The 125,878-nt window shown below is 41.4% G+C and overlaps 1 protein-coding gene across 1 annotated transcript; it reads right to left on the reverse strand.

The window, feature by feature from the left end:
* Positions 1 to 10,341: 10,341 nt before the first annotated feature.
* Positions 10,342 to 114,764, reverse strand: LOC140905918 (chloride channel protein B-like). Its single transcript, XM_073329417.1, has 11 exons — positions 114,649 to 114,764; positions 111,481 to 111,561; positions 110,365 to 110,540; positions 108,035 to 108,127; positions 103,651 to 103,695; positions 85,291 to 85,388; positions 56,301 to 56,466; positions 38,998 to 39,177; positions 19,278 to 19,374; positions 18,632 to 18,727; positions 10,342 to 11,380 (listed from the first exon to the last, which is right to left on the reverse strand). Exons 1-6 carry the CDS (start codon positions 114,751 to 114,753, stop codon positions 85,328 to 85,330), a joined length of 561 nt encoding a protein of 186 aa, XP_073185518.1. The 5' UTR covers positions 114,754 to 114,764; the 3' UTR covers positions 10,342 to 11,380; positions 18,632 to 18,727; positions 19,278 to 19,374; positions 38,998 to 39,177; positions 56,301 to 56,466; positions 85,291 to 85,327.
* Positions 114,765 to 125,878: the final 11,114 nt, after the last annotated feature.

The following is a 125,878-nucleotide window of genomic DNA, read 5'->3' on the forward strand; positions in this document are numbered from 1 at the left end:
CCTCCCTTGCCTCAGTGGATACTGTCAGTCATCATCTAGCCCCCACTCCCTGGGGCAGACTGCAGTCTGTACCACTCATCATCGGCAAGTGGGGGGGGGGTCACACCAGCTGCCTCTGTCTAGGTCTGGGCTGCTCCTCTGCAGCCTTAGTACGCTTTCATGGGCCTTTACCTCAGCCTACGGCTCTGCTAGGCTGGCGCTCCTCAGCTCCCTCTGCCCTTCCCCAGTACTGCTCTGCCCTAGGTACCCCCCTCAGCTTCCCAGGCAGCCAGGTCCTCCTCTCTCCATGTAGCTAGAGAAAGTGTCTCTCTCCTTCTGGCCCACTGCCCTCTTATAAGGGCCAGCTGGGCCCTAATTACACAGGCTACAGCTATGGCTGTTTTCCCAAACAGCCCAGCTTTTTCCCTCTCAGCCCTCTCCCAGGGCTGTTTTAAGCCCTTCAAGGCATGGCGGGGGGACCACCCCGCCACAGTGGGCATAAAATCGGTCATTCTGATTTGGTAGTGTTTTATATCCACTTTGAAAAAATGTAAATGGTTACACACAGTGGGTAGGGGGCCATGGGAAATCAGAGCTATTGCTCTTAAATTAGAAATAGAAAGGGGGTACACGAAGCATAGCACAAACTTGGAGAACAATCACTACATCACTAGTGTCTGAGAAAAGAGATTTAGAGGAAGGATGGTTAGAGGACTAGCCTAGGCTAGGGATTCCAGGGTTCAATTCCAGCTCTTCCACAAACATCCTGTGTGACCCTGGGCAAGTCAATAAGTTTTTCTGTGCCTCATTTGCCCGTCTGTAAAATGCATATAATAGCACTTCCCTACCTCATGGGGGAAAGATTCTACAATGATGGAGCCATATAAGCATCATAGGTAGATAGATTGAAACAGAGCGTCATTTTTTCTGCCAATGCCCAGACTATGTGGGAGCATGAGAAAAATATTTCCTGAAATTAGCCCAAACTAGGGCTGTCGACTCCCGCAATTAACTCAAACAAAATTAATCGCTATTTAGAAAATTAATCACTAGTAATCACAGTTTTAATCCTACTGTTAAATAGTAGAATACCAACTGAAATGTATTAAATATTTTTGGATGTTTTTCTACATTTTTAAATATATTGATTGAAATTACAGCACAAAATACAAAGTGCACCGTACTCGCTTTATATTTTTTTTATTACAAATACTTGCACTGTAGAAATGATAAACAAAAGAAATAGTATTTTTCATTTCATCTCATACAAGTACTGTAGTGCAATCTCTTTATCGTGAAAGTGCAACTTAGAAATATAGAGTTTTTTTGTTACATAACTAAACTCAAAAACAAAACAGGGTAAAACTTTAGAGCCTACAAGTCCACTTAGTCCTACTTCTTGTTCAGCCATGCATAGAGAAAAAAGTTTGTTTACATTTATGGGAGATAGAGCTGCCCATTTCTTATTTACAATGTCACCTGAAAGTGAGAACTGGTATTTGCATAGCACTTTTGTAGCCAGCACAACAAGGTATTTACGTGCCAGATATGCTAAACATTCGCATGCGTCTTCATGCTTCAACCACAATTCCAGAGGACATGCTTCCGGCTGATGACACTCATTAAAAAAATAAAGCATTAATTAAATTTGTGACTGAACTCCTAGGGGGAGAACTGTATGTCTCCTGCTCCGTTTTACCCACATTCTGCCATATATTTTATGTTATAGCAATCTTGGATGATGATCCAGCACATGTTGTTAATTTTAAGAACACTTTCACTGCAGATTTGACAAAATGCAAAGAAGGTACCAATGTGAGATTTCTAAAGATATCTACATCACTCAACCCAAGGTTTAAGAATCTGAAGTGCCTACCAAAATCTGAGAGGGACGAGGTGTGGAGCATGCTTTCAGAAGTCTTAAAAGAGCAATATTCTGATGCGGAAACTACAAAACCCAAACCACCAAAAAAGAAAACCAACCTTCTGCAGGTGGCATCTGACTCAGATGATGAAAATGAACATGCATCGGTCCTCACTGCTTTGGATTGTTATCTAGCAGAAACCATCATCAGCATAGATGCATGTCCTCTGGAATGGTGGTTGAAGCATGAAGGGACATATGAATCTTTAGCACATCTGGCATGTAAATATCTTGCGACACCGGCTACAACAGTGGCATCTGAACACCTGTTCTCAATTTCAGGTGACATTGTAAACAAGAAGAGGGCAGCAGCATCTCCTGCAAATTGTAACCAAACTTGTTTGTCTGAGCGATTGGCTGAAGTAGGACTGAGTGGATTTGGATACAATTTTACATTATTTTATTATTTAATGCAGGGGTTTTTTGTACCTAATTCTACATTTGTAAGTTCAACTTTCATGATAAAGAGATTGCACTACAGTACTTGTAATTAGGTGAATTGAAAAATATTATTTTTTGTTTTTTTACAGTGCAAATATTTGTAATAAAAAATAAATATAAAGTGAACACTGTACACTTTGTATTCTGTGTAGTAACTGAAATCAATATACTGGAAAATGTAGAAGACATCCAAAATTGTTTAAATAAATTATATTCTATTACTGTTTAGCAGTGCAATTAATCATACGATTAATTTGTTTAATCGTGCGATTAATTTTTTTAATCGCTTGACAGTCTTAGCTCAAACAATAAAATAATTTCCATTAAAAAGTGATAAGGAAGATGCAAACTCCATCAAAGAAATAAATGCAAAAGAAGATAAAGGACAGAAATATGGGCAGGAAATGACACAATGAAATTCGGCTTGGAAAAATGCAGCTAATTCAGCTATAGAGAAATACTGGGAAACCCAGATATCCAATGGGAGAGAGAAACCTGAAATACTCAGAGAGACTTAGGGGTGATCATGGACAGCAAATCCAATTTGATCTTACATGGCAAAGTGTCAACCAAAAAGGCCAACACCATTTCAAGTCCATACCCTCAAGAGCAAGTCTTGTAGAGGAGAAGCAGCAGTCCCTCTGTATGGGATTTGGGGAAGATCTCACCTGGAAAAATACATTCTGTTCAGGTCATCTGAAAGGAGTAGAAAAAGTGGAGGTAGGTCAGGGCAATCTAACAAAACAGACTATGGAATTGGCTGGAGTCCTCTATGAAGAAAGAAAGTAAGAGCTAAATGTCTCTAACTCAGCTCAGAGGTAACTAAAAGAAGATATAATCAGAGGCAGCCAATGGGCCTGCTCTCTTCTGTGGCATTCTCCTTTCAAGCTTTCCCTTCCAATCCCTCCTTCCTTCTTCCAGTTCCCAACTCTGGAGGCTCTTCCTTCTGGTCTTCTTTCCCATCCCCTCTCCTCCACCCATTTTTATGTTCCCCTTTTCTTTCCCTCAATCCCCTGTAAGGTTCCTGCTCTGTCTTCTCTCACTCAACTCATGGGAGGTTCCCTGTGCTCTCTCTTCTCCACATTCACTACAGGGTTCCCCGTTACTATCTTTGGTCTCCCAGCATCATCACCACCACTGAGTGACCTGGTACTTCTCCCCTCCTCTCGACGCACACCACCACTGCACACACTGCAGGGCTTTCCCCCTCTATGGGTTTTGAGCTGGAGCAGCCCCTTTCCTCTGCCTTTTCCTCAGGAAAGCAACAGAGGGGAGGAATCAACAGCAGTTGCAGAATGGGGTTCTATGGCTGTTCAGCATCTCTCAGAGGAGCAGCCTCTGCTGTCCAGAGGGAAGACTTTTAACCCACAAAATGCTAGATTCAGGGCAGGGACTTGAACCTGTCTTCCCACAACACCGGTGAATGCCCTGACCACTGGACTATGCACTCAGTCTCTCCCTGGCCCGAGGAATGTTTGTTTATACAGAGTGGAACAGCTCCTGCGGGAGAACTTGAGAAAGAGACTCTATAGCCTGGTGATTAAGGCACTCACCTGGGAGGCAAGAAAGCTGGGTTCAAATCCCTGCTCCAAATCAGGCACAGGAGGGATTTGTATCTAGGTTTTCCATATCCAGGTGTATGCCCTAACCACTGAGCTAGTGGCTATTTGGGGTACTCTCACGCCCCGTGTGGAGCTGAGAAACCCTTCCTGATTTCATGGACCCTAGTATGTTCCCACAAAATAGTTCAGTTTGATGAATCACCACTTTCTGATGAGAAAAGGTTTTGCTGAAAAAGTCCAGACCAGCTTTAGAATGAATGTCCAAGACCCAGGCAATTGTGCTGAGAGCAAACCCCTTCCCTAAAATTAGAAGGTAATCAATTTATTGATCACCCAAGGTGCACTGACAGCTCTGTTGACTGAAATCCTCTCTTTATAAAAAGCAGGTATAGCACAGGCAACATTAACCCAGATTTTACTGCACTGCCTCACCAGTTATTCTCCAGATGTAGGCCCATGGGGACCACCTCTTGCAGCGATGGGTAGTTCTTTTTCCATTCCCATTCAGTTTTTGGCTTCTCAGTGAAGAGGCTGGCATAAAGGATGCCGCTTGGAAAGGTGTCTTTCTGTGGTGTGAACACCTGATCACTAAGAATCTACACTTTTCACATATGTCAAAATACACATCAGATGACAATGCTTTAACCATCTGAACTAGATTCAAACAGAGGACCTGGAAGTAAGCAAGTCCAGAGCAGTTTACCAATACCTTGTGTCATACAGTTCCCCCAGACCACAGGACACTAACATACCTTTTTCCATAAAAAATAAATGTTCCTTTTGCTATTTCCAGTCTTGCAGGCTCCTTTCTCACTGGCCAGTAACTTCAACAGGGACAAGTATCATCATTTCCCATTGGAGAAGTAAGTAATGTGAGGTGGGGAGATAAACTTTTCCTCATTCTCCACTGGAAAGACCGTGATAACCTACTGAACGGATGCAGCCAAGAATATATAATACCTATTTAAAAGCAGAAGTGTTCAATCAAATTCCCCACTTGCAAGTTAGCTAACACCTGAATCAAGCCACATAGATCAACAGAACAAAAGGAAAAAAAACGACATATTTTGGGAACAAGATACATTTGAAGAGTCAGATCGTGTGTGTACTTCTCCACTGCCTCCTCATTCTCCAGTCCTAAACCAGAAACTTTTGGTTGCTAGGAGGAGTTTGAAAACCGAATCATACCAAATCCAAAGTCATGAAAATGTAACAATAAGCAAAGTTTTGCAAAGTTAAAAGAGAGTTTAAATTACCTTTGCCCTCTTTCAAGTATGACATTAAACATAGGTATATATACACTATAGGGCCTAGACAAATTGGAGGATTGGGCCAAAAGAAATCCAGTGAGGTTCAACAAGGATAAGTGCAGAGACCTGCACATAGGACGGAAGAATACCATGCACCGCTACAGGCTGCGGATAGACTGGCTAAGCAGCAGTTCTGTAGAAAAGGACCTGGAGATTACAGTGGATGAGAAGCTGGATATGAGTCAGCAGTGTGCCCTTGTTGCCAAGAAGGCTAACAGCATATTGGGCTGCATTAGTAGGAGCATTGCCAGCAGATTGAGGGAAGTGATTATTCCCCTCTATTCGGCACTGGTAAGGCCACATCTGGAATATTGCATCCAGATTTGGGCCCCCCTCTACAGAAAGGATGTGAAGAAATTGGAGAGAGACCAGTGGAGGCCAACGTAAATTATCAGGGGCTGGTGCACATGACTTACGAGGAGAGGCTGAGGGAACTGGGCTTGTTTAGTTTGCAGAAAAGAAGAGAAGGGATTTGATAGCAGCCTTCAGCTACCTGAAAGGGGGTTCCAAAGAGGATGGAGGTAGGCTGTTCTCAGTGGTGGCAGATGACAGAACAAGGAGCAGTGGTCTCAAGTTGCAGTGAGGGAGGTCTAGGTTGGATATTAGGAAACACTATTTCACTAGCAAGGTGGTGAAGCACTGGAATGGGATACCTAGCAAGGCGGTGGAATCTCCATCCTTAGAGGCTTTTAAGACCTGGCTTGACAAAGCCCTGGCTGGGATGATTTAGTTGGGGTTGGTCCTGCTTTGAGCAGGGGGTTGGACTAAATGACCTCCTGAGGTCTCTTCCAACCCTAATCTTCTATTCATAGTGGCGATAATGATGTGTTTGGCTGCCAACAGTCCTCAGTGCTGAGCTGTGGTATTCTGAAGGCTAGCCAGATAGCTTGACCATTATATTTAACTATGTTCCTCGTAACTGGGACAATTTGATGCATGCCAGTACCATGGCTTCCTGTGTTAAGCAACATTCCTGTGTTAAGCACTCCTCCACACATCCATTGTGAGGATGCTACAGTCAGAATGGTTAAGAAGATCAGGGCAAACTCAAGTCTACCACAATACACAGGCTTCTACAACCTCTCAGGAGCAAGCTTGTCATCAAGGCACCTGTTGTATGCCTGCTGGCACTGCCCAGATTTCTCTGTGCCGTCGATGTGGCGTGAAGAGTTGTCTGCAGCTGATGTCAGAAACCAGTCTCTTATAACTGACCTGCCCATACACGTTCCTGGTTCCACCACATCACCAGTTTTGAATGGGCCAGGGTCAATGTGCAGGCAGTTTTCATACCTGGGACTAATGAGAAGATTCCACATGCAGCTGTGGCCGAAGACAGATGGACAATGTCTCACATCACTGACGACTGCCCTCTGACAAGATTTGATGGTGGTTTTAGGGCTCTGCACAGCTGATGAGGCTGCCACAAATTAGCTTGGCAAGCTCCACATCCAATATGAAGACATTCATAATGTGGGCTGCATTTTAATAGATAAATTGTCTTTATCACACGAATTACTTCACCATCACATAGCTTCCTTTTAGCAACTACAGCAACTGCTTACACGGAAAAGTAACATTTGGAACATATTTAATGTATTTAGAGCTTCTTTCAATGTAGTTTGGCAGCTAGCAACAAGGCAGAGGAGCCAGCACCATGTGACCAGCCAGCTGTCTGTGACTGGGGCTGCAAGTGCCCCAGTTTGAGAATCACTGGTGTACGATAATCTCCATAAAGTTACATTTTTAGGGATTAACATTTTGCAGAGTTCCAAGTGAACACAGATTATTTTTGCACCATATTACTTAAATAAATATAAAGTACAATGAGATCCTCAAAACATGGCACTATTGGAAACTGCTGGGAGAACCAATATGAAAATTAGTTTAGGGAAAAGAAAGTTCCAGTGGGATACTTTATACATAGAGCTATAGATTTTCTTTAGAAAGCTTTCTTACTACAAAAAAAATCATTTTTCATCATTTGGGTGGATTTTGTGTTACTTTAGGGAAAGTGATGTAAATGATTTGCCATCACTGTAACCAGACCACCCACTCAAGAATGGGAGAAAAAGTTTAGGCACTATAAATAAAGATGAAGTGTGGCGTTAGTCTATACTTTGTAATGGTTATAATAAATAGAGCTCTTTGTTGGCTTTTGCGTAGTTGCCTTTTAGATATTATAATAGTAATAATACTAATATAATGAACCCAATAACTCATTTAGAAACCAAGGAAATTAAAAAGGATCATGCATTATGATGAGTTACACTTTAAGTACTAAACAGCTAATTCCAAAGTACATATCAGCAGTGCCGTGTGATAGGAACACTAATACACTGAATACTGGAATAAGTACTTAAGAACACATGGGTCATAAAGTGGTATTACATTCTCTTAGGAGACATGTGGCAGAAAATTATTTACCTCAGCAATGGCCCTTTATAGGATTTTATGCTCACATACAGGGATTTGTAATAGCTATTGTCAGACACAATGTTGATAAAAAGAAACCCTTTTAATTCAAAAGGGAGTTTTTTGTCTCAATATACTTTATTTTGGATCTTTCTGTCTCAAATCTGGACAAAACAAAAGCCATGTCATTTGCAAAATAGATTTCGTTCTGGGGTACAAATAAGTGGTGGGAAACAATCATCATAAAAATGGAGTCAGTGGGAAGATGTATGACTGCATACAAAGACCAAAAATGATGGTGAAGGACTTGAAATGGACCTTCCCTTGAGGATTTCTTCCCCTTCTTCACTGGGATGTGTTGGCAAATTGTGAACATCCATAATCTAAATACATATCTCATGCAAAACCATAAGACAGTTTCATCTCAGTTTCTCAAATCATTATGCCTAAGTACCAAAAGGTTCACCTCTCAGTAAAGTGGCGCTCAAAAACAGAGAAGAGTAGCTGGCATCATCCCTTGTAAAAAACACACTTTGCTGAAGAGCCTGGTCTGTTTGCCATTTCCATTCTTTAGAACCTGTTGAATGTGGGGATCATGAGAGCCAATGTGTTGATGAAGTATCACGAAGAGTAGACTGCAGAATGCCATTTCTTTTCACCATTTTGTACATAGTGTGTCATGAGTGTTGTCAGAGTCTCTGAGTGGGACACTTGACTGTGGGGCCCACAATCTCTCTCTTCCCTTGAGCCTCATCTTCATGTCTCTTGGGAAATGTTGAAAGGAATTCTATCTGTGGTAGTATACGCACATCTTACCCTTGTATCATGTATGATTTTACCATTTTAGGCATCGTCTGTTGGTGATATTGGGCGTAACATGTGGGAGAATGCAACCCCCATAATACATAACAGGGCATTTAGGTGATATGTGGTGAATGTTTCCTAAGAAACATTGTCATGATGGCAAAATTAGCACTGCTTTATCATTGGTATAAGATAAATAATTATAATTTAAAATTAATAGTTCATATTTTTATATAGAACTTTTCATATGCATTGCACAAAGCCCTTTACAGAGGTGGATCACCATTAATGTCCCCATTTTTCAGATGGAGTAACTGAGGCACAGGAACTTAAGTGACTTGCTCAAGGTCATGTGATGAGACAGTGGCAGTGCTGGGATTTGACTCGATGAATCTTACTTCTAAGCCTTATGTTCATTTCAGTAGACCACAACTACAGAACATAGTTGATACTGTTTTCCTGAGGTAATCAGCCTGAGATGTAATTAGTGGAAAGATGAAGGAGACTTACACTGCATGGGTGGGCACATAATGACTGAGTACTAGTGGAATGGCATTGTTTATGCACTCAAGGAATCAAGGAGCCCATTTACCAGCTGGAGTACTGGGCCTTGAACCAAGAGCACAAGTTTACAGCAAGCATGCTCCAGATATGGGATTAGTTGTTAGTTACCAGAGGGAGTGGGACTCAAAGCCAGCTTCATAGCACCAGTTTTTTAGGGGAATTCACAAGAGGGCTCTAGATTAGATCTATTGTTCTGCTGATGCTCAGTGATCCACAAAGCTCAGGACACTCCATCCCCACATCCCTGGAGTACGTGAAGCACATGTCAGTAATGACGGTGACCCAGCCAATATACTAGTTATTATAATATTACTGGTTTGAAAGGGAGATGATTAAAAATCCACCTGTTCCCCACCGCCTACCAGCTAGATGGTCAATAAGACATTCCTCGTTCATTATCTCTCCTATACCTAATTATGGCTTTGGACTGCAAGCTCTTTAGCATTTCATTCTCTGCCCTTTGTCTTGTAAACTTCAGACACTTTAATGCGCTCTGTACCCTCTGCAGTGCTAGAAAAACTGCATTACTAAGTGAAGAACTATATCGGGGGAAAGTCCTATAAATCTCTGACTAATAGGAGGCTAGAAGCTGCACAATTCAAATACCAGAAATCTACTTTCAGATAATCTGGCAACTTTTTATAACCAGTAAACAGTTACTAGTTTTTCTTGGTAATCATTATAACATTAATCATGGTAGACCCTTGGGACAAAAGTGTGGTTTTAATAAGCATGTTTATGGGAAATGCTTTATTATTTAGCAGAACAAAAATAACAATTAATTATGATGTCAGAGAGGAAGTCTACCAGTCTCTTATCCAAAAGATTTGTCATATTCATTTATCAACATTTAATGAAGTTTCCATGGAAGCATATAATGTTTGAAACCAAAAATCACAAAGGATGGGGCCTTGTATATTATATTCTGGGTGCCTGGTTTCCAAATATGCTAAAATATAAACAACAGCTACATCCAAACCAGAGAGCAATTGTGATCATCTCCTCTGTGTGTGACACTCAATACATATGAAATTACACCAGGTGGGTGAACAGAAAGAGAAACTGTTCTAATAGCTGCAAACATGAAAGGAAATGTAGTCAAGAGCAGATGTACTCAAACTTTGCACCACTGCGAGCCACATTAGCAGTTTGCCCCCTAGGGTCTCAGGACTACGCCTGCCTGGCATACTCATTGAAACTAAGATTTTAAAATATATCTCAGACAAGTAGGATGCCCAATTTCCATTCATTTTAGTTGGTTGTACATTTTAAAAGCATGTACTTGTAGGCGGTGTTTAAAATCAGCCTACAAGTACATGCTTTTAAAATAAAAAAGAAAGGTGCACACAGTAAATTTTTTAAAAGCGTCTAAGTCAGTTAGGAGCCTAGGTCCTATTTTTTAAAAGTGAGTTAGACACTTAGGAACCTGAGCTCTAGTCTGCACTTAAAGTTTTACTGGCATAATTATGTAGCTAAGGGGTGTGATTTTTTACTGACATAAATGTGTCAGTAAAAGCTTTAGAGTAGATACAGTTATAGTGATACGTTGTGATACTGATATAGGTTATTTTGTTTCGCCAAACCAGCATAAGTTTTACCAGTATAAGATCATCTGTGCTAGGGCATTTTTGCATCTAACTTTGCCAGCATAGTTATAGCACTACAACTTTAAGTGCTGACAACGCCTAAGTGAAAATCAGCAGGCTGCTAAAAATTAGGCTGCTAAATGACTATGTCATTTTGAAAATAGATGCTTTTGGACACTTTAACCACAACCTTCATATCTGATTGTACTTCTGCCTTCCATGGTAGATGAGTAGAAAATTCCTGATTTAGTTCACAAGCCTTAAAAATATAAGAACATACATAAGAACAGCCATACTGGGTCAGGCCAATGGTCCATCTAACCCAGAGCCCTGCCAAATCTGCTGTCAGTGAACTTTGGCATCATCCTATGGTTCAAGGGAGCTAGTGGTAGGATACATTTAAGGGAGCTGTGTAGGATGCCTTTGAACTTCCCTGCTCTAAAGGAATCAAACAGTACAGTCTTATCCATTTTTCCTTTACCTAAGAAGAATGCAGGCTTATTAAAAACAAAAAAATAAAGTTTGTCAGCTTAAGAAACAAAACATTAACAGTTCTGTTCTCTTTTCCTAATCTAGGGGCTGCTCATCTGAGTCACGTTTTTGCAATGCCAGCTGGCACACCAGCCTCTCCTCCAGCTGGAAAGACATCAGATCATTCCTGGTTATTATCCCAACAACTCGGTTCTGTAGGTCAACAACTGTCAGGTGGCGAAGCCCCAAGGTCCGAAAGATGATGTATGTGCATTGCAGAGAGAAATGAGCCTGAACTGACACCGCTGATTTGTTTATGTACGGCTCCTGCAAGACAAAGAGAGAGAAGGTGGAGGTTGGAGAAAATAAGTGTGTAGCCATTCCTGTTGCAGCAGGCTTCATGAGTGGTGGGGGGTTAGATTACTACACTTTCTTTTTTTATTTCAGCTGTGCCCAAATCAGTATAAAGTACACAGTAATAAGCCCTTTCTTTTCCACTAAAAGATCAGGTTCACATTAAGCTGTTATGACTGGAATATAACCAAATCTCACAGGCTGGAACAGCTAAGCTGAGCTCCATTGATATGATCTGAATTCCTGTTTGGAAATAGTAAATGACCAAGTATTTATTAAGTCAAAGAGATGTTTAATAATTGCTCTTTCATTAAACAACCCATTTATGACATCCTGTAATATTCTTTAGTTAATGTTAGTAAAAATCAGCAAATCAGAAATATATACTGCATGAGAGAGGACAAAAAGAAAAATTATATACTATGAGGTCTGCTGGGTGCTGAATGCTGATCATTGAATCCCACCTTAGACATAAATGTTTCTAGATTTAGCTATAGCTAATTTGGTAAGTTTCCCAGGTAAATATTGGTATTTTAAGTAGGTGTTCACCAAGTTTCTATATCTTACCTATCCATACAGCATCCTACTCATAACTTGGGCCAAATTCTATCCTTGAGTGCATATGGGTGCACAGGGAAATCAGTGGAAGCTCCCCACACCCACCTGAGGATGGTGCGTCTTGTAGTCTCTCCAGGAATATTTTTGGATAGTGGGTAGATTGGAACCAGAGGAGAGAGAGCATTCAGATTTCTTTGAAAAATAATTTTTTTAAAAGGACTAATGAAGGGCAAGATCCACCCAGAAAGTATTAGGAAGTACAAATTGGACCTTTCTGCAACAGGGAGGCCCTCAGCAGGATTCATCCTCATAGGTCAGTTTGAGTTCTGACCAGGAGCTCTATAGGAGCCTATCAGCAAAGGCCATCAAGAGTTTGCTGCACTGAATCAGTGCATCTCTCAACTGCCCTGCCCATACCCTCACCCCAGCCATTTCTGGTATCTAGGCCACCTGGCAAAGTGAGGTTACAGCCACTTTATCCTCCACGAACTCCTCCATAGTAGACTTTCCACCACCAGAGACTCCATGCATTGGCTTATGCCTAAGTTAAGGTTGTATTTCACCCAAAAGGAAACACTACAAATATGCTCCCAAGCTCTTTCTACAGGCATTTTTCTCCCGTTAGCCCTGACCTGCTATATGGCTATTTGCCAGAGTTTCTTTTTCTGGTACTATGAAACAGATTTCCTTGCTTCCCATTGTCAAACTTTTGACATTTCTTGGTGCAAAACTGACTAAAACAGTGTGAAATGGGCAAGGTGTAACATAAAAAATGCAGAAACACCTCGCTGATTAACCTAGTAGGGAAATCAGCAAGTGTTGGTTAGTAGTTAAGATTAAAGCTCAGTGAATAATGCACTTTGTAGTTTGTTGGGAATTTTGAAAAATTGAAAAAAAATTGTTTCGTAAACATAATATTACAAACATAATATTAATTTCAACAACAGAACATTTTGTTTCAGTTTCAACCTTTTCATCATTCTGGAATTTTTAAAAAAAAACCTTAAAAGAAATTTTGAAAACATTATTTCAAGTAAAAATATAGAAACATTTCATTTAAAAAAATGTCAAAATAAGATGGGTCAACTTTTTTCAGAATTTTGGAGTTTGTGTTTCTTTGATTTTTAATTAACAATTCAGTGAAACAAACAAATTCATGAAATGTTTCAGTGCCACTGAATCTGCATTTTTGCAAAAGAAAAAAAAGTTTTGGCCAAAAAATTTTGCCCACTTCTACGTGCAGCCCAGATAGTCATCACAGACAAAGTAGTTTCCTTAAACCAAACAAATGTGCATGCTTTCCCTTGAAGGAACTTTTTTAGGGTTACCAACTTTTGTAATGAAAATTTCCAATTTAGCTGTCAGTTCAGGAAAAAAAAATGTCAAATCTGTTGAAAAATAGAAGCCTTAAATATACCTTCTTGCCAAGTCAAGTCTTCAGATGTACTTCACATTCTCCATTTAGTCTATTTAGAGAATAAACTATACTGTGGTTGAATAATAATATACTCCTTAGTATTCTTTTGTCTGGTCTGCAGTCACATCACCTCTCCAGATGTAATCTAGTCAAATCTCACAAACTAAATAGGGCCAATAGTGGTTGAGAGACTAGCAGGGAAAACTCAGAGGCTGCAGGAAATTAAATTCATTATCAAAAATCCCAAGCAAAATCTTTGCCTACTGCCAGTTTAATCAGCTGTAGGGAAATTTCTAATTAATGATCCACAATGAAGGAAATGAGCAACTACTTTTACCTTCACATTTCTCTACCATTTTGAGGAGCAGATAACTAAATGTGTAAAAACAAACATGAAATTCTTTAAACGTTTCAGAAGCAGAAAGCTCACAAAAGGATTAGTGGCTTCACTGGATCACCAGTGGATGAAGAGAGCAATTAAGGAAGATAAGGACACTGTTGAGATGCTACAGTCCTACTTCTTGTTCAGCCAATCGCTAAGAGAAACAAGTTTGTTTACATTTATGGGAGATAACACTGCCTGCTTCTTATTTACAATGTCACCAGAAAGTGAGAACAGGTGTTCAGATGGCACTTTTGTAACCAGTGTTGCAAGGTATTTATGTGCCAGATATGCTAAACATTCATATGCCCCTTCATGCTTTGGCCACCATTCCGAAGGACATGCTGACATGCTGATGATGCTCATTAAAAAAATAATGCGTTAATTAAATTTGTGACTGAACTAGGGGGAGAATTGTACGTCTCCTGCTCTGTTTTATCCACATTCTGCCATATATTTTGTGTTATAGCAGTCTCGGATGATGATCCAGCACATGTTGTTCGTTTTAAGAACACTTTCACAGCAGATTTGACAAAATGCAAAGAAGGTACCAATGTGAGATTTCTAAAAAATAGCTACAGCTCTCAACCCAAGGTTAAGAATCTGAAGTGCCTTCCAAAATCTGAGAGGGACGAGGTGTGGAGCATGCTTTCAGAAGTCTTAAAAAAGCAACACTCCAATGCAGAAACTACAGAACCCGAACCACCGAAAAAGAAAAATCACACTTCTGCTGGTGGCATCTGACTCAGATAATGAAAATGAACATGTGTTGGTCTGCACTGCTTTGGATTGTTATCAAGCAGAACCAGTCATCAGCATGGACGCATATCCTCTGGAATGGTGGTTGAAGCATGAAGGGACATATGAATCTTTAGCACATCTGGCATGTAAATATCTTGCGACGCCGGCTACAACAGTGGCATCTGAACACCTGTTCTCAATTTCAGGTGACATTGTAAACAAAGAAGAGGGCAGCAGCATCTCCTGCAAATTGTAACCAAACTTGTTTGTCTGAGCGATTGACTGAAGGAGGACTGAGTGGATTTGGATATAATTTTACATTATTTTATTATTTAATGCAGGGGGTTTTTGTACATAATTCTACATTTGTAAGTTCAACTTTCATGACAAAGAGATTGCACTACAGTATTTGTAATTAGGTGAATTGAAATATACTATTTCTTTGGTTTTTTTACAGTGCAAATATTTTTAATAAAAAATAAATATAAAATGAGCACTGTGCTCTTTGTATTCTGTGTTGTAATTGAAATCAATATATTGGAAAATATAGAAGACATCCAAAAATACTGAAATAAATGGTATTCAATTATTGTTTAACAGTGCAATTCATCACATGATTAATTGAGATTAATTTTTTGAATCACGTGATTAATATTTTGAATCACTTGACAGCCCAATACGCATTACAGGTCGTAAATTAACTTTATCAGCTCAGAAAAGGGACCTGGGGTTCCCTGTAGACAGCTCAATGAAGACCTCTGCTTAATGCGTAGCTGTGGGTTAAAAAAAAAAAAAAAGCTAACAAAGTGTTAGGATGCATAAGGAATGGGACTGGAATAATACAAAGAATATTATAATAATTGTATCTATATCAGTGGCATGGCCTCATCTGGAATACTGTGTGCAATGCTGGTCAACCCATCTCAAAAAGAATACTGCAGAACTAAAGGGGTAGGGGCGGTCAAAGAAGAGCAGTGAGAATGATCAAGGGCCTGAGAAAACTCACAAATGAAAAAAGAGATTAAAAAGACAGATTGTTTTGTGACTCTTTCTCAGGATGCCCAAAATTACAGGTTACCATGCCTCTACCTCAGTAAGAGAGAGATTTGCTGGTGCTAAACTGGGTGAAACTCCCTGTTAGCCCAATCTGCTAGCTATCCCAGACAAATTTCTCAGGACTCTGATGGCCCTTACTTTGCTTTGCAGGTAATACGTGATGCACCCCTAGTCCTAAGCCCCTGAAAGATCGTTCTCCCGGAGTACCCAGCCCCTGTCACTGGACACTCACAAAAATTACCAACTTCATAGATTCTAAGGCCAGAATAGACCATTTTGACCATCTAGTCTGACTTCCTGCATAACACAGGCCATAGAACTTCCCAAAAAAGTCCACTATCTCCAAAGAGAGTGTGCACACCAGCTTGTTTGATTCACATTTTGCTAATATTACAGCACAGAGATCTACTCATAAAACACAGAAGTTTATTAACAAAGACAGAGGTTTAAGTGATATAAAGCAAGAATAATGAAAACAGAATTAGTTACAAATGAAACGAAAGTACAACACACTTCTAAGAGACTAAACATAACTTTAGCAAGCTACAAAATCCTTTGGATAAAGCCATTTTCTTACCCTCAGAGTTTTTCTGTAGAGCTTGCTGGTTTTCAATCAAATCCAGATCCAGATTTTCATGATTTCCCCTACTCATTACCAGAGGTCTCCTCAGTCAATGGATAACAGAACGTCCTTTTGCTTCTTCTTCTATTTCCCAAAGTTCCTAGGGAGTTTATTCCCAGAAACAGGGTGAACCGCTGGGGTTCAGATTACAGTGTTTTCCCAAGCAGAGTTCACACACCCCTATCAACCTGGCTTTTCCTGTTGACTTCCATGCAAAGGTAGTTCCCACTGTATTTGGCTCCACAATGCTCAATTTACATGAGAAACAGGGAGATAACTACCTTCCCTCCTGTCTGGGAAAAAAACCTGTTTCTCCTTTTGTTTGGTTACAGACTTTAAAGCATAATATCAGTGAGTATCCATAATTCTTCATATAGTACTAACACATACGTTTCACAATTATATTAATGGCTGTTATGTTACCAGTTTTCATCTGATACCTTACAAGACATTCTTTATAGGTAAATACTATGACAGCAATGTGTTAGGTGTAGTGAGTTTGTCAGGCCTGTTAAGAGTAGCTGTTACATGACAGTGAATCCTTTGCCAGTTGGAACTGTGGGGCTCTTAAGGTCACGTTTACTTTGGAAAGGAGAAAGAGAGGACAGAATAAGATAATGAATGATATCAAGAAGGTAGATCAGGAACTTGGGTTCTCCCAATCCTATAGTATAATACAAGAACAAGTGAACATTTACTGAAACTGAAAGAAAGGAAATTCAAAAACAATAAAAGGAAATATGTTTGCACCCAATGTGTTATTAAACTGTGGACATTGTCACAGGAAGTCATTGAGGTCAAGAATCAAAAGGAGATGAGACATTTATGTGGACATCAAGACTATACAGAGTTATCACAATTCATAACAAACATGTAGAAGGGATATTAAACCTTATGCCTCAGGGTTTAAACCCATCTCTAACTATTACAGATCAGGATGAGATCCATGTAAGAGGCAGGTTATCTTGGAAGGGAGGCAAGGTTCTTATGCTTTCCTCTGAAGCACCTGTTCCTGGCCAATGCCAGAGACAGAATACCAACCTATATGGACCTCGGTGTACGGGGAGACTTTGGCAAACCAGTAAAGTACCTGAAACCACTATGACTTATTGCTAAAAGCAGCCAAGTCAGCAGGCCGTAAATTAGCCAAGTCAGCAGGCTTAGCTTAACCAAGGCAGGAGGGGAGGGGGCTTTTTGGGTACCACAGAAAGGGCAGCTTGACCCCATGTCCTTCCTGATAAGAACTGTGTTGAAGTTGCTGATACATGCATCTTAGAAGAGCAGGATGTGCCCCAGGAATGTCTATTGGGGCCTCAAGGCTACAAACTCTGGAAAAACCCACAGCTGGTTAATCGATAATCAGAAGGAACCTCTCGCTTGACCATTGAAACTGCTTACTTAACAAGTTTGCTTTAAGGGACATGTCATTCTATTACTAATGTGTAAATAAGGGGGAAAAGTTTGAGGTAGTGGGCCTCTTCAGGACTGGACTCTCTCTTTCTGGATGCATCTTGTGTTTCCCTGCGGCCTCTGGAGAGCCACACTCAGCTTTGGTAATTATCAAGGGTTGGGGGTGTTTTACTAACCTCTTGAGGACGTGTGTATAAGTGCTTGAGACTATGTAAAGTTTAGCTTTAAGTAAAAGCACTCTTGTGTTGTCCTCTTTGTGCCAGCCATCTATCGGTCGGAGGGCCGTGACTCCCCTGATTTATTTCCTGACACCACCTCGCACAGAGTAAAAGTTACTAAGAGCTTTGGGTTGAAAGAACCCTGGGTAACATCGGGTCTGACCCAGTATGGCAATTCTTGTGTTCAACAGAATCACTACAGTGAACTCAAGCAGAGCTCAAAATATATATATTTTTTACGTAAAAACCCTCTAAGTCAGTCCCAACTCTGAATTTCCCAGGGTGCCACATTTTATCCTTGTCTACTCTGTGCATTGTAAACTCATTGAGGCAAAGACTGGTTTTATTTAATTAATTATTTATTTTTCTTAAGCTTTGTACAGTGCACCAAAAACTATAATGTGCTTGGGCCCAATATTCTGGTGCAGTATTTAGGAAATAAACATGGAAATGCTTTCTGTTTGCTTTATAATGCTAAAGGAGCCAAATGATGACAGTTAAATGATCTATTCCATTAACGTTGTATCTTTTGGTCAATCTGGAATGTATTTTAATCAAAAGCCCCCTTGAAATGATCTCCTTTGTTGTATTTTCTTGTTGGCTCATTTTATCAACATCTGTTACGTTTATACAATATGAATTAAAACTCTGGAATGCTCTTTGTACTCAGCTACTTTTGTTGAGAGTGTAACATCCCAGGATTGGCAGTGTTTATGTAAGTCAGTGCGGCTGACACAGCCATCATAAACAAATGAGAAAATATAACAAATACATTGTTCATGGAGGAAATGTTTGTTTTTAGAGTTGGCTTCACTCTTACCAGATTGATGAAGAGTTGCTGATACTGAGGATCTGTACTGTAGCGATTCAGCAGCGTGGTCGCCTGTGGTGGATCAGGCAACTTCTCCACTGTTATCTGCAATAGGCAAGATTCTATTTCTCCGTCCAAACCTTTCTAATTTGACTCTAAACCATATGATGGATTTTCATCTGCATCTGTACATCCTAATTTATTTTTACCAAGCTCACACTTAGGATTTTTTTAAATCCTTTCTTCATTTTGATAAATTAACTTAGCACTTCTATAGTTCTTTGCACCTTTGTTATGCTTTACCAACATTAATTAAAATTTGCAAAGGTGATTATGCTCACAGAGCTAAGTATTATCTGCCCCATTTTACAGACAGGAAACAGAGAGAAGATTGGAGTAGCTGATTTAAGGACAGTGTCAGAGCCAGGATTAGAACACAAAAATTTCTGGCTTCCACTCCTGCGTGCCTCCCAGGAGCGCCTGTAACTTATTGCAGTTTTATCTGGCTGTTTATGGGCTCCCCTTTTATTTAGTTTATAATTTTACTACTTATTTAACAACATATTAATAACTATTTTCATTCCTAGTACAATCCCTGGACATATCAAATAAGCATCAATTAACCAAATAGAGAAATAAAGAAAAAAGTGATTACCTTTTGGTAGAGGAGAAGAGGACAGCAGGAAAGAGAATCATGGTTAGTCTCTGTTTCAAAGACGGGTTCATGTTCCAGCAGCATGCATAGCTCTAACCTAGTTTTTACAAGGAATACATTCACCATCAAAGCCAAATTTTAAAAGGTCCAACGTAATAGATTATGATCTCCAGAAACTAATGCCTGACAATGCTAAAAATATACAGATATGATGAGTCTAATATTAGTGGGGAATACATTATTTATACAAAGCAAGTTTTGCTTTCCTAGATTTCCAACAAAAATTGTGTGCATGTCTTCAGGTTTTGGTGTGGAACTCCTCACAAACCTACATTTTTTTTAAATGGATTTATCTCCTCTACATTTTTATTTTTTATCTGAATTAATATGATTGGCAAGAACTGCTTATGTAGTCTGTCTAGTTTGTTCCAATCAAGTCATAATTGCAGTTACAAAGGGGGTCAGGTTTGTCATCTTTGTTTGTATAGATTTTTTCAGTTCCACCTTATGTCCACATTAAAGCATGAGACCCATGTTTGTAAAATTCTTTCAGACTCATTGTGGTTTAAATAAGGGGTGAAATCCTGGAATGCAATTACTTCAGTGGGACCAGGATTGCACCCACGATCTGTGTGAGACATTCATCTTTGCTGTCTGAATCAAATTCAAATGGCCATCTTTATCGATATATGTAAAATTTGTGGCCACAGAGGTACACCTGGAATAGCAATCACACAACTTTTAATTAGGAGTTCGGCAGGGAAGAGATTGAAATACAAGGTGACTTTTCTAAACGGGGAAAGAAGAATTAGGGTCAAAGCTCCAGTTCACAAGTTGTTGTTATAAACTCCCATCAGTGTTCTCAGAGTGCAGAGTCTAGGGGAGTGTAATATGCTCACGTACACAGGGTTGAAGATGGAGACCCAACCTCAGATCCCTCGCTTCCAGACAGGAAACAGTAGGAACACTATCACTGCTCTCTAGTGAACCTTCTGGATGACAGAAGATGAGGCACTGACAGGCTCCCAGATGGAGGAACATTTTCCTAAGCCAGAAAATGATCAGAATGGCATGGGTCCTTCGAAGGTACTAGCAGTCCTCCTGGCTGATATAAGGGAAGACTATAATAGACTCCAGCAGGAGGAACATCCCCATCTCTCCCCAGCCAGAAGGAGGGTCACATGTCTGGTGCTAGTGGGGGAAACTAATGGAGGGGGATCCATCTATGGTGGGAAATGATGACAGAAACTTCCAGGATACGTATCAGTGCATAGCTCAATTCGTAGGCAGTAGGAGAAATTTAAATAAAGGGGGACTATGAGGAAAAATGACCAAAATATTTAATGAATTTGAAAATGAAAAACATCAGCAATATAGTGTTTTTCCCTCTGATTCCTGGGACTTTTTATAAAAGCGGGGGGGGAAGAAACGCATGTTGCCCATAGTAGCTAGAGACATGACCAAGTCACTAGTTTTGGTTACCTGGAAGTAAGTTAAAGAGGGATTTATGCTTTAGATGAATATACAGTAACTATAGATTTGCTGATCCAGTTTAATAGTGATTCAAGTTGTTCTTGGTTTACTCAAGATAATCTCCAGGAGACCGTGTTTCTCAATCTTGTGTTATGGCAGATAATCATAGAATATTAGGGTTGGAAGATACGTTAGGAGGTCATCTAGTCCAATCCCCTGCTCAAAGCAGGACCAACATCAACTAAATCATCCCAGCCAGGGTTTTGTCAAGCCAGGCCTTAAAAACCTCTAAGGATGGAGATTCCACCACCTCCCTAGGTAACCCATTCCAGGGCTTCACCACCCTGCTAGTGAAATAGTGTTTCCTAATATCCAACCTAGAGCTCCCCCATTGCAACTTCAGACCATTGCTCCTTGTTCTGTCATTTGCCACCACTGAGAACAGCCTAGCTCCATCCTCTTTGGAACCCCCCTTCAGGTAGTTGAAGGCTGCTGTCAAATCCCACCCTCACTATTCTCTTCTGCAGACTAAACAAGCCCAGTTCCCTCAGCCTCTCTTCTCTTCTATTTGTTCAGTATTTTGTAAAACACTTTTCATCAAACCTTCCTGAAATTTAAAATGAGATATTTCGCCCTTCTTCCAGGGCTCTCAAAGAGCTTTAGGATTATTAAGCATCCCTGTAAATGGGGCATATATATATGCCCTTTTCACAGATGAGGTACAAAGAGATTAAATGACTTGCCCAAGGTCACATAGTAAATCAGTGGCAGAGCCAGGAAGAGGTCCCAGGAGCCCTGAGTCCCAGTCAGCTGCTCCAACCATTAAACACACTTTCCCCTCCCAAGAAAAATGAGTAAATAACTAAACATAGCTCAGATTTACTGTTGCAACAAAATTACTCACTCCACATCCCCCCCAAACAACCTTTTTTGGCACTGACATTTTTTAAAATCACTTTCACATTATTAATGAGAGCAAAGCTCTGAGACAGCCCTCAGTCTGTACCTAACTAGTGCAGTTATAACTCTTGATAGACAGGTTTCAGAGTAGCAGCCATGTTAGTCTGTATTCGCAAAAAGAAAAGTACTCCTTCTCTTCTTGATAGACAGTTGTTTCTGAAGATCAGCAAGTACTCTTCCCCAAAACAGATACTACAGCCTGGGGACATGGACAACATGAAAATCCAGTAATGTCTGGTCTTTAATAGTATTATGCCCTCTGCTTGCAAGGATCGCCTGTTCAGTTATACTTATTGGTTCACATTATATAACATTTTTCACAAGCCTCCGAATCACATTAAGTAACTGTGAATTATACACCTGGGGCCAATATCTGCCCCCAGATATTCATTTACAACTCCTATGGGATCATTTCATTCACCACTGAAATGCAGCCACCTTCAGGGAGCAAAACTGTATGGTTGATCTCTGGGCCAGAATTCTATCTGTGGCTTTCAACGATACATTGCTATACCAACTAGACATGGGCCCCAAATGCTAAGTTTTGATCCATAGCGGTACTTTTCCAAAGTCTGGAGGTGTTCATATCCAGGATATGGTTTGAGCCTGTCCATGATACAAACCCTTTTGTTTTCCACTTTAACAGTGTCAGACTGGAGGAAAAAGCAGGCAACATTTACAATGAGCTTAAAGAGCAGAAACATTTGCTCATCACCAGTGGTTTCTTGGCTGGTTTTCGCAGCTTGCAATTTGCTCAACCGTTCTTAACTAAACTCAGTGGGGAGTCACTTAGCAGGGCTTTGAGAAGTGAGAGGAATTTGGCTAGTCAAAAAAGGCACACAGAAACACAATGAAGGAAATTGTTGGAACATTTCTGATAAGAATCCAATTCTATTAAAGCCTGCCATATTCAAGAGAAAAATGAGTGCACATTATTTGATTTAGGCCTCCAGAAGTCATGCTTTGGAGGTATAACATCACAACTCTTTGATGTTACACACAACATCCTTCCTATCACATCATCAAGCCTTAGAAAGAGCAGACCAAACATGTTCCTTGCACTATTTTTTGGACTTAACAGGAAGTGCTAGGATTCAAACTTGGACTCAGCAATTGTTCGTTTACTCTGTTTATTTAAGAAGGAAGAAAACCCTTAAGTAATGAATCTCATTTCAAAGACACTGTTGCAGTTTGATATACTATATCTGTTACAAAACATGCATCACGAGGACACACATAATTAAGATAACACATTATTATCACGACCTCCAAGTGTTACATTCGGCATGATACTCAGGAATTAAAAGTATCTGACAACTTAGAGTGTCACCCTTTTCTTGTCAAAAAAGCCTATTTACCAGAGGACACTGCAAATTCTGTGCATGGGGGACTGACATAAGAGGAACACAAGCTCAAAAATAGCTATAAATACAAAGACAGTAGATTAAACAATCCTATCACTGGCAAACCATTCAGGGCATGATTCTTTCACCATGAATGTAAAGGATAGCCATGGATTTTATTGAGAAAATTGGAGAACCTGGAGTATTTATTTCAGTTTTTTCACTGAAGTTTAAGACCCATTTTTTCTTCATTAATTCACCAAAGATACCTGCACTGCTTCTTGCATGTGTATTTTGTTTCTGAAATTTTATTGTCTATGTGTGGCTCGATATGGACTGTGAATTAATGTGTGTCATGTATGAAGCAGAGCACAGTGAAGGAACTTAATATAATTATCCCTCCATCTGCAAAAAGAGCCGCTTCTCTGTTGCATCTTCATTAAGGCATGATCCAAAGGTCCAGTGACAAGTCTTGGTTTCAATGGGCTTTGGGCCAGGCTCCATATCCTAGCTATGCTTTTTGTAAAGTAAAGGAGATAAATTTCAAAATAGGATGATAAAATGAGACAGAAGCCCCTCTGTGGTCTCTAATGATCCTAATTGTGTAGGGGTGCTGCTGATTGCCCCATCCACTGCACTGGCAGGCAAATCCTTAGTTAGGGTTGCCAACTCTCCAGGACTGCTAATCTTTAATTAAAGATTAGGTCATGTGATGAAACCTCCAGGGATATGTCCAACCAAAATCATCAATCCTATCCTTAGCTGGTGTAAGCTGTAAAAGCTCCATTGAAATCAATGGCGCTATGTCGGTTTCCTGCAACTGAGGATCTGCCACCATGTACCTTCAACTTTTTACAGAAGTCAATAAGAATTATGGGTGCTCAGCACCCTACAGGAAACCCTCAGCAGGACTGGATGATAACTGTACTACTCAGTAAAAGTTAAGCACTTTTTCTAATACTCACGGTAATGTGGCCTTCACAAGATAATACAATGGCAGAGACTTTATGCATGCAACTATAAGAGGGATAACCAGTTTGAGGCAAATAGGCCTACTTCTCTGAGTCATTTATATGCTTTGTATTAACATAGCTGCTGTTAAACTAGGAAAGATGATTTTCACATGTGTTTCTTTAAATTGTGGAAAAACTGACATTTTTGTAAAATGGGAAAATGATTTATTAAGTTTGGGGAGGATTAGCAAGGGGATGAGGATTAGATCCCTGGGTACATGGCATAGCTAGACAGCTTAGATTTTTCATTTACGACAGGAAAATCTCAGAACAGTTAGAGGGTCAGTTCAGGTTAAGCAGCCAAAATTGCCAGTGTTTATCCAAACCACTTGAGCCTACAAACTTGGGCTGGAAACTGTAAGAACAAAAAGAAAAGGAGTACTTGTGGCACCTTAGAGACTAACCAATTTATTTGAGCATAAACTTTCGTGAGCTACAGCTCATTTCATCTGGAGTACTGTCATGGATGGTTATAAACTGTTCAGGAAGGACAGGCAGGGCAGAAAAGGTGGGGGAGTAGCACTGTATGTAAGGGAGCAGTATGACTGCTCAGAGCTCCGGTACGAAACTGCAGAAAAACCTGAGTGTCTCTGGATTAAGTTTAGAAGTGTGTGCAACAAGAGTGATGTAGTGGTAGGAGTCTGCTATAGACCACCGGACCAGGGGGATGAGGTGGATGAGGCTTTCTTCCGGCAGCTCACGGAAGCTACTAGATCGCATGCCCTGATTCTCATGGGTGACTTTAATTTTCCTGATATCTGCTGGGAGAGCAATACAGCGGTGCATAGACAATCCAGGAAGTTTTTGGAAAGCGTAGGGGACAATTTCCTGGCGCAAGTGCTAGAGGAGCCAACTAGGGGGGGCGCTTTTCTTGACCTGCTGCTCACAAACCGGGTAGAATTAGTGGGGGAAGCAAAAGTGGATGGGAATCTGGGAGGCAGTGACCATGAGTTGGTTGAGTTCAGGATCCTGACGCAGGGAAGAAAGGTAAGCAGCAGGATACGGACCCTGGACTTCAGGAAAGCAGACTTCGACTCCCTCAGGGAACAGATGGCCAGGATCCCATGGGGGACTAACTTGAAGGGGAAAGGAGTCCAGGAGAGCTGGCTGTATTTCAAGGAATCCCTGTTGAGGTTACAGGGACAAACCATCCCAATGAGTCGAAAGAATAGTAAATATGGCAGGCGACCAGCTTGGCTTAATGGTGAAATCCTAGCGGATTTTAAACATAAAAAAGAAGCTTACAAGAAGTGGAAGGTTGGACATATGACCAGGGAAGAGTATAAAAATATTGCTCGGGCATGTAGGAATGATATCAGGAGGGCCAAATCGCACCTGGAGCTGCAGCTAGCCAGAGATGTCAAGAGTAACAAGAAGGGTTTCTTCAGGTATGTTGGCAACAAGAAGAAAGCCAAGGAATGTGTGGGCCCCTTACTGAATGAGGGAGGCAACCTAGTGACAGAGGATGTGGAAAAAGCTAATATACTCAATGCTTTTTTTGCCTCTGTTTTCACTAACAAGGTCAGCTCCCAGACTGCTGCACTGGGCATCACAAAATGGGGAAGAGATGGCCAGCCCTCTGTGGAGATAGAGGTGGTTAGGGACTATTTAGAAAAGCTGGACGTGCACAAGTCCATGGGGCCGGACGAGTTGCATCCGAGAGTGCTGAAGGAATTGGCGGCTGTGATTGCAGAGCCATTGGCCATTATCTTTGAAAACTCGTGGCGAACCGGGGAAGTCCCGGATGACTGGAAAAAGGCTAATGTAGTGCCAATCTTTAAAAAAGGGAAGAAGGAGGATCCTGGGAACTACAGGCCAGTCAGCCTCACCTCAGTCCCTGGAAAAATCATGGAGCAGGTCCTCAAAGAATCAATCCTGAAGCACTTGCATGAGAGGAAAGTGATCAGGAACAGCCAGCATGGATTCACCAAGGAAAGGTCATGCCTGACTAATCTAATCGCCTTTTATGATGAGATTACTGGTTCTGTGGATGAAGGGAAAGCAGTGGATGTATTGTTTCTTGACTTTAGCAAAGCTTTTGACACGGTCTCCCACAGTATTCTTGTCAGCAAGTTAAGGAAGTATGGGCTGGATGAATGCACTATAAGGTGGGTAGAAAGCTGGCTAGATTGTCAGGCTCAACGGGTAGTGATCAATGGCTCCATGTCTAGTTGGCAGCTGGTATCAAGTGGAGTGCCCCAAGGGTCGGTCCTGGGGCCGGTTTTGTTCAATATCTTCATAAATGATCTGGAGGATGGTGTGGATTGCACTCTCAGCAAATTTGCGGATGATACTAAACTGGGAGGAGTGGTAGATACGCTGGAGGGGAGGGATAGGATACAGAAGGACCTAGACAAATTGGAGGATTGGGCCAAAAGAAATCTGATGAGGTTCAATAAGGATAAGTGCAGGGTCCTGCACTTAGGACGGAAGAACCCAATGCACAGCTACAGACTAGGGACCGAATGGCTAGGCAGCAGTTCTGCGGAAAAGGACCTAGGGGTGACAGTGGACGAGAAGCTGGATATGAGTCAGCAGTGTGCCCTTGTTGCCAAGAAGGCCAATGGCATTTTAGGATGTATAAGTAGGGGCATAGCGAGCAGATCGAGGGACGTGATCGTTCCCCTCTATTCGACATTGGTGAGGCCTCATCTGGAGTACTGTGTCCAGTTTTGGGCCCCACACTTCAAGAAGGATGTGGATAAATTGGAGAGAGTCCAGCGAAGGGCAACAAAAATGATTAGGGGACTGGAACACATGAGTTATGAGGAGAGGCTGAGGGAGCTGGGATTGTTTAGCCTGCAGAAGAGAAGAATGAGGGGGGATTTGATAGCTGCTTTCAACTACCTGAAAGGGGGTTCCAAAGAGGATGGCTCTAGACTGTTCTCAATGGTAGCAGATGACAGAACGAGGAGTAATGGTCTCAAGTTGCAGTGGGGGAGGTTTAGATTGGATATTAGGAAAAACTTTTTCACTAAGAGGGTGGTGAAACACTGGAATGCGTTACCTAGGGAGGTGGTAGAATCTCCTTCCTTAGAGGTTTTTAAGGTCAGGCTTGACAAAGCCCTGGCTGGGATGATTTAACTGGGAATTGGTCCTGCTTCGAGCAGGGGGTTGGACTAGATGACCTTCTGGGGTCCCTTCCAACCCTGATATTCTATGATTTTATGATTCTATGCATACTGTGGAAAGTGTAGAAGATCTTTTATACACACAAAGCATGAAAAAATATACCTCCCCCACCCCACTCTCCTGCTGGCAATAGCTTATCTAAAGTGACCACTCTCCTTACAATGTGTATGATAATCAAGGTGGGCCATTTCCAGCACAAATCCAGGGTTTAACAAGAACGTCTCGGGGGACGGGGGGGTGTTAGGAAAAAACAAGGGGAAATAGGTTACCTTGTATAATGACTTAGCCACTCCCAGTCTCTATTCAAGCCTAAGTTAATTGTATCCAATTTGCAAATGAATTTCAATTCAGCAGTCTCTCGCTGGAGTCTGGTTTTGAAGTTTTTCTGTTGTAATATCGCAACTTTCATGTCTGTAATCGCGTGACCAGAGAGATTGAAGTGTTCTCCAACTGATTTATGAATGTTATAATTCTTGACATCTGATTTGTGTCCATTTATTCTTTTACGTAGAGACTGTCCAGTTTGACCAATGTACATGGCAGAGGGGCATTGCTGGCACATGATGGCATATATCACATTGGTGGATGTGCAGGTGAACGAGCCTCTGATAGTGTGGCTGATGTTATTAGGCCCTGTGATGGTGTCCCCTGAATAGATATGTGGGCACAGTTGGCAACAGGCTTTGTTGCAAGGATAGGTTCCTGGGTTAGTGGTTCTGTTGTGTGGTATGTGGTTGCTGGTGAGTATTTGCTTCAGGTTGGGGGGCTGTCTGTAGGCAAGGACTGGCCTGTCTCCCAAGATTTGTGAGAGTGTTGGGTCATCCTTCAGGATAGGTTGTAGATCCTTAATAATGCGTTGGAGGGGTTTTAGTTGGGGGCTGAAGGTGACGGCTAGTGGCGTTCTGTTATTTTCTTTGTTAGGCCTATCCTGTAGTAGGTGACTTCTGGGAACTCTTCAGGCTCTATCAATCTGTTTCTTCAATTCCGCAGGTGGGTATTGTAGTTGTAAGAATGCTTGATAGAGATCTTGTAGGTGTTTGTCTCTGTCTGAGGGGTTGGAGCAAATGCAGTTGTATCGCAGAGCTTGGCTGTAGACGATGGATCGTGTGGTGTGGTCAGGGTGAAAGCTGGAGGCATGTAGGTAGGAATAGCGTTCAGTAGGTTTCGGGTATAGGGTGGTGTTTATGTGACCATCATTTATGAGCACTGTAGTGTCCAGAAAGTGGATCTCTTGTGTGGACTGGACCAGGCTGAGGTTGATGGTGGGATGGAAATTGTTGAAATCATGGTGGAATTCCTCAAGGGCTTCTTTTCCATGGGTCCAGATGATGAAGATGTCATCAATATAGCGCAAGTAGAGTAGGGGCATTAGGGGACGAGAGCTGAGGAAGCGTTGTTCTAAGTCAGCCATAAAAATGTTGGCAGACTGTGGGGCCATGTGGGTACCCATAGCAGTGCCACTGATCTGAAGGTATACATTGTCCCCAAATGTAAAATAGTTATGGGTAAGGACAAAGTCACAAAGTTCAGCCACCAGGTTAGCTGTGACATTATCGGGGATAGTGTTCTTGACGGCTTGTAGTCCATCTTTGTGTGGAATGTTGGTGTAGAGGGCTTCTACATCCATAGTGGCCAGGATGGTGTTATCAGGAAGATCACCGATGGATTGAAGTTTCCTCAGGAAGTCAGTGGTGTCTCGAAGGTAGCTGGGAGTGCTGGTAGCATAGGGCCTGAGGAGGGAGTCTACATAGCTAGACAATCCTGCTGTCAGGGTGCCAATGTCTGAGATGATGGGGCGCCCAGGATTTCCAGGTTTATGGATCTTGGGTAGTAGATAGAATATCCCAGGTCAGGGTTCCAGGGGTGTGTCTGTGCGGATTTGATCTTGTGCTTTTTCAGGGAGTTTCTTGAGCACATGCTGTAGTTTCTTTTGGTAACTCTCAGTGGGATCAGAGGGTAATGGCTTGTAGAAAGTGGTGTTGGCAGGAGAGTGGGGTGGGGGGAGGTATATTTTTTCATGCTTTGTGTGTATAAAAGATCTTCTACACTTTCCACAGTATGCATCCGATGAAGTGAGCTGTAGCTCACGAAAGCTTATGCTCAAATAAATTGGTTAGTCTCTAAGGTGCCACAAGTCCTCCTTTTCTTTTTGCGAATACAGACTAACACGGCTGTTACTCTGAAACCTGTGTAAGAACAGTCTTTGATTAGATTTTGGCACTCTGACTTCCAAAGGGATCGTCTTGTGGGTGATGCACTGGACTTGGATCCTCAAATTCTGGGATCACAAACTGTCTATGCCACAAGCTTCCCATGTGACCTGGGGCAAGAAATTTAATCTCAGTGCCTCAGTTTCCAACTCTGTAAAATGAGGATCATCTTCCCTACCTCAACGGCATGTTATGAAGTCAAATATTTAAAGGTCGCAAAGTTCTCAGATACATATTTATTAGGACCCCATCACTGCAATAAGTAAATGAGAGAATGAATAAATAGACATAGTCCTAGCCTCAACGTGAAAATGCAGAGATCACACCAAAATTGGAAAATAAATGGGGAAATGCAAACTTAATATTTCTGAATTTTCAAAAGGTTCCATTTGGTTTGATTCTAGAAATGGACAAAAGCCCAGAATTGGATTCATATTTGTTCCTCTCCCCCAAAATCTGGTTTGTTACCATCCAGATTTTCAATTTTAGAACTTAACCACACATTTAAACTATAGAACAAAATATGTGATCAGTCTTTCCATACACACACCAGTTTTCCCCATGCCCATATTTGATTTCCACATTAACAACAGTCTGCACTTGCCTAAAAGCCACCCACATGTGGCTGAATACTTTTTTAATTTAGCTTTGTGAGTTAAGCACATACACTCTGCATCACTCTGGCTGTGTGGCAGAATCCTGCAACACCTGCACAATTATTTGTATAATGAAACAGGCCCACTCATTTTGAAAGTATCAAATAATGTTGTTCTTTGTAAGAAGTTTCACATTAAGATCCAAAATAAAAATCTCTGCCATAAACTCCGTAACCTTCCTCCATCTTCATTGCCCATGAGCTACACTGTCCTAGGAGTCTGACAATATATGGGGAGGAGTATAATGTCAAAGGGGTTTTTTGAAAGTGCTGGATTCAATTTATTTTAACAAGCAACCCAAATCAGCAATAGAGTGCTCTCAGTGAGTTGTTCTAATTTAAATGTCAGGTTCCTGTATACTGTATCTTTTTTTTTTTAAATCTCACATTTAAACTAACTGGGTCAGCTTTTCAAACTCAGGAATTTATGACATCATACAAACAAACATGTTCTCAGATCCCATACTTGTACTCAAATAATTTCAAAAGCACCTTTATATGCAGTCAACTACCCCATTTGCACACACGCAAAGTTTTCATGTACGTAATGTGCTTTTTTCTTTTATTGTTGGCTCAATTTAAATTCAGCATTTTAAAGTGTAGTCCACATAATTTGCTCATTTCTATCACTGATCAGTGCTCGAAGGATCACCATTATGAAGAAGGGATGATGGGAAGACCATGCATGATCTTCTAGAAGAAAAGAAAATCTTTATGCAATACATTTATCTCCTCACGTATTGCATGAACTTTGCAGCCTTCTGTATCAGATTGAGTAACTTTGCATTCCTGGGATCTAAATTTAGTATCCTCTCAACAAAGTGCCAGAAGGAAAAGGTTCTCCAACTTGCAAAATGACAAATTATTTCAGAGGGTGCCAGCAGAGAGAGACTTTGCTGATATTAAGGTAAATCTTTCCACAGTCACACTCAAGAATTACTTCACATATTAAGTGTTTTGGGCATCATGAATGTTAGGATCTTTTCTTAAACCTTCCATTCACTCCCAAACTGTTGCACTGCATTTTTCTTTCCAAATGCAAATGCTTCTCATACAAAATATAGGGACATTGGCTTATTAAAAGGGTGTGAGAGAATGTGTGTGTATATGTGGGGAGCCATCTGGTGAAGTGGATGCAAGTAAACTAGAAAAAACCGTCCCCTCTTATGGATGCATTCAAGTGATAGAATCATAGAAATGCTTCTATGTCCTGAACACATCTGTAACTTTTCACAGTGCCATATTCCTTTCCCAGCAGCACATATCAGCAGTCTTTACCCTGCCACAAAAGATTCTTCACTCACAATGGTTTCTATTCACTTTGCTGACCAGATACAAATCATACCTAATAAACTGCCATGAAATATACATATATACAGAACTTTGGAGCAATTATTTCCCTGTTAAAGGATGTTACTGTGTAATACAGCTTTAAGTTTTCAACTTTGTCATATTTTCTAAACTATGATCTCTTCGATTTACTTTCAGGTCTGTGACATTCCCCTTTACTGGAGTGAAAGCATGCAATAGCTAAACAATGTGGTTTGGATTTAGTGTTCCCATGCATCATCATGAAAATGTTTGTCTCAGCAATAGTGTCATTATTGTTACTTGGAACAGCTGCTCTACCATCTCTTTAAATTGAGGAAAACAAAGCATCTCCTTTCCTTACTAGTTTACAAGCAGGGAATTTAAAACAATTTAAAACAAGACTAGCCAATAGAGGGTTTATGAATATAGTGTTTCCTCACAAAGGAAGCAGAATGACCAGTACAACAACAACAAATAATAGTGTTGCAAATATAAATGCTGTTTGGTTCCCTCTGTTGGTAGCAATCTGGATCTGGATTTGCATCTGGATAGAAGGTTATTGGAAGTTCAAGCCCCACACTATAGCTTGGACTCCTGTGTGGACTGCAGCACTGGACATTAAAGGTGTCCTCTGAATGGAAAGTCAAAGAGAATTTTCTAATGGCTGTGTAGTTGAAGGTTCAATATCTCAATGCACATCCTGAAATGAGTAAAGAATAACCCTGGGTATCCTGGCCAGCATTCCCTGCCTAACTAAAACAGGTACTAACATCCAGTGCTGTGCAGGAACTGTTCATGAGAGCATAACAGCAGCTCTGTTTGTCTGTGTGGTAACTACCAGTTTTCCTGTTCTCCAGGAATGCAAACTTTCAACCTTTAATCACAAAAGGAGTCTTACTCACACAAGTAATACCAATTTTATTGAAAGTTCTCACGTGAATACAGACTACTCACATGATTAGGGCACCAATATGCTGGATCAAGCCCTAATTCGGCTTTTAAGCCAAGATTTTCAAAAGTCATTTTGAAACCCATTTGGACCCATTTTCACAAGTATGTACCTTCTTTCCCTCTGCACAACCCCCTCCGATTTCTTTCTTGATTAAAAGGAGGGATAAGCTTGTACGGAATCCTATGCTTACGTTTGGGTGCCTCAAACTTTTCAGTACGCAAAAGTATGATATACTTTAAAGGAGCCTGACTTTCAAACAATGCCAAGTACCAACTCTGAAAAAAAAAAAATAGATCCCTTTAAGCTGTCTGAAGATGGACACCCATTATTTGAAGCATTTAGAATCATTAGCCACTTTTGAAATCTTGACCTCAGTTTCCACCTTTTCAATTAGAGGAAGAGTAAAAATGAACTAAGGTGCCTAAGTGACTGGGGACCCTAATTTCCATTTCCCAAAGGAACAAACTCAAGTTAGTTTTGAAAAATGGGACTTAGGCACCTAAAATCATTGAGATATTTTTACCTGAAAGCTTTTAAGCTGAGGTAGTTTGATCTGAGGGCGACAATTGCACAGGACACAGCCACTCCTGGTCCCGTGCAGCATATCCAAAACAGCTAAAATAGCTGCAACCAAAGTGAAATTGGTTTGTTTGTTTGTGCTTTGTGACAGTTTCAGTTTGGATGTAAAATTTTTGGCACTTTTATTTATTTTTGTCTGAAGTATAATAATTTCCATTAACCATAAATGCTGACGTCTCAGTGAACATCATGGGTGGGAGGAAATGGGGTTTCCTAAGTGAAAAAAGTACACACACAAAATGTGGGCAAGATGCCAGAAATATCCCACTCAGTGGCAATAAGCCAAGATTTTACCAGTTTTTCATTAGATCCAACATATTCTGTAAAGTCCTGCTTAGACTCTATGACATTGTGGTTTCTGTGCAATTACCTTCTCCTGATCAAACTAAATCAACCTAAAAAAATTCCTTCAGTTAAAATGGGAAATAATGGATAACAGCTGTGCAGGTAATGATGCAATGGCAAAAATACGGAAAAGTGCCCCCGTCCCTTCCAGCAGATAAATTGTGTAAGATACAAAGCCTACAGGTTTAGGTATAAAGAAAATGGCCTGTTTTGTGTTACCGATACCCAAATAGGCTAGTCAGTGACCACTTTGTAGGCAATCTCTATGATACAGCTGTAGCACTGGGTACTCAGTGCCCTGTCTGAGCAGAGTTTAAAGCTGCAGCAATTAGGATAGGGTGGGAAGAACTCAGGCTATGAAAAATTCTTCCCTCACTCCTCAGTGTCACCTCATCAAAAGGAAGCAGAAGAAACAGATCCTGCCATGAGAAGCCATCCATCCACCTGCCTTTCCTGGGTGAATGTTGGGAGGATCTGACTGAAGAAATACCCAGTATTTCACTTTCTTAGACAATGTGGAATTAAGTCTTGAGATGCTATCCCTGGTTTTGGAAGAGACACTGGGTAAAAGGTGCTATTTCCTCACTCCTCAAAGAAAGAAAGAGAGCAAGTTGGAGAGGTACACTTGCATGGGGGTGGAGAAGGCCAGTGTCTTGGGAGGCACAAACGTTGCCAGGCTAGATATCATGAAGGATGGTGCCCATATAAGGGTTGTCAAGTGGAGGGAGGACACCACGTCTGAGCAGCACATGTTGTCTCACAGAGGAGTGAGACACATGCCACAGCAGCCAAGACAATGGGAAGGCCAGAGCATCTCCCAGGCAGCTTCTGCTGAAAATGCTCTTATTGATCCCCAGCAAGAGTTTAAAGATGCACCTCGTTTCTCCTACAGAACCCCATGGGAGGGTAGAAGCAGTACCTCTGGCCTCTGTCAAGGGTAAATCCCATCTTGGACACAGTTACTTCCATAGGAGCAGGGCAATGCAATTTACAGCCCTCTGAACCTCCAGGGGTGACCCATTTATACAATGCTTTTCATTTGCTGTGTTTGCTAAGCATCCTGCTTCACCTGCCCTGATAGAAAATAGCTTATTTTGGCGAGCTGGGATCATCTGGGACATTTTTAAAGCCAGACTCTGAATGTCCTATATTCAGCAGCATAAATCCCCCATTCTTATTAATTCCATGCATCAAGTTCTCCAGACACACGTTCCTCAATCTGAATTCTGTGCGGGTTTCCCTGGACTGCACTGTGTACTGAATGTGGCAAAATGGCAAGATCCTTACTCTAAGGAGTCATTTGCTTTGGAAGCTTGTGCTTCAGTTATAGCTCCTTTCTCTTTAACAATTTTAGTCTCTGTTGCAAATATGTTATTAGTTTCATATAGGACTTTCTCAGCCAGGGAAGACCTCACGCTTAGGTCACCCAAGCAAAAATAAGTGTGGTGATCTCATCCTAACCCCAAGTGGATGTGTGTCCATATCACAAAAGCTAACACAAAATTTGGCTCTATTAAGCAAGGCTGAAAGTCTGAACAGGGTTGGACTAGTAGGGTGTTTGTTACAAGTCAGCACAGAGGTGCATTTGTAGACCTGTGCGAGAAAGCTCACAAAGTGCCTGCCAACACTGTCTGGCTTTAGTCTTTGCTTTCATAAGAACTAAAGTTCACCAGCCTTTTCTTGTTAGAGGCAGAATAATTCACACTTACAATAAATAATACTTTGCCCTCATACAGCACCTTTCATCTCCAGCATCTCACAGTGTGGGAAAGTTCAGTATATGCTTTTATATTCACTGTGGGGTAGCCATAGCTATTTCATGAGGAGAAATGGCAGAGAAACACCAATGACTGAAAATCTTCAAATGAGAAATAGTTTTAAGATTATGTGCTCCAAGTCCTGGTGCATGAAAGAAGCTAGTTTAGCACAGAGTTCATGGCTGAGCTGTTACTTTTCCCCTCTTTGTTCCTCTTTCTGATTTATTTTTACATATTACCATCATATTTTGGTGCCAGAGGAAGCCCATTTGATAATATAATTGCAATGTCGAAACAGGTCCATATGAAAACTTTGGGGCACTGTACATTTTTTTAAAATGGAAAAACGTTGAAACTGAAATTTTTTTGCCTGTAATCACACCACTTTGGCTTGTGATCATGTCAGATCTCATAACATAAGCAGAGTCAGGCAGCTTCAGTACTTGGATGGGAGACATCTAAATGAAATCAAAGGAGCTACAGAGAATGGTGTCTTAGATTCAGTAAGCAACACTCTTCCCTCTGAATCAGTTCTAAAGCATTTCTCATCATGGTCTTACAAGACACAGTGGATATATCTAAACTGCAATTAAAAACTCATGGCTGGCCCATGCCAGCTAACTTAGGCTGGGGCTAAGAGGCTGTTGAATTGTGGTGCAGAAATTCAGGCTTGGGTTGGAGTCCAGGCTCTAGGACCCTGCAAGGAGGGACAGTCCCAGAGCTCAGGCTGCAGTCCAAGCCCAAAAGTCTGCAGCACAATTAAACAGACCTTTAGCTTGAGCCCCATGGCCCCAAACCAGCTGGCATGGACCAGCCATGGGTGTCTAATTGCAGTGTAGAAATACCTTGTGTTACAGGAGGTAAGTCATAAAATCAAGCCCTAACTATCCATGACACATCACAAGTTCAATGGATAGATTCAGACAATGGCTACACAGAATTCCACTCATGAGGGTGTAGGGGTGACACAGCAATACAAGGAAATTGTCCACAACCTTCATTTCACCAAGGCAGCTTAAGCTGGCTAGCAAAGCTTCTGCTGTGATTGACCCTGGAGAGGGCAAGTTGTTAATTAGAGTCCTCAGGCCACCAGGATTCAGCACATCCCCTGCAGTCTTTGCCTGCAGAACTCCACTGAACTGAGCGACAAACTCTAAGACAGTCAAAACAACATCTTCTACCTTCTTCTTGTTGTCTCCCCAGCCTACAAGCATTACCTCGGTCTTTTTCCAGATTGAGACTCAGATAATATATCATGTATACCACAAATCCTACAGAAAAGTCATTTCCATTCACCCATCTGTAAAATATGGTACTAATTGATTTGACTCTTCTTTTGACATAAATTAATAAATGAAATAAATGAATGTGTTAGTTTATGTTATGAAACATCTTCAAACCAGCACACTGCAGCTTGTCAACCATTGGATTTGTGTTTCAATGGTTTATCCTTTACTAATAACATTAACAAGAGCAATAGTATGAGGGAACAAGCAAATCTGTGTTATCTATGTGACATTCCACTTTATTGGTGCCTACATTCTGTTTGGAAAACTGCACACCAAGCAAACCTAACAGTGGATTTCCTTGTACTAAGCAGTTATTTCCCTCCCTTTGGGAATCCCACACAGTGTTGTCCCTCTTAGTGAAGCATAGTCAGTTTTTATTAAAGCAAATGTTCTCGAACACCTTTTTGCCCTCAATTGTTCACCTAAACTTTATCTGACCACAAAGCCATCAGATAAGCCTAATAATGACCAAGTGGAAACTGCTAAGTATCAGTCTATTTATTTATTTGAAAACAGACATCTAAGAACAAAACTGTAAGCTCTGGGGGATAAGGACTATCTTTGTGTTATGTGTTTGTACAGTACCTAGCAAAATGGGGCTTTGATTGGGGGCTTGCAGGTGCTACCCTCATACAGACAAATAATAATAAGTACAAGGTTTAAAATCAAGTTCTCCTCTTTTTAGGGATTGCTTTGATAACTGGAACACCCAAAATATGTGGGCAGCCTGATCCTGTTGAAAGCTCATCAGTCTCAATTTGCTGGAACTAAAATGTTAAAGAGGACCTTATGTACATACAGAGTTACTTCCAAATTTCCCTCAGGAAAAACACATTAATGGTTAGGGTGTGGGAAGGACATTTTCTGGGCAGTCACAGAAAAAGATGTTATTTAAATGTTCCCAGGCTCCCGCCTCCCAACCCGCAATGAACTCATTCACACACTTCTTGATGTTTGTCCATCAGGGTAGGGCTAGAGGTGGTAATGTGAGTCTTTCCAAAAAACAGTTAATGCTGTGCCTCAAGCTGAGTGTCATTTTGGGACAGTAATTTGGCTAGCAGGTTTTGCGCAAGAATCTATAGAAGTCATCAGCATGGCCTATGAGGAACAGAGGCAATGGTTCTTGGCTAGACACTTCCAACAGAATGGAGAGATTATGATACACCTCTCCTAAGTGGTGTTTCTAGACCTCTGATGTGTCGGTTTGGAGAGGATTTTAGCTGTAACTTCCAGAGGCCAGGTCTACACAATGGACCTATATCTGTATGATGACATTGCTCAGGGGTATAAAAAAATCCACACACTGAGTGATATAGTTATGCCGACCTCCCCCACCACCTCCAGGTAGACAGCACTACATTGATGGGAGAGCTCCTCCTGCTGACATAGCTACCACTTCTCCCGTCAAACTAATAGCATCTTCTCTAAAGCACTACACTGGTGCAGCATACCAGTACAGCTGTGCCACAAAGAGCTGTACATGAAGACAAGCCCTTAGTCTTGTTCCAGGGGTTAATTCAAACAGATGATAAATGCCATCTCATTGACTTGTCCATAAAGATCCTTGACTCATTGATTATCCATAAAGATCCTTTAGTACTTCTTCTAAGAATAAGTCCTGGCCAAATTTCAATTGAAGAGCCTCTCCCTTTACTCTACCAGTTTAGTTGGATACAGTATTTGTATCCTTGTGTTGTTATTAAACAGCTTCTGGCTTCCACTCCAGTGGTGGTAGAATTCCAGCAATAGATTAAAGGACTTCTTTTAAGGAAAGTTTGAAAAGACTCAAGAGTTTGAAAAGACTCAAGAGGAACTTGTATCTACATAGTGTCTTTCATTGCACAAGACACTATAATATTATTATTATGAAACTGAGTGGCTGCATGTTTATGGTATGGTGATTATATGGATTAATATTTTATTGCTTTTTGAGATGTGAATTCCTGTTTACCAGCATTTTTGTGCATTATTTTCCTTCTCTTCCCCCCCGCCCCATAAGCAAGGTTGTGATTAAGCTGCAATTTCTTCCACTTCTGGCTCACCCTTCCCAAGAACCAATCTTAAGGTCCATTCCTACAGGAATGGAGTCAAACTTGTGTTATTATGAAATGGAGTTCCAGCAATAGTTTCTTTATCAAGAGATTTTCTTTACCCTTTGATAGTCCTCACTATGACAGAGTTTGCTTAGACTAAATCCTGTTTACGGTAATCTGTTGTTTGCGCTTCTGACTTTGTTGTTTTATCTTGACTATGATATGTTTTATCTTATAGCATTTAATTCTAATAAAAGCACATATTAAAAAAAGGAAGATAATTGTGATTACTCAGCAGGTTATTTTTGTTTTGACGTGGCTTATTTTTATGGTTAGTTTGATCACCTAATTCCTTCTGCTTTATAATTCTTGTGAGTCGTCAAGGATTAGGGGTATTTCCCATTTCCTGTGGACCCACACATACCACACATACCACACAGGGTCACCTCTTTGGAGCTCTTCAAGCAATATCTGATACGACACACATCAGCATCCCAAATCTGCTTCAATCAAAGGGAGATTTGCTATTGGCTTCAATGAAAGCAGGACCAAGACCTGTATTTACATCCTGTAATCTTAATAAACACAGTGTGTGAAACATTTCTTTCATAACCTGAACGATGGCCAGAAAGGCCACACAACAAAGAAATAGCTTGATAATGTTTTACCTTGTAATAGTTCCTAGGAACACCTCTGCTTGGTCTGGCTTGGGTTTGTAAACCACTGGGAATCCACCATGGCTGGTGCTAGCAAGAAACTGAGCCAGTGAGGCAATGTTTTCCCTTCAGTGGAGGACTCTAACACAAGGCTCCATGACATCTCTGGCAAAAAACAATTCCAGGTTTAACCTGAAAGACACAAAACAGACGTCCAAAGGATTATTTAGTAAACAGGAAATGAGGCGTACTGTACCATGTTAGCATCTGACGAGTTTATAATGTGTTAGTAAATTACTTCAAGCTGGAAATCAATCTGTTTTATTTGCGAATATAAAAAAAGTAATTATCCAATAAAATTGCTTATCAAGCTTTGCCTCTCTGTGTGTTAAGATACATATGCATGGCAGGATGTTGTAAAAGCTATTCATCAACCTCCATGACTTTTCTCACTTTAAAAGAATCTTAATCCGAACTAAAATCCTCTGGAAATCTGTCCCAGATTAGACAGTTTGAAGTAAAGCACTTTGGAAAAATTCAAGCTTCCACTCAACTTTGCTGAAGTATTCATGGTAAAGGTGGTGACTGGGGGGTGAGCCTTTGAAGATTTCTGACAAACCAAATGTAAGGAATTTTTTTAAGTCTCTTGTAGCATCTTTAAGGTCCTGGGCAAGCTTTATGGGTTGTAGCTCTGCTGTTCATTAATTGCAAATTATGTAGATACACTTTATGGGTGGGGGTTGTTTTTTTTTAATGGTGGAAAGAGATGTAAAATAAAGATATTTTCTGCAAAATTCTAAAGTAACCTCTAAAGACATATACTGGGATAGAGCCTTACCACTGAGGTCAATGGAACTACATCTGTATACCTGGCCTGTGTTGTTTTATTATTTTATTGTCTTTCATTTTAGGTAATGTATTCATTTTTAAAGAGGTCTGTGTGACAATCATGGAGACCAAAATCCTTTAACATCAGGATAAACTTATCTACATCCTGACTTATGAAGGTACCTTTCAGCCCTGTCCTGAAAATACCACCTCAGGAGGTACAAGAAGAATGCTGTCAGTTGTTGTCCTCCCTGTTGAGAGTCGCAACAAAGGTACTAAATAATGCCAGCTGTAGTGGTGGTTTTGTGATGTGTCACCTGTCCAGGAAGACCTGAACTGAGATGACAAACTCACTTCCCGTGTGGCATTAAGTACCCATGAAACAACAATGAGTTTCGGCCACTACCAATCTGGACTGGATTTTTGAACAAGTCATATACAGGTGCAAAGTCCTGTAATCCCTTTGCAAGTCCCCTTGCACCACACAGTACTCTATTCCTACTGATCCCACACAGGCTTCAGGCAATAACAGACACGGCACACCATCCTCAGTTCTTATGGCCAAATAAAAATCTAGTGGCCACATTCTGTCACTCTTACTCACACTTACATGGATCTGCATGCAGAATGTAATGCTATTCAGTGCAAATAAGGCTGCTAGAACCAGGTCAGATTCTTCTATCCTCACTCTCATTGAGTAACATCAATTCTTCCTTTTTAACCAATGGAAGTACTCACAAAGTAAAGGTGCTACTCTTCATGACATGACTGGCAGAATTGTTGGGTAAATTGCTGTATTTGGGTAACCTTTTATTTTTTTAATATCCCTGTTTCCCCAACATTTAAATAGACTACTTAAAATATACTTCCCATTTTAAATTATATCTCCACAAATCATTAGTTATACTATTTCAAAATGTACTGCACGTAGTGTACTGGATTTGAATGCAAAAATACGATTAACTCTTTCCAGTATTACAAGATGCAAATGAAAGATGTATATAATTTGTAAATAAAATAAATGTGGAAATCAATGCTAGGTGATTACAATTGAACAGCAGCAGCTTCTACAATTTATTTTTATTGGTGAAAAATTGTTTCTTCACCACCAAAGAGTATCTGGGCTTTGCTCTCCGCTCACCCCTCAACATTGCTATTTAGCATGCAGGATGAATGTTTCAAATTATTGTAATATGCCATGAAACGTCCTTAAGTTTGCTCAAATAAGTCATTAGTGTAGGAGAAACAGCTGGCTTGTTATATGGTTAACTATTCTTGGCTGTGCCTGGGATCACGAAGAGTCTATTACAGCTATTGTAATGGCAGAGCCTGAATTATCACAGGTCAGCTTTTACAGATGTGAGACAATTCACGTTTCTGTTCAACGTCAGCAGTAATTTTTTTTTTTTTTTACTTGTCCATTATTCTAAGGGAGAACACTGCTTTAAGGAAAAGCATACAACAGTATTGTTTATAAAACAGAGTTACATGGCAAAGGGAAATTTAAACATAATTGGCCAATTTCATCCCTTTCCGATTTGGTGCTTCTTGGAGGACATCAAGCCACAGTGGAGTTATATCCACTTATGCAATGTGTCCCTTGACTTCATCAACCAGGCTGAATTCTAAGCAACAACATTTAAATTTGTCTCTCTTCAAAGTCCCTTTAAAGAGTTTAGACTTGAAACGACAGATACTTAACTATGGATCTATATCCTTTAGACCTTTCTGATGTGAGTAGTCAATAAGGGAGGGATGCAGGATTGGATTTGACAGTGGCATTGCCTAAATACTGTTATATCACTAAAATAGAGATGACACAGGTCTTCTTTTATTAAGACACATGAGAACAATGTTTTCCAATGGGAATCACTAAGTATAACATACCATACAATAGCACTGGGGTATTTCAAAGGACACCAAAGTTTCAGATTCTTTTTTCACCAGAGCACAGATGTCTTGCATAGTTCCTATGAACAGTAACAATTGCATAGACAATTCTTCAAGCAATACAGAACAAAAAATATCTGCCCCTTAATCAACAGGAACTCAGCAAGACACATTCATTTGGTAAAAAAAATGAATATCCCAAGAGGTAGGCTGTCTTGAAATGGTTAATGAAAATATAGGTTCTGGTCCTGCTACTCTCTAATTCAATGGAAATTTTCCCATTTAACTACATTGCAAAAGGGTCTTCTAATAATACAGAGGTCTCCTTAGACAACAGCTCACTTAATAAAAGGGGACAATACTTTGCCTCTTCAAATATAGTTTTCTCTTAATTTTGAGCAACTTTTAAATGACTAAAGGATTTAAAGTTATTTTTTAAAAATCCAAATCAGACCATTTTCTAAGGATTGAGTTGCATTAAGAACACAGGACATACTGCTTGTTCAGATTTATTTGCTTTCCTCTTTTTAGCAGTGACTCCAACCCTTCACTTTATGTGGTGAGAATGTTTAGCTATTGACTAGCTACAGACCATCTTGCTCAGAAGAGCATTGGATTTTATTTGGGCTTCTTGTAAACTATTGTTTTATTATCCTGTCTGATTATTGGCTTTTATATAAATAGTTCTCAAAAGTTTGTTGTTGGGTTTGCTTTATGTTTGTGATGGTTGCCAAGAGCATTTAGACAGAACAATTCAAACTCCTAATAATTGAAAGTTCAGCGTGATTAACTTAAAGGGACAATTCCTAGGTGGAAATTGTAAAAAATACTTACTTGTGTTATTAACACCATTGATCATCAAAACTGTTCAATTGTTTAAATATAATTTATGTTCACCAGGTATGCTTTAAAAAATACACTCAGTTTGGACAGTGAAACTAGCTGGATTTGTTTCATTACTTCTATTCAAGTACAGCACCCACTCTTATTACTGGGGCCTCTGGGCTCTACTGCATTAACGTTCACTTTCTGGTTCTCAAGCATACAGGAATCCAGCTGTGCTGGGGCTCACAGCATAGCAGGGGACTGTTTACATTTAAAATCCACTTTCTTTTTTTAACTTAATAAAAAGGTTTCAGTGCATATTAGCTATGTATTAACCCCTTTTCTTTTACACAAATTTTTAGCTTAAAAGTACACACTGTCATTAATAAAAGCCCAGCAATGAAAGTATCCTAATCAGGAACCTTGCATTCTAGAATTGATCTGGTCATATTTTGGAGTCAGGATAATAATACATACAACATATATACTGCCCTTAGAGACCAATCCTGTACCACTAAAGGCAACGGGAGCTTTGACACTGATTTCACAGGGAGAATTCCCACTGATGTCAATGTATGCAAGTCAAGAGCAGTATAAGACCCTGTCTCTGCTAGAAAAATCACACTGGTTAACTAGATTTATTTTAAAATTGATCTACTTAAATCCATGCAAGCACCTAAGATACAGGTATTTAAATTTATTAAAAATTACCAAACTAAACCAATAAAAGCAAGATTTAAACCTATTGAAGTGTGTCTACAGTGTGGGTATGCACTGTTTGAACTAGATCTATTTAAAATCAATTTTAGATAAACTTTCTAATACAGATATGACCTGAGACTCTATGCCATCTACTGGTTAGCTGAGTACTAACTGAGAGTGCCTTCTAGTTAAATCAGGAGGCAAAGGTTTGGCAGAGACTTCAACCTCAGTTCAATACAGTTACAAGTGTATGTATGTATATATATATATATATATATATATATAGATCTCAAAAAGGCAAGCTTCCCAGCATCCTCTGGTCCTGGCTTTCTCAAGCTGTTCAAATGAGAGGAGATTTGGCTGTTCCCGCTAGAAGTCATTTAGATAGTACAGTACTTAGTTTGAAATGTGTTGTTTAGGTTAGCTGAATGTCTCTGTCACTTGTTTCCCAGAGAGGATTTAAAAGGTCTATCTGTTTAGCCACTACTGTACACGGATGACAAATGGATTTCCACATGGTCTCAGATGTCTGTTGGGAAACAGGACCCCTCTACAATGTGAGAACATGCAGAGCAAAAACGGGGGGGGGGGGGAATGGATGAGAATGCTTATGACTAAGGCTAAAATTTTGTCACAGAGCTCACGGAAGAATCTATGACTTCCAGGGACCGCCCTGACATTTTCCGCTTCAGCCCAGGGGCAGCGTGACTGGATGTATCAGCTGGTGGAGACCCCACAGCTCCCAGCCACCGTGGGCTGCGGTAGGGACCCCACAGCTCCCAACTAGCAGTAGCACCATGGCGGACCTTGCACTCTTAGCCACTGTGGGCAGCAGGGGGAACCTCTGAGCCCCAGCAGCCATGGTGGCTGGACCCTCCTCACTTCCCATTTTGTCATAGTTATTTCCAGAAAAAGTCAGGGACAGATCACAGGCTTCAGTGATTTTTTGGTTATTGCCTGTGACTTTTACTAAAAATAACCATGGCAAACTCTTAGTCTTACTTATGATTTCTGGAAAGGAGACATTCTGCAGCTTAGGGCGTTTGCAGAAAACAACACAAACATTTTTTAAAAACACAAATCCTGATGCTTTGTTGCTGTTCCTAGGGTTGCCAGGATTGTCCTGGAGTCTCTAGGAATTAAAGATTAATATTTAATTAAAGATTATGTCATGTGATCAAACCTCCAGAAATATGTCCAGCCAAAATAGGCTACCCTAGCTGTTCGCCTTGTGAAGTCTTTTACATCAGTGCAAAGTGAAGATACAATACTAGCTATTCAGAACAGCAGCAGTTTAGACCCAGTTTGAGAAGGTATAAATGATGGCACAAGGAACAGGCCAGTAGAAAACCATGCCCATTGTGTGTAGGGCTGCCAGGCGTCCGGTTTTCAATCAGCACGCCTGGTAGAAAAGAGACCCTGGAGGCTCCGGTCACCACCGCCAACCGGGCCGTTCAAAGTCCAGCGGTGCTGCGGATCTAATGCAGGCTAGTCCCTACCTGCCCTGGCACAGCGCTGCACCCCAGAAGCGGCCAGCAGGTCCGGCTCGTAGGCAGGGGAACCACAGGGCTCCATGCGCTGCCTGTGCCCCGAGCACCAGCTGCGCACTCCGATTGGCTGGGAACCGCAGCCAATGGGAGCTGGGTCGGGGGGGGAGTTGGTGGTGCCTGCAGGTGAGGCCCCCCCCACATACACACACACACATACCTCCACCTAGGAACTGGACCTGCTGCTGGCCACTTCCAGGGCACAGCACAGAGTCAGGACAGGCAGTGAGCCTGCCTTAGCCCCGCTGCGCCACTGACCGAGAGCTGCCCAAGGTAAGCCCCTGCTCCAACCCCAAGCCCCAACCTCCTGCCCCAGCCCTGAGCCCCCCCCTGCACCCCAAACCCCTCATTCCCGGTCCCACCCCAGAGTCTGCACCCCCAGTTAGAGCCCTCACCTCTTCCCGCACCCTGACCCCCTACCCCAGACCCGTGAAAGTGAGTGAGGGTCGGGGACAGCGAGCCACCCAGGGAGGGGGAATGTAGTGAGCGGGGACGGGGCCACAGGAAGGCGCAGAGCTAAGGCGTTCGGTTTTGTGCGATTAGAAAGTTGGCAACCCTAATTGTCTGTTTAATTAATTTTTAATGTGATTATCTAACCCACTGAGGTAGACAAAATACTGTCTGAGACATTTGTTAGCATGATCAATGTGCTGGAGGTATCCAAGTGGCTTCTTAACCTAGTCATGCCTCAACATACTCAAAACTGAGTGGTTATGGTCTGGGTAGAAAATATGAAAAATGCAGTTCTTGACTACATTTCCACAGGGCATGGCGCAACTCTGAGCATTGCCTCAGGAACTGTGACTCCCTTTGCCCTTTCTACTCCACCAGTAATACCAGCCACAGCCCTCCTATTTATCTGCTTCTCCAACAGTCTTTGTGTTCTCTTCCACACTGCCATTTACATATGGAAAGCCTTCCCTGAACTAGTTCACAAAGCCATTATCCTCTCTTGCTTCAGATCCTGTCACAGACCATCTTCTAACTGCGATGCCACTGGAAAATTAGCCAAGGATACAGTTAAAGATATCTGATACTGACAAAATAAATAGAAAGTAAAATTATTGTATGTTGTATCCTTTCCCTGCACCCTCAGTTCTGCTGCTTCTGGTCTTAGATTGGAAACTCTTCAGTGCAGGAATTGGGTCTTGTGTGCATGTAGAGTGCCTAGAATATTGTGAGCACTAACAAAATACAAATAGTAACAATATAAATGGCTCCTAAATATTGAAAGATAACCATATACACAATTCCCTATTCCTCTCTAATCAAATCATAATAAAGCATGCCAGCAAGAGATGAACTCAAGCCATTAGGTTCTGACCTCAATCTGCACATTCCCCAGTTTTGATTGCACAGTCTAGGGAATCCAAATTCCAGGGCTGGAGCTCGTCGCTCTTACTGGCATAATTCAAAACAGGAAAAAGTACTTGATACAAACCTGCTACAAAAATGAACTTCAAATCCATTCATTCCAATTGGATTGCACCAGTGAAGTATTTAGCCTATTATAGTTTATTATTCAGGGAATATTTACAGCATAAGTAGCTACGTTCATTAAAAGCAGGAGACATTGATACACCTTGTGGAACTTACAGTCTAAGGACCTGATCTTGAGGTGCTCCAAGCACCCATAATGTCCACTGACTTCACACTTAGCACTTCCAAATGTCAGGCCCTAAACAGGGAGGCAAAACAATACACACCACTGTGTGCTGAACTGAAGGCCAGGGTGGGTGGGGAGGATACATGGACATACCCTTACTGATGGGAACCTATCCCACAGAGGAGAATGGGACCGCGAGACACATGAACTACAGCTCCCAAGAGCTACTAGCAGCATTTCAGAATTGAAACCCTTTAGTTTATGGCCAGAAACATTTTGGGTTTTGGACATGCCATTTTTTGTAATGAAAAATTGAATTTTTTTCACAGAAAGCAGACACTTTTCATGAAATATTGTTTAGACGATGATCCAATTTTTTCATAGAACAGCAGTTTTCTTGGAAATTTTTGACTAGCTGTAATTCTTATCCACACTGACATATCCAGGAGGGAAGGGCAGGACTGATGCATGCAGAGGATACGTGGACAGATGGAAATATATAATGCATATGAGTGAGAAAACAAAGAAAGAGAGAGATAATTATGTTTGTATATATGTAGCCGCTGACTTAAATGGGTTAACACTGGTAGAGATAGGGTATGTCTACACTGTGATAAAAGACCCCTAGTACAGACACAGCTGGCTTGGGTCAGCCTACTCAGGCCCATGGATCTCAGGCTGTGGGGCTATAAAATTGCAGCATAGACATTCAGGCTCAGGCTGGACCCCAGGTTCTGAGACTCTCCCACCTTGAAGGGTCTCAGAGCCCAAGCTCCAGCCCAAGCCCAAATGTCTATACTGCAGTTTTACAGCCCTGCAGCCCAAGCCCCGCAAGCCTGAGTCAGCTGACGCAAGCACTGAGATTTGGTGCTGCGGGGTTATTTCACAGGAGTTGTATGGTAATAATTCAGCTATCCCTACGTTCTCCAGACCATTACAAGAGTCTGCAAAAATGTTCACTTAAAAAGCTAGGCCTGTCCACAATCCAGCTGTTCTGGCAGTATAACCAATTAGAGTCCGAGAAAGTTATTTCCCAAAATGCAAGTTATTTAAATTCAAACAAATGTTCCAAACAAAATTCCAAAGGCATAAAGAGAGAAACCTGTAATACTGTGTGCTAAAATAAATAGCCCATAATCCGAACAGGGAAATAAACATTTTTTGGATGGATCATTTCAGAGCACCTTCCATGGGAAATTTGAAAAATACTAAATTGGCTCTTGCTGTTCAGATGCAATAATCTGATGAGTTTCTTGCAGTCTGTGCCAATAAAGCTATTTCAAAATTGGAGAGATGGAGGAGGGCTCCTGTGGGTCCATTTTTCTGAAAGCTTCATGCAAGGCCTCCGCCATCATATACAGTACCAGCCACCTTAACATTTCCATTCTGGCTGATGCACGATAGCACAGACTAAAATTCGAAACCCTGACTAACACAGTATTTGGACAGGGCAGAATGACAACAAGTGTTTTAATGTTCAGGTAGAGTTTATCAGATGGCCTTTCAAACAAACTGAAGTTTGGAGGTCTGGGACTTAGGGAGACCATAAAAGTGGAGATTGCAGTCATCAAGATGAGGGAATATAAACTCATGGATTTGAGGGCACTTGGCCTGTCTTTGGATCAGGCCGTTAATGTCGGAAAAGGCTAGTCTTGTGGCTGAAGCACAGCAGTGGCAGACAGGAGATGGGGGTGAAATCCTGGCCACAGTAAATTCAGTGGGAGTTTTGCCATTGACTTCAATGAGGCTAGGATTTCACCCATGGACTCTTTTCCCAGCTGTACTACAAACATCCTGTATGACCTTAGGAAAGTTGTTTCACCCCCTCAAGCCTCAGTGTTCCAGTGTGTAAAATGAGGATGATACTAAATCCTACTTCGCAAAGATATTGCCAGGTTACATTTACTATTTGTACAAGTACAGATATTTAAAAAAAAAAAGAAGATACTATACAAATCGCCAAAACTCATCGTCATTGTTAGAGATATTCCCTTAACCAAAAACATAGATCTATAAGCACCACCCCTATTTTATAGGGTTTTGGTCCCAGATCAGAAATTCATAGCTTTGACCCATCTATAATTATTGGCCCATCTATAATGTATGTTTGTCATGGCCATGACAAAAAAATTGACTTTCAGGATTTGGTTCTTTCCTCCTCCTCCTCCTCCCCCCCCCCCCTCCTTTCTGCACCCCCCACCCCCAAAAATCATGATTGTGTCACCTTGGCCATTCTACAGCTGAGCAATTCTCCTCCATGTATTTTTCCTAATCTGATTCTACATATTTCCAGTGTACTGAAGTATGGGTTCCTCCAATGACTATTTGTCAAATACTATAAAAATGTTTTTAAATAATTTATATTATTTTGAAAAGGATATTTGACTTCTCATGACGTGCACTGACAAACAACTGAATATTAATTAAAGTACTGTATGCTTCCACTTTTATTGTAAATAAAGGATAATTTCTGCTGTGACAACCACAATTGCTAATTAATTATTATTATTGAGGATGAGGCAAAAAGTGGGAAGGGCTATAATAGAGAAGAAATTATAGATTTGAATATCAGCAAAAAATAACAATAATAATTTCAGCTTGCAGTGAATTTGGAAAGGTTTCCAAGAAGGATAATAAACATATCATTGTACCTCAACAGCATTAAAACATTTACAATGAATATATTTATTCTGATACCATAACATAGACATGCGTTTTCCCCTATACACTCACTCATGGGCCTGATCCAAAGCCCCTTGAAGTTAATATAAAGACTCCTAAATGACTTCAATGGGCTTTGGTTCAAACTAGTTATTCTGCTGAACAACTGTTTGAATTCAAATCACTTGTAATGACATCTTCAAAAAAATGGGCTTGTCTGACTGGCTGCTGTGAAAGCATAGCTGGCTTTCTGGTGGGTTTGGTTGTTAAGTGGAAAATGTCAGTAATTTGTTGTGTCTGCCAACTGGAGGCCAGACATTAGAACAGGCTTAACCAATTAGTGGAATATCCCATCCGGTTGCTGAACTTGCTGTGTGTTCCACCTGTACATTACCACATCTGAAAGCTGAACTGCGACCCTCCTGATCCACAGGCAGCAAGTTGCACCAGGTGAGCCAAAAAGGAGTCTCCCTCTAGCTGAGCCAGGAGAAACTGTATCAAGCTTCCCCCAGCTGGAAGTGACTCAATGCATCTTTTAGATAATGGCCTATAGGAAGCTGGAATGGCTCATGCACTACTGCTGAAATAAAACTTATTCATTTCATGTGCTGCTGTAGTGCATTTCTTTCTGTGGAAAGTGTGTAGAAGTCTCTCCTTTTGGTTTTGTGGGACTCCTCAGAAATAGAAAACATATCAAGAGACAGTATGGATTTGACATTCTCCTCCCTCAACAGAAAATGAGTTATACTGGTAACTAAGATGTTTTTGGAAAGAGTTCTGCAGGATCTAAAAAGCTGCCTTGGTGAGATGTCTGAAGTTGCTAGCGAGGTAGATTCTGTTCTCACTAACACCAGTTTTACATTGTTGTAGTACCACTGGTTTAAATTATGTTACTTCTGATCTATACCAGTGTAAATGTCTGATTCTACTGGCTCTCAAGTCAATGTTGAAACACCCTTGACTTCAATAGTGCAAGATCAGACCCTAAATGAAAGACAATGATTCTACAAGGTCAGATGCACAGTAAGGTGCATATTGTGGGCCAAATTCTGTGCTCACACCAGTATAAATCCAGAGTGACTCTATTAAATAAAACTTCATCATACTGCCCTTCTGGTTGGTAAATTGCTTGTCTTAAGACCTCCACTCCAGACTGGATCAAGTCCCCATGTATTTTTACCAAGACAGAATTTGATGATTTATGCTTACATACACAGAGCCAAATTCCAATCTTAATTAACGCTTCTCTGTATTTACAGCAGTATAACAGAGACCAGAATTTGACTCTGTGTATCTAAGCCTTTGGGTTAGTCTTAATTGTGTAAATTATCACCCATGAAAATTCTGTCTTGATAAAAGACCAGCTGACATGATCCTGTCCAGACAGGAGGACCTAAAAATATGCATTTTACAAACCAGAATGGCACCATAATCAGACAAATTACACAGCCAATGAATCCCATGGTAAGATCCAAAGGACAAGGTACAAAGCAAAAATGTCAAGAAGAAATAGGACAGGTAGGTTCAAAGATGTAAATCTGATAAGGAGAAACTTATATCAGAAACATCAAAGATTTATGGGAAGGAAAGAAATGCTCTTGGCATGTGGTCTGATGTAATATCCTCTCTCAAACATACCTGGCTCACCAAAACCAGGTCTCACCATACAGGATCTAGGTTCAAGAAGGGGTATCCTTTCTCACCTCAGAGCCTATCCTTTAAGTCCCCATTTACACCATCATTAAAACAAATCAAGGGACCCGGTTGCAATATAGTTGTCCCCTGATCCATTTATTATGTATGGCACAAACAGGTGCTTTCTGGTTTAAGCTTTGGGCATGTTAGAACTTTGGCATACTAACTGGTCATGGAACCACCCAGCATTAAGCATCCAAATTTGTAGAGGCACAAGTGGCACTCAGCCTACAAACTAAGACTGACTAGCCACAGCTCTGTGATGGTCTTACACGTCCAGGGCTTCACTTGCAGTGCACTGACTGGTTCCATGTGTGTCCACTCCATGTCAACAGGAGCAAGTAACCTGGAGAACACCATTCATGCTGGAGGTTGAAGTACGAATCACTGTACTTTGTACAGTTTGTACACGTCACATACTTAAGCCAGATTTGACATCTTTAAAGTTCCATTCACATGACAACTTGAAACCATCTTGTAAATGGATCAGAGAACAACATGATTTATGAATGATATAATATTAATATATTAAGAAATCCATTCAAATTATCTAGGAACAAACTTCATATTTTAAAATTACTTGAATCTATCAGAGAAAGAGAGAGAGAGAGCGAGAGAGAGAGAGAGCGAGAGAGATTATCCACCTTGCATTAATATATAATCGTTATGACCACCATTCCATATCTTGAGCAAGACTGATTTTTAGAAAGACAGACTTTTTCTATTATGGCAAGAATAAAGAAACTGTATGTGTACACACACACACTTTATTTATTTGTGCCATAATAGAAAAAGTCTGTCTATTAGAAATCAGCCTTGCTAGAAATCTAGAACAATCAACATAATAAGATAATATATATTGTAACATGGAGAGAGAAGGACAGCATATATAGAAGGATAGACAGATAGATCAGATCTCATACAAAGAAAAATGCAAAATAGCCCTGGCTATGGTTACCTGACAGTTAGAAAAACTCAACAAAAAAAAATTGGGCATTCAGGTGAACACACAGTAGTAAGACTACATCTGGCAATAATTTCAGCATCTCATTCATGTTCACATAAAACAACATTTCTCACTCGGTTACAAATCTACAAAATCCTGATATTTTTATGAATGGTTCTTGAGAGTTCAGAACCATACATAACCTGGAGGCTTGTTCACAGGTAAGTGGGCTGACCAAAACTCCTCTCTCAATTAACAGAACTTATAAATGGAGACTGGTTGTACTTTAATAAGTATCTTTACTATTAGGCTGTAGATACTGTATTTGGCTTCCCAGGTAATGAATGTTACTAAAATTCTCAGCTATGCTGAGCAGCAGAGCTGAAAGGGGAAGAGAACAAAGATGGCTTTATGCCACCTTTACACTCCTCTAAAACTGAGGCCATTTTGGGGCCCCAGATTAACTTAGAACACACTCACTCATCTTCCAGCTTGTCTCATGTGCCAGTTGAATGGCACCCCACACTAGGGAACCCTCAGCTGTTCCGTTAGGGAAACTCTCTCCTCCCTTGTGCTGCCAATGCAGGGACCAGGATTTGCCCTGAATTCTCCATAACAGATGGGCCAGTGCCCTCTGATGTGCAAATATTTCTCTCTCCATTTCTCTTTTGTTTTGTTATAATGCTCATCAGGATGTAAGCACTGATTATGCATGAAATGCATCTGCTTTGAACAGAGGTTTAACAAGATGTGCTGTGTATGTCTTGGAAAGCTCTATTTGAATTAAGACTTGCATCAGCAAAATGAGTATGGAATCTTTTAGTTTGGTTGTTACCAAAACCCCAAGGCTGATCACCCCCAAAGCCTAGGGATTTTCAAAATCCGAAACCACATCTGAAATTCACTAATTGCCCCTATCTTCATAATGAGCCAAACCAAGACCTTGGATCCAAAACAATGCTCAAACTCTGGTTAGTTTGATATCTGGATCTGAAGTCTGCAGCATGAGCTCAGGGAAAAGTAGACAGAGAAGGAAAATCTCATCCTTATTCCATGGATCTTTAATATGAAACCACTTCTGATATACTTTTTTTAAAAAAAAAGGAGGGGACATATAATGAGCCCACTACAACATACTCTGCAGCCAGAATTCTTGGCTCCCAAATATATCTTTATATGGTATGTAATACAGAAACACCCAGGAGACTATAAGAACCTTGACAAGGCTAATATTAAGCTAGAACAAAACAGAACTACTGGCACCAGATCGACTCAGCTCTTAAATAAACTTGTTCCATTAAAAAGTAGCCTCTAAGATACTTTCTCTCTGAAGTGTATAGTAGCTTATAAAAAGCAGGAAGAGTTGCCAGGTTGTAGATGTGTTCAAGTACTCTTTACCCTCATTAAAGAGCATTCCCTGGCAGCTAGCAGCTTTGAGTGTTCCAGTGAACTAGATTTTATAAGGAGGGTGTTTATAGTGGTGTGCAGTATAGCTGGTGCTCTGTAGTGGTGCTCTGTCGCAGCTATGAATTAGATACAGCTGTATTGGGAGCCTTATCATCCAGAGCACAGAATGTAACAGACTGTAAGATCAATGAGGTTCAGAAATGCAGAACAAAGTGAGTTTCTCTGCTCCATAGCAAGAAAGGCAACAAAAGAGTTGGGCCTAATTGTTCACCTGTTTTTTGATGTACAGTTTGCTGGTCTCAGTTTAATATCTGACACATCTTCTGTCTGGGATTGATTATATCCGGCCTTGGAAGGCAGCTGGGATTGGATGACAGGGGATGGATCACTTGATACATTGCACTGTTCTGTTCACTCCCTCTGAAGCATCTGGCACCAGCCACTGTTTGAAGACAGGATCCTTGGCTAGATAGACCTTTGGTCTGACCAAGTATGGCCATTCTTATGTTCCTAAAGGACTAGATGAGCTAATGGAAAAGTTCTTTTCCATCTCTAACATCTATGATGTACTGGGAAAGGGGAGACCCAAGCTGGGCCTCTTTAGCTATGGGTGCTGAAGACCAAAAATGTAGGACCTCTCTCTTTCCCTCATTTCCACCTCATTACCAAATAATAAGTTATTATAATTTAAGAATGGCCATACTGGGTCTGATCAATGGTCCATCTAGCCCAGTATTCTGTCTTCCCACAGTGGCCAATGCTGGCAATCATCAAGCGATCCATCCCCTGTCGTCCACTCCCAGCATCTAGCAAACAGAGACTAGAGACACTCAGCAGGGTGTTGAATCCTTGGCCATTCTGGCTAATAGCCATTGATGGACCTGTCCTCTATGAACTTATCTAATTTTTTTTTAATCCTGTTATATTTTGGTCTTCACAACATCCCCTGACAATGAGTTCCACAGGTTGACTGTGCATTGTGTGAAGAAGTACTTCCTTTTGTTTGTTTTAAACCTGCTGACTATTAGTTTCATTGGGTGAACCCTAATTTTTGTGTTATGTGAAGGGGTAAATAACACTTCCTTATTCACTTTCTCCACACCAGTCAAGATTTTATAGACCTCTATCATATCCCCTCTTAGTTGTCTCTTTTCCAGGCTGAAAAGGCTTTTTAATCTCTCCTCATACGGAAGCTGTTCCATTTTTGTTGCCCTTCTCTGTAACTTTTCCATTTCTAATATATCTTTTTGGAGATGGGGTGACCAGATCGACACATAGATAGTCCAAGTTCTTTCCAGTTTTATTTGAAGGAGCCAAGTGGAATTTATTATGGCTTTTGAGAAAGCAATTCCAGATATGTCTTAATTGTGTGTGGGTGTTTGTGTTTGTGAGTGTGTAGATAACTTGGCTATGCAAATTATCAGTTGTTTTCAAGGGTAAATTCATCACTAGTTTCTGTATTGCTGACCTTGCTATCTTTTGTGTCTTATTTAAAAGAACATTAATATGCAGAGCAACTGAGCTGTTTCAAAAAGCTCTTTGAAAAAAATGGCCCTGGGAGGAGACTGAAAGGGAGGAAAGGGAACAGAGTGGGAGGTAAATGACTGAGAGGATATATTTTTCTGTCTGTGCCTTCAAATGCATGAGACCTCACTCTGAACCAGGGAAATTAGCTGCAATTCTTTCCATGGCCATGTCATTTGACTGGACTACCAAGGGAGACTTTATCTCCCTTTCTGCTCTATTTTATCTGCCATGTTACATACATAGGACATAGATAATTTTGCAGATTGTTTTTATTTCCTCCTACCACATTGCTAGCTCTCTCTTGCATCAAATGCAGTTAGTATCCCCTGTGCCTGATAGAGACTTTTTATCAAATGTAATGGTACCCAAAAGTGACAAAGCATAGACAGTAAGAATCCCTGATAGTTCTGATTCTTCCAAAGGTTCCTTTGAGGAATCAAAACTGTACAATGGACCATAATATTGGAGGAAATAGGTAATACAGCAGTAGTCATCTATGAAGAGCTATTGGACCTGGCTAACTATTATTTAAATGAGTCTGTTAAACAGAAAGAAACTTTGGGTGTCTACACTTTGAGCTGGAGGTATAATTTCCAGTTCCAGTAGACATACCTTCATTATCTCTCATCAAGCTCATGCACTAAGAACAGAAGTATAGCCATTGTGTCAGGAGATACTAGCCATCCCAGGTCCAATCCTGTCTGAGACACTAGGCAAGTACTTGGGGCATCTAACCCCTCCCACTGTTAGCACTGCTGCAGAAACACTTTTATTTTTAGAGCGCTAACTCAGTCATGGTTAGCATATGTATGCCTCCTTGATCTGGGAATTACACCTCGAGCTCAAAGCGTAGACATAATCTCAGTCAGTCAGAACCCAGATCGATAAATAAATAAAGAGTTTCACTTTTTCCCCTCATAGTTTCCTCAAGATTGCTCTACTTTACTCCTGGTTAGCAAATATTATGTGGAACAAGGATTAGGGCTGTTTAGTTTACAGAAGAGAAAAATAATGAATGGTACAGAGAATGTAAATTAGACACTCCATTTTACCTTCTCTTATAGTACAAGAGCAAGGAGACTTCTAATTAAACTGAAATTTATATGGATAATGAGAAAATACACAGTTACTTTAGACAACATAAAAATGTAAGACCCATAAAACTTCATGCTTTGCAAAACCAGCCACCCTGTAGGAAATAACTTCCCCATATGGGTCAGATATTACATGAGAGTCCACTACAGTGATGAAGCTTTTGGCAGTGGCTGCTGTTAGAGGCAGACTAATGCACTAGACAAATACTAGTTGGATGTGGCATAGCAATTCCTATGCTCCAGGCCAAGAATCACATTAGCCAATAACCAAACCATAAAAATTATCATGAGTCCCTCACAAGTCTCAGAGAATCTCTATTAGACCCATCAGACCTTTCTTTTAAATACTGCCTACCTAGCTATCTTAGGTGTTGCTAGAGCACATATCACAGTCATATCTGAGTCTTGAACACAGTAATTTAATTTGCATGGCATTGTCCATAGTATTTGCGTGGCACATGCCCTGTCTTTGGTCCTTTATTCAATATTCCAGAGCATCAGGTTCTAAATTAACAAAGATCACCCTTGTATCTGAGGGCAGAATTAGGCCCATAATCTTTTAACACCAGAAAAATTAGTAAACTCACCGTTTTTTCCTGTGGCTAGCAAGAGGTTCAGAGTCTAAGTAGGGAATGCCTTTCAACTTCAGTAAAGAGCTATATAGGGACATGTTACACCAGTCGCCGATCATCTTGGCCACATGACAGCCAGTATCACAAGTAGCAAGGACTGTACATCGTTTGTGATCTCTACCTGAAAAGGAGAATGAGGAACTTTCCGTTACTTTATTAACATATTTGGAGAGAACAGTGGTAGCAATGGCTGTGATGCATATCCAATGGGAATTGGAACAAGACCACAACTCCTTGACATAATACAGGGGTTAAGGTAAAAGGAGGGAGGGAGGGGCACCACTCTCTTTCCCTGCTGAAAGTAGAAGTGAACTCCTCATCCTATAACAACTGCCCTTACATTTAAAATACATTTGACTCCTAGATTTCAAGTAGCTCGTGACAATCTCTCTCACTGGGCCAGAGTAAGGAGAGATGGAGCAACCAGATTTGTAATGCCTTGCCACTGTGACAAATACTTTCAAAGAAAAACAAACAAATCAAATTATTATTTTTCCTTTCTTGCTGGGTTCACGATAGATTAGTCAGACAAACAGTTTCCCCACAATTCTCCTTCCTGACAGAGCAAGCTTCTTGTACAGGCTGCCTTGGGTGAACATCATTCTAGAGGATGCTGGAGAAGGAAACAAGAAGCCCCCAAGTAAAAGCCCAGGTTCAAGACACACAAAACCTGAGGAGGAAGAACATTAGCAGTGTGACACTATTACTGCTACAAATATTTAATTGGATTCCCCATGATTAGGCATGCTTCTCGGGCTGTTCTTTCCTAGCAAAACAGCACCCTGCCCCTCATTCTCCACAACCCCAGGATTAACAATTGCAGACCAGACTGTAGATGTGCAATGTATGTGTGTACAGTGTGTTATCATAAAATGGTCTAAAAATCTAGTAGGAATAAACTGAAGATAATCACTCTTCCTTTCTTTCTAAACACTAACTACATTTCACTATACAAGACTACATTCTTGGTTACAGGACAGCAGTGCAGCGTCATAAAAAAAGTGACATGGATGAAACCAACACAATTTATGCACAACTGACAACTGAGCCATTAACAAATATTTATGCTGGCTAAGATAATTGTGCAGCATCACTCCATCGCAAATTTTCTTTTTAAAACATTTTTATCCAGTCTCCGTATTCTCCAACTGACCATTATTTCCCCTACACTTACATTCTAAAGATACGTTTTTTGTTTCTTTTCCATTCAAACTTCCTTCCCAGTGTGCTGCAAGACAGACAGACACACACACAAAGACCTTACTCCATTTTAGATAAAGTGAATTATAGCATAATATCTGTTAAACTGCAACAGCTAGAGAATAATAATAAGGACCCCCAAAAAATCTATGTTCAAAGAATGTCAGTAAGCCTGCCTGATAAACTGGTAGCCGTAGCACATTTGCCCAATGATTACACTCTCACCCCTATCCTGCCCTCATTTCTGTGTTCCAAATCATAACATCAAGGGTGATTTAAAGGGTTTCGTGTAGTATGTGAGACCTTGTACGGCAGGGTCATGTGACTGTCCTTTCTGTTTGGACATAGTTAATATGACATCTAATAACTTTGCAGCATTCTTTGAATGTCTTCATAAGCCTAGAATCCAACTGCTTTATTTTAAAAACACCAGTGAAATGTCATTTAAAAGAAAAACATCAACTGTGGGATTTTTAAAATTGCTTCATCATATGTGCCACAACTCACTCATTTGGAAGGAGACTCAGTTGTGGATTCCTTTTAAGGCTATTTAAAAAGCATCTTGCCATTCTCCCTTATGGAAAAGCTTTTATAGAATCAATAGGCATAAAACCAATAGGATTCTATAGAAACTACTTTAAAAAGCAATAAAGAATGGTATTGTTCCTACAGAATTCTTAAGTCAACATATAGAATTTAATAGAGCATTACATTATAGAATTCTCTACATTGGTATATAATTCTATAGAAAGATCATTATTTCTACTAAATTCTAAAGGACTTCTCATGAAGGACAGATGAAGAATTTTGCTAAGTTTTTCAGTTACACATTTACAATCTTTACAAAATTTTAGCCTCTAATGGTCATGGACAATCTTGTCTGTCCCGCATGTAAGCATGTTTGTGGTTCTTGCATTGGTCTGAACTCACATATACATGTTCTTCTTCAGTGTTTGTTGAATACTCATGTCAACATCAACATGAGATTCCATCATTTATAATCTTCTTCAGAATATGTTGAGATCTCATTCATTAAATTGCCTAGATCTTAACAGTCCTGCTTTATAATTAATATTAAAGTTTCTATGTTCACTAGTTTTTAATCCCTTCTTCAGTTCTATTTCAACCTACGTGCTTCCTCCTTTCTTTCAGTTGCAGACAGCAGACTGTTCAACAAACAGCAAACGAGACATGCACTGAAATAGGCAAAAGGTATTTGCTATAATGGGCCATAGCTGCAAAGTGCAGGTGCAGATCTGAAATTTCCCAAAGTTCTGGGGTGTTGTGATCCCGGGGTTTGGTTCAGATCCTTCTCTATAATGGAGCATTCAATATTTGTAATGCACCATCCAGAGTAAGAAACAATAGCCATTGTGTGTAACATTAGCCACTGGAGTCAGTGAATTCTAACTACTGTTGTGCACCAAAGATACTAATTTTGATAAGACAGGTCTATGTGAGATGGTTAGGGCCAATTAATAAAGACAGGTAAGTAACCCGAACTCTTGCATGTCACATCTTTATTACATGGGGGCAGAAGTAAACTAAATATCTGCCAAAAATAGAGCAAATGAAGTTCCCCTGCATCTTCATTAGATAAGGGAACTGAAGGAGGCGATTACAGTGCTTTGAAATTTTCCTGGAAGCAAGTGGTACTGAAGCTAAAATGGGGAGGGCAAAAATATCAGAGGCCTTGGGAAACAACAATTCATTCAAAGTGGGAATATGAAGGGGAGAGCAAACTGCTAAATAAAATAAGATTCATAAATGTCAAGGAAACTTTGATCTGTGAAAGAATGTCACATGATATAGGCACTTTTTCTTTTTAAGCAAACCAGATGCCAAGTAAGACCATTGATCCTTACCTTAAAGACCTGATAGTCACATGAATTTGAATAGTTAACATATAAACCAATTAGAGAACAAATTGTTTTTGGTTATTGGCACAACCAATAACCAGTTTAAAGTAAGTTTGTCACGAAAAACGGTCTTGGCTTCGCAGAGCTAAAGAAGATTGAGCTTCCCAAATGATACTGTTAGCAAGCAGTAAGGCGACCATATTTCCATAAGATGAATACGGGACACCTGGTAAAATTACTCATATTCAAGTGAGTTCAATGGCAATCAGAACTATGCAATACAAACATTCAAATTACCATCAAGTTGGCTGAGCTCCTGTTAAAAAGAAATGCTACGTAGTTGGATTCTTTTTATTTACCTTCTTATCTTTAAGGCTTTAGGGTTCACATGGGGCAGGGTGACACTGACACTGACACACACACACACACACACACACACACACTCCCGTACACCTCTCTCACACAGGGGTGGGGGGTGACCAACCTACCCAACCCTCCCTGCCCGGCGCTCTCCGTGCTCCATGCCTGGCTGGGCCCCCGGGACTGACCCGCCTCTACTGGTACCTGGTGCTGCACATGGGCGGGGGGGCACACAGGGTCACATGCCCCCTCTCCCCAGATTTCTGCCAGGATTCACACCAAAATGTGGCCAGCAGCAGCCTTTCAGAACTGTGCGGGAGGGAAGAGATGGGAACTGCTTCCAGCCACAGGGGAGGAGGAGTGTAGGGAAGGGATGACGTGGCCCATATCTTTGCAGAGCTCATCTCTTCTCATCTCTCCCCTGCCATGTGGCTGGAAGCAGCTTGTCCCTTCCTGCCCGCACAGTGTCAAAAGGCAGCTAACACTTCCAGGCTGCTGCTGGCCACCTACATAACCCAGTCACTGCTGGCTACAGTGCGGGCAGGAAGGGGTTAAGCCCTCAGGATGCATTGAACACCAGGGCCCAGGGAACCTCACTGCAGGGGGTTCTGCGAACTTGGCCAGAGAGATGGCTCAGCAGGGAGGGTGCCTAGGGGACGGAGCAGCCCCGTGTTCCCTGGAGGCAGGACCCAGGTGGGAGGGGGTGGGTGAAGAGGGTGCTAAGCCCCTGCCCCAGGGGCTGCTGTGGAGGCTGCAGGTTCAGGGCAGGAACAGGCTGGAAATCACTTTTCCCCCCACCACTCCAGAGCTTAGCTAATGGGCAGAGAAGCTTCCCCGTGCCAGTGCTGTGTGGGGCTTTGGCACATGTGCACAGGCCAGAGGGTCTTGGGCTTTCCCAGGGGGCCAGCCCAGCCATAGGCAATGGGGGAAGGAAGGAGCCTGCCCACCAGGCTGTTGGTGAGTTGAGCGCTCCGACCAGGGGCTGATTCTCCGCACAGCACTGGGAGTGGGACGTGCCCCTCTGGGTGGGATATGGAGAGCAACAGGACTAGGCGGGGTGAAGGGGCAAAGCAGGGAGAGGACAGAGAGGGGGGGAGCACATAAAGGAACAATGGGGGGGCAGCAGAGGAGACAACTGGCAGCCACCTGGCACCTGCCCACACACACCATCCACTGCAGCGTGCAGCCAGCCCCATCTGGAAATGGGACAGGGGGTGGGGCCCCACTGGCCAAGAACCAGCACACAGCAGGGTTTGCACTGACAGACCAACGGGGGAAGTGGTCAGCCCTGCGCGCTGCATCTTTGCCCCACCACCAGCCTTGCACACCCACCCCCATCATCAGCCACTGGACACCCCTCCTCCCCCCACTCAGTGCTGGTGGGCCGGCAACTGGCAAGCAGGGATCTGGCCAGCATCAGGACCCGCCAGTACTTGGGAGGAGGGAGACAGAAAATATGGGACAATTTGCCCATTTTTAAGAAAGTCAGGACACCTGCAGGAGGGCTTAAATACAGGACTGTCCCTTTAAAAATCAGATATCTGGTCACCCTAGCAAGCAGTGAAAGGCTTGAAGTGCATCTCATTAAAAATGCACACAAAGGCACACAGAATACAAGGCTAGAACAAACAGAGTTCTGATTTGATTGCAATATGCGGGGAAAGAATCACAACACACAAAAGGTGTCCAGCACAAGGTGTACAGTGTCATGAGTAAAATAAAAGCAACCATTCTGTAAAAATGTCACTCTTAGCACTAACTGCATAGAAATGCATCAGCAAAAACCAGTCAAAAACATACAGCTGAAGGACAAAGTTCTGCTGATGATTCAAAGTGATGATGCAAAGTAATGATACAAAAATGGTCTTTTGGGGTCTCGCAGTAAGATTTAAGAAGCAAAGAACTTGATTTGTAAAACCTCTGGTGGATTCACGTGATCTAAATATTTAACATACAGCACTGCTAACAATACCTTATTAGCATCCTCAGCTCAGAGAAGTGCCATCTGCTCCCTGCTGCTGAGAGGTTCAAAGTATAAAGCCTTAAACGTGCACAACAGCAGCAACTCAGCCCAGCCCTAGCCCAACACCAAAAGGAACTTTGGCCCAGGCTGGAGGATCATTAGGCCTGCCCAGACTGTGAAAGAAGAATCTTCAGGCTAATCCCAGTGTGGAAGAAGACATGGAGGGGAACAAAACAGGTGTGGAGAGAGACAGAAAAGCAAGTGGGAGATAGAACAAGATAAAGACATGGAAGCAAAGGAAAGGTTGGAACAAACAAAAACACTTACATGTTCATCCAGCATTTTAGGGGTAGTTCTTGAAGATGTAGTTTAGTTTTATAGACATATATATTCAAAGTGGGCGCACATATTTTTAATATATAGCCAAACTTTTTTCCTTTTGATCTCATTGGCGCAACAGGCCATGCCAAAAAATCCTTTGCCCAAAGCCAGCAGTGCTGATAGAGTATGGAAACACTCTGAGCTGGCACTTCATAGATCAGCAAGCTAGTAAGTTTCACCTTCCTTTTGCTATGCAATTAGTTTACTAGCAAAATGTGTCAAAACAATATCTCCTTTTGTTACCCATGTCACTTTTCAGCAAGCTTCATGGCCCTGAGTTTCACAGGCCTTCACATCATTATAATCCATTAGACACATTCATGTTCGTTCTGTTTTATTACATAACACATAATTATGTATTTTATTAACAGCATCACCAGGCATGACACATCAAAGCGAGAGGGCAGATGCTCAGGAAAGTTTAAAAGATGCAGTTTACTTAAAACAGGCTGTTAAAAACCTCCCCCAGTTTTCAATCAAACTATGGTTAACATGTTTCTGGGTTTTGTTTTACCTTTGTGAATACAGTCACAACAGAACTTAATTCTACTCAAGGCTGCTGATATAGAAAAAACACTTCCCCCAAAGACTTTTTTATTTCCATTCATGAAAAAGTAATACCCAGTCACAGGGAATGAATCACCTTCTTCTAGTGAATAGTCATTTGGCAAGACAACTTATTTACACTTATCATTACAAATACAGAAAGGGCATAGTTCATGATTACATTCATGAACAGGAAAGATGCAAATGACTGCAATACGTATGACTGTTCTTTCAAACATACAAGCTGCCTTCCTCATTGAGCAGAAATCAAGGAAGAGACCCCCTCTCTCCCCAGATCTACAGACCGTTGTCCATGGTAGGCAGGACTCCTTTGTAAGAATTCATCATTCTTGACAAATATAATATTCACCCTGCTTGGCTATTTAGAATTTGGGAAGATACTGAACAGCCTCTCGCAAGTATAAAACAATTTAGCGCTTCAGGGGAGAATTAAGCAATGGGCATTCTAGTCCTGCTAGGTCTTTAAATCCCATGGTTTCCATGTAAAGACTGGCACTTGGCATGCCCTTAGAGACCTTCACTCTACAAAATTTTACAGAAAAGGAGATGCAAGGAAAGCATCTCTTTTCTGACAAGTGGAAGCAGAGCTGTTCCACTTTAAGCTTATGCTGCCATGAGCTGAATGCAGCCAAAGAAAACACTTATGGCTTCAGCAGCTGTTTCCGTTTTCTGTAGTCAACAGAAACCTTTATATCATTTATCTCATTTCCCATGAGGAAATGTCATATCATAGGCTTGTTGGCCATATATACATATACATACATACATATACATACACATATATACACACACACACACACCCCATTTAGGATATGGGTTTTACAGCAGTAATGGTGGTACCTATGCCACCCCAGTCTAAAGGTATTTGACAGTGTCAGTACCAGCTCATGGGGTACAGACAGTTGAATCAAAAGTTTCCAGTAAACAAACTTGTTGATCTATATATAGGATATGATCAGGTGGTCCTTCATAATTTTATTCTCTCCAAAATAATAATATACCTACAACACTTCTGACTATTGGTTGGATTGTCAAACTCCCCCGTTTTTAATTTGGGATCTGACCATGGGGAAGGCCTTCTCAGGGTAGGAACATCCTCTGTGTATTTCCCCGCTAAGCAGGTCTCCTAGTCTGTGTAATTGTCTTCAACATTTGGAGAAAAGACAGTTCAGGACAGTTCATCTTTAAAGAAAACTATCCTGTCTAAGACCATGTCCATTAACAGGAATTTCTTTTCTGTCACCATTCTTCTTCAGATAGTCTGTAAATGAGTATGTCTCTCCCATCCAGACATATATGCTTATTATTTTATTCTTAAACACTGATACAAAAAATTCACTCTGAGTGGTTCAGTAAGCATAAATTGATGAAAAACAGATTAATTAAGAACTGTAAAGTCAGTCACTTCCTTAATAAACCATCTCTGATGGAGGTAGCTGTAGAAATGGAATGCTGAGATATAGTAAGCAAGAATAATAAATCCGCTCGAAAGACTCTATTGTCACACTGGTCCTGAAAAGTTATGATTTCCAGCTCTTCGCACTGCTGAAAAATATTACTTCTTAAAGCATCTCACATATGGGGATTGTGCATCAAACTCCACAAAGACAACACACCGTGAGTAGATTTACAGTCTATAAGGACTTCATGCCAAATTACAAATGCTATGAGAATTGCACAATTCGATTCAGAGCTTGCAGGTCCTCAGTAATTTCTGGGCTGTGGAGAGGAGTGGGAAGTCTCTAGCATCCTAGAGACAAGTAATCTCCAGGACCCACAAATATGTAGCCCAAATATCTGAAAACAGGGGTCTGACATAGCTCATTTCTCTAAAAGAAGAGTGGCTCTAGCCTCACTATAGCAATCTTATTCCAAGATGAACCAACTGACAAAGGTGTCTTCTGTTCTTCTGAAATATTGTCTCCCACAGTTAATGTACAGGAAGGCTCTAGAGCATAGAAAGAACTTTAGGTAATACTCATTTTAATGACATTGATGTACCCAACTTCTGTGAACTATAAATACACTTCTGTATGCTAACTTTTAATTTGCTTTGATAGAAAAAAAATTCAGGGTGATCTAGTCTGATTCTCCACGTGAGCCTAAATATTTGCACTTGTCTGAAGCCACCAAAAAGGCAGAATGCTCAGCTTTTTTTTTTTTTGGGGGGGGGGGGTGAATTGCTCATTCAAGACTAATGCCGTGGAATCCCAAGTAAAGGTAAAACATAACAACAAGTTTGGGAAAGAGAACTGTAAATAGATTAAAGCAGAATAACATCTGAAAAAGAGAAACATCCAGAGCCTCAGAAAAGTGCTGTGAGATCTTTGGATGGAAGATGCTACACAAAAGCGTGAAATATTTTATTTCTGATTTCAATCCATAAAGACCTATAGATGTATCCATTCTAATAGGTGTGCCAATGATTCTCCTGACAGGGCAAACAATAAAGGTGATAATAGATATCTCCTTACCAATATTCCCTGGAAAGAGACCTAGACACCCATGAACTTTTTTAGTCTTGCACCTTGTCCTCGGACACAATACACACCCAGCCCTGAAAGCAGCTCTCAACTCCATCTAAATCAGCATCTCAATGTGTTCAAAAGCCTGCTCTGTGCCAAGTAAGTCTACTGCATATAGACAGACTAAGATCTTTATTGAAACCACCAAAATAGGGATCCTTTTGAAAGTATAGCTGTTGAGTGTTACTAAACCAGCAGTTCTCAAACTTTGAATGGGGTCACCAGGGCTGGCTTAGACTTTCTGGGGCCCAGGGGTGAAGCCCAAGCCACACTCCCCAGGGCCGAAGCCAAAGCCCGAGAGCTTCAGCCCTGGGTGGCAGAGTTCAGGTCGCAGGCCCCCTGACTAGGGGCTGAAGCCCTTGAGCTTCAGCTTTGGCCCCCCTGCCTAAAGCAGTGGGGCTCAGGCTTTGCCTCGCCCCTGGGGGCAGTGCGGCTTGGGCAGGGTCAGGCTTCGCTCCCCCCTCCCGGGATCGTGAAGTAATATTTGTTGTCAGAAGGGGGTCATGGTGCAATGAAGTTTGAGAACCCCTGTACTAAACAAACCCAGATGGGACATTGTATGTTAACCAGGTAAATACCCTTCAACTCTCCTACCTTGCATTTGAGCTTAAAATCTTAAAACCGTTGTTCGCAGGGATTACTTGTTCATAGGAAGGAGTCAGGAGTGGATCTCTTCCCAATTTAAGCAGTACTGAAACCAGAAACTTTCAAATGCCCCTGTCATGAACTGGGTTAAACCTTGTTATGGGCAGACTTAAAACCTTGTTCAAACTGTTGTGTGAATGTATCCTTCGCTTAAGGTACAGTAATTGTGAGACAGTTAACAGGCCGCACCTAAAACAAGGTCTGTTACAGCAGTGGTTCTCAAACTAGGGCCACCGCTTGTTCAGGGAAAGCCCCTGGTGGGCTGGGCTGGTTTGTTTACCTTCCACGTCCGCAGGTTCAGCTGATTGCAGCTCCTGCTAGCCACAGTTCACCGTTCCAGGCCAATGGGAGCTGCGGGAAGCGGCACGAGCCGAGGGATGTGCTGGCCGCATCTTCCTGGAACCCCCAATGGCCTGGAGCAACGAACCACGGCTAGTGGGAGCCACGATCGGCTGAACCTGCAGACGCAGCAGGTAAACAAACCAGCCCAGCCTGCCGGGGGCTTACCCTGGCAGGCCGCACACCAAATGTTGCCAATCCTTGGGTTGATTAGGAGTTTTGGACTGTGGCAGGAGGGCTTTTTCCTGAGTATTGTGGAGGAGGAGCAGATGTAAACAGAGAGACTCAGAGGAGGAACAAAGCCAAGCAACATCCCGTGAGCACAGTGTGATCCTGGAAAAAGCTAGCAAGTGTGCTTTTGGGTCTGGTGTTGGCTGATGAGTGTTCGTGGTGCTGTGAGAAAAAGAAGCTGTTTCCTGCTATTTGATTCTTTCCGAGTTCAGAGAAACAGGACTTTGTACATTCTTGGTTTAAAAAAAAAACCACACTGTATCAAAGAAATAGCTTTGACTATCACCAATTTCTACTCCCAGCTGGAACATCCCCAGGCCCCTAAACTTTGACTAGCTTCTCGGGTAGAAAAAGAGACAAAAATCCAGTTCTGTATATAACTAATATATTTGAGGTTTTGTGATTATCCTGATGTATAAAGATCTGTAATTGCAATTCTGAAGCCGGGATAATTTAAATAAAACTGGAGTTAATTCCTTTTAGAGATTCCAAATTCAGAAGGGACCATTGTGATCATCTAGGCTGACCTCCTGTATAATTCAGGTTTTAGAACTTCCCTCAAATAATTCTAGAGCATAAATTTGGGGCATAAACACTAGCATGTGTCACCCTTTCTTTACAAAAGGTGCTAGACTTCATAATCTATGAGGCTCTGGTGCTGCTTTTTGAAATAAGATGAACTATAGTAGTTCCTCATGACAGCAAAGATAAGGCAGAATGAAACACTTGTCCTACCACGAAAGTCTGAAGGCCAAGATATTTTTAAAGAATAGGTCTTAGCAGCTTAGTATAGTTTAAATTCCCATAGTTTAAAAATCAGACAACTGAGTGACAGGAAACCAGACCCCGTCAACACAACTTTTGTGAAGCATCTAAGATGTTGGGATAAAATGTTAATTGAGCCCTAAAGTATTTTAGTGAGACTGGCTGGTTCACTAGACATTCTATCCCTGAGAAGAACTTGCTGGGTGAGTTTCCAGTTAATTAAAGCACTTTCTTTCAGTCAGCAAAGAGAAGATGCTTCCTTGAAAAGTCCACTCTCAGCTTTGAAGGAAAAATATGGTGTTGTCAACATTTCTTTCACTAAGCTTGCCCTTGCTTCTCAAAAGACTTATGCTTTTTTAAAAGCTTTCCGACCAAAACTAGTAGGAAAAACAACAATGCAGAACCCTTGGTGGTGGTTTTGCTAAAATATTTGGCTGCTTGAAGGACCCTGACTATGAGCCAAATTTGGCCTTGAGCGACACCATTGTAAATTTGGAGTAACTCCATTAAAGTCAAAAAAGTATCTCTACATTTAATATGGGCATAGCTGAGAGCAGAATTTGATCTCGTCTTAGGAGTGGATGCATGTCTGCTCTTGCTAGCCAAAAAAGCAGCCTCTGGGTGAAGTCCCTGTAGTATGTGCTTTGTCAATGACTAGTGGTGCAGGAAATGCTTCATGCTCCAGAGGTTTAACTCACAAATCCTGCAGAAAATCCTCTACACTGCCTGTGTCTGAGCCCTCAGGTAGTTCCAGCAGCCTCATATTATTTCTACATGACCTATTTTCCAGGTCATCTAATATTTATTTATACCAAAACAGTTCTTTCTTAATGGCAGGAGTGTCTTTCCTACTGCTTTCTCTCAAGATTGCTGATGCAAGTTTCTTCAGCTGAAATGCACTTGTCCAGTCAGTTTGATTTCCCTTTAAGGCATTTCATTGTCTTGAGGTGTATGGTGTGGTGGTGGTTTACACACACACACACACACACACAGCGCGCGCCAAATCGGTGTTGCCATCAGGACAGTAAGGAAAGCCTTTTACAGCCCTCTCTCTCTCATTGTCTGCGTCCCCCTCAGAATTGGGTGCAGCATTCCTAGGCAAGGAGAAGGAAGGGAAAGATGAGCCTTACAAGTAAATGCACTCTTCTCTTACCCTTTTGTTTTGGGGCTTAGTGTTAAGTTTGGCAGAAAGAGCTGCATCAGAAGCTGTTTACATTGTACTGCCTGCTATTTTAATATAAAAGCTTTTTGAGGAGGCTGTTTTGAGGTTAAAACTGGGCTGGAAGGACAGAAAGGCAATACAGCTCTTTCAACAAGCCTGACCGCCAAATAAATGTTTTAAAAGACATTTTTGTTCATAGCATCTTCTAACGCTCACATATAATGTTCTCTTATGTTTTTCCATAAGGGATGCTGATATATATCAATGTATGGGATGGGGCACCCATGTCTTTTAAAAAAAAAATCTACATAGTTACTTATATGGTCCTTATCACCCTAGTATCTGAATGGCTCACTCTCATTAGTGGAGTTTATCCTCACAGCACTCCTGTGAGATAAGGAAGTATTATTCTCTCCATTTTACATCACTGGCTAGATTTGTGTGATCTTGGGTAAATCCATGTGGTAGTCAGGAATTCAACCAGGGTCTCCCAAATCACTGCCCAGTGCCATTCTTCCTCCCAAGCATTAGTAAAAATTAATGCTTGTAGAAGGTAACTAACAGACAGGAAAGGAGGAAAGATGCTCCCATGGTTGCAACACTGATCACAGCAGTGCAAGTTTCTTCACTGATATTTTCTGACCTGGATTGACCACTTCTCGGATTGTGCCTCCATTGGCACATTTTGGGACATTTCTTATGGTCACATTACTGCCATTGGAAACGCTAGTGTAGGCAAGGCATAGGATCTTCATGACCATGTAACTGAACCCAGAGCAGGTCTTGATTCTGCACATCATTTGTACAATGCTACATGTGTAAGTACAAAAGAGCATTGAGCAGGACAGCAAACACAAGAGAACTCAACTCTGCATTCACAAGAGGACTGCTGTGCATCTGCTAAGTTACCCCTGTCTCAGAGGAGGAGCAGCAGCAAGGCCAGAGAGGGAAACTCAGTAGAACTAGTCACAACATTGTGATTCCCCATCCCCTCAGGAAAAATTTCAATGAAAATTTTTTTTTTCCTTTTTGTCAAAAATATTTGAGTTTGAGGAAAACAAAACATTTTCTTTTTGGTAGTCAAAAAAACCACGTGAAAACACAAACAATTTTGTAGTAATAAAAAAATACAAAACTATTTTTGACCAAACCCCGTTTTTTATAAAAATACTTTTAGTTGAAAATATTTTGACTAGCTCTAGAGTTCAGCATACTGAACCCTGGCCATTTGCAATACTGTAGAGTGTGCCAGTATACGTATTATAAATCCTAGGGCTTTTTCATTCTGATGATGATAAATACTCCATGCTGAAAGAAACTTGTTGTACCAGACTTTGTCCCAGAAATAATTCATTTTCTCAAAATTTGGAAAAATTGTGTCAGTATTCTAGAGTTGCATAAATTAAAAATAAAATATAACTTAATGGTTTCAGATACTTTTTATGACCGTGTAGCTTCAAAATGGATTTAATTTGGAAACAAATTACATTTGGCAAGGATTTAATTTGTAGCAGAATCCAACTGCTTTTTGTAATTTGAAATACATTAAAAACAAAGATATGAATTAAAAATAACTTCTGCACAGTAAATTCTCATGAATTTTCATTTATATTTGTACTACATGTCCCAAATGTATAATTATACAGTGGAATATATTAGATCATTTGATAAATAACTTTTAAATCTACTGTAAGATATGGTCAGAAAAGTGACTATATAATTATATCTTCTTACACTACAGTTCTGTTTTTAATGCGTACTTACAGCAGAGATTAATCTGAGTGGCAAAATTCAGCTCCAGGTCTGAACTTTCCCACAATACAAGGATTTTTGAATCTTGAGTTTTGATTTTGGTCTATTTCTAATTCAGAATCATGTCTACTTATTTAACTGACAAAGAAATTTTACTGTATTTTATTTCAGGTAGCCAAGCGTGTATCACTATCAAAAACACAAACCTGGATTTTCTTCTGGCTTGCAATATCTACACAATCTTTAACTATATTCTATTCTAGCTGTAGAGACGTTTCTCTACTGGTGATTATGCATGAACCAGTAAGAGCCCAGTTTGACTTTTGGCTCACAGCTTGAGTTTTCAGGGCCAGAAGAGGGGGAAAAACCCCACCTATTTAAACTATACAATTTTTTATGGTACCAGGGTTAGATTTGTTAAACAACAAATCAGCTGTTTTCCCTGCAGAAAATTTTCAATTTGTCAAAAAAAAAATCTAAAATCAAAAATTTTGATATGGAAATGCTGTCGCAATCCCTCATGGAAATCATCATTTCAGAGCCTCCCGTGCTTCCATCTTCTTCTGTGGATTGCGCTCCCTGGCCAGTCTTCTCCCTTACTGTTCCTCTGTGCTATATCACAGAAATCTCTAGCCATGGTGTATCATGGGAGATGTCATCTGGCTGGAGAGCCCAGTCACAGTAAAATGAGACAACCACTTCTTGCAAAATAATTTGTCAAAAAAAACAATTTTCTGTCAGAAAATAGTTTTGATATAAAATGTTCAACCCACTCTAACCAGTTTGACTCTATAAACATGGAATTCTGCCATGCCATTTTTGCAGTCACTTTATTTGCTGTATTTAACTGCAAGCCTGTTTAGGTCTATCAAACATAAAACTCATTTCTTTTAAAACAGTGTGTAATTGTTGTGCTGCTCTCACCACCCAGGAGACCTTGGGTCAATTCTCAGCCTAGGCACTTGCTCAGCAAGGACTGCTGGTGCAACAAAAGCAGAACACACAGCTCCTGAAGGAAGCGTTTGTAATCAGGCAACACCTGTTAACCATGAACCCTATTGCTTTTTAAAGGAATGACAACCTCAGAAGGGAATCCCATCCTGTCTCACTAGCTGGCCAATACTTCTCATTTTGGGAGAGTGTTCTGAAAACAAGATGTATAGGTTTTAAGGCCACAGGGGACCATTCAGATCATCTAGTCTGACCTTCTCTATAACTGCCAATTACCCCTGTACTGAGCCTAATAAATTTTGTTTGACTTCCAGAAAAGCATCCAGTCTGGATCTGAAGACTTGAAGAGACAGAGAATCCGCACCCACTTTGGTAGTTTCTTAACCTTTGCACCATCCTCACTAAACCATTCCCACTGGCTATTGCCAGCTCTAGGAAGGAACGTTAAGGCCCCACTGTGGGGGAGGGAAGGCACCCCAAGCCCACATCTCCTGCTTTTCAGAGGTCTATACCCCATCACTCCAACTCCTTACCACCTGATCCTCAAAAGCTCAAGGTCAGCCACCCCCCACCCCCACATTCTGGAAGGGCATGAGGCACCAATGGGCAACCTGAACTCTGGACCAATATATTTGGGGCACTTGAGAATATATTTAACAAACACTAATGCAAAATAGAGAAAACTATGGCTCCAAAGAGAGAGACCTGTAGTGGGGAATTAGTGGATGTTTTAAAGTCAAGAGATACCTTGATTAAAAAGGAGGGTATGGGAAGAATAGGATTAATTAGTACTACCCCTCCCTTACACCAAATCACTGGAGCTAGGGAACAGGTAGTTTGGAAGGAAGAGCAGATGAACGAGTCTCTCCCCCACATATGCAGACCTCACACTCCTCACCCCCAACTCCTTCCTAGTCATTCAACTTGGGGGGAGAGGGGAAGACCCCCTCTCCCATCACTCTCCCAAGTAACACCCAGCCCGCATTATAGGTCCCACCTCCCTCACAAGTGAGAAAGTTCTCACAAAACCACAAAATAAGGGGGAACACCAAGGCAGAAAACTATGAGACTGAGAATATAGATCCTCTAGGCTACAGTTCTGCTACCTGTGTACTTTCTCCTCCCTCTGCCAAAAAAGATCCTGCCTATATATTAGAGTCTCAAAGAGGGGAAGTGAAAGAGCATAGTAAAGAGGCAGATACCGTGATTATTAGCACAGTATACAACATAATACAGTAGACATAGTGTAACAGCTCGTGCAACTGACAGTGTGGAGGAACCATTTGAGCTCTGATAGGAACTCCCCAGGAAAACAAAGTTGCTTGCTTATCACTCCTTCTCATCAGAGGACAGAATACTTAGGAGTTTTAAAACATTATATGGACTACTCAGCGTTTCAAGTTCTTGAAACAAGATCAACCCAGTAAAGGATGAAGCGAATGGCATGGAACAAAACCCTTCAGAAAGAGCACAGAATTAGTGACACACAAAGTAGCAGAGAAAATTCACAGAAATGCCACAACATAAAACTGGGGAGCTTAAAAACAAACCACAGCTGCTGGCAATCTAATTTGTGGCTCTTATGTATCCCAGAGGAGGAGGCTGAAGTGGAGAATACACAATCCAGCTACTCACAGCCTGATACAAGGCACACCTATAGTGGCATTTTTCTTGAATCTCATCAAGCTAGAAAGTACACTCTGGTGTTTACAGTCCAAGCTTAATCTGGGTGCAATAAGTTCCATGATTTTATTGCACAAACTAGCCATTTTCACTTGCTAAATTTTCACCTGTTAAACAGGAGAACTGGGGTCCATTGTGTCAACACTGCTCATATAGTGCAGAATTGATTTGCCTACAATGATGCTGCTGCCTCCCTTTACCCAAGACAGTCTCTTTGCAGATGGCATAAACAACCAAAGTCCCTGCCATTGACTATTAGATTGTATTTTCATCATATTGCCTCATGTCCCGGTCTGTAATGTATTGCCAGAATCAGAGCTTCACTCAGTAAAGGAGGATTTAGAATTTCTGGTCAGCAATTTTAGTGTTTTCAAAGCCAGATTATTGCAAGTCTGTCTTGTTTTCAGGAACTCCAGCTTTTATCAGATCTACCGTAGGATGCAGCTCATTCAAAATCCAGCAGATTGCATCCTAATAAGCATTTGGTTGTCTGAGCAGATGCCTCCTATTTTTAAATCTTTCTACTGGCTTCCTGTCAAAATTCACATTGATTTTAAATTCCTTATACTTTATATTTTCAGCTTTGAATAGCTGTAGCCCATCTTCTATAACCAGTCTGCTGTACTTATACATCACCAGCCATTCAATTGGATCTGAATTATGGATCATTTGCTTTGTTTGTGCTATAAGCTTGTCTCCGTTTAGGCATTTCTAAGATGTCCATCACTACAGTATGTACTGTTGATGCCAACATTTGATGTATTACCAGAATCTCATGTGAACACTCAAAGGACCCACAAGCCTGTTGAAAACACTTCTCAATACATTCTGTTGTACGTTCTAATGCCCTACAACATTGCTGTGAAGGATGCCATATAACATGTACTATTAAAATCTATGCCTTCACACAGTATTGGCAACATAACCTAGATTTCGCAAGAATGCCATTGCATGATAGGGAGTAAGGAGACAATGGATAGACTCTGTCTAGTTACCGGTTTCAGAGTAACAGCCGTGTTAGTCTGTATTCGCAAAAAGAAAAGGAGTACTTGTGGCACCTTAGAGACTAACCAATTTATTTGAGCATAAGCTTTCGTGAGCTACAGCTCACTTCATCGGATGCATACCGTGGAAACTGCAGCAGACTTTATATATACACAGAGAATATGAAACAATACCTCCTCCCACCCCACTGTCCTGCTGGTAATAGCTTATCTAAAGTGATCATCAGGTGGGCCATTTCCAGCACAAATCCAGGTTTTCTCACCCTCCACCCCCCCACACAAATTCACTCACCTAAGATTTGACTGCTGGGTTGCAATACCTGACCAAAGCTGAACTGGAAGTGCCAGGATTTGCCATGTGTAATATTCAAATATCCTATACACTTTAGACAAAGTTAAGCTTTTGAAAAAGCACTGTACTAGAAGGAATAAAGGAACAGAAGCTGATAATCTGTAGGGAAAGCGATTTTTAAAGAGGAAAAAAGGTATGCTAAGAATACAATTTGGGTGCCCCTTCCACACTTGGGCAGGGCTGGCTGGAAATTTTCCAGAAGGAAAAGTGCTGAGGATCTCCACTTCATGGAAATTTTCAAAATGTCCAAATTTCACATGAACTAGAAATTCGGAGTTTTGGCCAGCTCTACATTTAGATGCTCATACATCAATAGGAAGTAGCGTACATGAAAAGAAAGGTAGACCAGATTCAACTATTCCCAAAGTATAGGACAAGAGGTTCATTTGCAATGTTCTTTGATTAACTACAATCAACGCCCTACCAACGTGGCTCAGTCTTGATCTGGGCACTTGTGAGGCTAAGATGCGAGGTAAATCTCCATTCCTCATCAATCTTTGGATTGGCTGCTGAACTAGCATCAAGTGATAGTGTCATTTGTGGTTTCTGCGATACAAACATGTGTCCATTAGGAAATGGACTCAGACAATATCACACAGTCTACTGAACAACCATCAGATGGTTAGCAATTTTAATTCACTACCAGGGTTCCCCTACCACTCCCAAGCACATGCTTATGCAGCCACACCCTCTGCTGGCAGGGATACAGCAAGAGGGTGAAAAGGTGGGAGAGGAAGAGACTCAAATTCTAAACTTGAGGTCTGGGAGTTGTTCATTCTGAACACAGAAAAAAATTAAATGAATATTTCTCGTTATGGACCAGAGTCAGATTCAGACTGGTGCCCCAAGGTTAAATGCTCTGTACTCTATTACTAGGCCGCTGACCTATCCAGCCCATTTTTCGTTTAAGTTTGCTTTATGTAAAACTATGCTTGCCCTTCTTTCCTGAGCATGAGGGAAATCTTCTGAGCCCCAAGGACATCCCACATTTTCTCCTTTTTATCACCCTTCCTACAAAGGCCTAGTGTCAAACAGACTCTCCCTCCAGAGATGGAGCATTGGGTATAGCTCCATCTAAATGCCAGCAACTCCATTCCCCATATCCACCAGAAGAGGGAGCCCTTACTGATAAGGGGCTGGTGTATACACAGTTTTGGACTGATTTAATTATTTCAGGCAGGGGTGTGATTTTCTACCAAAATAGTTAAGTCAAAGCAACCCCTAGTTTAGATATCAGCATAATAGTGCCTCATACCAGTATAACTTATTCCCCTTTGCTAAAAGAGAAAGCAATGTCAGCATAACTGCATCCAATAGCAGGGGTTGTAGCACTTTAATTATACTAGTAAAAGAGAAGACCATTTGTGTCTGGAGACAAGCCCTGAGTAAGGATTTGAAATCTAATCTCACACCAGGACAGCCCCATCCTCCCTTTTTAACACCTGGGAAGCCATGTAAGTCAGATACAGCTTTCCAAGTATCTACGTCTAGTCACAAACAAAAAAGTTATTGAGACAAAAATCTCTTTCAATAAAATGTGGTCTTGCCCCCTGAGCATCCTCTTGCAATGGACTCAGGACAATTATACAACCTTGAGAAACAGGAGAATGTGGGGACAGAGGTCTTGCCCTTCTTGTGGTGATGTTTCCCTTGGAGAGTACATCTACCATTTGCCACAACGGGCAGACGAGGAGGGTCAAGTGTCAATATGAAGGGGTGGGGAGGGGCGTAGAAAGAGGCAGCCAAGAAAGAAGAGGTGGCCAGATGCCTGTGGGGTCTGCCACAAAAGGAAAAAAAAGCATTTTACAAACCTGTTCACTACAAGCCCCACATTTATAACTGTTTCCAAATGGAAGGCCATGTGGAAAGCCAAAGCAAACATTCCCAATTCTTTTTGAACCTATCAGACTATACAGGAAAATATGCGCATTTTATGGTTTGGGGGCACAACCTTATAACTATGTTTTTGCATTGTCATGTCCAAGTCCTTTTATTCCCCCTCAAAAAATTAATATTTCCTAAAGCAATACAGCTATTTATTTTGGGTGAACTTGAATTGAAGCACAATCTCCCTTTGCAAAACAACAAGGCACAGAGGAGTTGGAACATGACACCTAGGGGATTTCAGAGCACACTGCAGTGCAACCATAATCATTTTTCTGGTGCCTTTTCAATTGATTTTTGTGCCGTTGTCTTAGCAGTTCAATGTTAATTTTGTGAGCTCCTAAGTTGGCACTCAGAAAAACAGGCGTCAGGGAAGGGGGGCTGTAAAGAACAAAAATTACAGTGTCTGCCTCTTTATTAGAATTGTGTTAAACACAGTTCTGGTTTAAGTGTACTGGCAAGAAATAATTTTGAATTTCCCTGCTGTGAACCACAGCCTTTAAGGCACCAAGCTAAGGAAGACGTCAATCAACTGCCTTCCCACTGAGGTGCTAGATCAGCAACAAGCTCTTAAAGTGACAGGATACAAATGATATTTAAATTGGATTTTCATAGAGTCAGTGCGTGTACATCCAGGCATTAAAGATGCTAGTGCCATCTTGTAGCTTTCAGAAACCTTGAAGCAGCTGTATAGGGAGTAACTATCCCAGCTCCAGTTCCTCCAGATTTCACAACCGGTCACAATCAACCCTGAATTTTCAATACCCCAACTTCAAAAAAAATGTAACATCTATAATCTGATAATCAGCAGGAGAGAACTTTAGCAGATACACACTTAAAAGGCAAGGAAGTGGGCATGGGATAGAGAGGACTTCAGTAAACAATAGCATCTGTTCATCATTTCATAATAAAAAAAGAATATTTTATGTATACATAACACTTTTCATCCTGAAGGAGCCAAAAAATGCTTTACAAACCATATACATAAAGCATTCTGACATGTAGCCACCTCTGGGTTAATGGTGACAAATAGAGCTGGTTGGAGAAATTTCCACTATAAACTGTCAGAATACACAGTTCCATCAAAAACACAATGCTTTGTAAAACCCTGTGGATTTCCCCAGAAATTTTTTTCAGAATAAAATTGGTGGAAAAGGATTCTGACTATGTCAAAATGTCCTGTTTCAACATTTTTTTGAACTAAGCTTATTTTTCATTTTGAAACTGCTTTTCATTTTATTTTATATAATATAATCACGATCATCTAGTCTGACCTCCTGCACATTGCAGGCCACAGAACCTCACCCACTCGTTCCTGTAATAGACCCCTAACCTGGGGCTGAATTAGTGAAGTCCTCAAATCATGATTTAAAGATTTCAAGTTATAGAAAAATCTGCCATTTACACTAATTTAAACCTGCAAGTGACCCTTGCCCCATACTGCAGGGGAAGGGAAAGAACCCCAGGGTCTCGGACAATCTGACCCAGGGGAAAATTCCTTCCTAACTCCAAATATGATGATCAGTTGAACCCTGAGCATGTGGGCAAGATCCACCAGCCAGACACCTGGGAAAGAATTCTCTGTAGTAACTCAGAGCCCTGCCCAGCGGTGAGCTGGAGCCAGTTTGCACCGGTTCGCTAGAACCAGTTGTTAAATTTAGAAGCCCTTTTAGAACCAGTTGTCCTGCGAGGGAGAACCGGTTCTAAAAGGCCTTCTAAATTTAACCACCCACCAAAACTGGCACCTCCTCACCCCGCGCCTAGCCCCAGCTCACCTCACCTACGCTCTGCCTCCTCCCCTGAACGCGCTGCGCCGCCCCGCTCTGCTTCTCCGCACCACCCCCACCCAGCTTCCTGCTAATCAGCTGTTCATGTGGGAAGAGTGGGAGTGCTGAGAAGTAGGCGGCGGCTTCGCGCTCAGGCCCAGGGAGGCGGAGCGGAGGTGAGCTGGGGCGGGGAGGTGCGAGGAGGGCCGCCTGCACCGCAGCAGGTAACCTGGGGAGGGAGGGCAGCTGCACAGGGGAACCGCTCCCCACCCCAGTTCACCTCCACCTCCCTGTGGAAGCCGAAGCTGCTGCCTGCATCTCAGCCCTCCCCAGCTTCCCACGCAAACAGCTGATTTGCGGGAAGCTGGGGGAGGGGGCGGAGAAGCAGAGCAGGGGGCGCTTTCAGGGGAGGAGGCGGAGGCAGAGCGGCGGAGAGCTGGGGCTGGGCGCGGGGCGGGGAGCTGCCGGTGGGTGCTCTGCATCCGCCAAATTTTCCCCGTGGGGGCTCCAGCCCCGGAGCACCCAGGGAGTCAGCGCCTAAGGCACCACTTTTGATGTGATCAGTGGGGGGAGCAGCCACTCCCCCTGCTCCCCCCAGCTTCGCTACCCTGCCCCTAGGAGCCAGAGAGACCTGCCGGATGCTTCCTGGGAGCTGCCCCAGGTAAGCACCGCCGGGGCTCCCCACCTTGCCCCAGCAGGTCCCTCTGGCTCTTAGGGGTGGGATGGGCACCCACTACAGTGGCCCACGAGACCCTCCCGCCCGGTTCTGGTGGCAGTCAGGGGACAGGGGAGGGGTAGATGGGGCAGGGATCCTGGGGGGGGGGAGTCAAGGAATGTGGGGAGTTGGATGGGGCAGGAGTCCTGGGGGGCGGGGGTGGGCCACGACCCCCTTGCGGGGTGAGGAGGGAACCGGTTGTTAAGATTTTGGCAGCTCATTACTGGCCCTGCCTATCTAGTGTCCCATCTCCAGCCATTAGGAATATCTGCTACTAGCAGTTTCAGATCAGCTACATGCCATTGTAGACAATCTCATCATACCATCTCCTCCATAAAACTTATCAAACCCAGTCTTGAAGCCAGTTAGCATTTTTTGTCTCCCATTGCTCCCCTGGGAAGGCTATTCCAGAACTTCACTCCTCTGATGGATAGAAATCTACATCTAATTTCAAGCCTAAACTTGTTGATGGCCAGTTTGTATCATTTGTTCTTGTATCCACATTGGCACTTAACTTATGGCACTGATGTTTTTATAGAGAGCAATCACATCTCCCCTCAACCTTCTTTTGATTAGGCTCAACAAGCCAAGCTCTTTGAGTCTCTTCTCATAAGGCCAGTTTTCCATTCCTTGGCTCATCCTAGTAGCCCTTCTTTGCACGTGTTCCAGTTTGAATTCATCTTTCTTAAATATGGAAAACCAGAATTGCACACACTATTGCAGATGACATCCCACCAGTGCCTTGCATAAGGGTATTAACACTTCCCTATCTCTACTGGAAATACCTCACCCGATACATCCTAGCACTGCATTAGCCTTTTTCACAGCCACATCACATTGGTGGCTCAGAGTCATCCTGTGAGCATCCAGTACACCCAGGTCTTTCTCCTCCTCTGTCACTTCCAATTAATATGCCACAAGAACAGCCATATTGGATCGACGAAAGGTCCATCTAGCCTAGTATCCGGTCTTCAGACAGTGGCCAATGTCAGGTGCTTCAGAGGGAATTAACAGAACAGTGATCAAACTGATCCATCCCCTCTTGACCATTCCCAACTTCTGGAAAACAGAGGCTAGGGACACCACCCCTGCCCATCCTAGCTAATAGCCATTGATGGACCTATCCTCCATGAAATTATTTTTTGAACCCTGTTATAGTCTTGGCCTTCACAACATCCTCTGACAAAGAGTTCCATGGATTGATTGTGCGTTGTGTGAAAAAATACTTCCTTTTGTTTGTTTTAAACCTGCTGCCAATTAATTTCATTTGGTGATCCCTAGGTCTTGTATTATGTGAAGGAGTAACTAACACTTCCTTATTTATTTTCTCCACACCAGCCATGATTTTATAGACCTCTATCATATCCCCTCTTAGTCGTCTCTTTTCCAAGATGAAAAGTCCCAGTCTTTTTCATCTCTCCTCATATGGAAGCTGTTCCATATCTCTAATCATTTTTGTTGCTCTTTTCTGTACCTTTTTCCAAATCCAATATATCTTTTTGGAGATGGGGCAACCAGATCTGCACTCAGTATTCAAGATGTGTACACACCATGGGTTTATATAGTGGCAAAATGATATTTTCTACGTAATTATCTATCCCTTTCCTAATGATTCCCAACATTCTGCTAGCTTTTTTGACTGCAGTGGGATGTTTTCAGAGAACTATCCACAATGATTCCAAACTACTGTTACAGAGACAAAACCAGCTTACTCCAAATGTCAGGGGTTTCCAAGTTTAGGGTTTTGGTTATGGCCTATCCATAGCTACATGGGGATGTTTTCTCCCTCATTTCCCTTCTGCAATTTTATCCCTCTACCCAACTAAACTCCTGCTGCATCACCCTGTTCCAGCAAGGTGACCCAGTGAAAGCAATGATAGCACTCCTATTGACAGCCTTCATTTTCCAACCCCTATGACTGCCTCACCAACATAGACCTTTCCTATATATAAGCTATGAATTTAGATATGCAGTACTTACAGCATGGGTATAACCAAGTCACTAGCAACAGCAGAACCCGCAGTCCAGCAAGAGAGAAGGAAATAAAATGCCAGAGCTGTAATGAGAGAGGTATATCCAAACTCTTCATGAGTCCCACATTTGAACAAGTACATGATTCCTTGCTTACCATTCTCAGCTAGGAGTGCAGCTGCTTCAAGGGAGAGAGAAAAGAAAAGCAGGGGTACAGATAGTTAAATAGATCCATTAAAAGTACCCACTAACAGTTCTTATATCTTTCAACCTTGATTATGATTGAATAAAGTTCAGTCAACAGGTTGATCCTACAGTGCTAGTTGAGGTATACTAGACTTCAGGAAAATAAGTGTCATTTGTGTTTGCAGTCTGCAGTCTGATATTTTTTAGATGACCTAAATGGAGAGAAACAGTAGCCATCTAGCCAAGAAAAAGGAACTTCTTGGCTTCTCCCTTTCTTAATCTCTCTGATAGACTCTCTTTTCCTCTCGTATAAACCTCAGAAGTGCTATAATTCACAAACTTCCCAACTCACACATTTTAAATGGGGGGACTCAGTTCTTCTGGTATGTCTCTGGAGAGGGAAAATAAAATCCACTTTAAAGAAAACCTTTGTTGCAGCTGAAGATATTTGGAGACCAAGTTCAAATTACACAAGCACAATTTATTCTTAGCCACCTTTCAGCAGACTTCTCCTTACCTTCATTAAAGGTTTGACTGGAATATTTGACTTCATCTGGTCCCATCCAAGATGTGCCTGATGGACAACTATATTCTGAAATTTCTCTCTCAAATGGGCTTATGGGAATTAGAGGGAAAAGGATTATATTAAATGGATGAGTGTAACGCAGAGCATCTGTACAAAATATATTTATTGGACACTTCTGATAGATATCTCCCGGAAGGAATGCCCTTCTGTATCTTCTCTAGTAGCCCAATCCAACTCCCTTAAAGTTGACTACTAATAAACTAGGGCTGTGTTCCACTAGATATTCTCCTGCCACTGAAAAAGCTAGTTTCCAAAATTAAGGAGTCATGGGTTTCATTCTACAATGCTGGACAAAAAAAATCTATTTTAAAAATCCAGTGTCCAATCTGGTCACGATCTCCTTACCAGGTGAGTATTATTGTAATACTATAAAATATCATCAGCACACCAAATTGTTCCTAATAGATATTTCTCTCTATGTAAGTCCAAATCACAGGAGCCCCGAGACCAGAGTGGAGTTTGCAGTTTGGATTGTTTTTTGCAAAGGAGAGAAGAGTGCACCTTGTCGGTACTAGGTATTTCATTTCATACAAACTTGTAACCAATGAGATGTGCCTGTTAGCATTACTTTCGCCACCCTTCTTCCCTGTCTCTTTTTCCTTTTAGACTGTGTGTGTGTTAGGGCATGGATTGTGTCTTTCTTTGGGTTTGGAAAGTACCCACCACATTTTGGCCATTACCACAAACAATATGAACCCCATTTGTCCCACCAACAGCAGGAAATTGGTGGTAACTAGCCCACCTGATCCCTGCTCAGAACTCCAGAAGAAAGTGAAAACACATCAAGATTCTAGCCAACATCCAGAGCAAGAAAATTTCTTCCAGACCCCAAATTGGCAACCAAAGGAACACAGGATTCAACCCAATTTTTGATTTGCCTTCTTACATCAGTCTCACCCACACAAAAGAGATGAATTGCCAATTTTTAAAAAAGTGACACACACAATAGCCCAAGAAAAACAACCTTCTTATCCCCATCTGGGGTCAGAAATTGTATAATTGGTCCATACGCTCATCAGCAACATCTCATGTCTTTTCCTCTCTCACTCCCATATTGCAAGAATGCCCTAACCCCTGGGCAATAGGATAGTGTGAGGTGGGTTTCTCTCAATCTGTTCTGCTGGAGCTGATCCATTTTGTATAAAATATTTGAATAGTAATTGGGCCAAAGAGAGAGAATCATTATGGCACTAACCTAAGATGTGGAAGACCCAAAATTCAAGTCCCTGCTCCAATGGCTATTTAAATTATTTATACACAGTGGAACAGCTTTAAGAGCAGAGACTGAGCACACTCTGCCCCAGACGATCCCACAGCCCAGTGATTAGCACACTCACCTACACTGTGGGAGACCCCAGTTCAAATCCCTACTCCACATCAGGCTGAGGGGGGAACCGACCCTGAGTTTCCACATCCTGGGTCAGTGTGGTCCTCCTGGCCATTTTGTGAATTTAGCCGTTCTTCTTAAAAACAGAGCTCTGAAAACAAAATATTTTGTTTGACTGAAACTAATTTTTGTTGACTTCTTCAATTCGACACCATGTTTCAGAATTTTCCATTTCAATTGGACCCAACTGCAGTTTATTTGTTGTTTTGCTTTTTCGGGGTTGGGTAGTTTGTGGGGGGTTTTTTCAAAAACCGCCAATGGACTGAGGAATCAGTTATTTGCCCAGCTCTAGCATAGGCCAGGCCTAGATGTGTTATGACAGGATGTGTTCTATGAAAAAAAGGCATTGGGGAAAGAATTTTTGCTATTTTTGGGGAGGCACTGAAATGAGCACTGAGTGAGGGGTCATAATACATTGGAATAGGCATATCCCGGATCATAGAATACGAGGGTTGGGAGGGACCTCAGGAGGTCATCTAATCCAACCCCCTGCTCAAAGCAGGACCAATCCCCAATTTTTGCCCCATATCCCTAAATGGCCCCCTCAAGAACTGAGCTCACAACCCTGGGTTTAGCAGGCCAAAGCTCAAACCACTGAGCTATCCCTTCCCCGCTAGTACAGATGATCAGTACTAACGTCCTACAATGGCAAGGATCAATGAATCTGTCATACACTGCCTGCTTCTTAGTTTCTGAGAGAATCGTGAACAAGGCTTTAGTCCACTTTCATTCTTGTGATTTATTATAGCCAGAAGCCTGGCGAGACTATGTATAGCCTGGTACAGTTCATGACAACCTATCATTTACTTCTCTTTAGGTCTATCCAGTTTCACTGGGATGGAGTCTTTATGACTGGGCCTATTTAAGCTGCATCACACTAAAAGTTGGCGCTAAGACTGACAGCTTCTAACACAGATCAGCTGGACAATTTTTGATTCAAAGACAGGCAAAAAGACATAAAATTCTTGTGATTTCAGATGCACTTTCTATGCAACTTTAGAACAAAAGCAGCTTTGTTTTGAAAAAAAATGAATTTTGCAAGTAGTTAGCCCTTAAAATATATAAAAAAAAAAGATGTCGGGGTGAAAGAAAAGGCTTTTCCCTATAAAGATCCAAAGAGTTGTGATAAGTTTGCCAAATCCTGATATTAAGAAGGTGACAAGTTTTTATGTTTTTTCAAAAGAAAAGAAAATCTTTACTATAGCACACAGCATTTATTCATGTAACATAGATCAAATGATACTCTGAAACTAGTGGTATACAAAGTAATATATGTCTGCATTTTTATTTGACTTTTGGAAGGCACTCAGAGTCCATTGTCTTGAGTAGCAAATAAATCTTCATAGAAAATTAATGCAATATAATATAATGTGCTGCCATCCTTTTCTACAGAGTAATTGTACCATATTCATCCTTGTAAACTGGTGAAAATTCTGAGATAAACTGTCATTTAACTTGGGTTAATCCCCTAGATTCTTCACAGATACTAGCTAGAAAAAGATATATACTTGGCTGCAAGATCAAAATCAAATCTGAGGCTCACCACCTATATAACATCCCTATAAAATTTACATACATTTGATTGTATCACTCTTACATGACACTTGCCATCTTAGGCCCCTACCTGAAACTTATTCCTTGCTGGTGTACCCTTCTATCATGCAAAGGCCTGTTGAAGTCAAGTGAGAGTCATAGGTACAGATGGAACAAGTTGAAGGTTGCATGGAACACGTTGAAGGTTCAGTCCACTACAGTCTAATCCAAAGCCTACCAAAGTCTGTGGGATCTTTCCATGGGCTTTGAACCAGGCCCTTAAAGTGTAAGTTACTTGAGCTAGGGACCATGTGCTCCTATATGTTTGTACTATACGTGGTAAAATGGGGACCCATTCTGATTGGGTATTCTGGCTTCTACCACAATACTAACATTAATCCAATTACTTCTTCTCTCTTAATGGATCAGACATGGATAAGTAAAATGCACCCCATTCCAGAGGATCGGTGGAAGGCCCTCCACCCCTATAAACTCCAGGTAAAATCTTAAAGTAAGTTTTCTGCATGGCTTAATGCATGGACCCTCTGCCTTGCACCAAGTTCCACCCCAAGTATTTCTTGCATAGTCAGGGCTGTTAGGTATATGTTACCTTGTTCTACTTTGATTTATATGGTTTCTTGTTTCTGAAAAACTGATTTGTTCACTTTTGTTATGTATTTTATCACAATTAATGATGGGCTTTTGTCATTGCTTTTTAAAATTAGGGACAAAGCAATACAAGGGAAATTTAAACGAAAACAAAGAAAATGATAAGTTCACAATCAAATATGCCCCTTAGCAAATGGATTGGTTAGAAATTGAGAGCAAAATAATTTTTCTTTAATTCTGAGTTCTTCGAACATAGATATTTATCATCGATAAACTTTAAAGCAAAACCTAAGTTGAAAATGCACTTGTAGGCTCAATTATATGAATGGTCATATCCCAGGCCTGCTCATTCATTTTTGCATTTGTCTTTAAGCATGCACTGGTTGTTGCATTCCCAACTGCCACATTGGAAAAGTTCACATGCATAAATAAAATTGTGCATTTCAAACACCCAATTCTGGTGCATCTATATGAATTTTTATCCCTGGATGTTCATAGAGACTAATGGAAATAATGTAGTAATAACTAGCATTTCACACAAAGATGCTTGCGCCATTCTCACCACTTACATTTCTGAACTGTTCTTCAGCTGCAAAGTTCTCAGACTCATGACTGGAGTGCAAGAAAAGAAATACGGCAAGTAGACTGTAACAGTGACGGTGCACACCTGCAGATGTAAAAAGTCAAAAACATCATGTGAGGTAGAAACACAGAAGAAGAAAACGTGAAGGATCTAGAATCACCAACACCAGCAGCTATCACAAGAAGATTGTTCTGTGGGATGTGCCCAACATATATTGAGAGATCAACCTTGTTTGACTACAGTCACTTAAACCTCAATCCTGAAACATCCCCCACACAGTGAGACAGCTGTGTCCACACCAAACCCTAGTGAAGTCAATGGGAGTCCACCTGTGACAGCCACCACCTTGGCCAACACATAGGGATTGAACTGGAGATCTCCAGAGCTAAAAGCATGAGCTGAGCTGCTACAGCTTGAGTTAAAGAATCAAGATTTTGTAGCTCGGGGTATATCAACTCCTATTCTCTGTGGATCGGCATGGAGGGGGACCTGTAAAAACACAAACACAGGTGGGTTACAGAGCCCAAATAGAGCTCCTTGCAAAATAGAGATCTTAGACTGTAAACTGTGTTCTATGTACCTTTTGGGAAAAATCTAGCACACTTTGGGGCACCTTAAAATTATCCGTGCTCTAAAAAAAGTCCCAAGCCCACCCCCCTATAACCCTGTCATGTCTGGCTATTTCTATTTAACTACAGTATTACTTATAGACATGCTTACAGCACTCATCATCATAGTACTCAGGTACTTATTTCTGCCTTGTAGCCTCATTGCTTAACCAATCCACTCAAAAGAGACCTCTGAAAGGTTTGAAAGAAATATTGTTCTGCTGTTCAGTGACAGAAAGCTCTTAGACACTATAGTATAGTGATGGGCATCTTACAAATGCCTGAAATAAATTAGATAAAATATTGTACAGTGACAAGTAGAGATTAGGTTTAGCCAGGTACTGTAATCCTTCATAAAAGAGAGGCCTCACCATCCATGTTCCTTCTGCTAGTTCTATTGTACCATTTGGAAGAGGATACTAAAAATAAAACTAATGAGGGTTTTTTTTCCTGTTTGTTTTGCTCTTGTTTAAAAAGCACCCACAGTGTGTAAATCAGAAGTCTGAATGTATTCCAGCTACAGACAGAACCAAGCCACAATGCTGAAATCTTAATCCTGACTGCCCCAAACCTCAAAACTGGTTGGACCTTGAACTATGATTTAGGTCCATCTATAGTTCTAGCCAAATAAAGATAAAATTACTGTAAGGAAAGGGAGAAGATTTTTTTAATCGATCTGCCCTACAACTGCAGGTGTCCATGAGGAAATTACTGAAACACACTGGGCCATTATAAAAGTGCTCTTTTTTAGGCATGAGTGAGACATTCAGACTTACTCTGGACTGTAAAGTGCTACACTTAGGAAAGAAAAAACAAATGCAGACTGGGGGATAACTGGGTTGGCAGCAGCACTGGTGAGAAAGATCTGGGAGTTGTGGTGGATCACAACCTCAACATGACTCAGCAAAGCGATGCTGTTGCAAAAAAAGGAAATGCAATTTTAGTTTGCATTAACAGAGGCACAGCATGCAAGTCACAGGAGGGGATAGTACTGCTCTGCTCGGCGCTAGTAGGCCTCAGCCATAGCACTGTGTCCAATTTTGGTCACCAATGTATAGAAAGGATGCAGAGGCAAGCGATAGGATGATCAAAGGGCTGGAATGCAAGCTATACAGGCAAAGGCTGAAGGAACTGGGTATATTTAGTTTGGAAAACGGAGATTGAAGGGGAACATGATAGAGGTTTTCAAATACTTGAAAGGCTGCCATAAAAAATATGGAGAAATGTTGTTCTCTCTTGCCACAGAGAGCAGGACAAGAGGCAGTGGGTTCAAACTACAGCATAGCAGATTGAAATTAAAATTTCCTAACTGTAAAAACAGTAGGACAATGGAACAGATTGCCTAGGGAGGTTTTCAAAAGATGGCTGTATAGCCCTCTGTCCTGGATGGTTTAGACACAACAAATCCTGCATCTTAGCAGGGGTTTAGACTGGATGACCCTTGTAGTCCTTTTTAACCCTATGATTCTATATAGTTATTAAAACACATTTGGTAGTACATTTATGGAAACCAAGGAGCTAAGATACAATTGTATCTGCAATTATAGCTGCTTGTCATACAATTGTATCTCAGTCTTTGTTTCCCTAGATCTCAAACATAACAAGCTTATGGGCATAGCCCTTCTAAAACAGAACTGGGAATGGTTTGGGTCTTACAAAACATAAGTTGGGTTTTGATTTTGCAAAATCAAAATCAGGTATGGTTCAGATCCAGCTCAAACTTTATCCGAAGCCCCCAACATTTGTAGGTGGGTGTGAGACAGGTGATTGGCTAGAGGATTCCAGTTATGGCTGGTTTTCATTGCTAAGTCAAGCAACTTTTAAAAGTTTTGATAATTTTAAAACATGTGCCATGAAACTGTTCACCCAACCTAGGGAAACCGAGTTTTTGGAACTTAACAATTAGTCATCACGATAAAAATACAAAGAAAATGAAAGATATGTTCCCTAGATTTTTGGCAAACACTATCCGCATTGTGATTTCCTTTTTTCAGGGAAAGGTGATGAATTATGGAGAAGCAAATATGGCCATAGGTCAGTATGGCACTTTATAAAGACAACCACCCCTTTTCTAAGGGCTGGAGATTAGGAATTCAGTTCCCGTTACAGGGAAGGTGCTCAGGGTTATCTTGTGGGAGTGGGAGATACCACTGTGATTTCTTTCCAAGTTTAAATGCTGACTTGTTTATGTAGGATTAGTCTTGGTTAATTAAAGTCACAGTGACATAGATTATTTTAGTTGTCTGACTCTATATCATTTCAATAAATGCATTATATGGTTCCTTTCAGATCAAATCACTACTGCCCTGCCTTGCTTTGACCAAGACATGATAAAACAAGGCTTGTAACCTTCTAAAGCTAATAAAAAGGAAAGAACCTGAGTAGGAGTTCACTTTGTTGCTTTCATTAACTTTGGTGAAGAACTTACATAAAATGTTTATTTTAAAAAGTAAAGGGGGGGAAGGGATGAAATACTTAAACCATGGGAAATATGAAGCTTTAAGCAAAGCTATTTTTAATAGCTAAAATATTTGGACTATTTTGAGGACTTTAGCAAGATGCTGAATGCACTCAACTCCCATGGACTCCAACTGAGGACTATCTTTATTATTTTTAGGAATACTGTGCATGCCTCTGTGTGTTTATGTTGGGTTACTTGCTATGAGGGGAGATCAAAAGGGGATTTAGAGGAATCAAACAGGAAAGGCAAAACAAAAACCTAGATAAGAAGCATCCCACAATAGCCAGGTTAATTGGCTGTAAAGAAGCTGGTGCCAACAAAGTTACTAAGATATCAGAAAAGAGAGAAAAAACCCAACACTTGTCAGTTAAAGGATTCATGGCAGAAGGGGAGGGGTAGAAAGATTGAGGCTAACACACAGGCTGACAGACACACTCAGGCAACGTCTACAGTTGGAGCTGGGGCGGGCAGTTCCCAGCTTGAGCAGACATACTCGTGGCTACCTCTCATCAAGCTAGCACACTAAAAATAGTAGCGTAGCTGAAGCAGCCCAGGCTTTTCCCCTAAGTACGTACCCACAGGGTCCGGGTGGGTTTATACTCAGGGCAGCGATCCCTGCACCGCCGTTGCCACTGCTTGTGCTACCATGACTACTATTTGTACTAGCTCAATGTCTGCTCAAGTTGGGACTCACACCCCCAGCTCCAAGACTAGACATAGCCACAGAAGGAGGGAGAAGCTGCAACAGTCATCTGCTTCTCGCAGCCAGAGATGGGGTAACTGGGCTGAAGGGAATTTACCAAGCCTGCAAGAAAAGATTAAGATGTAAATAAGACCCATGGTTTTAGGCTTTTCATTGTTTGATCCCTTTACTCTGCATCTTTGGGTGAATATATAATGTTTTGTTTTGAAGAAGCTATTTGAGTCTCTTTAATCAATTGCTGTCACAGGCACCCCGAGGGTGAAAGGACTTATAGGTCCTAACCCCAGTTGGGCCTCTTGTGTTAATGTATTTGGTCAAGAGGAGGTGGGGCTGCAGTCCAGAGATCAGTCTAAGAGTGGTTCCACACACAGTGAGGTGCAGGGCAAGCCAGCTGTGCCACGTGAGGTGTGCACTCAAGACTGACTGAGAGGGCTCTAAAGCACTGCTCACCTGGTAATTGTGACACTCTCTGAATCTTGCTGGTGCTCAGTATCATGTGGGATTGGCCCTTTAGCGATATAAAATAAACATTTTATTACATCTTGTTTTCTCTTTATATCTGACCCCAGATCTCAGCTAGCTGGTCCTAAATTTAAATCCCATCCTGTGTCCTGATAAAGTAATAGTCTGTTTTCGTACATGTAAGTAGTTCATGCAAGGAGTTTGTAATGTATTTATGAGAAGGCAACAGGTGAAGCTGTAGAGGGAAGAAGCAAAGGCTTCCATAGCTCAGACAATCTACAAATGATAAATGAATAGTTGCAATTCATGACATTATGCAGCAAGGAAAAGCATGAAGCTTTCTGGACATAGAAAAGCCCCTGGTTATTATTAGGCCTCAATGGCATTGCAATTCTGTTTGGAGCCTCCCATCAGCATAATTACTCCACTTCTGTGAGAGATGGAAGCTATGTCAGAGGGAGAGTGTCGCCCACCAACACAGCACCAGTGTGGACAGCACTAAGGTCAATGTAACTTATGTTGCTCAGAGTGGGGTGTCTTTTTCACACCCCTGAGTGACTTAAGTGGCAGCGGGGACGAGCCCTTAGGCTTTAGAACAAGACCATCTCACTTTTACCTCTTCTAAATGAGGTAAGTAAGTGAAGGAATACAAGAAATTCTGAAGTAAAACATCAGAGACTGATAAGGGGCAGGGGTTTCAAGAGGTTTATGGAAATCAGTTTTTGTACATATGGTTTAATGCCTCATTTAATTAAGTCTTTTATACACTATCATAACAATTACTAGCATCCCCTTGGGGCATTCAGCTACAATGAGGTTGTGACCCAATCACATTCTAAAACTGTTGGGTTTTGCCCAGGGCCACAGTATGGCTCTTTTTTATATATATTTATTTATAATTATATACCCTGTTATAACAGAGGTGGATGCTGCCTATACCAATGGGGTACAACTGTGTGGCAAATTGATACTCTCTACACCAGTTGTAATTGTGTTGTAGAGCAGGACCTAATGTCAGTATATCTCAAAAAGTATAGAAGAATTAAACCAGTAACCATTGTTCTCCTCTGACACCAATATCCTTTTGCTGTCTCAGAGCAGAGGTTGGCTGATAGGGTTATTCGGGCCGACAGGCAGGCAAGGATTTGCCTGGGTAGGCTCAGTGCCCTTTAATAAAGTTTCCTCTTCAGGAGGGAGCTTGAACTCAGTAAATAAACTGGCAAGTCGCCTAAGAGATGTCAACAGCATGAGGTTTTGGTTTGCACTCGTTTCTCTGAAGAAAAGAGTACAATAGGGTCATTCAGGCACTTTAAAATATCGGAAAACCCTGCAAACTTCTGCAAAAAATGGAGAAAGGAAAATAATGAAAAGTCGGCATTCAGAAGATAAAACTGGTGGAGAAATCCAGCTCAGAGTAATCTACAAATAAAGTACAGAAGAATTCTCTAAACACTTCAACCTCTCCACCCCAAAGCCCCCTCTCCATGTCTTTCATCATATTTTTGAATTGAAAATGATGGAAAGACACACACACACAAACAAACCTTTTAGGCTCGCAGTACTTTTCTAGTTCTTATGGAAACATCCTTCCCACAAACTAAAAGCTGTACTCAGTGGGAGACTAGATAGCTCAAAGGACTGGAAATAGGATAGATCCTTTCACATCTAGCCCAGGCCTCAATCCAGCTATGAAGCAACATTTAAAAAGTTCTCAAAATTCATCCAAAGTTCTGAGGTGCTCTCAAACCCTTATGCCCCATGCATCTTCCATTTCCCCAACAAATAGAGATCCCTCTTCATGGTGTGTCATGTTACTTGGATATGTCACACTCCCAATTGCCTTTTACATTTTAGAGGTGCAGATGTAGCAGAGGGATCTAATTGATTATTTTGCACCAAAGCAGGGAAATAGACTGACCCCACAAGATGACAAGTGGATTAGAGGGGAAACAGGCCTGCCAGACTGCCACCTGAAGATACCAAAGGCCAGGGAGGAGAACATGTTATCCCTTGATGAGAGCAGAGAGGATGGAGAGAGGATGCTGGCAACCATGCCTCTCCCAAATGCCAAGGTGGTCTGTCATTGATGAGGAAGAATGAGGGGAAAGGAAATGTTTGGAACCGACTGGTGGCAACCATCCAAAACACCAAAAATGAATGTGACAGCCATCAACCCAGCAAAACAGTTCTCCATACTGCTAAATAAATGTAGTATCATGAGAATGAAGGAGTGGCTGGGGGCAATACGGAAAGTACCTTGGTAAGTGCTATAAAAAAATAATGAACAACAACAAATAAACACTGTACACTTCTACCCATGTACACACACACTGAAAATCCCTGTACAACATTTTGGGTCCCCTCTGCCCATTGCACATCAATTATGCTAAATCGTGCACCAGAAAGTCACTTTTCCCTGTCATCCGCTGTTCCATCTAGCCACCCTGTGACTGGCCTTCACTCTTACCTGAACCATTTTAAACATGACTTCAATTGAGAAACACACATTATTTACTTACAAGAAACAGCACAGATTCCAAGAGCTTGCTTGTTTTTCTGGAGGGATGTTTTTTTAACTGAGCTAAAGAAACGCTCACGTAATTTATTAATCTTTATATTTAGGGAAACAAAGAGAGCTCCAAAAAGTTCTCCAAGTATTCCAAGGAATATGGTCGGAACGAAGGCCAAGACACTCATATCCAGCAAATTTTTAACCTGAATTGAAGGAGAAAAGAAAGACTATACGGTCTAAGAATTCTGCCAGTGATTTGAAATACAGCAGCTACTCTGCGAAGTGAAACATGATATAACAATGCAACAAATAAGCAAAATTTACTTTATAAGAAACAGACCTTTCCTTGCAAATTAAGGAGTGCAGTTCTCAAATTTAGGGATGTTCCCATGAGAAGCCAAGAGACGTCTCCTCAGAACCTTGCAGGATCAGGATCAGAAAATACAAACCCAGGCAGCACATAGCGCCACCAGACAGTTGTTTGATTTTTAAAAAGATTGGAAAGGACTTGATCAAATCAGGCTGAAGACTTAGTACTGCAGCTCCTTCTTGGGCCTCTCTTTCCATGAGTAGAAGCAGTCCATCAGGCAGAAATCTTTGTGATGCATCTCTTATTACTGAGAGAGCTCAGAACTTCAGGGTATAATGCAGAAACTTACCTTGACTTCAGCGAGGCCAGGATTCCACTCACTGTACCTTAAACCACCTCATTATTCATAATCATTTATTAAGCTTCAATCTGCAACTACCTATTTCAAAATCACTGAATAAACTGCAAGTAAAACTGAAGGAGGTATGGCTAATCTGTAAATGTGTATTAATACTGTGTATGACCTAGTTATTTGGACAGTTATTTTATACTTATATTGGAATGTTTACTGTATGCATATGTTGGTTTATAGCAGAACTGTTAGGAAACCAGCAGGAACTCTATGTACTCTAGACCAGTAGCCTCCTAGTAAACATGGAAAGGGTCATTAAGAATCAACACCGGGCTATTAAGCCCTGGTCTACACTAGGACTTTAGGTCGAATTTAGCAGCGTTAAATCGATTTAAACCTGCACCCGTCCACACAATGAAGCCCTTTATTTCGACTTAAAGGGCTCTTAAAATCGATTTCCTTACTCCACCCCTGACAAGTGGATTAGCGCTTAAATCGACGTTGCCGGCTCGAGTTTGGGGTACTGTGGACACAATTCGATGGTATTGGCCTCCGGGAGCTATCCCAGAGTGCTCCATTATGACCGCTCTGGACAGCACTCTCAACTCAGATGCACTGGCCAGGTAGACAGGAAAAGAACCGCGAACTTTTGAATCTCATTTCCTGTTTGGCCAGCGTGGCAAGCTGCAGGTGACCATGCAGAGCTCATCAGCACAGGTGACCATGATGGAGTCCCAGAATCGCAAAAGAGCTCCAGCATGGACCGAACGGGAGGTACGGGATCTGATCGCTGTTTGGGGAGAGGAATCCGTGCTATCAGAACTCCGTTCCAGTTTTCGAAATGCCAAAACCTTTGTCAAAATCTCCCAGGGCATGAAGGACAGAGGCCATAACAGGGACCCGAAGCAGTGCCGCGTGAAACTGAAGGAGCTGAGGCAAGCCTACCAGAAAACCAGAGAGGCGAACAGCCGCTCTGGGTCAGAGCCCCAAACATGCCGCTTCTATGATGAGCTGCATGCCATTTTAGGGGGTTCAGCCACCACTACCCCAGCCGTGTTGTTTGACTCCTTCAATGGAGATGGAGGCAATATGGAAGTAGGTTTTGGGGACGAAGAAGATGATGATGAGGAGGAGGTTGTAGATAGCTCACAGCAAGCAAGCGGAGAAACCGGTTTTCCCGACAGCCAGGAACTGTTTCTCACCCTAGACCTGGAGCCAGTACCCCCTGAACCCACCCAAGGCTGCCTCCTGGACCCAGCAGGCGGAGAAGGGACCTCTGGTGAGTGTACCTTTTAAAATGCTATACATGGTTTAAAAGCAAGCATGTGAAAGGATTACTTTGCCCTGGCATTTGCGGTTCTCCTAGATGTAGTCCTAAAGCCTTTGCAAAAGGTTTCTGGGGAGGGCAGCCTTATTTCGTCCTTCATGGTAGGACACTTTACCACTCCAGGCCAGTAACACATACTCGGGAATCACTGTAGAACAAAGCATTGCAGTGTATGTTTGCTGGCATTCAACCAAAATCCGTTCTTTATCTCTCTGTGTTATCCTCAGGAGAGTGAGATATAATTCATGGTCACCTGGTTGAAATAGAGTGCTTTTCTTCAGGGGACACTCAGAGGAGCCCATTCCTGCTGGGCTGTTTGCCTGTGGCTAAACAGAAATGTTCCCCGCTGTTAGCCACAGGGAAGGGGGAAGGTTGAGGGGGTAGTCACGCGGTGGGAGGAGGCAAAATGCGACCTTGTAACAAAAGCACATGTGCTATGTATGTAATGTTAACAGCAAGGTTTACCCTGAAAAAGTGTAGCGACTGTTTTATAAAATGTGTCTTTTTAAATACCGCTGTCCCTTTTTTTTTCTCCACCAGCTGCATGTGTTTCAATGATCACAGGATCTTCTCCTTCCCAGAGGCTAGTGAAGCTTAGAAAGAAAAAAAAAACGCACTCGTGATGAAATGTTCTCCAAGCTCATGCTGTCCTCCCACACTGACAGAGCACAGACGAATGCGTGGAGGCAAATAATGTCAGAGTGCAGGAAAGCACAAAATGACCGGGAGGAGAGGTGGAGGGCTGAAGAGAGTAAGTGGCGGGCTGAAGACAGGGCTGAAGCTCAAATGTGGCAGCAGCGTGATGAGAGGAGGCAGGATTCAATGCTGAGGCTGCTGCAGGACCAAACCAGTATGCTCCAGTGTATGGTTGAGCTGCAGCAAAGGCAGCTGGAGCACAGACTGCCACTGCTGCCCCTCTGTAACCAACCGCCCTCCTCCCCAAGTTCCATAGCCTCCACACCCAGACGCCCAAGAACGCGGTGGGGGGGCCTCCGGCCAACCAGCCACTCCACCACAGAGGATTGCCCAAAAAAAAGAAGGCTGTCATTCAATAAATTTTAAAGTTGTAAACTTTTAAAGTGCTGTGCTTAAAGTGCTGTGTGGCATTTTCCTTCCCTCCTCCACCACCCCTCCTGGGATACCTTGGTAGTCATCTCCCTATTTGTGTGATGAATGAATAACGAATGCATGACTGTGAAGCAGCAATGACTTTATTGCCTCTGCAAGCAATGATTAAAGGGAGGAGGGGAGGGTGGTTAGCTTACAGGGAAGTAGAGTGAACCAAGGGGCGGGGGGTTTCATCAAGGAGAAACAAACAGAACTTTCACACCGTAGCCTGGCCAGTCATGAAACTGGTTTTCAAAGCTTCTCTGATGCGTACCGCGCCCTCCTGTGCTCTTCTAACCGCCCTGGTGTCTGGCTGTGCGTAACCAGCAGCTAGGCGATTTGCCTCAACCTCCCACCCTGCCATAAACGTCTCCCCCTTACTCTCACAGATATTGTGGAGCACACAGCAAGCAGTAATAACAGTGGGAATATTGGTTTCGCTGAGGTCTAAGCGAGTCAGTAAACTGCGCCAGCGCGCCTTTAAACGTCCAAATGCACATTCTACCACCATTCTGCACTTGCTCAGCCTGTAGTTGAACAGCTCCTGACTACTGTCCAGGCTGCCTGTGTACGGCTTCATGAGCCATGGCATTAAGGGGTAGGCTGGGTCCCCAAGGATACATATAGGCATTTCAACATCCCCAACAGTTATTTTCTGGTCTGGGAATAAAGTCCCTTCCTGCAGCTTTTGAAACAGACCAGAGTTCCTGAAGATGCGAGCATCATGCACCTTTCCCGGCCATCCCACGTTGATGTTGGTGAAACGTCCCTTGTGATCCACCAGAGCTTGCAGCACTATCGAAAAGTACCCCTTGCGGTTTATGTACTCGGCGGCTTGGTGCTCCGGTGCCAAGATAGGGATATGGGTTCCGTCTATAGCCCCACCACAGTTAGGGAATCCCATTGCAGCAAAGCCATCCACTATGACCTGCACATTTCCCAGGGTCACTACCCTTGATATCAGCAGATCTTTGATTGCGTGAGCTACTTGCATCACAGCAGCCCCCACAGTAGATTTGCCCACTCCAAATTGATTCCCAACTGACCAGTAGCTGTCTGGCGTTGCAAGCTTCCACAGGGCTATCGCCACTCGCTTCTCAACTGTGAGGGCTGCTCTCATCTTGGTATTCATGCGCTTCAGGGCAGGGGAAAGCAAGTCACAAAGTTCCATGAAAGTGCCCCTACGCATGCGAAAGTTTCGCAGCCACTGGGAATCATCCCAGACCTGCAACACTATGCGGTCCCACCAGTCTGTGCTTGTTTCCCGAGCCCAGAATCGGCGTTCCACAGCATGAACCTGCCCCATTAGCACCATGATGCATGCATTGGCAGGGCCCATGCTTTCAGATAAATCTGTGTCCATGTCCTGATCACTCACGGGACCACGCTGACGTCGCCTCCTCGCCCGGTATCGCGTTGCCATGTTCTGGTGCTGCATATACTGCTGGATAATGCGTGTGGTGGTTAATGTGCTCCTAATTGCCAAAATGAGCTCAGCGGCCTCCATGCTTGCCTTGGTATGGCATCCGCACAGAAAAAAGGCGCGGAACGATTGTCTGCCGTTGCTCTGACGGAGGGAGGGGCGACTGACGACACGGCTTACAGGGTTGGCTTCAGGGAGCTAAAATCAACAAAGGGTTTGCCTGTACATCAAGGAGTATTTCAGGCAGGACTGCACGGAGGGTTCCAATAAGAAATGGTGCACCTAAGTTATCGGTGTTATTGGAACAAGGAGGTTAGCCTGGCCTCTGATTGATACATGGCTAGATTTACCTCGCTGCACCTTCTCTGTGAGTGACTGCAGTGTGATCTAGACAGGGGAGGAGGCAAATGAGTACAAAACAAATCTGGTCTATTTCTTGTTCTGACCCACTCCATCTATCTTTTACATCTTTGGCTGGCAGCAGACGGTGCAGAAGGACTGCATGCCATCCACATCTCATGGCTGCTCGGCAGAAGATGGTACAGTACGACTGCTAGCCATCTTCATCTCTTGCCTGCCTGGCATAAGATGGTACAATACGACTGCTAGCAATCCTCATCTCTTGCCTGCCTGGCAGAAGATGGTACAGTACGACTGCTAGCAGTCCGTATCGCCTGCCCGCTCACCATAAGACGGTTCAATAGGACTGTAGGACCAAAGAGAATGACCTGGTCAAGTCACTCCAAATTTAGTCCCTGCGCCCATGTCTGCCCAGGCGCTCCCAGCCGACGTGGCCAGGAGCACCTCAGACACGACGAGGACGACTACCAGTCATATTGCACCGTCTGCTGCCAGAAGGCAATGGGTTGCTGCTACTGTGCAGCAAAGCCGTACCGCGTCTGCCAGCACCCAGGAGACATAGGGTAACGGTTACCTGAGCGGGCTCCGTGCTTGCCGTGGTATGGCGTCTGCACAGGTAACTCAGGAAAAAAGGCGCGAAATGATTGTCTGCCCTTGCTTTCACGGGGGGAGGGAGGGAACGGGGGCCTGACGATATGTACCCAGAACCACCCGCGACAATGTTTTAGCCCCATCAGGCATTGGGATCTCAACCCAGAATTCCAATGGGCAGCGGAGACTGCGGGAACTGTGGGATAGCTACCCACAGTGCAACGCTCCGGAAGTCTATGCTTGCCTCGGTACTGTGGAAGCGCTCCGCCGAGTTAATGCACTTAATGCACTTAGAGCATTTTCTGTGGGGACACACACACTCGAATATATAAAACCGATTTCTAAAAAACCGACTTCTATAAATTCGACCTAATTTCGTAGTGTAGACATACCCTAAGTTAGGTAAATGCTACTTCTTTTGCTCCAACCCAAAGTTACACTGCTGTTTTGCCAAGGCTGGGAACAGACAGATCAAAAGGACACAAAACAGTTAAAAGGTGACTCACTAGAAGAGGGGGCAGGGGCAGTTGTCAGGGACTGCAAAGCGGATTTGAAGTCATGAGGCCTTCTTTATCTTCCAGGGCATGGAAAGCCTCAAGTGAGATAGATGTGTATAGACTTAACTGTTTTAAAACCTTTTTTGTCTTATGCTTTGTTCCTACTGTTAAGATTAAACAATACTTAGTTTTAAGAAAGCTGCTTGGTCACCGTATTAACCACTGGGCATAGCACCTACAGGAAAGGCATGCATGGGCTAAATCCAACTGGGACTGCTAAGCACTCATGTGTTGATACACAGGATGCTGTAGCCCTGGGATAAGGTCTAAGAGTGGGAGAATTATGGGATTCCAACTCAGAAAAGATGAAGGCAAGAGGCCTGATACCTGATGGGGTGCACTCGGAAAAACTATGAAAGGGACAAAAGTGCAGCTAGCCCTCTAACTGAGACAAAAACCTTTTCCAAACATTTGCACAGATACAGAGTAGTGTCAGGGCTTTAACAATGCTATCTGACCATGATGTACAACCCTGGCATTATTTTCAGCAATTGCTACAACAAAATCATCCTCTTTATTACAATATCCTGTCTACACAGACCTAACTGTTTAAATATAGAGGGCAGCTGCTAAATCTGAAATAGCAAGAATTCTATTCTGTTCAGTTTCTCACACTATCCTCAGCACTGTAGTATTGGAGTGCCTTCCAAGACTGCATTAAGTTATGTGACTAACCTCAGTCATGAGTGGTTCTTTCTTTCTGCCTCCCTTTCTCTGGGAGAAATTGCATGAGGACTTTTTTATATATATATTTTAATATATTACATGTACGCTGTGCGTTTGTATTAGCAAAGGCAAGGACAAGCAAGTAGGCCTTGCATTTGGAACAAAAAGTGGCAAGGTGTATTGGTGGATCTTAGTTCCTGTGACAGTTCGAGCTGCAATCTGAGACCAGCCCCCAAGAGAAATCTGTAGCCTGCCCCAGTGAGCTTCACCCTTGGAAATAACCCAGCGGTCCAAGTAACAATAAATAAAGTCAAGCTTCCTAAAAATCTTGAGCTCTGCAGAATCACATAGAGCTGCCATGCAATAAATTCCTCTTGTAACATTATCCTGTGTAGAGTGAAACTGAGGAAAATAAATATTTTTCTTGAGAAACATAACCCACCAACTTTCAATTCAGAGTTTATTCACTATAAACTGTGTTGGTTAATGCCACAAACATGAAAGAAGTTAAATTTCCCCTGTGTCCGAAACTAACTGAAGTGAAAATACTTCTGATTATCTGTACCATCTGGACAGCCAAAACCTATAGAACTCCAGCAGAAGTCATGTGGTGGTAATTCTATCCAGTTTTTCCTCTGACACTAAAAGAAGATGGAGAGGGCCAACATCCACTCCCTTTTTCTGAAGATGTCCTAATATGAGTTTGTAAAGGGCTACAAATACTAAAAACAGCAGTCATTCTTGTATTTTACCCTCTTGTGTGTTTTTGGTACAGAAAGGTTCTCCTTTTGTGTTGGATCAACCTTCAGTTTGTTTTCATAATTGCTATGTATATTTATATACTTTTCCAATACTGTATGGCAGAATTGAGACGTTTTCAACTGCAGTTCATGATAACTAGTTTGAGTGGGGTATTGAATTCACAGAACACAACAGTACAAATACGTTACAATTCAGGACCGAAAATGTCAAGGAATTAAAAAACAGGGCGCTGTTGACATCTGTGAAAAGACATGTACACAGCAGAGGTATTAAAATGTGTCAGTGTGAAAGAAGACTGGGAAATTTTAAAAGATGCCCTAACTAGACAGCAGGAGACTTCAGTTTTTCTGTAAAAAGAGAATTCAAAAAACAGGGAGTGACTATTGTGATTTCACGAGGAATAGCTAAGAAACATGAGGTTTAAAAAAAAAAAAGGTTACCAGAAATGCAAAAGGAGGTTGGTAACTAAACAAGCATGCTGAGTTAATAAAAGCCTGCGGCGATAAGATACCAGTTACAGAAAGTTAGATGCAAGTCTAATATGAAATGGAAGCAGAAGTGCCCAGTACAATTTTGCACAGAACATGCAGAGTCAGCATAGCATGGAGCATGCAAGTAATGAATCCTACCTACACAGCCAGGAATACTGCCTCAGTTGTGGGCACTACATTACCAGAAATGCAGAGACAAACTGGAGGGAATTAGAGAAAAGCAATGAAAAATGATCCGGAGCCAGTGAAGTCTACTTATGAGGAATGCACTAAGGAACACATACTCGGCTGGGACTCAGTAGAGCTAGGTTCTAGTCCCAGTTCTGCCATTGGCCTGTTGTGTGACTTTGGGCAAGTTATTTCATCTCTCCCTGCCTAAATTTCCTCACCTGTAAAATAAGGATAATGATACTTACCTCCATTATAAAGTGCTTTATAAGCGACAGATGAAAAGCATTACATAACAGTTGGGTAATATTTATAGGTTAAGACAAGCTAATAATGTATAACTATTTTAGAGTGCTCACACACCAAAGAGAGTTAGAGTGGAACATGAAGATAACAAAGTAGCAGGAAGAAAATCAAGAAAGGGAGAATGTAGCCTGACTCTGCATTGTCTTCCTGACAATGAAATTCTGAGATGAGAAGTCCCCACACAAACAAGGTAGTGTGTACACATAACAGTGTGTACCCTGGGGAAGTGGTGCAGATTTCCTGGCAGCTAAATGGAGTGAAAGAAATGGTTTCTGGTCTTTCCGCTGCTCTATGCTCCCATACCTAATTTTGCATGGATAGCATGCGGTTGCTTCCCTCCATACCATGGTACAGAAAGAAGCATATGGCTTGGTATTAATGCAATGTGTAATTAACCTATGAAGGAAGTAGCTGTCAAAAATATTATTGAAGTAAAAATCTTAGTAGAATTCAAAATAGGGCGAGACATTTATGTGAATAATAAAAATATCCAGTGCTATACCAGACAGAATAAAAATTCAAAAGGAATATCAAAACCCTCAGACTTCAGGATGTTCTCCAACCATTAACTACTTAGGGTTAGGAAAAAAACTTCCTTCAAAGGAAAAATGATTGCATTATTGTCCACTTACATCCCCCCTCAGAAACAAAGGGTAGTATTTCTGAGTAGCATCTGCAAAGAGTCTTTCTTCTTCTAGGGTGATGGACAATTGTTGGTACTTATGATGAAGAATACGTATTACTAAGCACTGGTTAGAGGCAGGGATATTGCAAGCAATATTGTTCGGTGCAAACTTCCCCACACAGCTTGTCCAGTGGATCTCAAATCTGACCAACACCACACAGTTCTATGGGGTTTTGAGTGCTCTTATCTCTGCTTGAAGTCACTGGGAACCAAGGACACTCACTCAGCACTTTGCAGAATACAGACCCAAGCCCTCAACAGTACTTGAGCAAAGATTGACAGCTATTGTCCTATGGTTATTTTATACATGCTGCTTTTGATAAACAAAGAAAATGATGGAATTTCATGTCTGTGGTTGTATAGTCTTCCTGAGATCAAACAAAATTTGTGTGGGGGTGGGAAGTTTGTTTGAGTGCCATGATCTGGCATGTTCAACAATATCTTTTAGCATGTAAATAAATACTTGTGTCTTCCAAGTATTATTTATTTTTCTTTGTATTTGTATCCATTTACAGGCAACAGCTGGCAAACAGCAACAAAGAGAGAGCTTCCCAGGAAGCTATTCAAGACTTAGCTGAGCCAAGTGTTAAACCACCACCAAAGTCTCCCCACCTATTGTTGCCGAAACGATCTGCTATTTTTCCAATGTATCCTGTGTTTTGAGTATCATCAAATTTTAAAAAACAACATGTCACAGATTTTGGCCCCAGCAGGTTGAAAATGATGGATATTAATGTTATGCCAAAAAAAAAAAAAAAAAAAGATACCTTTGCCCCCAATACCTCACATTTTTTGGTATGTTTCTTGCTTATCCCAGGGCACCCCATATTGTTCTCTGGTAACAGCCGGGGCTGGGATTTTGAAAAGTTCCTAATAAAAAGGAGCTATATGCCCAATTCCCAGTTCAGTAGAATTTGGGCAGCTAACCCTTTGATAATCCCAGCCAAAAACACTGCAAGCTGTTGGCCATCTAATAGCCTGAGCTCAATGCAAGGATCCCCACGGGGAAGGAAAAGGGCTTTGGAAATAATTGTTCTGTTATGTTAAGAGCTAAACATTTTCTATTAATTACCAGGAATGCAGTTCCCACTCCAAGGCTGAGCCATTAAAGAGAAACCACATGCAGAAATCAACATGGTTGCCCTTGGCGTTGTTTCACTCTAATGCCAGCTCAGCAAAAACTGCAACAGTTAAAGTAACTACAGTCAAACCTATCTAAGCTTCCACCCATGCATGTAGCAAAATTCAGCTAATAGAGTTTGTTCTAACTAATAGTTGACCGAAATCATATTGGATAGGTTGGAGGAGACTTTAAGACGGGGTGGCCAACCTGAGCCTGAGAAGGAGCCAGAATTTACCAATGTACATTGTCAAAGAGCCACAGTAATATGTCAGCAGCCCCCCTCCCCTGCCTGCATCAGCTCCCCTGCCCTGCTCCCAGCACCTCACGACGAGCTGTTTCATAGCATGCAGGAGGCTCGCACAAAGAGGGGGAGGAGCGAGGGCATAGCAGGCTCAGGAGAGGGGGCAGGAAGGGGTGGAGTGGAGTAGGGGCAGGGCCTGTGGCAGAGTCAGGAGTTGGCAGTAAGCACCCCCCGGCACATGGGAAAATTGGCGCCTGTAGCTCCAGCCCCGGAGTCGGTGCCTATACAAGGAGCCGCATATTAACTTCTAAAGAGACGCATATGGCTCCGGAGCCACAGGTTGGCCACCCCTGCTTTAAGAAGTTGCTTAAGAAAAAAAAATTGCATACAGAAGATGGTCCTGAGAGAAAGTTTAACTGAATGGGCCAGATTCACATCAAGGAAAATTGGAAATTGCAATTCTCCGCATTTCCTACCCACAGGTGTAGCATGCTCAGGGAGGGAAATTTACCCCTCAGATAAGGTGACAACAAGAGAGTGCAGCTTTAAATGTAGTGCCTCTCCTGGCTGGGCTGGTCCCCCCCCTTCTTTGTCAGCCTCTCTCACCTTGGAGATTTCACTGACTAGCTCCAGCATTAAGGTGGAGCCTTGGGTTTACTTCGAATTGCTAATACAGTTAAAATACAAACTGCCTCAGCTTCACTAGGATATACCTCATGTTAGTTACCACTTGTTAATGAATACTTGGTAAGAACACACCTCTTTTCCTTGTTAAGATAAGGCCTAAGACTGTATCATTAAGTGCTTCATCAGAAATGATGTTGCTGTCAGAGGTAGTCATTTAATATTAGCTGGTATGCAGCATGGCATGGTAAGAGAAGGGGTCCTCTGGTCAGTGTCAATTGCTGCTGGAGCCCCAAAGGCTTAAAAACAGTCCATATGCTAGTTTTAATTTTCATGGGCTAATTTCCATTTATGCTTTTCAAGATCCTTGACTGAAAACAGGATTTGTGCCACAGATTATTTATTCCCAGATTCCATCACAGGCCCAAAGAGATATGGGTATTTGCCATATACATTACAAATCCATGAGCTATATTTTTATTCAAAAACAGTTCATTTGGTACATACCCAAAATAAATTCTTTTCTCTGCTTTGAAAAATCCAAAATGACCTCTGTAAACAAACCCAGAAAGAGATGAAGAGAGTAAATCCGTAGTGAAGGAAGCCATCAAGCAGCAGAAGAAAGTTTACCAGGCCAGTCTGATGTCCCAGAAAGAGGCCACCTCTTCCAGTGTGAACAAGAGTCCACCCACTGGGGCACGGAATACCAAGGCTATTCCTGCTCCTGCACCAGCTGTGATGAAATTCCTCCTACAACATGGAGAAAAATAATTCATCGGAAAACAGTGAGGCACAGCAAGGCATGCTTTAAGACTTATATGTTTAGAAAACTGATCAATGGTAAAAAAAATCCTTGCCTATTTATTGTTAAAGCAAACAGGTTTTAAAAGGCTGAATATAGGGGGACTGGGGTGTTCAGGGCCTTGTTTTGGGGACATAGAGCTTTTCACCTCTGGAGTCTAAATTCAAACCTGACCCACAACAACTGTAATAACTAGTGGCTGTTTGGCAGCATAGGAGAAGTGAGCTGATTTCAGTCAACTGCCAAGGACACAAAGGTCCATGTCAAACTAGGCTGCCAAAAGAGGGGTCAGTGAGCCCAAAGATAAGCAAAAATCTTGGAACTGTTACCTGTGCATCCATATGTTAGTAATACTATGAGGGTTACATTCTGAGGCCTAAACGGGCTGTGGACTGGGCAGCAGGGGATGTGTTGGTTGGTTAACTGATTAATATCTTATAAAGCAAATAGAAAAATCAGTTTCTCTCTTTTTTAACCCTGTCCCCAATGAACTTCTCTCCTAGTGCATTGCATTAGGAACTCAGAGTGTGTTTGTATGCTGATCAATTTCTTGATTCCTCAGAGCACTGCCTGTATTTTATGTAGCGACACCATAGTTAAGTTTTCTCAACACTTTCTATTATAACACTCTGTTTTCATTTGTTTATAATTTTGCCAAACTTTTGGGTTGAAATTTCCCATATTGGGTGTCTGGTCAGGCTGACATTTTCTATACATTTTCAATTCACATGGTTCACCAGTTTATTAAAGAAAAATACATTGTTTTGCCAATAATAAAAAAAAATCTTTCCAACTGTTTAACTGTGAAACTCTACTGCCTCCATGCTTTTCAGCAGGGACTTGAAATTTGGCAATGAGGGGGACCAGGAGGCGTATCACCCAGTTATCAGGGATGTGCCTTTTGCCAGCGTTGTGAAAATCCATCCAAATTTGGTCAAGTTATGGGCCTCTGAAAAATCTCAGTTTGCACACCCTCAGTGGAGATTTCTTAGAACTTGACTGCTAAATTCTCTGAACACTCTGTCTTCAGGGAGCATGCTCCAGTTTGACACTGAAGGGGCAGAGCAGGATTTTCCCTGCAATTGCTCCTCCACACTGCCGGGAGCGGCTATGACGCCGGCACAGGAGCTGAGAACGAGTGTCACTTTTGTGCTCTCAGTGCTTCCACTACTGGTATCCATGCAGTGAAGAGGAGGACAAGGAAGTGGCCTGGACTACAGATGGGCAAGGAGGAAGACTAGGACATGGAGGGGAGACTGGGACAAGCTAGAGAGACCAAGGGCTGAAAGGGGTCAGATTTGCAGAGAGAGAGGGGAAGAAGGATCTGAAACCGTAACCGTACACTCCCATATGAATCTGGAATAAAACCTATGATTCCTGAGTCTTACCATTCCCCCGCTGTCAGCAAATGGCTGCGGAACCCACTGGGAAAATATGTGCCTCACCTCCCTCCAGTGGCTGGGCCCCAGAGTCTGACAACCTACTATTGCTATAGTTACTCTGTTAGCTCAAGTGGCACATGTCTCTGCTGTTGAACTAAAAATCCAAACCCAACTGATGAACCATGTGGGAGTCAATATAGTTTCACATGATTAATTTGTTTTTTCAGTTTGCTTTTCTTAAAAAAAATCAAGGAAGTTATATTCAAAAAGTTATGTTACAAGAACATTACATTTGCCGAGTCGAGCACACAAAAGTTAAGAAATACCAGAATTAAGGTTGCAGCGCAAGGGCAGCACTGGAAACACTATAACAGGAAATGGTGGATTCTCCATCTCTTGATCTCTTCACATCATGACTGGATGCCTTTCTGTAAGATATGCTTTAAGCTCAACACCAGGGTAACTGGTTGAAATTTAATGGCCAGAGAGATACAGGAGGTCAAACTTCATGATCTAATGGTCCCTTCTGATCTTAAAATCTTTTAATCTTCTTGTATGAAATGTGGATACCACCACCACCTCACAGGGGTTTTACAAAGATGAATTAATTCATTGTTTGTGATGCCATAGAAAAGCTGATCAGGAAATAAATAATTCAGTCTTCAGAGCAAGGTTTGACCAGCATGCAACAAATAAGGCTTGGGACCACACAAATAAGGAGAAAACAAATTACTGAATTTCTGCTCATTCAGTGAGCACTGTCCATCCTGTGCACTGAATGATGCAGAGGTGTGGTGGAAAAAATAGTAGGTGACCATGTCATTAAAGACCATATCATAATGCATATGCACAAAAGGGCTGAGTTAAGGTTATGCAGGCAACCTTAAGTCTGGCATTTCCTAATTTTTGACAGCTTGACTTTGGAGACTTTACCTTCTTTTAACATAGTTTTTCTGAGAGTAACATGGCCATAGCTGACCCAGTTCAGCTGACTCAGGCTTGTGGGACTCAGGCTGCAGGGCTAAATATCACAGTGTAGACATTTGGGCTGGGGCTAGAACCTGGGCACTGAAACCTCACGAGGCGGGGAGGGTCTCAGAGGCCGGGCTCCAGTCTGAGCAGGAATGTCTGCACAGCAATTTTCAACCTCACAACCAGAGCTCTGCAAGCCCAAGTCAGACAACTCTGAGACTCAGTGCCACAGGGCTTTTTTTATTGCTGCGTAGACATGCCCTTATACATATCAACTAGTGCTGTCTAGTGGAGTAAGGGTTACATGATGCCTGAATACTTACTGAAATGTTGCTTCACCTCTGAAACAACAACATTTACTTTAAAAAAAAAAAACTTTTAAAAGTGTACCAAACCTATTTGCTGCTCCAGAAATACACCAGAGAGAAGTTAGCATGCTTCTCAGCCCACATCCCAAAAGACAACAAGGAAGAGAAGCTAAAGTGAGCTTGCTGTTCACAGTTAATCCTTTCTGTATAAACAGGATTTCTAGATGACATGTTTCTCCCAGGAGTTTTCCTGCCTCTGTAAATCAATTGTTCTCTAATTACCTTATATTGTATTATTACAAAACAAAAGCAAAATCTTTTACTGCTCCTCTCACAGCAATTACTAATTTCTTCCATGAGTAACAATTTGTTTTAATAGGCATGTCTCAGGATTTATTTCACTAACTGAAGATGAAAGTTAAAAGACAAAGCATATCACATATCGTTCGAGCTGTACTTTATGATTATACTTTGAGCCACAGATCGTTCACAGTGGCCTTTTCTTTTGGCAAATGAGGGGTTTTCCCTGCTTTGCCCTTGCCTTGGGAACAAAAAAACAAACAAAAAAAACACAAAAAACACAATACAGTATGGGGCTTTTTATTTATTACTTTAATGAGCAATATCCAGAAGACAGAGCCTGACCCTGCAAATCCTTACTGATGCAAGTAATCCTTACTCATGTGAGTAATCCCTTTGACTTCAGTGGGAATATTTACAAAAGCAGGTTTGCAGGATCCAGCCCGTAGATGTTCATAAGCAGAGAAGATTCGGATTAAAGAAAGTATGAACGGTCTATATCATTTTACAGTGGGGAAAAGAGGAAACAAACCTGTGCCTCCTATGCACAGTGTGTAGGTTGAACTGAAACTGTGGAATCCTTAGGAAAGCCAGGAAGAAAAAAGGTTTTAACTAAATATAGAAGTATCTTAATGTTGTATTAATTTAGACAAATCTAAATTCAAAAGTCTAGTATTTTACACTCACTTTGTAGCGGCGTGAATGACAACACGAGGTACAAAGCAATGGAGAATTAGGCCCCAAACGTTAAGCACACTGTTTTCATAAGCATTCAGCATACCTATTTATCACAAGTTGTTTTAATTATGGCTCTACATTTGCTAGAGCCCAGCACAGCTCAGCAATGGAAATCACAGGGGGAGGAAGAGATTACTTTCTGATGGAGAGGGCCAGGAATATCTCCCAGTCTCATTCACTTCCCCAAACTCAGGGGTGTATTTTCTGCCTAAGATCAGAGATATCAGAGATGATTAGAATCTTATTAGATCATTCACTCCAACACTCTGCCAGATTCTATTAGGCCCTAGCTTTTTGATTAACCCCTTGATACATCTGATTTGAGAGTCAGCATATGGCAACTGTCTCTCAAAAGACTTTCTAACAATTACATTTGATCAGTTACATACTTATCAGCTGAATTCCAAAACCTGGTGAAGAAGGGCAGCTGAATTCCAAGGGTGTCTGACTTGAACTGGGTCAGGCCACATCCTATTATTGCCCTAAAATAATGATATAAAAGTTAGTGTTATTTTTAATATGCTATTCACATATCAACTGAAGTTAAAGATAAAAGGGCCAGATCCTCAGCTGCTGTAGAGCAGCAAAGCTAAATTGACTTCAACAAGTGTAAAATGGGACTGTAGAACACATTTGCTTTTCAGTATGCAAAGTCCTGTTGACACAAGAGAGGAAGCTATCAAAGGCTTCCAAGTTAATAATTCAGAGATTAAAAGGGCCCCTCAGAACATGTACTGTGAAGAAAGACTCTAAAGGCTCCTTTGACAAGCTGCATGTTAACATCTGCCTAAGAGTACTGACATGATGGATTAGAGAGAGAGAGAGACAGAAACAGACAAGGTGGCTGAGATATTATCTTGTACTGGACCAACTTCTGTGCGTCTCAAAAGCTCATCTCTTTCACCAACAGAAGTTGGTCCAATAAAAGATATTACCTCACCCACCTTATGTCTCTAATATTCTGGGACCAACATGGCTACAAGTACACTGCATACAACAATGGATTATAGTTAAGGCTAAGATTTTGTCACGATTATTTTTAGTACAAGTCACAGACAGGTCATGGGCAATGACCAAAAATTCCCAAAAGCCTGTGATTGGTCCCTGACTTTCACTAGAAATAACTACGACAAAATGGGAAGTGAGGAGGGTCCAGCACCCACAGCTGCTTGGGCTCCGTGGTCCCCCCTCATTAACCACAGTGGCTGGGACACAGAAACCCCACTGTCATCGGTGACTGGGAGGCTCCCACCCACCTGCATTGGTTTGGTGCTGAAGGGTCTCCCCACTACCTGCGGTGGCTGAGAGCTGGCAACTGAGAACTACTGGGGCCCCGCCAACTGACACCTCCAGCCACACTGCCCTGGTGCTGAAGCAGAAAATGTCACGGAGGTCTCTGGAAGATCTTGCGTGACAAAATGGTAACCTTAATTATAGTCCATTTCAAGTTTAATTACCATTGAGAGCAATGCAGTTTCACTCCCAGTGGAAGATGCATAGTGATTTCATTTACTATGCCATGTCTCAGACAATGCTTCAGGGCTGCATTTAAATCCAAGAAAACAGTTTTCATTGAAATTTAAAATCATGAAAACATTTATATTCTCTGTACAAGACTCTTTAACAAAATTGTGTGTGTTGATGTACAATAAAAATTGGATACTTTAAAAAATAAATTCAATTAAATTGGTTCTTTATGCCACCGTTTTAAGGCACTAAGTTAATACTATGCTGATTTTCTTTATGGAAATTTGATTGCAGTTTTTTGGTTCATGCATCATTATTACAAAACTAAACACGGGGGGGTGGAATCACAGCTGCAGCCACTGAGCGCCTGGAGACAAAAGTCTGAAAGTAAAGCAAACAAAAAAAAATCTAAAAAAAGAGAGCTAGGCCTTAGTAATCATTGTCTGAAATGGTTGTGGTCACCTCTGACTAAACCTTACTCTCTTATTTTTGAAAACCTGAGTCATCCTTGAGGGCTGCTGCACCTACGTACAAGTAAAATGATAAGAGTGGAGAAAAGGGGTTTGATGGAGATGAGGAGAGCAAACCTCAAGGATAAATACTTTACAGGAAAAAAAAGGTGTGGGGGAGAGTCAGAAATAAAATAATAAGTCATCCAAAAAAGGAAATGTTACTACACACATAGAAAGAACCTGATTTTAATCACCTCTACTCATGAGACTGCTTAGTAGGAGGAAATAAAAGGAGAGGATTCCTCTCCCACAGACCCAGCTGAAGGACTGGGAAGATTTCTGTTTGTTTCTTTTTATTTAAATAGGAAAAAAATAAATCAAATGTTTCTTTCAACAAAAGCGTATTCTGATATTATTTTCCCAAACTACAAATCTGACACCACACTGGGATTTAAATAATTTGCAGCTCTATTCTGACTTGCAATCTACTATCCTGTGGGAATTGCAAAGAGAAGCAGTTTTGACCAATTCTGTGGTCACTATTGACTATAACTGGGGGTTGTCTTCTTTGTAATCTAGGGATCTTACAGAACCTGAGCATCCAATTTTCCACTCTTTTGCACCTTGTGCAGGCATTTACCCCATGAAAAGAGGGTGTAAAATGCCACCACTTGTGTAAGAAAACAATTCTGATTTGAGCATTTTATACCCACTTTGCACAGGTGTAAGTGATTACACAAGATGTAGAGCAATGGACAATCAGCCCCTGATAGTTTAAACTCTTGCATGGTGTTCCTTACCCCAAGTGAATCATAGGGCCATCCAGTCCACAGAAGAGCCCAGAAGCCACAGCCAGCACACAAGAAACAAACGTCCCAAAAAAAGTCTTGATATTAAAAATGTGTTGAATAGAAGCACCATTCAGAAGCCCAATGACTTCTGGAAGCCCATACAGTGCACCTCCTGGCCAAAAGAACTGTAAAGAGAAAGTCAAAAATTATTTCCAAATACATGAATTCAGATCCACCTGCAGCTAATAACTGCAGCTTTCACAAACAGTTCATAACTTCTCACAACTTACAGTTACTTGTTCTATCAAGTCATCCATTCTTTCAGTTCCTCCTCCTACATAGCTCAAGACTTCTGTATTAAGCGAATAGATATGTGTACCCCACATATACCTTTTCCTTAGATTTTTTGGAAAGTTCAATGAAATGTTTATTTTTCTCTTCCCTCCCCCACCCTCCTATGAGGCTACTAGCTGCCTTCTTGTGATTAAATTGAACCCAGTAAGATGGTAGATGGGAAACCAGCTTTCTGTGTTGGCTTTGCAGTCTGGTAGAGGAGATGGAGCCTCAAAGGAGAACTGGAAATGTAAGTTACGTTCATTTTACACAGAAGTCTGAGCCAAACCCCATTTGAAGTCATTGTGAGTGTTTATTTTAGGATCAGGCACCAACTCTGTGCAAATTACACTAATTTGCCACTTGTATCCATTTTATGACCAATGTATATCTAAAGTATAACTTACACAACCACTTACACAACCATTTACACCACCATTTAATTTGCCCGAGACTTCCATAGGAATTGCAGGTGCTCACAGGGCCTGAATTTGGATCTCAGACTGGATATCAATCCCAGACTCCCTACATAGCCAGTAAAACAGAAATCATAGGGAAATCCTGATCATGCTTAACTACAGTAGCACTTAGAAGGCACTGCCACAACAACAACAAAAAAACACAAGAGCAAGGCATTTGTCTGATCTCAGCATTATAGAACTGTGTTGGGCCTCTTTTTCCCAGTGAGGACTATACAGGGTGTATGTTCTAAGACTCCTTTTCTGTAATTAAGCCTCCATCTCTCAGAACTCCACTGATATTTTACAGTACTTGAGTAAGAGACATACTTACCACCACTAACCCTGAAGATACAACAATCATGGCCAGCCCTGCCCCAAGTATGGAAATCCAGGTCATGTGGAAGTTGCTGTTCTGCCAGTTTTACAAATAATTTATTAGCATCAGCAATGGTATAGAACACAAGTACATGTATGCCCCAAACCCTCTGCCAACACTATATAGTGATATATATTTAGAGATATATTTTCCTGTTCATTTGTCCATTTTCTTACATAACCCACTGTAGAAAGTTCTACAATTTACAGCATACAAGAATGAAAACAGGGGAAAGAGTGTTGCAGACTATTCAAAAATGTGGGGTTGAGTCTGGGTTTTAGATAAGGACAAAGGTTCACAGTGGCTCTTAGTTTTCCAAACCAATTTGCCCAGGCTCATACAACATAGCAAACGGTATTTTAGTGTTCCCTGAAGGCCCCAAATCAAGACAGAATGCATCCAATGAAGTGAGCTGTAGCTCACAAAAGCTTATGCTCAAATAAATTGGTTAGTCTCTAAGGTGCCACTAGTACGCCTTTTCTTTTTGCGAATACAGACTAACACGGCTGTTACTCTGAAACCTGTCAAGTTCCATTGACTCCATTGCTTATGTGCTTAAGTAGTATACTGAATGAAGCTTTCCTGAACTTTGGCCTGAATCTATTACAATAATTAACTCTTTATATTTTACTGAGTAATGCTAACCATAAATTCATCTAGGTAGTTCCCTTGTTATTTGTTTAATAAAGTGACATATCTTGCACTCAGTCTTTTCAATTTAAACATGTTTCAGTCTGTTGCCGGCACAGAGTGCCCAAGGCAAGCAACAGCTGGGTTTGTTGCCCGGTATGCGTCACGCCAATGACCACAACGGAGTGGAGAAGCAGAAAGATTTATTTGGAGCTCCAAATAGGGTGCAAGGAGACTGAGCTGTCTCAAATCCTGCGGCAGTGCAGCAGATTCCAGTATACATTTTATACCTTTTCCTACTTCACTACACAAGCTTATGCAACCAATTACCTGTTGCCCCGTACAATACCGTAGCCAATCAGCTAAAGCAGCCAGTTGTATTTTTCCTCAGTAGCATTGCCCAAGCCTTGCCTTATTTGGTCCTATTTGTTACTAGTTTTTGCTAAACATTTCTGCCTTATCTATCTGTTTCCCAGGCCGAAGCTGGCCTTGGCTGGCGAGCCGTGTGCAAACCTGTCTGTCTGTGTGCTAGCTTCCTCAGAGTTATGCAGGATCACAGAGGGTTCAAGAAGCAAAGGGGCCTTGGTTTATCCGGGCCTAGAGCAGGAGGGTTTCCTCGACACTCGTGGTCTTCCACCCTCCTGAGTTACCTAGTGTAGTGCCCAGTGTCCCCAACAAGTCTGCTGGGGTTTTTTGGTCTGTTTGTGTTTGGATTAACCACAGTCATGCTGTCTCCAGAACTCATCACAAGCACATCAGCACCCAGGTACCTTATAAAATTCCCAGCTGTTGGGCTTTGATTCACTGTGTATGCAAGCCAAAGCTGTCCTCTTTGTTTCCCAAATCATAGTGGTACAGCAGGCCACATCAGCCTTCCTGTCTGCACTTCATGTCAGGTCTTTTTTTTAAGTGTACTGTACAGAGCAGCAAAACTGGAAGGCAAGGTACACAGAAGTGAACTCAGCTGCTCTCTAGTTGGAGAATGAAGGTAGGTTGTGGGGTCTTTATGGCAGGAACCGTCTCAATACTTGTTTGTACTGCAACTAGCACTAAGGGACCCTGATCTTAGTGTGGTCTCTGGCACTACTGTAATGCAACGCCACCACCACCACCAGGACAGTGGGCTGAGTTCTGCCTACTGTTTGGAAGCAGTGACACACACAGTGGAAATTTGTGTGATCCAGTACAATGACGGTTACAATACCCTGGGGACAAAGTCTAGTTTTTTGGCAGATTTGGACTCAGAGCATCATATAGGTCATACTACTGGAATCCATTTTAATTCTTCTCATATCTCAGAGGTACACTGATCTTCTCATCCCCCATCTCCTGTAGATGTCAAGTCCACTTCTGCATTTTCCTGGGGTGCTCAAAGTGAGAAGGCCTTGAAAGCATTATTTCAAAGTCCTGACTTCTCAAGAGACAACAAACACATTAGGTATTCATACCATGCTCATCACTGATATCTGAACACCTGTCTCTACCCATGATCATTGTGCTCAGGTATCGAAGTCCAGCCTAGAATGTCTAGATGTTTCTGCTCAAGATGGCAAAGCTCCTTTCCTGTTATGAACCTCTTAACTGTGGGCTTGCCAAGTACTAACAACCAGCTTCCTTCTTTCCCATCCATCAGGTCCACATCTCCTCCTATCTATCAATCTATCTATAAATAAATAAATAAAATAAATAAGCACACAATAAACTGCATGGTACTCAGTTTGTCTGTCTTAGAAAGACTGAGCCTGAGTTAACTCCACCAGGATTTGTACCTTTGGTTCCAGCGTATGTAACCATTACAAACCTGAAGCATAGGCATCCAAGTCACCCTTCTAGTTGCTTTTGTATTATCCGTTATGCAGATGAACTGTATTTATAACTGCTACCATAGGCATGTACATATTTAGTTCCAATTTCAAGACACAATGTATTAAAATTCAGATGCAAATTTGACTCTCAAACCAGCTATCCTTACTCATGCAATAAATCACATTGGCCATGTGATTACTCATGAGAGTAGTGGGTTGTATAACTGGGCCCATAATTTGCTACAGAGGTATATAGTAACTGACATGCATAGTGTTACTTTTTCAAGACGTGGGGAAATCTCTTAAATTTTGGTTAATAGAAATAGAAGTCTTTTGAGACAGTGATTGATGGAAACAGCTTTCTAGAAAATTAAACCTAGCTTCATTCTCCTTTCAGATCTGCAGATCAGTCCAGAATAGTTTGTTATGATCGCATTTACCGAATAGTGGCCTGTATATGCAGAAGAGTTGCTAAACCAACTGCTTATCATGTACTGAATGTCAGCTATTGTATTTCCCAATGAGTCAGCAGATGCTTCATTCAAGGCTTTAGGAAGAAATTCTTCAGCAAAAATATCATTTACAAAAGATGCCAGTAGAGTAGCTGAGTAAAAACTTCACGCTCATGGAGTTTTATTACCAATCAGAACAAAGTAAAAAGAGGCCAATTTATTTTTCCTCTGCTCACCTGGAGGTAATTTTTCACCAGTTCCCATTTTAGTTTGATGAGATAGTCAATTATCTGGTGTGTCAGGAATCCCAGCATTCCTACTCCTGTTCCAATTAGCCCCATCAACAGCCATCGATCCCAGTCAGTTCTAAAGATGGAATAGTAACATTAGTCCTTTGCAGTGAGCTCAGGGTGGTTTGTCAAATTGCTTCCTGCAAAAAGTTATGCATGTTTTGATTACTACCTGTGACTGAAAGAGACACCAAACCACACAAACCTGATATATTAAGCAGAAGACTACATCTACTCACAAAAAGCAATCTTCCTTTGGGCTAAGGAGCTAGATAGTGCTACTTTAAAATATATTTTATAGTAGATACAACATAACAAACACTCAGAGGGATGTCAAAACTTTTTAACAAGTAGGGCCAAGTAGTAGTATTTCTGTATCCAAGCACCAAAAAAAAGAAAGGTGTTTTTCCTCCTCTCTTGTGAATTCAGTGCTCATGAAGGTTCCAGACTCTCAGCTCTGAAAACTGAAGTTTTCTATTGTCCACGGCAATGCTACAGCTGTGCTATTGGCATTGCACATATCCCCACCCCGCCCCATCCCTGACTTGAAGGGACCATCCCATTGGCAGTCTCTTCAGGTCTATGTAACTCTTGGTCTCTGCTGAGAGAAGAAGGGGCTCCCAATAAGCATCAACTGTAGTGAAGATTTTCACAGGGGGAATACTTGTGAAGTCATCTGAGGTCACCAACTCATTTCAGAGCAATCGCCTAACAGGCATCATCACATAGTAAAACCAACTTTAGGACACTACCATCCTGGGCAAGATTTTTTGACCAATAACTTATTGGGAAAAGGCTCTAAAATCTGACATATACACAACCATAGGGTCTGGTGGCACTATAATCTCCCTCCAGGTGGGCCCAGGCAGAGCCCAGCACTAAAGAATGTTTGCTGAAATCATGCAATTTAGTTATTTTGAGGCCTAATAGGGCAGATATTACTCAGCCATCAGTCCCATGTACATCTGAGTCAATGTTTGCACTCAGAAGAAGCAAAGTGCTATAGAAGGCTATTAAGTAGCATTAAATATTGAATGGCAGCAGTGGCTTTATCTCTATCATAATGGCCTCAAAAGTTTTACTGTGTTTTCCCCAGTTTTAGTTAATGCATTTACACAAAGCATAAACTATATAAAATTATGCCTTTGCCTCTAGTTTATATATCCCTTAAATACAGTGCACATCTATGGTGCTAAACAAATAATTCCTGGTTAGCATAAGACATCATTTACTGCTAAATCATCCCTGACAGAGATTACTTATTTCTTGGGCTCATAAAATATTTCTGGAGAGAACATTTTTGACTTTAGAATACAACATGGTCAGATATTTGCAAGCAATTTCCCCTGAAGAGGGTACCCCAAAATCCCTTGCAAAGTCTTTAACCCGCCTTTTCCTTCCAAATTGTACAGATTGAACAATGGGTTACACTATTTGTATGCTCAGTAAGATATAAGCATTTCCAGGGAAGTGACATTGAATAAAAAGGTTAGTTGTCCAGTTGCCTCCCTTCTTGGCTATGATTACGTGAAAACATTTTCTTAAATAGAGAAATAAATGAAAAGGCCACTCATTCCCTTACCCCCTTCATTTTGTGAGCATCTTTCATAAGTACTAAACTCACTTTATTGTTTTTAAAATAAGGCTTTGCAGTTCAGTAGCAACTTGCATCTAATTAGCTAAGTGCACTTTGTGAGTATTAGTGAATTGAGTCTCTCAGAACCCCTCTGAGATATAAAATGGTTGAAGTCTACATATTCTGACCTAGAGAAAGGGGCGTAAGAAAATGTTCTATGACAGATGCACAAGGGAATGGGGTATGTTTACATAGCTAGAAATGGAACAAAATCTAGGTCTTCTGATGTCCAGTCCAGGGTATGAGCCACAAGACCATTCTGCCTCCCCAACTCCACAAATAAAATATTTTCTCATCTCATGATTCTAGTATCTGCTTAACTTATTGACCACCACCCTTCTGAGCAGCAGTCACAAAAAGAAAGATAGAGCTAGCTTAAACTTCTTGTGTGACCTTAGCCCAAATAATTTATTCTGTGCCTCAGACACCAGCTGTAAAATGGAGATAGCACTTTTCTATCTCTCAGGAGTGTTACAAAGATGAATTCATCAGTATTTGTGAGGCACTCAGAAACTACAATGGAGAGGTGCACACATCAGTAAATAGACTTTTTACTCCCCAATTTTCCACAATTGAAGAAATTTACTCTCTAGAAAGACCTACACACTTCAATTTTTTTGTTTATCTACAGTTTGATGCTAATCAGAGTTAAAAGAAGTTGCCTGCGATCTAGGAGGAACAGGACAGTACATATTGGGGGCACTGTTACCCGTATGTTTTCTCCTGTAGCCACTTCTTGTAAACTCTACTGTGTGAAGGTAAATAATCCAAACTCTCATGGGGTGCTTGACATTCTCTCTCCTCCTTTCTGCAATTAGAGTTTGCTAAGCCATCTCACTTGCTGCTGCAATGCCTCCTAGGATCCAGAAAATGAATCAAATCAGGCCTTTCTTCTGTCAGCAGCATCTGCTCTTCACTATTATCCATGTACCTCTTACAGGAAAGAAGGGACGACATTTCCAAAACCCCAAGAATCGTTGGAGTGTTGACAAGAACTATTTGAGACAGAACACGCTAGTCACTTTGCTACCCAATGAAGGGTAAAGATGGAAAAATACACCAGGGGGGTGTACTCTACCTGTTCAGCGGAGATTGGCTGACTTATGTTGTGGGTTTGGTTTATTGTGACCGTACATAGATCTGGCTTGTTTGTGTCACTGAGAGCTTGACCAGGAAGCATGCATGCCAAATCTGAACAAATCTGCTGTAACTTTTCCATATTATCTCATTGCAGAGCCAACAGGTGGTGTTTTAGGTTCACAACCCCTTTTCCAGTCAGACTTAAATCTAGACATAACCCCTCCAAAAGCTGGTGAACTGTGTGGCAAATTAATGAAGCCACACAGTGCAGTGCAGATGTAAAAATTGTAATGCAACAGAGAACATTCAACACTTTGAAAGGGCTTTTCTACCCACTACAGGAGTAGTGCTTTCGAGGGACTCTCAGTTGGCCAATGTTTTTATGTCCATTTTCTGAAATTAAAACTCTGCTTAATTCCTTCGGATAGGCAGTTCTTTGGAGGACTGGTTAGGCCCTGTAATATGCTTCCACATGAACCTATGGAAATTTTTAATTAAGAAATTTCTTAGTGACCAAAGTCACTGCACAGAGCTCAGTTTGATCTCTGCTGGGAGGATGAAGGGCTTTTTCATCCATGTCAGAATTCAAACTTGAGTCCTAAAGAGTCTAGAATGTTTCAAAACTCATGATTAGACAACTAAACCATCTACTTTGCTTTTTCTAACATCGGTGAGCATGAATTTTCCCTTTTATTCAAATAAAGGTCCTTTTAGGGTACACATCTTTGTCTTGCATAGTATGAATGAGGAAGAAGAGCTCTACTGCTTTCTATGACAGATTCTCTCTTTTCCCAGCATGGATTTTGGAGCTCTCTCCTTGATCTTAGGCCTTCCTCCAAAGCTGACTCCTCACTGAATTCTGGAAGGTGATCACTGGTGAATTCTACCATCATTGCCTCCACAATATTAGATGTTGAAATCCCTCACAATAGAGCAGAAGAGAAATTTCTGGAAGGAGAATGAAGACTTGCTTGTGTAACCTTAAGGTCAGAATCCCCAAAGGAAAAAGTGCTGCCACAGAGTGCATAGGCTACCATAATTCCTTTACAGAAACTTGACATCACCATAAATATACATGAACTTTGGGGGCTACTCTGCTCCCTGAGAGAGGAAGGAGCTCATTTCCAAGAAGCTAGGATCCTAAGTTCTCTTGTCTCCCATTCACACAGGGGTTCTGCAGCAAGTGATAACACAGATTGAGAAAACTTCTCTTTGAGAGGCAACACAGAGGACAGACAGCTCCGGTGAGGCCCTGCATACCCAAAGCTGAATTGCTAAGCTGGGTCAGGTGGTGGTGCCTCCAGGCAAAGCACCTCTCTTGGAACTGGAGGCAGACCTGTAAAGAGGCACTTGAACTACTGCTACTCACTGATCCAAACCATTAGTGGGGTGTGGTGGATGGGTGAGTTGATATGGCCAAGCAACTGTGGGACAGTCTTGCCAGTTGGTGGGAAAAGGAAGTTGACGGACCATTGCCAATGTTAGTCTGTGTGTGGTGGTGGGGGGAGTATTTCACTCTTGATTTGCATATATGTTCTGTTGCCATGATTTCACATGTTCACTTTGAAAATATAGAAATAAAACAGGTTCCAGACATTAAACAAAAAGATTTATTACACATTAGAACCCCCGATTAGGAGGCTATAATTCTAACTTTTGATTTAGGGAATATTGAACCACTCAAGGTTCACTCTCATAATTCTGATGGCACACCAACAGCTATCTCTGTAGGTATGAAGTGCCCAATTGCCATTTTATCTAGGTGACTCTCCTGTGGAATTTGAGCTTTCTGCACCGGAAGGTGTACAGACACCAGACAGCTGCTCAGTTGCTTGGCACCCCAGTTCAAATCAGGTGAGATGTTTTCTAAGAAACATACAGTGTACATATAAAAACTGTATACACTTAATTGTACCCATCTCCCTCACCCTCCATATATCACTTATCTTCTTAGATTATAAGAATTTGGGAGGCAGGGATCATGCCTTTACATCAAGCACAACAGTACATAGTCTTCCTTGGGTACTATTGTAATACAGATAATAGTAACTGTGCATCATTATACCCATATGTCATAAATATAAAGGGAAGGGTGTCAGATATAAAGGGAAGGGTAAACACCTTTAAAATCCCTGCTGGCCAGAGGAAAAACCGTTTCACCTGTAAAGGGTTAAGAAGCTAGGATAACCTCGCTGGCACCTGACTAAAATGACCAATGAGGAGACAAGATACTTTCAAAGTTGGAGGGGGGGGGAAAAAACAAAGGTTCTCGCTGTCTGTGTGATGTTTTTGCCAGGAACAGAAAAGGAATGGAGTCTTAGAACTTAGTAAGTAATCTAGCTAGATATGCGTTAGATTTGGTTTTGTTTAAATGGCTGATAAAATAAGCTGTGCTGAATGGAATGTATATTCCTGTTTTTGTGTCTTTTTGTAACTTAAGGTTTTGCCTATAGGGATTCTCTATGTTTTGAATCTGATTACCCTGTAAGGTATTTACCATCCTGATTTTACAGAGGTGATTCTTTTACTTTTTTTTCAATTAAAATTCTTCTTTTAAGAACCTGATTGCTTTTTCATTGTTCTTAAGATACAAGGGTTTGGGTGTGTTCACCTATGCAAATTGGTGAGGATTTTTATCAAGCCTTCCCCAGGAAAGGGGGTGTAGGGTTTGGGAGGATTTTGGGGGGGGGAAGATGTTTCCAAGCGGGCTCTTTCCCGATTATATATTTGTTAGATGCTTGGTGTTGGCAGCAATAAAGTCCAAGGGCAAAAGGTAAAATAGTTTGTACCTTGGGGAAGTTTTAACCTAAGATGGTAAAAATAAGCTTAGTGGATTTTTCATGGAGGTCCCCCCATCTGTACCCCACAGTTCAGAGTGGGGAAGGAACCTTGACAAAGGGTAACCACCTTTCTGTATACAGTGCTATAAAATCCCTCCTGGACAGAGGCAAAACCCTTTCACTTGTAAAGGGTTAGGAAGCTAAGGTAACCTTGCTGGCACCTGACCCAAAATGACCAATGAGGGGACAAGATACTTTCCAATCTAGAGAAGGGGAGAACAAAGGGTTTGGGCTGTCTGTGTGATGCTTTTGCCAGGAACAGATCAGGAATGCAAGCCTTACAACTCCTGTAAAGTTAGTAAGTAATCTAGCTAGACAATGCATTAGATTTTCTTTTAATAGCTTGTAAAATAAGCTGTGCTGGAAGGAATGTATATTCCTGTTTTTGCGTCTTTTTGTAACTTAAGGTTTTGCCTAGAGGGATTCTCTATGTTTTGAATCTGATTCCCTGTAAGGTATTTACCATCCTGATTTTAGAGGTGATTCTTTTACCTTTCCTTAATTAAAATTCTTCTTTTAAGAACCTGATTGATTTTTCATTGTTCTTAAGATCCAAGGGTTTGGGTCTGTGTTCACCTGTACCAATTGGTGAGGATTATTATCAAGCCTTCCCCAGGAAAGGGGGCGTAGGGCTTGGGGGGGGGGGATATTTCGGGGGGAAGACGTCTCCAAGTGGTCTCTTTCCCTGGTCTTTGTTTAAAACGCTTGGTAGTGGCAGCATACCGTTCAAGGACAAGGCAAGGTTTGTGCCTCGGGGAAGTTTTTAACCTAAGCTGGTAAGAATAAGTTCAGGGGGTCTTTCATGCTGGTCCCCACATCTGTACCCTAGAGTTCAGAGTGGGGAAGGAACCTTGACACCATACAGTCTAGATCATAAATCACAAAAGGAATGCGGAATTGTTTCCTGAATACAATAGAGCACTGGAGGTTGACATGTAACTTTGTTATGTTATTTGTATAACAAAGAAGTTTCAATCAAATTCAAGAAGATAATCCAGTATGTTTTCAACTATATTGTATTTTTTTTAAACTGCTGGGAAGCTATGTTCATTACTGTCAGTCACCAGTGCTAGAAGCTTATAACTCTGACAGATTGAAAGCAAAACAGTTTAATGGAGAACTTGAATTTTATACTCTATCTATTCAAGATGTCACTAAAACCCCAATCTGTTACATTACCAATCAGGTTAAGATTATTATGGGATTTAAAAACAACAAATCAATGTTAAATACCCACATTCTGAGTGACAATTTAACAGAAAAATGTAAATATCATCAATAATAGTGACAAAAACATCTCATTATCTAGAAACATCTACAAACATCACAATAGCATGAAAATCTGCAACCAGGTTCTTCCAGTATTTCAAATGGCAAACCGTGTTTTTTGAAGGAAAAAAAAAATCAAACAAGAAATTTGTGGTAAAAATTCTCATCCTGTGGAGTTTCACACAAGATGCTGAATTTTATATAAATACATGGTTAAATTAACACTTTTGGTATGAGCATGAAGTTTAAATATTGCAAATAAGATGTGCTGCTTCAGGGCAATAATACAGGGCAGAAGATCAGAGATTTTTCTGGTTTGGTAGAAATTTCTTTGGTTTGGACAGTCATGTTAAGAGATAATCCTACATATATAGAAAGTAAAGAGGAAAGAAACAACGTTTAGAAAACAAAATTAAAATAACTGTAAATTGCTTGTAAACCAGACAGCCTCCATTCAATTTGGGAACACAATTTTTTCCAGAAAGAGGTTCTATCTTATTTCACTGAGATTTCTCACATCCAGGAAGGCCTCATGGCCACCAAGGGGAACAAACCAGCCATAAGACCAAAAACCCTCCTTTCAAGATTTCAGCCCAGTCATACATAGTAGCTATGGAAGTACTCATTCTAATCAGAACCACCACCTGCGACACTTGCCTTTCCTAGACTGTAAAAGACAAACAGAGATCTCATGGGGCCCCTAGTAACAAGGGGAATCTGTCATCCATGTAAAAACATGGAAGTCTAACCAGTGCTAAAGAAGCCATCACTCAAACCACTTAATGTCTCGCTTCCCTTTTTAAGCAAGTTAATCAAGAATCTAGCAAAAGTATCATCTCGTCAGTATCCTAGATTCTTCTCCCTCAGGCTTCAGGCTAGGGCACACAGAGCAATTGTTGCTCTTAGGTGGTGACTTTCTCCTGTCCACAGCCAAGGGGAAATGTGCCCACATTCATCTTGCTGGACCTCACTGCAAATTTAATAATGTTGAAAACCAAATATTCCTGTCCTACCTCTGAAAGGTGGGACAGATGAATGGAAAATGGGTCAGGTCCATCCTCTCAGATTGAATTTAGAGGGCTGTTATGGGAAAATGCTAGTTCACCTCTCAAGCCTTCCTCACAGAGTCTCCCACAAGACTTAATCCTCTCCCCCATATTATTCAATATCTACATAGTGCCATAGCAAGACTTTGAAGACAACACCGCCTGAAGTGCCAGAAGCACACCAAGACATCCAGCTCTGTATCTCCTTCATGTCATACATAAACAGCATTACTATTAATTTGTGTTATCATAGCGCATAGGAGTCACAGTCAAAGACAGGACTCCATTGTGCTAGGCACTGCACAAACACCAAACAAAAAGATAGCCCCTGCCTCAAAGAGCTTCTATTTTTTTGAAAACAGCACATGGAGCAGCTGGCTAATGCTAAGGCTGAATCTAGCATCAAGACAGAGGCGATACTACTAGGAAAAGTGAAGTCCCTCAAAGAACTTGAGTACTCAACAGCACTTCCTACCAATGAGGGCATCTGTCCTCAGATTGTTAAATTGATCTAGCAGCCTGGGGTCCTTTTGGATGCCTAAATAGCTAAACACCTACTTGTGATTAGCTGAAAGGTTGTACTGCATCATGTCAGCCATAGATTTGGCCACTACATTTTCGTGAGTTCCGGTCTGGATTATTTTAATTCATACTCAAAACTAGGAATGAAGCCACATGCTGTGAAAATGCTGCAGTCTTTCCAAATACACCAACACACATGTTTAGAGGTTACCATGAGCTCATGATCTGGTGACCAGTTCTCTACACTGGCTCTGAATTAGATACAGAGTCAAATTCAGTTAATTGAAGTCAGCAGGAGCTGTGGATGCTCACCACTTCCAAAAATCATACCACTCAAATTTCAAGTTCATCATCTCCAGTATTGCTAACTGCTTCATTATAAATTATATCAGAGAAACACAATATGAATAAATTTAAGCTTTGATCTTTATAGAAGGCATTGAAAACCAGTTAATATAATCAGATTAGTTTAGACTATTTGCCTAATGTATTGGCAGTCTGAATAATTAATTATACATAGAAAAGCCTATTACTGTGATGCCTAGCAATCTATTTTGTTCAGTTTTGAACTGAACTGAAAGGAGGGTATTTTTATATCTTCAGGGCCTGATTCAATGTTCGTTAAGTAAATATGAGTCTTCCCATCAATCTCAGAGGGCACCCAAAAGCTCTAAACAACTTTCTTGCATATTTCTGTTAATGTCTCTTTTCTTTGTGGCACGTTATAGTATTTAGTAATGTATGCTGAAATTAAAAATAGGGCAAATATAGGAAACAATATTCCCCCCTCCTCATTTCACATATGCACTTTTGCTCATCCTCAGCAAACATGATACATTAAGTATTTAACCTCCTTATGCCAGGGGAAAACATTTAAAGAAGTTATTTTAATGAGTGCCACAAATAGAATGCACTATTTACCAGCAGAATGAGGGAATTCAAATACCCATTTTATCACAGTCTGAGCCACAGAACAGCCTATTTAGAAGGCCTTTAATCCAACACTGAGAATTGCTTTATTTTTTCCTTTGAAACACACAAGCAGACTATATCATAGGCAACAAGGTTCCCCTTAAAGACAGCCCACCACTAATGACCTCTGTTCCAGATACCTGCAGCCCCCAATGTCAGGATCTGCCTGAAATATGCAAAACTGACCAGAGTATCTATGCATAAGACACAAAAACAAAAACCCTCAAGAAATAGGTATCTTGCAGAGAAGAACCTTCATTAATGTCTGAGGAATATACACATCTTCTTGAAATTAAAAAAAAATCAAGTCTCAACTTTAACTTTAAAAAGGGACAAAAACTAGTGTTTAGACCCAGTATGGAAGAGCAAGGAAATTAAGTTTTGAACAGAAATATTTTTTTTTTCAACAGACACTTGAATAGTCTCACCTCCATCCCCCATTATGAACCCCTAATAATATTTAGCACTTCTATCACTTTCCTCCCCTAAATGCTGTACTATTAACTAGCATGCTGATAAGGGCAGGATAATTAAAAAAGTGAAATTCACGAGGCTGTTCAAGCTGGGGTGTCAGACAAAGCAACAGAAAAGTGAAAACTTTGATTTAACAATGTATGGTCCCAAATTTTAGTGTGATGGTGTCAGTTTAAAGGATAAACAACAAAAAGGTTCAGAGTGGACAATAAAATCTATGTCTATAGCCAGTGTAAAAAGAAGCAACATTGATGTGTTGGCTATGATATCTCTGACCAAGGAGGTTTCAAGAGTCCTCTAGAATTTCAACTTTCCTGAGCACCAGTTCATTTTCCCAATGTCCTCAGCAACCCTGAAAAACATTTTCCTCGTCACAAGCCGTTCTTAATTTTAAAACCTGACAAGGTCCCTTTATGTTTTTAAACAATACAAATTTTCTTATTTGTATTAATAGTAACCCTCAAGTTTATTAAAACTGAATTTTAAAAATCTAAAATTTACTTTTCACCAGTTTGCTTACTTTATGCATTTTCACATTTTTCTCCTTACTAACAAAACACATTTTTAAAATTTGTTATTTCTATTTTAAAAAGTTATGCCTTTTAAAAGGTAAATGTTTTTTAGTAAAAGCTAGATTCCGTGGTTAGATTACTTGAGAATATTCCTTTAAAATATGGCTGAATACTGAACTGCTGCCAAAAATATCCATCTCAGAGTTGACTGAAATTCAGTCAAAAAAAAAAAAAATTATTTGTCAAACATAGTGGTATAGTTTGGATAAGACCATATAAGTTACCCCCTGTAATAATTGTGTTTTATGATTTTGCTACCTTCAGGATATTCATTTTTTACTATGAGAAATTCACAGGTTACTAGGCCCAATCTTGCAAGTTGTGTTTTGGAGTTTTGCTTCCTAACCAACTGTTTGCCTTCCACAAGGGATACAAGGCCTTCAGAGGCCTCTGGGCACCATATTTCTTTAAAAAAAAAAAAAAAAAAAGTGATGCTGCATTATGTAATTGGGTTCTCTCTAGGGCAAGAGCTGCAAAATTCCATAATGCTACTTTTTCAGCTGCTCATCCTAGGTACATAGTATTTTGTTGTTGTTGTTCTTAATCCTGGATGCCAGAAATTGAATTTTCCAGGTCTGTTGCATAAGATTCAACACAATGTCTTCCCAACAAAGACTGTCCAGGCAGTAACAGCTGCCTTTACAGGCACCAGGATCACTTCCTAGAGAATCTTTATCCAGCTAAAACAAGAGGGAATCAGGCTACCTTTTATTTTCTTCCACTAATGCATTTTTTTTTAAAGTTACATATCCTCTGAATGACCTT

This window comes from Lepidochelys kempii, chromosome 2 (genome assembly GCF_965140265.1).
Source record: "Lepidochelys kempii isolate rLepKem1 chromosome 2, rLepKem1.hap2, whole genome shotgun sequence".
In the NCBI taxonomy this organism is placed as follows: domain Eukaryota; kingdom Metazoa; phylum Chordata; order Testudines; family Cheloniidae; genus Lepidochelys; species Lepidochelys kempii.

Bases quoted from the DNA above. Each gene is read 5' to 3' on its own strand.
- LOC140905918 (XM_073329417.1), bottom strand. From the start codon at position 114,753: ATGGGGCTAATTGGAACAGGAGTAGGAATGCTGGGATTCCTGACACAC. The intron at 111,562-114,648 runs GTGAGCAGAGGA...TAAAACTGGCAG, and splicing joins TGGTGAAAAATTACCTCCAG to AACAGCAACTTCCACATGAC. The intron at 108,128-110,364 runs GTAAGGAACACC...TCATTATTTTAG, and splicing joins GGCCCTATGATTCACTTGGG to GGCAATAATAGGATGTGGCC.